Genomic DNA, 144179 nt, shown 5'->3' on the forward strand with positions numbered 1-144179 from the left:
CTCTGCTTGTTTCTGGTTTCGACTCTGGTTATCCCTGACACACCTGACGCCATTCCTGATTTCTGCCTGTTTGACCATTCTTTAATAAAGCGCTGCATTTGGATCCGAACGTCTCTGGCTCAGCATTACAGAAGACTTCGCCAAACCAGGATCCAGCAGCTTTATTGAACCCCAGACCAGGTATGGAGCCAGCTAGAAGTTCATTCAACCCTGAAGGTGTGCTTTGCTCCATTTTTCAAGATGGCCGACCAATTGAGCTCTTTGTGGAGGAATTTATTCAGTATAGTCACCTTTTTCCTGGGGATGAGGATCTGGTAAAGGACTGTTTCTGGAGTGGTCTTGACGCTAAGATAAGCTTAAGTTTACCAGAAGAAGACCCTAGCTGGACCCTGGGACAGTTTATTGACTTTGTATTGCAGTTTTGTGGCTCTCCCTTTACCCTTGAGGCGGTCACTTCTCCAAGGTATCCAGCTCCTATCCGTTCGGTGGTCCCTGTACCTGAGCCGCTGCACAAGATGGCCGCCAGCCCAGCGCCGCTGCACAAGATGGCCGCCAGCCCAGCGCCGCTGCACAAGATGGCCGCCAGCCCAGCGCTGCTGCACCAGATGGCAGCCTCAGTTGAATTTCCAGAGTCAAGTCAGGTCCCAGTCGACTTTCCAGAGTCAAGTCAGGTCCCCGTCGACTTTCCAGAGTCAGGTCAAGTCTCCACTGACCGTCCAGAACAAGGTCAGGTCACCATTAACACCCAAGAGTCAAGTGAAACAACAGTTAAACTTTATGAGTCAAGTCAGGTCCCTGTTGATTTCCCAGAGTCTAGTCAGGTCACCATTAATCAGGTCACTGTTGACCATCCAGAGTCAGGTAAAGTCTTCGCTGACCTTCCAGAGTCAGGGTTAGTTCCTGTTGGCCTTCCAGAGTCGAGTCAGTTGACCGTTGAATTTTCAGAGTCGAGTCAGGTTCTAGTGAATTCTCCAGAGTCGAGTCAGTTTCCAGTGAACTCTCCAGAGTCGAGTCAGGTTCCAGTGAACTCTCCAGAGTCGAGTCAGGTTCCAGTGAACTCTCCAGAGTCGAGTCAGGTTCCAGTGAACTCTCCAGAGTCAGGGCTGGTCACCATGGACTTTCCAGAGTCAGGGCTGGTCACCATGGACTTTCCAGAGCCAATGCTGGTCACCATGGACTTTCCAGAGCCAAGGCTAGTCACTGGTGATCTTCAAAGAAAGAGTCAAGTCACTGGTGATCTTCATAGACAGAGTCAAGTCACTGGTGATCTTCAAGGACCGAGTCAAGTCACTGGTGATCTTCAAGGACCGAGTCAAATCACAGTCGTTCTTCAGGAACCGAGTAAAGTCACAGTCGATCCTCAGGAACCAAGTCAAGTCACCAACGAGTTTCATGAGCAAAGTCAAGTCATCAATGAGTTTCATGAGCAAAGTCAAGTCACCAACGAGTTTCATGAGCAAAGTCAAGTCACCAACGAGTTTCATGAGCAAAGTCAAGTCACCAATGATCTTCATGAGCAAAGTTAAGTCACCAACGATCTTCATGAGCAAAGTCAAGTCACCATTAACCTCCGTGAACTAAGTCAAGTCACAGTTGATCCTCAGGAACCAAGTCAAGTCATCAACGATCTTCATGAGCAAAGTCAAGTCACCATTAACCTCCATGAACTAAGTCAAGTCACAGTTGATCCTCAGGAACCAAGTCAAGTCACCAACGATCTTCATGAGCAAAGTCAAGTCACCATTAACCTCCATGAACTAAGTCAAGTCACAGTTGATCCTCAGGAACCAAGTCAAGTCACCAACGATCTTCATGAGCAAAGTCAAGTCACAGTTGATCCTCAGGAATCAAGTCAAGTCACCAACGATCTTCATGAGCAAAGTCAAGTCATCAATGATCTTCAGGAACCAAGTCAAGTCACCAACGATTTTCATGAGCAAAGTCAAGTCACCAACGATCTTCATGAGCAAAGTCAAGTCACCATTAACCTCCGTGAACTAAGTCAAGTCACAGTTGATCCTCAGGAACCAAGTCAAGTCATCAACGATCTTCATGAGCAAAGTCAAGTCACCATTAACCTCCATGAACTAAGTCAAGTCACAGTTGATCCTCAGGAACCAAGTCAAGTCACCAACGATCTTCATGAGCAAAGTCAAGTCACAGTTGATCCTCAGGAATCAAGTCAAGTCACCAACGATCTTCATGAGCAAAGTCAAGTCATCAATGATCTTCATGAGCAAAGTCAAGTAATCAATGATCTTCATGAGAGTCAAGTCACCATTAACCTCCGTGAACTAAGTCAAGTTACAGTTGATCCTCAGGAACCAAGTCAAGTCACCAACGATCTTCATGGGCACAGTCAAGTCACAGCTGATCTTCATGAACCCAATCAAATCACCACAGATCTACCAGAGCCTCGTCACATCTCAGCCGAACTCCCAGAGCCTCGTCAGATCTCAGAGCTCTCGTCCTATCCTGTCACGGCCAGGGAGGCCGTCAATGAGCTCTCATTCATTCCGGTCTGGGCTACGGAGACCATCCACCAACTCTCTGTCTGTCCTGTCATGGCCACGGAGGTCATCCATGAACTAACCGCCTGCCCTGTAATGGCCACGGAGGCCAGCTACCATCTCATCACGGCCACGGAGGCCGCTATTAACCTGTCAATGTTCTCTGTTTCAGTCCCACCTGAGCAGACTTGCGGTCCGGTGCCATCGACTCCACTGTGGTGGTCCTCTGCTTCGCCCTGGTGGGCTTCTGTCCCGTCTGCTTGGCTGTGGTGGTCCTCTGCTCCGCCCTGGTGGGCTTCTGTCCCATCTTCTCAGCTGTGGTGGTCCTCTACTCCTCCCTGGTGGGCTCCAGCTCCACCTGCTCCACTCTGGTGGGCTGCCACGCTACCTGCTCTGCCTTGGTGGACCCTTGTTCCCGAGTTAGGCCCATGGCGGGCTCCCGTTCCCGAGTTAAGCTCATGGCGGCCCCTGTTTCCTATGCCAGGCCCAGGAGGGGCTCCTGTTTTCCTGAGTTAGGCCCAGGAAGGGCTCCATTTCCGCCTGCTCTGCCCCAGTCCACTGCACTTCCTCATGGACCTGGCCCTCCATCCCTCCCCCTGTTCCGCCTCCGCTCCACCGCCCTCCTAGATTGTTTTGAGCGTCTGGAAGCCGCTCCTTTGGGGGTGGGCTATGTCACGATTATTAGATGGAGTGCCCATGAACTTCAGTAGAGGGCACTCCACTCAGGACCATTCCACCCATCAACCACCAGATGTCACTTGGACACTAGCACCTCTCATACTGTTGCACCACACCCGAACTACATTACCCATGAGTCACTGCATCACAATCACCCTGCCACACCTGCACCTCATTCATCAGTCAATTTCCTTGCCACACCTGCACCTCATTTACACACACACATAAAAGCAGCACACTCACTCTCACTCACTGCGAAGTCTTGTTTAGCCTGTCTAACATTTCCGAGCGTTTCTCCCTGTGTTTTGTCATTCCCGTGTTTGATCTTTGGACTGATTACTCCGACTCTGATTCTCTGCTGCCTGCCCCGATCTCTGCTTGTTTCTGGTTTCGACTCTGGTTATCCCTGACACACCTGACGCCATTCCTGATTTCTGCCTGTTTGACCATTCTTTAATAAAGCGCTGCATTTGGATCCGAACGTCTCTGGCTCAGCATTACAGGCTAAATTATAGAAAAGGTTGTTTTTAATCAGCTGAACAAATACTTAAACTCAAATGGATACCTGGAAAATTTTCAATCTGGTTTTCGACTGCATCACAGCACAGAGACAGCACTCATTAAGATAATAAATTATATTTGCTAAAATTTTGACTCTGGTAAAATATCAGTGCTGGTATTGCTAGTTCTCAGTGCTGCGTTTGACACTGTTGATCATAACATACTACTAGAAAGACTGGAAAACTGGGTCAGGCTTTCTGGGATTGTACTCAAATGGTTCAGGTCATACTTAGAAGTTAGAGGCTATTATGTGAGTCTAGGAGAGCATAAGTCTAAGTGGACGTCCATGACATGCGAAGTCCCACAAGGGTCAATGCAGGAAAATGCGTTGTTCTTCACCAAACTGTTGTTGGATTGTTGGAAGAAGTTGCTGTTGGAGGGTGTTTTGGTACCATTCTTTATTCATGGCTGTGTTTTTGGGCAGAATTGTGAGTGAGCCTACTCCCTTGGATGAGAAGAAACCCCACACATGAATGGTGTCAGGATGCTTTACTGTTGGCATGACACAGGACTGATGGTAACACTCACCTTTTCTTCTCCGGACAAGCCTTTTCCAGATGCCCCAAACAATCGGAAAGGGGCTTCATCGGAGAATATGACTTTACCCCAGTCCTCAGCAGTCCATTCACTATACTTTCTGCAGAAGATCAATCTGTCCCTGATGTTTTTTTTTTTGAGAGAAGTGGCTTCTTTGCTGCCCTTCTTGACACCAGGCCATCTTCCAAAAGTCTTGGCCTCACTGTGCGTGCAGATGCGCTCACACCTGCCAGCTGCCATTCCTGAGCAAGCTCTGCACTGGTGGCACTCCGATCCCGCAGCTGAATCCTCTTTAGGAGATGATCCTGGTGCTTGCTGGACTTTCTTGGACGCCCTGAAGCCTTCTTTACAAGAATTGAACCTCTTTCCTTGAAGTTCTTGATGATCCTATAAAGTGTTGATTTAGGTGCAATCTTAGTAGCCACAATATCCTTGCCTGTGAAGCCATTTTTATGCAATGCAATGATGGCTGCACGCGTTTCTTTGCAGGTCACCATGGTTAGCAATGGAAGAACAATGATTTCAAGCAATCACCCTACTTTTAACATGTAAAGTCTGCCATTCTAACCAAATCAGCCTGACATAATGATCATGTGCTCGTCAACATTCTCAAGTTAACAAGACGATTACTGAAATGATCTCAGCAGGTCCTTTAATGACAGCAATGGAATGCAGTGGAAAGGTTTTTTTGGGATTAAGTTAATTTTCATGACAAAGAAGGACTATGCAATTCATCTGATCACTCTTCATAACATTCTGGAGTATATGCAAATTGCTATTATAAAAACTTAAGCAGCAACTTTTCCAATTTCCAATATTTATGTAATTCTCAAAACTTTTGGCCACGACTGTAGATTTAAAACTCATCTGTTTAGCTGTGCATTTATTGAATGAGCATTGTGGAATGTCCGAACTGATTGCACTATATTTTCATTGTTATTTTATGTAAAATCATTTTCTAATTGTTTTAAATTCATATTAAATAAGTAACTTTTTAAATATTTTTTTTTTAATTGCTTGTTTTATTCTTGTTATTATTTATCTTCATTTTTATTTTACTTTCTTTTGTGTAAAGCACTATGAATTACCATTGTGTACGAAATGTCCTATATAAATAAACTTGCCTTGCTTTGCCTAGAGTAAATTTGACTTTCCTCTGGACAGAGTTAAAAAGTACCATAGTCAATTTCTTTTCCCTCTGAACTGAGTAAAATAGTACAAGACTTAATAAAAAAAGGAAAGGATAAAACACTAAATAGAGTCAAATATTAACATTAAAGTGAGCAAATTTAACTCTGGAAAAACAACTCTATAAAAAGAGTAACATTTATCTAATGTTCATACTACTGGGACTGACATTAAAGTTTTATGCTCTCTAACTAAGTACTCTGAAACACAAAAGCATTCTCTACATGATGTTTGCAGTGTAAATTTGTGTTATCCACAAATGACTCATCAGAAAATGCAAGCTGAAACTGCTCGATTTGCACATCTAAATGTTCATTCACTGAATAATAAGACGGCTGTACTTCATGATATCATATTGAACAATGCTCTGGACTTCGTTTGTATTTGTGAAACTTGTTTTCGATTTTATCGACCTCCAAAATCAAATCCTCTGTTTTTTTTACTGAACTCACTGAGCTATTACATCTCTTAGTGCCTTTTGTTCAGCAATGCTTATGACTGGAGACATTAATATTCATGTGGATAACTCTAATAGTAATCTAACAGTTGATTTCATGGATGCATTAGACTGTTTTAACATGACTCAGCACATGAAAATTCCCACTCATAATAAAGGTCACACACTAGATCTGGTATGTTCTGTTGGGGTGGACATTGATCAACTAGATAGTAGTGCCTTGTGTATCAGTGATCATAAGATTCTCACTTTTAATTTAAATGTTCCACTTTTAAGTGGTACTCAAACAAGGGTAATTACTTTTAGAAATTTCAAGAATTTTAACTTTGACAGTCTCTCTTGCCTGATCTCAGACCAATCAGCTGTTTTAAATTTTAGTCACTATAATTCTATTTTGTCATCTGCTTTGGATGAATTAGCCTCGAGGAGAGAACTTGTTGTTTCATTTAGTAAATCTTCTCCTTGGTACACCACTGAGTTAAGGGCCATGAAGATGAAAAGCAGACAGCTTGAACGCCAATATAAAAAAATCAGGTTTAACTGTTCATAAGCTTTAGAATAATGGTCCGTTGTTAACAAGTAACTATGCAGGAAGTAATAGATAGTACTAAATTAACGCTTAATATTAACTAATAGAGAAGCAAGACTAACAAAGCAGTAAGTAGTAGTGAAGTACAAAGGTAGTTCTTAGATATTTGATAATTACTAAAAATAAATATCCTCACTGAGAAATGTTTGCTAACTATAACCAGTTAATAAAGAATAACCAATTACTAATTACAACGGTAAACTCTTTAAAGTGAACAATTGTGTTATTGGTGGAAACTAATTTATGAATATGATATCCACCAAATAAGTCGGCTACAAGTTGAAATTGTGACTACTAGTCTTACCAAAGGATGGATGTTCTCTGTTTATTTCAAACAAAACGGTAGGATAATATATAATGATGTTCTCTTGAAAAAAACAATTTGCATTCTTAATGAAGGCATCGACTGCATTTATACTGTGTTAAGCACAAAACCGCATATTCCAGATTACGGTGTCTGGTAAAATATCACTAATGCCTCACACAAATCTATGTGTAAAATATAAAATATGTAAAATAACTTATTAAATTACTTAGTAATTACTGAGTGGTTAAGGTGTTTTTCACTTTAAAATAATGGTCCAGATCACTAGTAGTTCCTTCAGACTGACAAGGTAACACTTGAGTAATTAGTGAGGGGCTAATCTATTTTTCACTTTAAAGCTAAAGTGCTACTAAGGAACTACTAGTGATCTGGACCATTATTTTAAAGTGAAAAAAACCTTAACCACTTAGTAATTACTAAGTAATTTAATAAGTTATTTAACATATTTTATATCTGACACATACTGTACAGTCCTACATTTGTGTGAAGCACTAGTGATATTTTATAGGTCTTTTGGAGTGGGATACATATTGAACTGACATGAAGCAGGGATCATACTTGTGAACTAATTCAATCATGAGCTTGTCAGCATCACTTCTTAATTATACATATTTTTAAGTGAATTTTAATTTATTATTTTATGTTTAAGTTTGAAATAAACAGAGAACATCCATCCTTTGGTAAGAGTAGTAGTCACAATTTTAAAATGAAGCCGAATTATTTGGGGGGATATCAAATTCATAAATTAGTTTCCAGTAAGAACCCAGATGTTCACTTTTAAGACATTACTGTTGTGATTAGTAATTAATTGGTTATTCTTTATTAACTGGTAATAGTTCACTAATAGTTCTCAATGAGGATATTTTTTTTAGTAATTATCAAATATCTAATAAGTAACTACCTTTGTCCTAAATTTGCTACTACTTACTGCTTAGTTAATCTTGCTTCTCTATTAGTTAATTGTATTAAATTAAGTGTTAATGTAGTACTATCTATTTATTCCTGCATAGTTACTTGTTAACAACGGACCATTATTCTAAAGTGTTACCAGCTTATGTATGATGGTCAATTGAGTCAATACGCTGAAGCACTAAAAACAGCAAGAACAAAGTACTATTCATATATCATTAATGATGGTGCTGCAAACCCTAATAAAATTTATAAGATATTCAACAGCCTTCTTGCACCAATCAAGTCAATAAAAATTGTTCCTCTGTGCAGGAGTCTAACAAGTTTCTTAGTTTTTTCATGGAAAAAAATGAAAATATCTATAAGTCGTACCTTGTTTCGTACCTTGCTCTAAAGTTCCTGTGATCTTCCTGAAAGTGCTTTTTTAATTTATTTTTTTACATAGTCTCTAATGATTGAATTCTGAAATTAGTGAGGGCAATGAATACAAGTACATGTACTCTTGACCCCAATCCCAACATCTGTTTTAAAGTGGTGTCTCTCTTCAATTAGTCCCCTCATCTTGAACATAGTAACCATTTCCCTCACTACTTGTACAGTTCAAAAAGCCCTTAAAGTTGCAACTATTACACCAGTCCTTAAAAAGTCTGGATACGATTACAGACCTATCTCAAACTTACCCTTTCTTGCTAAAGTTTTGGAAGATGTTGTTGTGGCACAACTCCACTCACACTCAATGGCTGGATGTTTAAGTGGTGCCCACAGAATAACATTGGTCTAATAGACAATTGGACGAGCTTTTGGGGCAGACCTGACCTGTTGAAAAGAGATGGTCTTCATCCCTCCTGGGGTGGCGCCACTCTTCTCTCTAGAAATATGGCAAATAGTCTTAGTGTTTATACTTGACTAACTGGGGCCCAGGTCAGGAAGCAGACAGACTGGCTAAACCGACCGTGTGCTAGCTGCCTCACGTCACAGAGGTCAGCTAATTCTCAGCACATAGAGACTCTTTCACCTAGATATCACACTATAGAGACTGTGTCTGTTCGAACTAGAAAACACAAAAAACGTCCAAACCAAATTAAGATTAACCATTTAACTGAGGTTCAACAAATAAAAACCAGATGCAATGTGGATAAACAAATGATAAAGCTTGGCTTATTGAATATCAGATCCCTTTCTACGAAAACACTTTTTGTAAATAATATGATCACTGATCATAATATAGATGTGCTCTGTTTGACAGAAACCTGGCTAAAACCTGATGATTACATTATTTTAAATGAGTCCACCCCCCAAGATTACTGTTATAAACATGAGCCGCGTCTAAAAGGCAAAGGGGGAGGTGTTACTTCAATTTATAACAACGTTTTCAGGATTTCTCAGAGGGCAGGCTTCAAGTATAACTCGTTTGAAGTAATGGTGCTTCATATAACATTATCCAGAGAAACAAATGTTAATGATAAATCCCCTGTTATGTTTGTACTGGCTACTGTATACAGGCCACCAGGGCACCATACAGACCTTATTAGTTTTAATAGATAGTGATTTTAATATCAATGTTGATAATGAAAAAGATGCACTGGGATCAGCAGTTGTAGACATTCTGAATTCTAATGAGGTTAGACAACACGTTTCAGGACCTATTCATTGTCGAAATCATACTCCAGATTTAATACTGTCACATGGAATTGATGTTGATAGTGTTGAAATTATGCAGCTAGGTGATGATATCTCAGATCATTATTTAGTTTTGTGCAAACTTCATATAGCCAAAATTGTAAATTCTACTTTTTGTTACAAGTATGGAAGAACCATCACTTTTATCACTAAAGAAAGCTTTTTAAGTTATCTTCCTGATTTATCCAAATTCCTTAGCATATCCAATACCTCAGAACCACTTGATGATGTAACTGAAACTATGGACTCTCTCTTTTCTAGCACTTTAAATACAGTTGCTCCTTTACGCTTAAGGAAGGTTAAGGAACAAAGTTTGACACCATGGCATAATGAGCATACTCGCACCCTAAAGAGAGCAGCCCGAAAAATGGAGCGCAGCTGGAGGAAAACAAAACTAGAGGTAATTCGTATTGCTTGGCGAGAAAGTAACCTACCCTACAGAAAAGCATTAAAACCTGCTAGATCCGATTACTTTTCTTCGCTTTTAGAAGAAAACAAACATAACCCCAGGTATTTATTCAATACAGTGGCTAAATTAACGAAAAATAACTCCTCAACAAGTGTTGTCATTTCCCAACACCACAGCAGTAATGACTTTATGAACTACTTTACTTCTAAAATCAATACTATTAGATAAAATTGCAACCATTCAGCCGTCAGCTACAGCATCGCATCAGACAGTGCACTATAGACCCCCTGAGGAACAGTTCCACTCATTCTCTACTATAGGAGAGGAAGAATTTTATAAACTTGTTAATTCATCTAAACCAACAACATGTATGTTAGACCCTATAGTCAAGTCAAGTCACCTTTATTTATATAGCGCTTTAAACAAAATACATTGCGTCAAAGCAACTGAACACCATTTATTAGGAAAACAGTGTGTCAATAATGCAAAATGATAGTTAAAGGCAGTTCATCATTGAATTCAGTGATGTCACCCCTGTTCAGTTAAATAGTGTGCATTTATTTGCAATCAAGTCAACGATATCACTGTAGATGAAGTGACCCCAACTTAGCAAGCCAGAGGCGACAGCGGCAAGGAACCAAAACTCCATCGGTGACAGAATGGAGAAAAAAAAAAAACCTTGTGTAGCATATATAACTTGCTACAATTATAGATAAAATAGTACATCAGTATCAGAACAGTCTAGTTTGGCTCAAGGAGGAAAAGGTGCAGTTCAATGACACACAGAGTCAAGGTTGCATTGCAATTGTGAGTTGTATTACATATAGGACAACACGTATTTACAATATTTACATGTGCACATAGGTAGTACTCAGTTCAAAGTTATTTATGAGCATACAACGATCTCAGAATTCTCTCAACCATAAAAGGATGCTTGAAGCAGCAGTGATTCACAAAACACAACCCTCGAGACAGGCATAGTCCAAGGAGTCCATGATAGCACAAGTTCATAAGATCAGTACCAATGTGTGGATGTGAAACATGTCCAAGGTTTGTGCAAATGTCTCAGAGTGTGTGTAAATGTCTCAGAGTGTGTGTAAATGTCAATTAGCAGCTGAGTGTGTGTGTACGCAGCTAGAGTGCCTCCTACCACACCGGTAGATGCATGCACTCCGAAGCATCAGGTTGGGCCTAGTGGCTCGCCATCAATACACAGAACCTGGCCTGTACAAAACATGACCAATTAATACATCACTCTGGTTCCAAGCATCACAACTATATCACCATAATCATAGTATAATAAAGTCATCATATTATCATAATAAATCTCAATTCATTTGTTTCATCATGTACATGATTCAATAAATACTGCATATAGCAATATAAATAATTTAACAATCAGCAAGAGTACTCTTATAAATAGACAAATATCAATAAATAGCTTCAAAATACATTTCAGAATCAAAGAGTAGTTGACTTCATAATTCAATAACAATATTAAGATTAATTAATGTATTCCTCATTTAAATAGGCACAAAATGTATATATATAGTCAAACTCAGTATGATTAAAGTACAGCCAGCGCCAGCACCGGCTAACAGAACCACATACAACACACTTTTAGCACCGTATAACAAACAGTGACAAACTCACCAGTTCCTGTATCATTAAGTCACTCAGCAGCAGTCATTTGAAAAGGTAGAGGCAATCTAAAAGGTTGGCATACATAATAGTTAAACCAGCAGTTTAATTAATAGAATGTTTGAACGGCTAAACGCCTACCTGCAGCAGTTCAACACACCGGCTCGCACACACACATACCAAACAACAGCGCCCGGCCGTATTTAAAGGAAGTGACGCAACACTCTGTCAAGTCCCGCGATGCTTCACGAAGTCTCGCGACAACGCGAACATAAGGTGGAACCGCAAATAAAGAGAATAAGGAAAAACGTCTGGGTTACACCCTCCCCCTTTAAATCATGCACGTCCCCGTTGCATAGAACTGCAGAAGCAAGCTATTACAGTTTAGGGACAGAGTCTGCTGCAGCGGCGTGACTAAGGGCCTCGGTATAAACATTAGACAAGCTATGAAAAAGTGTTTGAACGACTGAAATTAATGGGTTGCCTAATACTGCATATTGAAGTCGTTTGAAGGGGTTGACGCTGCCGACCTGAACGTCTGGGTACTACATCAGTTCCCACTATATTACTGGGGCCAGTAGCAGAACTATGAGCAGCTAGACCCACAGATGACTCAGATTGGACCGGCTCACGAACTTCAGCCTTGGGCTCCAGAAGCACTTCAGCTTCAGACACATTGACAGTTATCTCTTCCACAGGAATTTCCAATTCTCCTCCCACAGGTAGCGCCATCTCTCTTGTAACATGTTCATCTATAGGCTCAAGTAGAGAATTTCCAAGCTCTTCCAACTGAGCCTCTTCCACAGGAGTTTCTACCTCACAACTGAACATAGACGGATCTTCAGCAATGATTGGCCAAGACTCTTCAATGTCAGGTAAGTGGGTTGCAATTGAAGGTCTTCTTTTAGAGCTTTGTGGAAAAGGTGGAACAGATTCAGTGTCACTTAGGGCTGTCGGTAAGGCGGAACCCACAATGTCACAGGTCGTTGGGTCATGTTCACCTCCACTCACTCCTTCCACACTGAACTTCATTGGGGACTGAGGAAAACTCCCAAGGATGGTAAGTTCAACATCCTCTGTATCCTCATCCTCAAAGATGTCAACTTGTCTCAGTATGGTTGCGACTCTGGCTACGAGTATGGGGTTTTTGAGCAGTAAGATCTTCTGGAAAGTCCTCTATAACAGAAACCGATAGGAAGCCACAGGGCAAGAGCAGATCACGATGGAGCGTGCGATTAGGTCCCTCCCTAGTCTCTTGTCTCACAATGTAAACTGGAAGATCCCCAGCACGTTTCACAACCACATACACCTCCTGTTCCCACTTGTCTTCTAGCTTGTGTTTTCCTCGAATTCTGACGTTGCGAACAAGGACTCTGTCCCCAACATCCAAGCTTGCAGGTTTTACACATTGATCGACGCGACTCTTGTTCCTTTTAGCTGACTTCTGAGCATTCTGGGATGTAAGCTTATAGCTCTCCTCAAGACGTGATCTTAAGTCCTTCACATACTGAGAGTGCGAGGAAGATATAGAGTCACGGACTGGCAACCCGAAAGCTAAGTCAACCGGGAGCCGTTGTGATCGTCCAAACAGGAGTTCATAAGGTGTGAACCCTGTGACCTCATTCCGCGTGCAGTTATACGCATGGACAAGAGGTTTAACGTATTCCCTCCACTTAGCCTTCTGCTTGCTCTCAAGAGTTCCCAGCATGTTTAACAGTGTCCGGTTAAAGCGCTCAACAGGGTTGCCCCTGGGATGGTATGGAGTACTCCAAGTTTTCTTGATGCCAGCAACATCGCAGAGCTCTTTAATCAGTTTAGACTCAAAGTCTGGGCCTTGGTCAGAATGTAAGCGTTCTGGAATGCCGTAGCAAACCATAAAGTCGTTCCACAGACACTTTGCCACAGTTTTAGCCTTCTGGTTTGCAGTTGGAATAGCGACTGCAAATTTGGTGAAGTGATCAGTAAGCACTAAGATGTTCCTGGTATTGCTGCTGTCCGGTTCAAGCGTTAGAAAATCCATACATACAAGTTCCAAAGGATGACTAGTTTGAATATTCACTAAAGGAGCTTCCTTTTCAGGAGGAGTCTTGCGTCTTATACTCCGACCACAGGTTTTAATGAAGTTCTCAACATTAGCTGCCATTTTCGGCCAGAAGAATCGCTGCCGCACCAAATCCAGAGTTCGCTCTATGCCCATGTGCCCCATATCACTATGGAGACTCTTCAGCACCGTAGAACGCAACCTTGGAGGCAAAACAAGCTGAAAGACAAGTTCATCTTCGTCCTGTCTTCTTCTGTATAAAATTCCACCTTCCAGCTCTAACCGATTCCACTCCCGTAGTAACAATGGAAGCTCAGGAAGTTCCTTTCTGACAGTGGAAGAGACCTTTTCTCCCGTCTCAAGCTGGTAAATGACCTCCCGAATTGCTGGATCAGCACACTGCTCTTCTTTCAAGTCAGCGTGGTTCAAAGGGGAAATGACAGGAAGGCCATGTAACTCTTCCTCAGCAAAACAGTCCGGAATAATATTTGCATGGACAGAAAGAGGCTCAACTAATGTCACATCAAGTCGAGTGTAGTCAGCAGGACAGCATGATCTGACAAGACTGCTCTGACATATAGCATCCACAATGTCGGGGGAGATTTCTACAGCTTCACCAGGGTCACACAGTTGCCCTGCTAGGAGGTTCACAACTTCCTATTCTTCACAGATTGTAGCCTTATCTGGCACTTCATGGTAACGTCTGGACAGAGCATCAGCATCAAAGTTATGTTTGCCAGCACGGTACTGCATTTTGAAGGAATATGTTGACAACGCAGCTAGCCACCGGTGGCTTGTGGCATCCAATTTTGCTGAGGTCAAAACGTATGTAAGAGGATTGTTGTCTGTAACAACTGTGAAGTTAGCACCATAAAGATAATCATGGAATTTCTCTGTGACACTCCATTTTAAGGCCAGAAACTCAAGTTTGTGTGCCGGATATCGAGACTCACTCTGAGATAGGCCTCGGCTGGCATAAGCAATTACCCGGAGTTGATCATCCTGTTCTTGGTATAGAACGGCTCCCAATCCGATTATGCTAGCATCTGTGTGAAGAATGTAGGGCAACTTCGGATTGGCGAACCCAAGGACAGGAGCAGATGTTAACTTAGAAATCACTGTGTCAAAAGCAGCTTGACAATCAGACGTCCATCTCTCCCCAAAGGACTGCTTCGGGTCCAGGAACTTTCCAGCAGGACTTTTATCTTTGCTATACTGACAGAGGGGTGCATAGCCTCTAGTAAGGACATTGAGAGGTTTTACTATGGTGGCATAATCTTTGATGAACCTTCGATAGTATCCGGCAAATCCTAGGAAGGACCGTAGCTCTTTAAGATTTCGGGGAACTGGCCAGGATTTGAGAGCCGATATTTTCTCAGGGTCCGTTTCAACACCCCTTTCAGACACGACATGTCCAAGATAACGTAAACTGGACTGGAAAAATTTAAATTTTTCAGGGGACAGCTTCAAGCCGAATTCCTTCAGGCGGTTAAGTACTCGGAGTAAGCGCTTCTCATGTTCCTCTAAAGTGTCAGAGAAGATAATGATGTCATCTAGAAATACAAGGACTTCCTTGAGATTTAAATCCCCCATACACCTCTCCATAAGTCTCTGGAATGTACTTGGAGCATTCGTAACGCCTTGTGGCATCCGATTCCATTCCCAGAAACCCAGCGGTGTGACAAATGCTGTTTTAGCCTTGTCGTCTTCACTCATTTGAATCTGATAATATCCAGACTTTAGATCCAGAACTGTGAACCATCTAGAGCCTGTTAATGCTGAGAACGACTCTTCAAGGTTCGGCAGGGCATAGGCATCTTTTACAGTTTGTAAATTTAATTTACGATAGTCGATGCACAACCTAACATCGCCATTCCGTTTCCAGACCACAACAATTGGGGAGGCAAATGGTGACTCTGACTCCCGAATGATGTCAGCTTCAAGCAGATCCCGCAAATGACTTCGAACAGCTTCAATGTCGCGGGGATGGATAGGCCTGGCTCGAAGCTTGAAAGAAGTCTCATCATGAAGCTTGATATTGTGTTTTACCTGGTCCGTACAGCCGAAATAAAGGTCGTGGTAAGAAAACACTTCAGGCATCTGATTGAGCTTGGATGTTACTCGCTCTTTCCATTCAGGTGGAATAGACGATTCTCCAAAGTTTAACTCCAAAGTGCTTCTTTGGGGACCTCCTTTGACTGGAGAAGTGTTTACAGTATGCTGGGCCAGGATGGTAGGTGATGTACCAATATCAGCAACTACAGTCATTGGTGGAATGAGAACATCTTGTTCAGACTCGTTCATAACGAGAACAGGAACCTTGTAGGGAGCATGTGATGACACAACTCTGGACGCATAGACCACCAGGAAGAGGTGATAGGGGGTGTTCAATCAGAACCCATGGAACTGTAGTTGGACTGTCTATTCTGGCAGAACCTTCTAGGACAATTGTCTGACCAGAAGGAATCAGGACTGGTGTCTGACTCAACAACTTCACAGATCCTGCTCGACCCAGCTGGCTTTGTTGGTGCTTCAGTTGTAAGAGCTTTAGAACTGCACAGTACCCTTGGGCAGTAGGTTGAAAATTAGAGATGTCACTGCGGGCGTATCGCTCATATAAAGGCTTCAGAGTATTCATGCCAACAAGCACAATTGAAAAACCCTCAGGATGACCATCGGGTACAACCAAAGCAAGAGTCGGCACATCAACTTCTTCTCCCACAAACTCTTTGTGAAAACCTATGGTCATCTCTACATACCCCAAGTATGGCACTGACTGACCGGCGGCACCCTCTACCTGGAGTAAGTCGTACAGTGGCTTCACAGGGTGATCGCTGAGACTCTGGTTGTAAAAAGAGACTGGAATTGTAGTGACCTGCGAGCCGGTATCCAAAAGGCAGTGGTAGTTCTGTCCAGCAATCTGGACGACTGCAGAACATTTAGGGCCCCTGTCTGTCCCACAACAGGAACCAGACTCAGTTTAAATGAACGGAGTTGGAAGCATTGTGATGGTTGCTAGTGAACTGCTTCTTTTTACGAGCAACCAGAGTAGAATTGGGTTCATTCTCACACTGAGGACGGATGTGGCCATCCTCACCACACCGAAAGCAATAACCAGGTTTTGCAGGAGTAGGTGTGGAGCGACGAGGCTGCTGATTCGTGGCCCTGGCATGTGGCTTACTGTAGGTGGACATCTTGGGGATAGAGCTGGTCTTTGACTGGCTGGCCGTTAGCATGGCTAACTGTCTCTGGACGTCAGCTAGTTGTTGAGCTAGTTTGCTGGGTGATGTTAATCAAAGCAGAAACTGCACCCCCATCTTCAGGGTTAACGCGAGCAAACTGGGCATGAGATGTAGCTTTCTGCCGTGTAGACCCCAGATGTTGCTTCATTCGATGTGCTTTTGCTGCCTCCCGGTCCTCTTCAGTACGCAAGAGGAGCAGCAGCTCAGCAAAAGTGGGTGGGCAAGTCTTCTTTTGCTTTAGCTGGAGCTCAGCAATCAAAGAATTGTCCCAGCATCCACGACAAAACTGGTTCAACAAATGCCGGTTTGATTCAGACTCCGTCACTCCTCCCCTTTTCATGGCGGAATTCAGGATAACCTGGAGCCGTTGGAAATAGGCAGATGGTTTCTCACCAGTGTCCTGAAATGTGTCCATGAATCTAGCAAACAATTCATCCCCATCTTGAACAGTAGCATATGCAGAGTCAAGAGTGTCTAGATACACTGTAGGCAATGTGCTGGAACTCAATTGCTTGACCATGTCTGCTGCTAGAGGAAGGAGGCTCTCCACTATCCTCCTAGAACGATGGAGATCAGACACAGATGGATCCTTCAACAGCAGTTCCACTCCTGAACGCCAGGTGTCATAGTCAGCCTCATGAGTGGGTCTGGGATGCCGACCTGAGAAAACCCTGATCCTTGGGTGATGTGCTGCACTCTCCTCATTCTTCACAATGTGCTCTACTATATAGCGCTGAACCTCAGGTGGATGGACATCAATGCTTGAAGTGGAATGTCTCATCCCCGACTGCATAGGATGAGATGAATCAATGCGGGGCACAGCGACAGACCTGGGAGAAGCAGTGTTCACGAGGGGGACAGGAATAGCTGATGGAGACCGAGTCGATGGCTTCACTGACGGCTCTGGCAGCATGGCCGACTCAGCGACTGGTGGATCTTCCACATGAGGCACAGGGCAGAGCTCGGAGACCGAAAGTCCAATCTGAGACATCGTTGTTTTGAGCACTTCGGTGTAATCAACCCCAGTTAATTTGGCTAAATTCTGCAAATCAGACAAATATAACATAGTTTTCGCTTTAGCAAAATGACCTGTGCAAACAGAAGATAGCTCAGAAATACAGCATGTATGGGTCTTTTTAGCCGAGATCCAAGTGTGCGGCAACATGGGACGCAGTGCTTCCAAAGCTGCACCGCTAGTAAATACAACAACAAGCATACCATCATACTCAGATTCGGTCTCAGAAATTTCCTCAATCTTACTGACTGAACCATATTGGCTTAGAAACTCAATAACTTCATTACTTTCTGGTCCTGTTATGCCCTCCAACAGCACAGCATTTGGAATTTTGATACCACGTTTCAAAAACACATCCATTGTTCTTACTGAACTACAATAAACCCAAATGAATAACTCAAATGCACATTAAACTCACCAAATCCTCCTGGCTGGCTCGCCAAAGTTATGTAGCATATATAACTTGCTACAATTATAGATAAAATAGTACATCAGTATCAGAAGAGTCTAGTTTGGCTCAAGGAGGAAAAGGTGCAGTTCAATGACACACAGAGTCAAGGTTGCATTGCAATTGTGAGTTGTATTACATATAGGACAACAAGTATTTACAATATTTACATGTGCACATAGGTAGTACTCAGTTCAAAGTTATTTATGAGCATACAACGATCTCAGAATTCTCTCAACCATAAAAGGATGCTTGAAGCAGCAGTGATTCACAAAACACAACCCTCGAGACAGGCAGAGTCCAAGGAGTCCATGATAGCAGAAGTTCATAAGATCAGTACCAATGTGTGGATGTGAAACATGTCCAAGGTTTGTGCAAATGTCTCAGAGTGTGTGTAAATGTCTCAGAGTGTGTGTAAATGTCAATTAGCAGCTGAGTGTGTGTGTACGCAGCTGCAGTGCCTCCTACCACACCGGTAGATGCATGCACTCCGAAGCATCAGGTTGGGCCTAGTGGCTCGCCATCAATACACAGAACCTGGCCTGTACAAAACATGACCAATTAATACATCACTCTGGTTCCAAGCATCACAACTATATCACCATAATCATAATATAATAAAGTCATCATATTATCATAATAAATCTCAATTCATTTGTTTCATCATGTACATGATTCAATAAATACTGCATATAGCAATATAAATAATTTAACAATCAGCAAGAGTACTCTTATAAATAGACAAATATCAATAAATAGCTTCAAAATACATTTCAGAATCAAAGAGTAGTTGACTTCATAATTCAATAACAATATTAAGATTAATTAATGTATTCCTCATTTAAATAGGCACAAAATGTATATATATAGTCAAACTCAGTATGATTAAAGTACAGCCAGCGCCAGCACCGGCTAACAGAACCACATACAACACACTTTTAGCACCGTATAACAAACAGTGACAAACTCACCAGTTCCTGTATCATTAAGTCACTCAACAGCAGTCATTTGAAAAGGTAGAGGCAATCTAAAAGGTTGGCATACATAATAGTTAAACCAGCAGTTTAATTAATAGAATGTTTGAACGGCTAAACGCCTACCTGCAGCAGTTCAACACACCGGCTCGCGCACACACATACCAAACAACAGCGCGCGGCCGTATTTAAAGGAAGTGACGCAACACTCTGTCAAGTCCCGCGATGCTTCACGAAGTCTCGCGACAACGCGAACATAAGGTGGAACCGCAAATAAAGAGAATAAGGAAAAACGTCTAGGTTACACTTGGGAGAAAACAAGGCTCAGTTGGGGGGCCAGTTCTCCTCTAACCAGAAGAAACCAGTAATTCAATTCCAGGCTGCAGCAAAGTCAGATTGTGCAGAAGAATCATCTGTGTCCTGTGGCATATACCATCTAAGCTCCTAAAAGAGGTCCTTCCAGAAGTCATAGATCCTCTTCTGACTGTTATTAATTTCTCATTGTCATTAGGATATGTCCCCAAAAACTTCAAACTGGCTGTTATTAAGCCTCTCATCAAAAAAAAAAAAAAACACAACTTGACCCCAAAGAACTAGTTAATTATAAACCAATCTCGAATCTACCTTTTCTGCCCAAGATACTAGAAAAGGTGGTATCCTCACAATTATATTCCTTCTTAGAGAAAAATGGTATATGTGAGGATTTCCAGTCAGGATTTAGACCATATCATAGTACTGAGACTGCTCTCCTTAGAGTTACAAATGATCTGCTCTTATCATCTGATCGTGGGTGTATCTCTCTATTAGTTTTATTGGATCTTAGTGCTGCGTTTGACACAATTGACCACAACATTTTTTTGCGTAGACTTGAACACTTTGTTGGCATTAATGGAAGTGCATTAGCATGGTTTAAATCATACTTATATGACCGCCATCAGTTCGTAGCAGTGAATGAAGATGTATCATATCGATCAAAAGTGCAGTATAGAGTAGCTTTCACCGTTATGCTGATGATACTCAGCTCTATATTTCTTCGCGGCCCGGTGAAACACACCAATTTGAAAAACTAGTGTAATGCATGGTCAATATAAAAACTAGATGACGAGTAATTTCTTACTGCTGAATTCTGAAAAAACAGAGGTGTTAATTATAAGACCTGAAAACTCTGCTTGTAATAACCTAGTAATAACCTAACCTGCTATTTGATCGCAATCTTACCTTAGAAAGCCACGTTTCTAGCATTTGTAAAACTGCATATTTCCATCTCAAAAATATATCTAAATTACGGCCTATGCTCTCAATGTCAAATGCAGAAATGTTAATCCATGCATTCATGACCTCAAGGTTAGAGTATTGTAATGATTTATTGGGCGGTTGTTCTGCATGCTTAGTAAACAAACTACAGCTAGTCCAAAATGTAGCAGCAAGAGTTCTTACTAGAACCAGGAAATATGACCATATTAGCTGGGTTCTGTCAACACTGCACTGGCTCCCTATCAAACATCATATAGATTTTAAAATATTGCTGATTACTTACAAAGCCCTGAATGGTTTAGCACCTCAGTATTTGAATGAGCTCCTTTTACATTATAATCCTCTACGTCCGCTACGTTCTCAAAACGCAGGCAATTTGATAATACCTAGAATATCAAAATCAATTGCGGGCGGCAGATCCTTTTCCTCTTTGGCGCCTAAACTCTGGAATAACCTACCTAACATTGTTCGGGAGGGAGACACACTCTTGCAGTTTAAATCTAGATTAAAGACCCATCTCTTTAACCTGGCTTACACATAACATACTAATATGCTTTTAATATCTAAATTCGTTAAAGGATTTTAGGGCTGCATTAATTAGGTAAACCGGAACCGGGAAAACTTCCCAAAACACCCTATGTACTTGCTACATCATTAGAAGAATGGCATCTACGCTAATATTAGTCTGTTTCTCTCTTATTCCGAGGTCACCGTAGCCACCAGATCCAGTCTGTATCCAGATCAGAGGGTCACTGCAGTCACCCGGATCCAGTACGTTTCCAGACCAGATGGTGGATCAGCACCTAGAAAGGACCTCTACATCCCTGAAAGACAGTGGAGACCAGGACAACTAGAGCCCCAGATACAGATCCCCTTTAAAGACCTTGCCTCAGAGGACCACCAGGACAAGACCACAGGAAACAGATGATTTTTCTGCACAATCTGACTTTGCTGCAGCCTGGAATTGAACTACTGGTTTCGTCTGGTCAGAGGAGAACTTGCTTCCCAACTGAGCCTGCTTTCTCCCAAGGTTTTTTTCTCCATTTTGTCACCGATGGAGTTTTGGTTCCTTGCCGCTGTCGCCTCTAGCTTGCTTAGTTGGGGTCACTTCATCTACAGCGATATCGTTGACTTGATTGCAAATAAATGCACAGACACTATTTAACTGAACTGAGATGACATCACTGAATTCAATGATGAACTGCCTTTAACTATCATTTTGCATTATTGACACACTGTTTTCCTAATGAATGTTGTTCAGTTGCTTTGACGCAATGTATTTTGTTAAGGTGACTTGACTTGACACTTGTCTTCCAAAAAGCTTTTTGAACCAGAGCATAGTCTGGGTGTTGTTTTTTTTTTCTTCTTCTCGCTTGCCTTATGTTATGCTGTATTTCTTCCTCAATTCCCTGTCTTCCTGTCCTGTCTACCTCTTTGTCATATTGTATGTATGTATGTATGTATGGACAGGTTGATGGCTAATTTCGCTGGTACTTGAGACTAGTGAAAATAAAGGACTACTACTACTACTGCTTTTCAGTCTGGGTTTAGAAAGGGACACAGTACAGTGACAGCCCTGGTTCGAGTTATGAATGATCTGGTTGTCTCAGCTGACTCTGGAGCCTTCCCCACCCTGGTCTTGTTAGATATTAGTGCTGCATTTGATACAGTGTGCCATTCTATCCTGATAAACAGGCTGGAGAGATCTCTCGGTATCACTGGTACGGTGCTTAACTGGTTTAAATCCTATCTCACTGATCGTGTCAGGTTTTTTTTTATCTTGGGAAACAACAAATCTGAACTTGGACAGGTCTGTCATGGGGTTCCTCAGGGATCTGTAATGGGTCCTATTTTGTTTAGTCTGCATATACTTACTTTGGGACAAATTATTAGGAAATATGATTTGGGGTATCACTTTAATGCTGATGACACCCAGATTTACATCAGCTCCAAGTCTGATCCCATACTCACCTCAACAATTCTTTCAGAGTGTGTGCTGGAAATAAAAACGTGGATGCACCATAACTTTTTAAAACGGAATTGTTTTAAAAAAGAGGTTCTACTTATTGGCACACCAGTGGCTATTCACAAGGGTAGCAATCTTAATTTTATTATGGATAACAGTGTAGTACTTCCATCTGCTCAGGCTCATAGTTTTGGAGTGATAGTTGATACTAGACTCTTTATTTCTTTAAGATTATTACAAAATCTGCTTTCCATCACCTCAGAAACATTGCAAGAATAAGGCCTTTCCTCACTCCACCTGATGCTGAAAGCTTGTTCATGCATTTGTTACTTCCAGGATTGACTACTGTAATGCACTATTCATTGGCTTACCTGCTAAATCAATCAAACATCTGCAGTACATCCAGAATTCAGCAGCTTGTGTTATCGCATATACTCCATAACGTCAGCATATCACAGGTGTGTTTTATATCTTGCATTGGCTTCCTGTACAGTCACGTACTGTTTTTAAAACTTGTTTTTAAATTGACATACAAAGCTATACATGGAACTGCCACTTCTTATATTTGTGACTTAGTCACCCATTACGCGCCCTCTCGTTCCCTTCGGTCTGCTGATTCTCTTCCTCTTCTACAACCTCCCTAGTACAGCTTTCTCTGTTGCTGCACCTAGGTTATGGAATGCGCTTCCCGTTGATGTTAGAAATGCTCACACATTAGCCAGTTTTAAGAAGCTGTTAAAAACGCATCTTTTTAAAATGTATTTTATGGACTGTCAGTAATATTCTATTGTGTTATGCTGTAATGAGTATTTTATGATTTATAGTTTCCACTTTGTATTGCATTTATTGTAGTTCTGTATTTTTTTTTTTTTTTTAAGTAGCGCTTTGGGTTCTAGAAAAGGGAATTATAAAGAAAATTTATTATTTTACTCTTTTCAGAGAAGGGACCATATGTCATCTGGCATATATTAAAATTTTCTTCAATTTGAGTAGATTTTACTCGGACAAATTTTTTGTGTATGGAGCTCCTGATTTACATCCTGCCTGAGATCATTTGAATACACACAAAACAACTGGAAATGATCAGCAATCAGACTGATGGAGTGGAAATCATAAACTTAAGGTCTTTGTGCTATCATAAAGTCATCATACAGAAGATTTTATGACATACAGTATAATTCATCATTGAACACAGCACAAAAGCAACTTTCTACAGCTGTCTACATTTTGTTCTTGGAGATTTCCAAAGTTGTTACAATAATTTCCATCTGATACATCTGGTGATATATTTTTCAGTGTTTATCTTTGTCTTTCTTTGCTTGCTTTTAGGTGACTCATCCCTAATTGGGCGTAAAAAGACGCACCTGCTGATTCATCACCCGAAATCCAGCATCTTTCGAAATATCAGGATGTAATGAGGCGGAGGAGAAGAGAGCAGAGTTGTCATTGTTGTTGTGAATTAGAGTCTCATATTATTTTCCTGTTGAGAATTCTGATGTGTATCTGATTATCTAGACCAGCGATAGGCAACTTCGGTCCTGGAGGGCCACTGTCCTGCAGAGTTTAGCTCCAACCCTAATTAAACACACCTGAACAAGGCAATCAGTGTTTTTGGGATTACGAGATAGATACAGGCAGGTGAGTTTTTATGATGGCTGAAGCTAAACTCTGCAGGATAGTGGCCCTCCAGGACCGGAGTTGCCTTTCCCTGATCTAGACCTTCATTTTTCTTTGTGTTTTTTGTTGCCTAAGCCATTCTGCTACCTTTTTAAATCCCAATTTCTTTCTTTTTGTTGAGTTTTGTGAGCTGGTGAGTGTGCCACTATTCTTTCATTCCTTGTAAATATTGTAAATGGTACTGTGGGGATTCAGTGCCAGTTTTCTTTATTGTAAATGTCATTTTTTTTCTCTTGTGTATGCTTCAGATCGGGATTCGGGGGAAGACTGCTGACATTTGTTTCCTTTTTCTTTAGTATAGCCTACTTAGAGTCCCTTGGTTCAGTTAGTGATAAGTTTTATTTATTATTTTGGCATTCCCCAATCCTGAAGTGATTGCCTCTTTACTGTGTCACTACAAGACTTAAAAATACATTTACCGGGACAGTAGTAAAGGGTTCAGATTTTTTTATTAGTTATCAATTGTTGTAACACATCAATGGCCAAAACACATTCTCCTGGATACAACCTGGCAAAGCAATAAAAATGAGGTTAATAATAGACAGAACGAGAAAGGTGTAAAGAAACTCTGATATCGGTGTGGACTGGAAATACTTTCTACATTTATCATTTGTCCATATGTTGTTGTTGTCTACTGTGGCCCAGTAGAATTGCACAATACGTTTGACCCCATTACACAGACACATACAATTAATGCATGACTACAAAACCTTGGGAAAATCACCCAAAATTTTTACCCATTAGACTTTGCACATGTTCCCTACATAGCAACAAGCAAAACATGGAGACAGGTATTACTTAAAGTACAGAATGATTTATTAGGACACAAAAAACAATACAAAAGTTGCAATAGCGAAAGCATGACACATAAACTCTAAGAAAGGCTTGCATCAACATAAATCAGTTACAAACCATCATGGAGCTATGGCCTAGATTACAGGGAAGACTATTCAATTACAAATGATCTCCTAACACTTCACACTCATTCACTTACCTATCATGCCATATAAACAAACTTTTACTGAAGGTTTGAAGATAAATTTCTTAGCCTTACCTAGCTTCAAAAGAAAAAGAGTAACTTGTCCCTTACTCCCTCTCTATTAAAACACAGGAGACAACATTCATCTTCCAATTAATTGGCATCCTCCTCTCTACAAATGATCTCCTAATAACAAAATGTATCTAATAACTTAAAAAGAAACTTGGCCACGCCGACCAACCATGGGGGGACTTAACCAATAAGTGAGGTAGGCAGCTGGTTAGGGCCCCCGGGGAATCTGATATTGGTATAAGTATAAGACCTACCCCTTCAAACAGTAACACATGCCAAGTTTGACTATCCCAGACACAAAGTCTGACTTCAAGTGTACCTGACGGAGAGGAACACAATCACACCCCATCTTGATACAACATATTAGTATGTCAGAACTGGTGTGTAAATTCTGTGAGAAGGGAAGCAACACCTTCAGGATTAAAGACTGATCTTAACCAGTATCTCTTAAGATCACATCAGGTTGATGATTCGTGTCAGACAAGGAAACAGTAACAGTACGGATGAAAGGCTGCATAGACTTAATTATTAATATTAATGTTTGTTTGTTTTTCTCCCCATGAGGGAAACAGCTCAGATTTCCCATAAAACATGAAAATACAACTGTGTGTGTTTACAGTTTTTTTACAATCACTATGACAGTTTTTTCAATACATTTAACAAGTTTCCTAAACTCTTAACGCACCAACGCCTAAAACACACAATTGGCAAAACGATTAATTTCGTGCTCAAAATCACACATTGTAAACTAAACCCCAAAACTAATTTTCAAAATACAATAATGAACTAACACAATACACTATGACTAACAAAACACTAACGCATGTTCTCTTCCGACAGGAACATTTAGTCAATCATAACACAATGACAAAAAGGGGTCAGAACATTAGTGAGAGTATAACTGGGAATTCAATCCAGTCTCTTTCAATCAATATCCCACATACTGTAATGTGTAAATATGTACAGTACTATTGAAATTGATATATGGCATACATAAGCATATGGCATACTGCTCAATACAGAAACTGTCATAGTTTACATCAGAACATCCCTCCAGAGTACACTGTTATATTGACAACATGACTAAGCGATTTGACTTTGTCTTTTCCGTAAACTATGACACAAGGACTTGTCATTCTGATGGCACTGACATTTTCATTGACACAGATATTTATTTTTGAGAGATGAACTAAGGATTTTGATCAAGAGACTGGCTTTTGCAGGTAATCCATGGTGTTTTGCTCTTTGTATGAGTTGTTTTGAGAAATGCACTTACTGTTTTGCAAATGTCAAGAATGATTTGAGAAATGTACCAAAACGACGATTTATTTATAATTTGTCATTATGTGAAAATACTAAATTTACAGAACAGAAAAGCCACAGTAGAATAAAAGGTAAATACATAAATGTGATCTAATCTGCCCAAACCCCTACGTTTGTAAGTTAATTGTAAGTTAGTCTTAGAACATTATGTTATCTGTTCTGACATACAGTGTGAAAGCATTTGTAAATTTGACTGTAAAATTACATTGTTTTGGTCTTGGCTGAGCTTGTGTGTAAAAGAAGCTCAAGCATTTTCAACTGGTGTTAACTGTATGCATTTTGTATCAAAGCAACAAGAAATGTGTTAATTGTATTGCCTACAAATACGGATGTTGTGCTAACCGTGTTAAGGTTTAGGAAACGTGTTAAATGTATTGAAAAAAACTGTCATAGCGATTGTAAAAAACTGTAATATAATAAAAATTACATGGGAATAAAAACACAAATACTGTTCATGTCAAGCTGGCAATGATACATTAAATTAAACACTTTCCTTATTTTTAAAACATGCATCCTTATTTTGAATATCTTCTTAATCACACAAGTTTTTCTAGACTATTTATCCCATTGCTTTCATTCAGATGTTCTATATATTGATTTTATTATACTTTACCACAATAATTTTTCTTCTTGGTGTAAACAGGGCTTTAATCAGGGTGTCTACAGATATGAACAAGTTATATTTAAGACTTTTTTAAGACCTTTTTAATACCACCTATATGAAATTTAAGACCAAACCTCTGATGAAAATCACATTATTTTACATACGTATGATGGAATATTTAATTGGTTAAACAATATATATATATATATATATATATATTGATATATATATATATACCACGACTCAATACCACGACTTAGGTGCCCTTGAGCAAGGCACCGAACCCCCAACTGCTCCCCGGGCGCTGCAGCATAAATGGCTGCCCACTGCTCCGGGTGTGTGTTCACAGTGTGTGTGTGTGTTCACTGCTCTGTGTGTGTGCACTTCGGATGGGTTAAATGCAGAGCACAAATTCTGAGTATGGGTCACCATACTTGGCTGAATGTCACTTCACTTATTCACTTATTGCTGTCAAATATAATTGGAGTTTATTGGTATTGAAAAATGTTCGGAGCAGGGGCACGCCCCAAACAATCACCTGACTTCTAAAAACCTCCATATACTGTATACCGGGCCACATCACACTGCACTGCTAGACTTGTTCTCTCGAACTCACTCTTTCCTCCCTTTCTCATCCATTCAGCCAATCTTCTCCCACATTATATTTCTATCAGAAAGTGGTGATGCTATCTTGTTTCTGTGGTGTATTGTGGGATTTTTCGGGGAGCAAACGTTACAGTGCACTGGAAAGATTTCGCAATTAAAACAAAGGTTTCTGGTGGTGTAAACAATTTATTCTGAAGCAATATTATATCTGCTTTTACATTTATTTGCATATATTTGAGGTTAACCTGAGGATGTTATTTCCTTTTATGAAGGCAATTTTTTTAAACCAAATTAAATGTGTGCATCATATTTCATGTCACATTTTCCAATTGATTAATATAATCAATTTACACTAAGGCTGTTATCGAACAAATTGATTTCAACTATTTATTAAAACATTCAGTCAAAAATACAGCTACCTGTAGCTTGGAGATACATCTGCTGTGATCTTTGTTTGGACCTATTGTATTTGGTAAAACCGAACAAAACAGTCAACATTGTGACTAAAATCTAAGTAACCCAGTTACGTGACTACTGAACTACTTGTTTAATAAACTAAAATCAATGTAACATTTACAATATTCAGCAATTAGCTCGATTGTCATGGTATGTTGCTGAACTACTACACTACTTGGGGGGATCTGTCTGTCCAATGACTTTAAACGGTCACTGGATCCGTCAGACTGGAGAAATTATTACGGAAATGGAATCGAAAAGACCCACTGAATCTGAATTTAAGAAATTGAAGACTTTTTAAGGCCTTTTATTATGAAAACTTTATTTAAGAACCTGTGGCCACCCTGTTAATGTGGGGACACATTTCAAGTAAAAGCAAGGTTACATGATACATTATTACAGTTTTCAGTCATTCTTAGTAATCTTATTTGGTGAGGGAAATATCTTGAAACTTTTACAAATTTTCCAGGCATCACGTTTCAGTGGTTTCAGCATATTTTTGCAATGATTAACAGTCTGTGTGTGTGTGTTTATGTGTATGTATGTGCGAAACATTGAGGTACCATTGTAACTGATTCGTGCACATGTGATCATGGTAACACTTAATGTATAAATGTGTGTAACCAACGTAAATTAAGCAAGATAAAATCCATTGGCCATGAAGGTAATAATATATATATATATATATATATATTTTTTTTTTCTTTTTTTTTTTTTTCTAGAAAACATCTTGAACATAATAAATTCAAGCACTTTCAATTACTTGTATCTATGTATGCTTATTTTCAAAAACTTTCCAGGGCCTTGATTTATTATCTTGATTTATTATGATTTATTATATTATTATTTTTTTTAATATACAAACTTTCAAGGATTTCAGGTACCCATGGGAACCCTGTGAATGATAAAAGACAATTTTAAATTTAGGAAAACCAAACACTATAAATGTCATGATTCAACTTTTAAGATGATTCCTTTTATTTAGCACTTTAATTAGCATTTTGCCAGATTTGTTTAGTAAATCAGACTTGACCTGAGAGGTGTTCTGAGAAAAGCAATTCTGGAGGTCCTGTGATGTGTGAAATATATTCAGCAAACATCCAGCCAGATTTTCCTAAGGGTGGAGACTCGAGCTGCTAAGAGAAAAACAGATAAAAAGAGGGATATATAGTAGAAGAGACAGCAGAAGGGGAAACTCACACCCTTGTCATATCTGACCATCACAGGTATCTGGTTATTGGTTTTTAAAAAACAAGATGGAGGAACTCTCTTATCTGTTCTTACTTTTGGGTGAGTAAAAATGACACGCATTAATCGAATGATGTACAATTATAGATGCAGTTTAACTATTCTTTGTGAACACATTTAAAGAAGCAAATGCAACATAAACTTGATCCACATCCCAGAAAGCAATGGAAATATTTTGCTTTTGAAACAGGCATCTTTTCCATTCAGGGGAGTTCAGAAAACTTTGAAGGTAAAAAGTTGTAACTTGAGTCCCATTAATTAACATGCATTAACTAACATTAACCTATACACAACTTATAGTATTTATTAATCTTTGTTAATGTTGATAAAAAAAACAACTGATCATAGTTAATTGTTAATAAGTGTTTTGAGTTGGAATTTATTATTTAACTCAAATGGAATGTACTGAAACTTCACACATTTGAGTCTTGACCCTCTGTCTCTTTAAATGTTTTTAGAGAATTTGGCATTAAAAGGAACGGCTGTACAGTCATCCACATTTTACAGCTGTGGTGCTGCAAAGGCCATCGACGGCATCAGATACTCTCCTTCAGGTAAACCCTATCCAGATGAAACCTATACATACTGCTCCATCACATCACGCCAGCTCAACCCGTGGTGGAGGCTGGACCTGCTGGATTCTTACAACATTTTCAACGTGACCGTCACCAACAGAGGCGACTGCTGTCTGGAGCAAACGACTGGAGCAGAGATCCGCATCGGAAACTCTCTGGAAAACAATGGCAACAACAATCCCAGGTGAAGTTATGAAAACAGTTATGAACGTGTCAGGAGAACTGGATTTGAGCAGGTCAGCTGATTGTCTCATGGTTTCTCTCTTTCTCTCTGCAGATGTGGTGTCACTTCATCTGTCCCAGCAGGCAGTTCTGTCAGTTTCTCTTGCGGTGGAATGGAAGGTCGTTATGTGAACATGTACATTCCTAACATCCAGGCATACCTCACGCTGTGTGAGGTGGAGGTTTATGGAACAGGTAAAACCGGTAAAAAAAACAATAGGTCCATTGTCAGTAGAGATGTACAAAGCACAGCTCACAAAGTTGTCACTTTCAAGCCCAGCATCTTTCCTGTTGGTTGAATTTGCATTATCAACTCGAACATGTAGTGAATCTGCATGGGTAATTTTTCACCCTTGTGGGAAACTCCGGTATTATTGTTCTACGAGACTGAATCCAGCTTCTTATTGGCAGCTTCTTATTGATGCTATCCCTTCCAGCTTAAAATTTTGACACTTCCGTGCTTCTTATTCATGCTCAATTGAGGGACCTTAACTATTTGTGTCTCTTTTTCAAAAATGAACAATCATCTATTTTAAAGGGGCCATATGATGCATTTTCTAGTTTTCTTTTCTCTTTGGAGTGTTACAAGCTGTTTGTGAATAGATAAGATCCCTAAAGTTTCAAAGACTAAAATCTCAAACCCAAAGAGATAGTCTTAATAAAAGTTAAGACTTGCCCACTCCCTCCTAAAACACCTTGTTTAAACATGCCCCCACCTGTCTACTCACTGCAGGAAGATTTGCATAAAGCCAGCCAAATGTTCACGCAAAGAAAGGAGGAGTAACTTTGATTCTTGATTGTTGCCGCCGCCATGTTGTGAAGATGCTGTTTGTTTCGTTGTGAAAGCTAAACTACTTTGCTTGGGCTTCCAAAAGAGGACACAACGAGAAAACAGTGGTTAAGTTCCACTGTAACACTGTTCCAGAACTATTTATCCTAAATATTGAGATGTGTGCAGCACATTTTATGGAGGACTGTTTCCTGATCCTGAGATAGTAGTCTACAATGCTGGCTGTTCTGACTCTGCCTGTACATTTGTTTTCATATTTAAAGAATTTGCCACTGATGATTCAAACATGAGTTTTGAGCAGTGTAGAGTAGTACTTGTTGTTTGTCGTTTCTCTGATCACAAATGCAGACATGATTTTATGTTTACATGACGGGATGCAATGCACAAAAATACAGTATAAGTCATTATAATTAGTAATTATGTCCCCACTGGATCCAACAAATGCCTCATTTGTGATGTGTTTTAATGTTTTTGTCTGGTCGTGCTGGGAGACGGCATCACAGAATGGTGAGGGGCGTAACATTACTGTCACAAACTTGAGGCACTGAGCCAATCACAACTCAGAGCATACCTTTCTTTTCAGAAATCTGAGATTTGTAAATCCTTTGAATACAGTAATATATATATATATATTTTTTTTTTAATGTAGACTCTTGTGAAGACTTCATATGATCCAGCACCTGTGAGTAGATGACGCCTACCCTGCAAGGACTCCAAATAAAAAAATGACATTTTTATTGCTATGAAATGCACATAAAGTTTGCTTGTAAATACTATAATTTTAATTAGATTTCAACTCCTTTTTCTGATACAAGCTCCTATAAAGACTATTCTGGTTTTGTAACAGAAAAACATGCAGTCTGTAAAGCTGCTTTGAAACAATATATGAGCTACTGCATTCATGTTGTCCACTGAGGTCATATTAAAAGTGCACTTGAATGTAAACAAAAAATTTCAGACATTTTTGCTGTAGCATTTTTAAGTTATGGACCCATACATTTGGCAGATATGATAATACAATAACAGCATACCATTATTGCCCTAAATGTTGGAGCTATATCTTAGATTCCTTTGAGGGTGTGTTACAATTTCATTCATTCTTCAGCTCAATCTCAAAATAAAAGATTAGTTTAAATGTCCACTGAGGAAAGCTATATCGTTGTTGTTGTACTGTCCTTTAATCTGTTAAGGGTCATTTCCGATGACAGCGCTGCTTAGTGCACTTGATGGCTGTATCTTACAATGTTTTGTTGAAAGTAAAAACAATTTCCTTGTTTACAACCCTGTTTCAGTCTCTTTCAATATAAAGGTCTTTACTGCTGACTCAGAAAAAACAATCTCTTGTAGCCATCTAATGGAGGAATAATGTCACTAAAATCCAATAGAGTCTGACTGCAGACATCATGCACTCTCAGCAATGCATGCACACTCAAGACACGCACTGTCCACTGCACGCATGCGCTTTTTAGGACATGCTTGCTCAGGCTCATGCAAGCGCTCTTTGCAGTGGGTCGAAGGCAGAAATACTTCAAAATGCAAACCAAAGGCACGGCATAAAAGAAATTCTGTTAACACTGCCTGAAAATATATATGAAAATTAAAAAGTATTTCATGAGGTGAAATCCTATTTTCAAAATGTGGAGATTACTTAATCAGAATTTTCTCTTAAGAGATCAGATCAGCATATTAGAATGATGTCTGAAGGATCGTGTGACATTGATTTCTTTAGTATTTTAAATTCAAATAATATTTTACAATATTTCTGTTTTTATTGTATGTTTAATCAAATAAATGCAGTGAGTAGAAGACTTAACATAAAAACATGTAAAAAAAAATATAAATAAAAACACCCCTTTTTAACAGAATGTTTGATTTTTTACTTACTAGTCATATGGTTCATATGACTAGTGCCTTAGAGATGTTGTCCAACAGGAGGTCTGCTCCAACTCTGCCGAAAGGGCCATCATCATAGAATAATCTAGAAATATAGCATGCCATTTATCACAGAGCCAACAATATTTAGGGAGGTTTATGTTAAAGAAAGCAAGCTAGAGCAGATGTGAAATGCAGAAAATAAAATTATATATATATATATATATACACACACACACACACACACACACAGACACACACAAAATATAAAATAAAAGAATGTTAATGTTAAAACCTTCCTAAAAAACTGTAATGTAACAGATGCATGGTGATAATATAGACTGTATAAAAACATGGATGTAGTGTCCGTGACTTCACCCATGGGTTTCCAAAGAGAGTTTATGAAACCAAAAGTGGGCAGCGCATTAACGCGCGTCAATCGAAAATGGGCAAAAGGGCGGGAGCTGGTTGCTTAAGCCACGCCCACCAAGCGCGACGGCTGTGACAGCAGTGGCAATTCACCTGTCACTCAAGTGGCCACGCCCTTAATTATGTAGAAATCTAAGGCTTAATATAATTAAAAAGGATGAGTTATAAAAAAAATTAACCCCCCTCACAGTTGTCATGAAGGGTAAAATTGGCTATATAGACCAAAATCATTTTTTGCACCAGGCTGTAAACGTTTATTCCTGCTGTAAAGTTGGGCATTTTAACATGGGGAGTCTATGAGATTGACTCCCTTCTGCAGCCAGCCTCAAGCGGCCAGTCAATGAATTACAGTTTTATTCACTTCCTTGTTGGCTTCACGAGAGAAAGTGCAGCGCGGGTGATATAAGAAAATATGTTGTGAGAAAGTGCATATTAACTTATTCAAAGAGCTTTTTCAGCTCACCTGTGTTTTCTGCATTTGGAGCATTTGGACATTTTGGAGCATCTCTTCTGTTGTATACAGATAATATTCTCACTCCTGAAACCACAGAACAATTTTTATGAATATTTGTTTACCATGAAAGATAAAATCACGTTTTAACTAACATTATATTCAGTTAATTTGCGCTCCTTGTAAGTGACCTCAATGATTAACACTACAGTGCAGTACAGTACAGTGTTAGACAAGTTTCAATAAACTACTGACAAACTGACAGCAAACCCTTTACGAATCTATCAAAACATCTAATCTATGCGTAAATATGTGCTTAAAAGTCCAAACTCTTATTAAAAAGATCACAAGCTATAGAGTTAGCTTACCTCACCTGAAAACAGCTAAGATGCTAACGTACACTTTAAAAGTTTTCTGTTAAGTAAATATTCGAAAGAAAAAAGTGTCTGGAACAGTTGCATGTGATATTTGTGTGGTTTTATGGACTAAACTCAACTGAAAGCAGTGAAAACAGCAGCTAGCGACGGAGATTTAGTTTGTCAGTTGTTGTCACCCCGCTGCCATGGCAACTCCCTCCGCTCCAGCATTTGAATGAGACTCCAGTCAAAGTCATGCTGTATTTGCTTAAATAAACCTCTAGAATTGGAACACTACATAAAGAACTTAAACATTACATTAAATCTTTATTCAAACGCAAATTCGAAACTCATTTTGAAGTTCTACGACCAAATCATAGGTGCAAAATGGATAGTGGGACAAAATGGCATTTTAATATTTTAAATCTTAAGACCCAAGGAAAATGTTTTAGGAAAAAATATTATACGCCTTTACATTGTTTAGAGCATTTTTAACATACACACACACGCACGCACACACACACACACAAATATATATATATATATATATATATATATATATATATATATATATATATATATATATTATTCATAAGTTATGCTATGTCCTTTGGAACTCAATTTCTTAAAAAAGAAAAAAAATGAATGAAAATGCATAGGCGAAAACAATTATTTTTTTTTTTTTCAAGGAGAGGGAGAGGTCATGGTGAAACCTCCAAACATTTAGTATCTCTAAAAAAGCCCTGAATGTGCTCTGTACAGAACATCCAGACTTAAAACTGCACTGTTAAAAATTAGCAGCATTTCACAATAATTAACAGTATTATTTTACAGTAACTTGTTGTAATTAAGTTTCCCTGTAATATCCCAATGAATACCTGTAAGAACTACAGTATCCTTGGATTTTACAGCATTTAACTCTTATTTTACAGTAAAATCTTGCAATTTAAAACCTACTGTTATATCACAACAAGGTCTGTAATATCACAGCAACACAGGGAAAAAAATAAGGATTTCACAGCAGTAAATAGTATTATTACAGTGAAATATTGTATTGAAATATGCCTTTGGAAGTCACATGACATAACCGATCTGTTTTGAATTGAAAGCGCCATCGTGTTCCTCTTCTATTCCGGGCTGAATGGAGAAGGTGAGCAGTATGCATGTTTGCAGCACTTACACCCATGTTATTTTAATATAATTATAATATATACTTTCAAATAAACGTTTATCGCATGACACAGTTCACATTTTGTTAGCAAGTGCCCGGAATTGTTGAAAGTTCTCTCACAGCATTTGCTAATAGTAGTAACTTAATGTTAGTTATGACGAGAGTTTCGCTATAATTTTGAATGTCAATATCACCGTTAAGACAAATCTGGTATTTGTAAAGTTTATAAAACCAGTAATGGGACAAACTTTACTATTTATGTGTGCACATTTCTGTAATTAGTCAAGGTTATCATAGATTAGCAGGGCTAACCGTTAGCTGTTTAACTTTAATAACTTAGTGATTCAAACGGTCCATGAATTATTATTTTTTTCCAGCAGATATCCTAGTTACAACATGACTGAGCTAACTTGAGTAAGTTAGTCTCACGTTGTGTTCGACAACGGGAGGGTTTTAACACTAGGGTTCCCACTTGTCCTGATATGAATGAATAATAATTGTAAAAGTTGTAAATGCAATTTACATTGAGTTAGCAATCTCAAAGTGCTACAGAAAAAAAAACACTATATATATATACCACTATCATTTTTGACATACAGCTAAAATTAAATTACAATGATAAATGATCATAATCTGCATTCAAACTGAAATTCTTATTGTTGGTTGCCTTTGTGTAATTCTCCTTTTTCTTTCCTTTTCTTAGTTCTTTCCTTTAATTAATCCTTACATTAGCTGTACGCTTCTGTCATAGGTGCCACAATGGTGACATGTTTTCTAATTATCCCACCCACATTTTCAGGAGCCATCCAAAATCATTTGGCGACATTGGCAAGCACGGTGATACTGCTGGAGACGGATGTCACTCTCTTCTGCAACAAGTAAAAACGAGAGTGGAGTACAAAAATAGGAATAAAACTCTTGCTCAACGCCGCAGAGAAAGAAGACCGCTCACTGGAATGGCAGGAGAGGCCAGACTGGCAAGAGGTCCTGTTGACCAATACGGGTATGTGGCAATATGTATGTGGCAATATACATGTAAAGTCTGTCAATATTTGTTCGAAAGCATTGTATATGACAATGAATAACCCTGAAACAGGACAAAACATACTTTTCTCTTGACTAGTTTATTGACACTTTGACATGTACTCTTTTCACAGCAATCATGTTGCGATGTTAATAGTGTAGTAAACACAGGTGTAATGACCTGTGATTATGGCCTTGTTCCATTTAGGATTTATCTGAGCCAGGGTGCTGATATTGTGCATAGTGGCTCTCTGGCATGCATAGTTGTGGTACACTAAATACATTGACCTTAAAGGGATATTCCACCATTTGGGGAAATAAGAAAATTTTCCACCTCCCCTTGAGTAAAACAATTGATTTTTACCTTTCTCCCGTTCATCCAGTCATTCCCTGAGTTTGGCGATACCATGTATAGCTCCAGCCTAGCATAGATCATTGGATCGGATTAGACCATTAGCATCTCGCCCTCAAAGTGACTAAGATTTCAAGAATTTTTCCTATTTAAAAGTTGTCTTTTCTCAAGTTAGAACGTGCAATAAAAGTAACGGAAAATGAAATGTGGCGATTTTCTAGGCTGATTTGACATGGAACTATACTCTCATTCTGGTGTAATAATCAAGAAACGTTGCTAACTTACCATGGGCGCAGTGATATCACCCAGCAAGAGACAACTTTTAAATAGGACAAATTCCTGAAATCTTAGTCACTCTGCGGGGGAGATGCTAATGGTCTAATCTGATCCAATGATCTATGCTAGGCTGGAGCTATACATGGTATCGCCAGACTCAGGGAACTGCTGGATGAACGGGAGAAAGGTAAAAATTAATTGTTTTACTCAAGGGGAGGTGGAAAATGAGCTTAATTCCCCAAATGGTAAAATATCCCTTTAATTAGTTTGATAAAATACACCTGTGTTTACAACACTATTACACTGTAACATTTTATTATTTTATTATGTTACACTTCTGTGGGATGGATCTATTTAGACAGTCACAACAGGGAATCAAACTGCTGACCCTTCAGTCATGAGACGACTTGCTCCACCTTCTGAGTTATAACCGTCCCCAATAGTATTGTTACTCTGTGATGCCCACTCCTAGGTGTGTCAGGTGGGGCCCAGCAGATTTGCCAGAGGGGGAGACCGAGGCAACGTTGGAGAATATAAAGAGGGATCTGCTGAACATCTACTAAGGCATGCCATCTACTGTCTTTTGGGGTAATTTTGTTTAGAATTTAGTAATTGGTCAAAATCTGAACACTGTGTGTGTTGGGCGGCTACAAGACCAAATTGTTACTTGGGTACTAACAATACATTTGTATGTCTGTATACACAGAGGAAGGAATGAGTGGGGCAGAGAGAGCAGAGCCAATGATGGAAAAGACATACGTCATCCTGCGGAAATACCTTAACAAAGTGCCTGCTGCAGCGATGTCTGAGATCAAACAGGAATGGCCATTTCTCTTCTCTCAGAAATGCCTATTCTCGCACTTTGGCCTCCTGACGGACGTCGATGTCCTTCAGAAGCTACAGGAGGCAATTAGTCGACGAGGACAGACCATCCCGGATTACTGTGCAACACTGGACAACCCCAAGATCCGTGATGTTCTGGCCTGCTATGATCCAGACTCTGACAAGGCTGCCTGCATTCTGCTGCTCCTAATGTCGTACTTCAAAGAGCCGAAAGAGAGTTTGATTCTTGAAGTTGATGTAAGATTTTTTATTCAAATATTTAAAATGCAAAATGAGTGATTACATTATCAACATTTACCTTGCATGATTTACTACCTCTGACCAATGAACAATATTTATCCTTTATCCTAAATCCATGCTATTGTGTGTTAACTATGTTACAGCCATGTGCCACTGCTGTGGACGTCAATACTGCAGAACTCCCCGGAACCCCCTGCTTGATCATTCAAGGTAATGTTACTTTGATCTAGTATCAACATTTCTAACTCATTATTTTGTTTTCATTCTAGAAATCTAAATGACCACAATAAATAATAATTACCTTTGTATATAATGTTGTATCTGTTAATTTCAGGTGACATGATGAAGCCCTCTGGATGGCTTATATCCATCGTGGGACATGTCGTGATGGGCCCACACTCTTTATTTTTACATGGAATAGCTGCTTTCTTCAGCAGCTATTGCGTATTCAACCTTGAGTATCCTACCGCTGGATCTTCGACGCTGGGGTTCATTCAAAGGTATTTTATAAAGATCACATTTATAATCTTGTAATTCACATTATAGTACAGGCTTCCAACTCAATGATTGTCTTGAGGTCGAAAATGCTGACAAACGAGGTACATGAGGCTAGCCTGGTGAGACCATCCTGATCTCGCAAACTCATTCAATTTCGCTCTGCCGATCAGTCTGGGTTTCTACACGTTATTCTGACAAATACCTGCTGGTCCAATCACAGCTATTTATTTTGTTTTGCTACCTCTCATAGTAAAAAAAAAAAAATTATGGCGAGAGTAAGATCTAACAAGTTTTTAATTATAAATCTATTAGGGTTTTATGTGGAGAAAAAGCACAGCAAAAAGCACACCTTGATAAATGCTGTCTGCAATACATACCGTAAAGGCCCGTTCACACCAAGCATGATAACTATAAAGATAACGATAAAGATATAGTTCTAAATATCGTTCTCAATATTTAAGAATAGCAGAGTCCACACTACAACTATAACGATAAAGGCATAGAGAAACGGTATCGTTGGAATCATTTTCAGAACGATTTTTTTCCAGCTGATGAACGATACAAACATTGACATCCAATCAGCACCCTGCTATAACTAGCTCGAGGATTTAAAGCGGCAGACACATTTGCGCTCAGAATAAACAGACGATATCGTTTGCTGGTGTGGACGCTAATATCAATATCTTTATAGTTATCTTTATAGTTATCGTTCTTGGTGTGAACGGGGCTTAGGTCTATTTAAAACTGAAACTATCTTTGCTTATTAACAGATGCTTCCTGGGCATCAATCCTGAAAGAGGCTCAAAGACCAAGAAGCGGACAACAATGAACCCTCATGTGAGCACCCTTTTGAGGAAACTTATTGACTCTGAGTGGGCATCATAGTTTTTTTTTTTTTGCAGCAGTAGTTGTCAGGCTCAGTTTTGAGTAGCCTTGTTCTTTTTGTAATTTTTCAAGACAACTTTGCACTACAAGATTTTTACACAATGCTGTTGCGTGTGGACTCATTATAATGTTTGAGACTGAAAGGAGCAAACTGCTGTACAATTTAAAAATATTTTTTTGTTAATAAATATGCCATTGGGCTAACGTTGACTTTACCTCAGAGTTGTTTGTTGGGGGGGGGGTACAATGATTGTAAATTCACTGTAAATGGAAGCTTCATCTGCATTACTTTTACTGTAAGTTATTGGACAATTTTAGCATGACTTCCACAGTATACATTGTAAATTCACAGTAAATTACTGTCAACTTGTACATTACTTTTACAGTACACACTGTAAAAGTACAGGGCCTTGTTGTAATGATGTACAGCAAAAGATTGTAATTCCCCAGTGATGTACTGTAATATCACAGTAATTGCTGTGTCATTGAAGCTGTGAAGTTACAGTATACAGTTGTGCTTTTACAACAATGCATTGTAATATCACATATATAAAATTACAGTAAATTGCTGTGACTATGTTTCACAGTATATTGCTGTAATCCTTACTGTGAAAGTCATGCAAAATTTATCTAATTATTTATTGTAAATTTACAACGAAAAATTTTCCAGTGTGGGACATGTTTAGTCTCAGAGAAATTCACTAAAATAGAATGTCCTCATAAGAGGCCACAGGGTCTTAAGAGGTCAAGATTTAGCATCGCTCTGCCTTTTTATTTCATTTTAAAACATGATCGTAGGATTTTTTTTAAATACTAAACTTAAAAAGCCTAATAATTTCTTTGAGTCATGCAAAACGGCAATAAAATAGATAATAGGTATAAGGATCTACTGGTCTTTTTTTAACTAATAAACACCAAACAATATTTATATGTCTCAAAATTAGTACTTTGTATTACACAATAATTGAATGCAACAAATAGAAAATGAGTTTGGGATGAGTTCTGGACCAGACAGGACAATTTAGCTAAAATGATGAAAATAAAAATGATGAGTGTGAAGAACCATTAAATAGTCTAAATAACTTTTCTGTGCTACAAAGAACCTTTTGTGCAATGGAAAGTTTCTTTGGATATTAAAGGTTCTTTATGGAACCATACACCCTGCAAAAGAACCATTGTTTTTAAGAGTGTACATTATTTTAGGTAACTGGCACTTTTCCTGAGGAGCTGCTACAAAGTAACAAATACATGTTACCTTTACGTGGAAAGGCTCTTCCTGTTAGTGGAAAAAAACACCATACTGTAACCTAAAATAAATGTGCTCTAGTACTATTCATATTCAAGCGTTTGTGTGGAAAATTATTGATGCACATGTCTGACGGAGGTGCCCTCGCAATCTTTTTTATTTTTATTTTATTTTTCTAATAATTAAATAACTTAAAATTGGGGTGCCTCACATACATGAGAAATATATCTACAGAAAGCTTTAAAAATGTCTACTTTTTATTTATTTTTATTTAATTTTTTTATTTATTTATTATTTTTTTGCCAATAAAACCCTTTAAAACTTATATGCTTATCATTGTTTTTCAGTATACCATAGAGATGTGGAAAAATAATCTACAAATAATGAAGCAGCAAACTTTGCAAACCACAAACTTTTTTTACTGCCAAAACTTTTGGCCATGACTGGTCTTTAAGCACCTGCCCCTCCAAAGTTTTCGACACGACACTGCCACATCTCTAAACATGATGTGGCACAAAACATGACGTGATTGGGTGTTTTAAATGTCAGTCACATGACTATTCAAAGCAGCCAAGGTTCCCAGACCCACTGCTGTAAGTCTGAAGTTCAGGCCACACGAGACTAGTCTACAACAAATCCAGAGAAAGTAAGACTCAGACCTTTAATGATATGTACTGTAATTGAAATAAAGAGATGCAAATAAAGTGCAATAATAAATTAAGGTGAATAATAATATATGACCAAAATCCCTATATAAAAACCTTCCGAATATATGTTTTGAGAGAAACGTATTATATATGTATATATAATTAAATTCTACAGATGCAAATAGGTAAAGTGCAATAAAATAAATATTTTCTGTGACATGAAAACATGAGATAATGCCTAGCCCTGATTATGTTACCTTCTCTTTTGTGGGATCAGTCCAATTTTGTTTCATTAGTCTTTGCTGCTCTGTTTAAGTGTGTGACGGTAACAGTGGTAACATATTTAACATTCAAAGACTTTCAGAAGAGTTTGCCATATTCACTTATGAACCAGACCTATCTGCCTGGACGTCTTTTGCAATGGATGCATTAATGTAATGCAAATCCACACTTTTCTATCAGGCTTGTTCACATATTTAACATTGCAAAGTGTTGTTACCAATGTCCTGTTACACATTTGAACTTACACAGACTTTCAGTGAGTTGTTACATGTGTGTAGTTACACAAACATTAGAGCTGTAGATACTACAGTATGTACCAATGTGTACTTGCACTGAGGTTACATACTGTGTACACATCTATTTATGATGCAAGTACACAGGTATTAGGGACACTTAATATAAAGTGGGACCTTAATTAGCATTGTTACCAACATAAACCTTGTGTCATAAAGCGGATGCAAGAATTCAGGCACTGAATTTTCTTTTGTGTGTGTGCGTGAGATGGACCAGTGGAAGGAGAGAAAGAGAGACAGGTGATTGATGGAAACATATGGGAGGAGAGATGAGGTTGGTCATGTGATTTACATTTAAACAGGTCATCCTCCAAAAAAACATATATAACACATTCTCCATCCTAAGAGAAAGAGAGACACCTTTACTCAGCCATGAGGAAGCTCTACAAGAGCCCATGGATCTTCCTGGGTAATGTACAATATTCATGTATCTGCTGTTTTACTTGATTCACACTAATATTTATACCTTTATGTTTGCCTTTGGTCAGAAATGTTCAAATGGTGTTTCTATTCTAATTTGCACTTAAAGATCCACAGATGTTACTTTTTCCATGGTTTGCATTAAATACTTTTCTCAGTGTGTAGATTGTGAATTTGCTTCGTCACTGGATTACTGGAATAGTTTTTGTTATTTTAAGTTTCTAGCTCTGCTTTACAAAACAAATTGTTCTTGGAAGTCTGTGCTCATTTGTGTATGTAAATGATTTGCAAAAAAAAGTCATGATACATGGGAAGGTCTTCTCAATCCGCTTTAAATTACAGTATTCTGCTTGTTTTATGACATTATCATATAGTCACTAATAAATAACTAAAACATCATATATAACAAAACAAATTACCTGGTAAAGGAGAACAAATTTAATAGTAATTCATAAGCCAGAAAAACTTGCCTTTCTGAAGCTCATTTTTTAATACAGGGTTTTTACTGATTCAAGAAACTGTGAATGGACAAGAAGGTAATAATCTCTTATTTTGATCAAATCTTTGTTCTGTTCTGCATCTTTGTACCACCAGTTGTAATAGTAATATACTAGGCATATTAATATTAGGGTTTTCTTCTTTGGAATTAATTTTGAGGAGCATTTCAAGTTTTTTTTTTTCCATAAGACTTTTTCTTCTTTAACCATGTGATCATATTTTAACTAAATGTTCAATTACTGGCCTTCTTCCAGAGAATGCAGCACTTTGGCACACAGCCACACAGTCGTCTATGTATGGGACCTGGTATAGTGAATATGCAGTGGACGGTGTACGTGACAGCTGTTCCCACACCAGCACACAGACCGACCCGTGGTGGAGAGTGGATCTGATGAAGGTATACAGAGTAAACAGAGTGGCCATCACTAACAGAATCAGCTCCTATTCTGATGTCGTATCCAGAATAAACGGGGCAGTGATTCGTGTCGGGAACTTCCTTGACATTTACAGCAACCCTGTGTGAGGATACTTTTCACATTTATCATTGGTTACAGCTGAGAATGAACAAAAGCAATAATGGATGATATTTCTGTCTGCAGATGTGCTGTAGTTTCTACTATTCCTTCTGGAGACACAGCCATCTTCTCATGCGGTGGGACTGAGGGACGTTACGTGATTGTTCATATTCCTGGAGTTGGGAAAATTCTTACTCTCTGTGAGGTTGAAGTCTACGGGTATTTAAGAGGTAATTCATTGTTGTAGAGCACTGTTACATCACTAAATATTAATTTAGATATATTTATAATGTATCTGCATAATATAATGATATCAACATTTTATACATAACATTTTGAATCTAGACATAAAATGTTGGAAAAAAATTAACAATGCCATGAACACAAGTGAGCACTGTCTTTATGAATGTGTCACTGAATCTGTAGTTTAAAAGAGTTATCAGATGCTAAATGCACTTTTACAAGTTGCTTGAACTGAAATGTGTGTTGGCAGTGTGTGTGTACACAAAAACCCTATAATGATAAAAATCTACCCATTGTTTTTTTGTTTTTTTATCTCGTTAAATCATTTCCAATTTACTTAAATCAAGCCGATCTCAGATGGCTGTCTTCGTTTGATTGAAAGAGTTTCAGCACAGACTGGACTGGCATCTTAACATAGACCCGCCCTGAGTGACGGAGCAAGAGTATATTTATAAGAAAAAAAAAACTTTTAATTCACAAAGTAATATGAAACAGGAAGTGTGAATCTTCAGATAGGGTTATGGCCAAAATAAAAAAAAATAAAAATGGTGGCTAACTAAGACATAATTAAACATTAACTTACCTAACAAAATAAAGATGGGGTGGTGTTAGCGCAGTGGATAAGACGCATGCCTGTGGTGTGGGAGACCCGGGTTTGAATCCACTGTGAACCACCAGTGTGTCCCTGAGCAAGACACTTAACCCCTAGTTGCTCCAGAGGCGTGCGACCTCTGACATATATAGCAATTGTAAGTCGCTTTGGATAAAAGCGTCAGCTAAATGAATAAATGTAAATGTAAATGTAAAGAACCCAAACAAAACACATTAACCCCCCTTCTCCCTAGCGGTCCAAAAACAGGAGAAAACAAGGGATCATAAAGTAAATGGCAACCTCCTCCACATATCTAACGACCAATTAACAAACTGCAGTGCCATCCTCCTCTGCTTTTAAGCACGCTCCATCTTCCACATGCAGCTGCATCCAATTAACACTGGCAGAGGGAAAGGGGAAGAGAGAGAGCGAGAAGAAAAACTGCACAATACACAAAAACATCACAGCAGCAGAGATAAATAATAAATAAATAAAACAATTAAGTCCAGAGGGCGAACAAAAATATATACCAGTGAAAACAGATTTATTGAGAATTTGGCTGTATTTAAATACAGTTTGTGAGCAGTGTCAAATGCATTTGTTTGAAAGCGGAATGCATTGTAAATGGCTATTCACTGATTATAAGGATATGTCAGCTTTATTGGCAGTAGCATGTGCACAGTACATTGTCTAATAATTGGTCTTCTCTTAGTGTGAAAAGCCTGTGGATAATTTATGGGGGTGCATAATAGAAGAAAAAAAATGCATACAGTTGCGGACCCAACCATAACCCTAACCTTAACAAAAAATAAAATAAATAAATAAATTAAACTTGCAAGAACAACCATAGACATATAAACGTGCACTCACGGCCAGGGCTGTAGCTTGGGTTTGCAGGGCACGGGTGAAGGTTGCACCAGTGGGCCCCTGTTTGAAATTGTTTAATACGTATGTTCATTTATTTTTATTTATTTATGCTATTTACACAATGTTTAAGTATTTTACAAGTTTGAAGGGTCCAGGTACATAAACCGAATAATTAAATGTAAAATAGCACTGGATAGTCTTCAATGTAAAAATTAAATATACAATCAAACCAAAATTAATTCAGACACCTTCAACATTTCTCACATTATTACATTTTATTTACTATCGCTTGTAAAATGGTTATAAAATATGACAAGAACTTAGAGTTAAACTGTGTCAGAACAAATTCGTCTTATGTCATAACTTTGATAGAAATGTATGTAATTGATTACAATCAACCAAAACTACAGACAGCTGTTTTTATGACAATATTTACACAACTATCAATACTTTGATGACCAATTACAAAGCAATGCTTCATTTTGTTCAGACTGTGGTGTGAAAAGGTTGCATTAGCAATTCAGAAAAATAAATAAATAAATAAAACAACTAAGCAATACATGGTGCTTTGTAAGGTGCTGAATAATTTTTGGTCCCAATTTTATATATATATATATATATATATATATATATATATATATATATATATATATATATAGATAGATAGATAGATAGATAGATATACAATTTTATCAATTTCACAGCGCGCGAGTAACCAGCTACTCTGTTAAGCTTTTCCGCGTCTTGTGTTTGGATGCTTTAATGTTTAAATCGACAAGTGGCAAGGCTTTAAAAACACGTGAAAAAGATAAGCTTTCGTGACGATGCACAGCAGTGGTCCGTCAACTGTCCTGAGCATCTTTTTAGGCTGGCCTCAGCCAGTCGGTTGAGGTTACCGGGGGGCCCCCGCTCAGCCATGGGCCCCTATAACCGTCACCACCTTTCACCCCACTAGTGATGGCCATGCTCACAGATATTAATAAATCACTAACTCAAATCATCTCTCTCTCTCTCTCTCTCCCTCACACACACACACACACACAAAGATTAATAATGTTCATTATACAGCCGCAAGGAACCGAAACTCCATCGGTGACAGAATGGAGAAAAAAACCTTGGGAGAAACCAGGCTCAGTTGGGGGGCCAGTTCTCCTCTGACCAGACGAAACCAGTAGTTCAATTCCAGGCTGCAGCAAAGTCAGATTGTGCAGAAGAATCATCTGTTTCCTGTGGTCTTGTCCTGGTGCTCCTCTGAGACAAGGTCTTTACAGGGGATCTTTATCTGGGGCTCTAGTTGTCCTGGTCTCCGCTGTCTTCCAGGGCTGTAGAGGTCCTTTCTAGGACTAAATTGTAACTTAATGAGAGTATGACAACCAGAAAATGAACGTGTTTGTCTTCATTGGGGTAGATGGTGAATACTTTGGGACATTTTGCTCCATTTTGTTTGGGTATAGGAAATATAATAAAATAAATTACAATGCTTATCCTCTCGGGACACCTGGAATCACTGTTATAAGTTCCCCAGGCACATAATTTCTAAATTTTTGAAGCATAAACCCCATAAAGAAACATAAGCTTAGGATCTTCCAATGTTTCTCTATGGTGCTGAAACCTAGAGATGTCAGAGTTCAGCTCCCAGTGCAACTGATACTCGACTGCCATTAGCTCATCTGCATTCAAGGGGAGGGGCTTACCGATAGGTCAATTGTACTGATAAATCAGGAAAATAGCTCTCTTCCTTGTGTGATATTGCTTAACGGTATTATCCTATAAACTCTAAAAACAAGAATTCATACAGAGTCATTTCATATCTAGAATTTTAAATGATATTTTCTAGGAAATCGGGCAGTAGATGGAGCTGCTTCACAGTCATCAACATTTGGGAACTGGTTTCCTGAAAAGGCCACTGATGGCAATCGAGGTCTCCAGCAGTTGTATATGGGATGTTCCTCAACCCTTAATCAGAGTAACCCATGGTGGAGTGTGGATCTGCGTGATATTTACCGAGTAAGTAGAGTGGTTGTCACTATCAGAAAAGACTGCTGTGCGGAACGAATAAACGGAGCAGAGATTCACATCGGAAACTCTTTGGAGAACAACAGCAACAACAATCCCATGTGAGAAACTGGAGGCTGAAAGAACATGAGAAATTGATGGAGATATTGCAGTATTTTTATATCCCTTGTGTGTTTCTCTGTCTGTAGATGTGCAGTTATTCCTGCTATTCCAGCAGGTGAGTCCTACAGCTACTCATGTAATGGGATGGAGGGACGTTTCGTGAATCTGATCATTCCTGGAGACATGAAAATACTTACTCTGTGTGAGGTGGAGATCTATGGAGAAGGTCAACAGACAAAGACACTGACATGTTTCAATTAACAAAAATCTGAATTAATTTGCGTATTTAAACATATTTTATGTTTAGATATTTTATATTTTGTTTATATCTTTGCTAGGTCCTGTTTTAAAAAGATCGTTTGTAAAAATGCGGTTTAACTCCAGAGCTGATTTGACTGACCCTTCAGTAGGAGAAAATATTTTGAAACAGGTGAGAGAAAGAAACATCATGGTAGATTTTTTCTACGCTGATTTAATTTTGTCCATTCATATATGGAAACCAAATACTTTTACTAATAACTTGATATTGCTCCAGACTTGCTCCAACAGTAAAGGTAATGTCATTGTTTTAATCAGGGTTTAGTCATTCTTTGAGTTATGAAGATCTGAGTGTATTTTCACAATCTCTGTTGAGTAGCTTATTAATGTTATTTTCAGGTGGAATCTGCTCTAGCTGATAGAGGATTCATAAACGTGATACTACATTGGTCTCAAACCCCTAAACAGGAAGTCAAGCAGAAGGTGGACACTGCTATGAGTGAGTTTTGTTTTTATGATAACTAAGCTCCATGAATGAAATGGACTAAAGCATGTGATGCAATAAATGCCTAATATTTTATTCACAGGTCGTTGTGGTAAAGGAAAATAATACTCTGGAAATCAACACTGTCTTTGACTCACTTAATTCATTCATAATGTGGCAAGACAATGATTCTGAATCTAAATACACTGACTGTAATTTCTTCATAATATTTTGTTTATAATGTGAAGCAAGCTTCTGCAACTTCCTGTAACTGTTTAGTCAAATACATTTTAGTAACTTTAAAACATCTTATTCTTTTGTATATTGTCAACAAATAGAGAGAGAGAGTAATAAGTATAATGAAAATACCAAATAATTAAATATCATTCACATTCACAACCCACACATGTAATTAAACTTAATGTTACAGTTTACTGCTTATTCGCTGTCAGTATTTCATTTTTGTATTGTATGTAGTGAATGAGGTGGATCGGACACATTGGGGTTTAACATTCTTTACTTGAAGCTTTTAAATACAGCATGTGTGTATTCATTGTGAAGTAATTTGAATTTAACCTAATCCCTGGTTTCTGATTGTTCACTTTCTTTATTCCCTGTTTCCCTATCTTCAATTCTTCTCAGCAAACAGCCCTTACGAAAAATAGTTTTATTCAAATGTACAATTAGTACACTTCTTTTAAACGAAAAATAGGAATGTATGCTTTAGTTTACTTTTTGTGTACTTCTCAGAAATGTGCTTTATGTAATCCTCATAAATATAGTTAAAATGACATTTAAGTATACTTGACTTGTACTTTAAAAAATTCTAAATATTTTTTTAGCTATACTCATAGAATCCATGTTTTCATTATTAAACAGTAGAGGACTACAACATAGATGAAATATCAAATGTTTAAACTGAAAAAATGTATAATTTTTAGGGAAAAATAAGTTGATTTAAAATTTCATGGCATCAACACATCTCAAAAAAGTTGGGACAAGGCCATGTTTACCACTGTGTGGGATCCCCTCTTCTTTTTATAACAGTCTGCAAACTTCTGGGGACTGAGGAGACAAGTTTAGGAATAGGAATGTTGTCCCATTCTTGTCTAACACTGGCTTCTAGCTGCTCCACTGTCTTGTCGCATCTTCCTCTTTATGATGTAACAAATGTTTTCTATGGGTGAAAGGTCTGGACTGCAGGCTGGGCATTTCAGTACCCGGATCCTTCTTCTATGCAGCCATGATGTTGTAATTAATGCAGTATGTGGTCTGGCATTGTCATGTTGGAAAATGCAAGGTCTTCCCTGAAAGAGACGACGTCTGGATGGGAGCATATATTGTTCTAGAACTTGGATATACCTTTCAGCTTTGATGGAGTCTTTCCAGATGTGTAAGCTGCCCATGCCACACGCACTCATGCAACCCCATACCATCAGAGATGCAGGCTTCTGAACTGAGCGCTGATAACAACTTGGGTTGTCCTTATCCTCTTTATTCCGTATGACATGGCGTCCCAGTTTTCCAAAAAGAACGTACAATTTTGATTCATCTGACCACAGAACAGTTTTCCACTTTGCCACAGTCCATTTTAAATGAGCCTTGGCCCAGAGAAAACACCTGCACTTCTGGATCATGTTTAGATATGGCTTCTTTTTTGACCTATAGAGTTTTAGCTGGCAACGGCGAAATGTCACGGTGGATTGTGTTCACCGACAATGTTTTCTGGGAGTATTCCTGAGCCAATGTTGTGATTTCCATTACAGTATCATTCCTGTATGTGATGCAGTGCCGTCTAAGGGCCCGAAGATCACGGGCAACCAGTATGGTTTTCCGGCCTTGACCCTTACGCACAGAGATTGCTCCAGATTCTCCAAATCTTTGGATGATATTATGCACTGTAGATGATGATAACTCCAAACTCTTTGCAATTTTTATTGCTCCACTATTTTTTTGCCACACTATTGGGGGAATTGTTGATTCTTTGCCCATCTTGACTTCTGAGAGACACTGCCATTCCGAGAGGCTCTTTTTATACCCAATCATGTTGCCAATTGACTTAATAAATTGCAAATCGGTCCTCCAGCTGTTCCCTATATGTACATTTAACTTTTCCGGCCTCTTATTGCTACCTGTCCCAACTTTTTTGGAATGTGTAGCTCTCATGAAATGTAAAATGAGCCAATATTTGGCATGACATTTCAAAATGTCTAAATTTCAACATTTGATATGTTATCTATATTCTATTGTGAATAAAATATAAGTTTATGAGATTTGTTAATTATTCCATTCCTTTTTAGCTCAAAATTTGTACAGTGTCCAAACTTTTCTGGAATCAGGTTTGTACAAGCAGATCTCCTTGTTCTTTCTTTGGATGTTTGGTATGTTCAGATATTCATGTAAAAAAATATATACAAATTCAAACCTAAATAGGGACATAGTAGTATACTTACAGTATGATCTAAAGTTCAATTAAAGAAAATGTATGAGTATACTTGTAGTATAAATCTACTTAACTAGTAGTTTACTGAGACTATACTTCAAAGTTTACAAAGTATTTAATTATTAAACTCAATTCACTTTTGTACCTATAAGTTAACTTTTACTATAATTCCAGTACAAACTACAAACATAGAGGTAAACTAGTAGGGTACTCAAAGTTTGCTACGGTTATACTTAATAATATATTACTTTATAAAAGTATACTTTTATATACTATAAAGTGGGCCAATTTAGTCTCAAGCAGTATTAAAACAGTACACTTACAAGTATACTACTAGAACACTGATATTTGTATACTTGCTACATAAAGTATACTTAAAAATATACTTGAACTTTACTTAAGTATACTACTTTTCCGTAAGGCATCCCTTGTGAAAAAGAAGTGCACTTAAGAATACTTTTATAAAGTGTACTTATTGCGGAAATAATATACTTTTAAAGAACACACAAATGCAAATTAAATGTTATTTTCGCTGCTTAAGTGTGACAACTGGGTGAAGGAGAAGCTGGAAGCAAGTGCGAGTATAAACAAAGTTTTAATGAGAGTAGGTAAACAAACAAACTAGAACACAAACAACGCTGGGAAGGAGATACTGCCGAGATGGTGGAGGGAAGTGATGAGTCCAGAGGTGGTGAGTTGGCAGCAGTAGAGAGTGACACAGGAACTGCGGGGAAGCGAGCCAAAGGTAAGTCGTGATGCTTGTGGTGGTTGCGAAGAGTGGACGATGTTCCGGGGGAAGACACGGACATCCAAAAATGCAGAACACAACAGAAAGCAAAGCACGGTTAACAACATGAAACAACGCTCTCACAAACACAAGACGAGAGACAAGCCATTATATAGAGAGGGTAATAAGTGACAGCTGCTGCTGATGACAATTAACGGAGACGTCCACAAACTAATCAGTGCAGATGCGTAACACACAGACTTCCACAAAGTGCAAAACCCAGAGATCACTGTTTACCAACCGTGACATTAAGTACATTGCATTTGTAATTAATTTCAAATGTATCACATTTTAAAGTTATATTAAATGCAATAAGTTGAACTTTTGAGTGATTTTTTTTTTAAACAACTTAAGTGGGACTTTAGTATATTTTATATGTGATTTGAAATATGGTTAATATGTACTTCTGAATAAGCATTAAATGTGAACTAAAATATACTTCAATGTGATATATCTCTGGCAATGAAGTTGAAATTTAGTATATTAAATAATAATAATAATAACCTAGTTACAATCAAAGCAAAAACACAAAATGATAAATTCCTCTAAATTTATTGACAAATCAATATCTAAAACAAATGCTAAAATGCTTTTTGCTGATGCACAAGAAAAACCCAACACTATACAGTTACAACACTTCAACTCACTTATTAGAAAGAGTCTGGAGAACAATGCTAATTTCACCATCATGGAAAACATCATTCTGTAAGATGAGTAAACCTGTTTCCTAATTGGGGACCTAAAAATGTCCACAAGATAAAAATTTACTGGTATTACTATACTTGTGGAGTCATTTGGTCCCCATTACATATAGGATTACTAACACACAAATGACACACATTTAATACAAAAAAAAAGACAGAAAATTATCTATACATGTACAAAATATGAGACTAAAATCTTACTCCAGCATTAGTGAATGCAAGTTTGTCGAAATAAATAAATTACTTAAAAAAAGAGCTTCAAATGAACTTGCTGGGAAGGGCTGTCTGTCAATGTCCCAGAAGCTCTCCATCGGAAGTAAACTTCACATGTAATGAAGCTGCACACCATCTCTCCACAGTCTGTGTGAACGGATAATGATCCAAAGAGGCAGGAAAAGTCCCCAAAAATTCCTTGAGGAAAGAAGAACAATTGTTTTAAAACATATCCAGGCATTATAAATGGTTCAGTTGAGTGAAAGCAATAGACACAGTTGCAGTCTAAAGTTTATATACACCTTGCAGTATCCGCAAAATGTTAATAATTTAAGCAGTAAGAGGGTAGAGAGGTAAAATAATAATAATAAAAAATACAATTACTACTCTGATGAAGCCGTATATTCTGCAAGGTGTGTGTAAACTTTTGACTACATCTGCATCGCGTTAGTTCAGTCACGCCACGTTAGTCACGCTTGCATCAGCTGACAGTCAGCTCTTTCTGACGTGTACCAATCCAGTCTTGACACCTATCACCTGCGGTCTATTTAAATTCGCATTCTTCAGCGTCTCTTCCATCGCATTGCTGCTTGCAATTAACTGATCGCATCGCTGCTTGCAAATCAAACTGTTGCAGTTTTTTTTCAGAACGTCTGAAATCCGCATCTAAGATAAGTGAATGCTCTTTTAATCCATATCGCTGTGTATGTTGCCTGGTGGTTAACATCGTTTTGCATCGGTTGCAGGAACGAATCTTAAGCATATTTGCAGCAGCATTTATACATCTGTGTTCATACACCTGGAACAATACGCAGCTAGAGCATGCAATCGCTCTAAGGACACGCCGATAAGGCCATGAGAACAAGGTCAAATGAGATCAGCATTCTCGTGTAAGCGTTTCAATGGGGGTTCGCTGTATTAGCGGCAAAATCTTAATGTCACTGGTGTTTATTTCTACGGTTGATGTCACATTAGCTGTGTGAGTGTTTCAGATGCACGCAGCTTCAAAAGCACGCATTTATCGCTCTGTGGCTTCTGTACGTAGGCTTATAGTATGTGATTTCAATAGCCACGTTTACATGTATTTTATTTTTTCATTCAGATTTAAAGATTCGGTGGACTGTTTACATGAGAAGTTATCTAATCCGATAAGGTGTTTACACAGGCTCGTGCTTTCGATTTGGGACAAACCAAGTGGCCTACGATTACATGCAAATTACCAGAGAAGAAGAAAAGAATAAACGACAGTGGTTGCATTAATATTTGTAACTGCTGGCACTTGCTTGGAATTAACAGACTAATATTTGAACCTCTAGTGTTCATTCGTGCACTCAGTCATGTGGCCCGAACACGATCACATACACACTAAGGCCGTCTTCTATCGTACCACACCAGTTGTGTAGTCGGGGCCATAGGCAAGCATACCCACTTGTTTGTTGCTCGCAAGTCTGAAATTTACTATCATGAATCGTTTCCCTTTAATGGTGTACCATACAGTCGTGAAACTATCAGTTCTGTCATTTCACATTTCACCACCCATCATCTACTGAGAAAGTGTGAAGTGGCGCTACACACTGCATCCGCCAGCTGCATGCAAGAGCAGAGTCTCCTGCACAGCGCTGCGTTTGCGCAACAATGTAAAGTGATATTCCGCTTCATCCATTCAGATGTGACACATAATTATTGATACTGTTGTGTGACGCATGAGAACATTAAGTTTTGTAGTGATGCTGGCTGAAAAACATCCACAATGTTAATTGCATGGAGAAGTAATTAGAAGAGTCAAAAGTAGCATTCACGCTCACACTGTTATCAGGCAAGGCTGCCTTATGGGGGATGGCGGTGTGGGAGAATCAACAACCGTGTTGTGCCTCGTTCCACGCTCTATCAGAAGAGATGAAGAGAGTCTTCGACCGGGCCGCGACCGGCAGGGAGGCCGCCCATCGCCTCTCGGAACTCCGGCAAGGATCTTCTTCCATCACCGACTACTCCATCGAGTTCCGCACCATGGTGGCCGAACGAGGCGGCGCAGTGGGATAGATTCCTGCATGGGTTATCCGACCGTGTTCAGCAGGAGATCTACCTCCTCGAGCTGCTCCCTACTTTCAATGGATTAATTGAACTGGCGTTGCGAGTTGACGCAAGGTTTAATTGCCTGGGCCGCCAAACCAGCCCTTCCAGATCTACCATCTCTCCGGTTAGGGGGTGATTGAGTCGAGAGAATACGGTCGGTTCTGTCAACGATCACGAGCCCATGCAGGTGGGTAGAGCTTGGCTGTCCCGGAGGGAGAGGGAACAGCGGAGGTCCCAAGGACTGTGCTTGTTCTGTGGAGGCTCGGCTCATAACACTTACTCATGCCCGGTAAAAGAGCCAGCCCGATAGTAAATATGAGGCTACTATCGGGTGGGATCTCCGCTGAGAAGTCCTCACCAACATCATCGACCCTCCGTCCGGTGAGACTGCGGTAGAGGAATCAACATCATGAGTGTCAAGCCCTTCTGGACTCCGGAGCCGAAGGTAATTTCATTGATTCCTCACTTGCACATCACCTGAACATTCCTGTCCTTCCTGTGTCTCTCCCCATCCATGTCACTGCACTCAACGGCCAAGAACTGCCTTACGTCACGCACCATACAGAGCCCATCACACTGATCACCTCTGGAAACCATCAAGAAACCTTTTTTCTCATGGACTCCCCTGTTGCTCCCATTGTTTTAGGTCACCCCTGGTTGTCAAAACATAATCCATGAGTGGAATGGGCTTCTAAAACTGTCACATTGTAGAGTGAAAGTTGTCATGAGTCTTGTCTGGTTTCTGCTTGTCCTGTTGTCCCTGTTTCTGTCTTTCAGAAGGAGACCATGGTTTTGCCAAACATGCTCGTTGAATATCTGGACCTGAAGGAAGTGTTCAGTAAGTCCCGTGCTGCTTCTCTTCCTCCGCATCATCCCTACGACTGTGCCATAGACTTAGTGTCAGGTAAGTCTCCGCCTAAGGGCAAGTTATACTCTCTTTCTATTCCTGAGAGGGAGGCCATGGAGAAATATATTTCTGATTCCTTAGCCTCTAGGTTCATCCGTCCTTCCTCTTCTCCAGCAGGGGCAGGGGTTTTTTTTGTGGGTAAGAAGGATGGTTCGCTGCGACCTTGTATTGATTACAAAGAGTTGAACAACATTACTATTACGATTACTTAACCTTTAGCACTCATGTCTTCAGCTTTTGAGAGGTTGCAGGGAGCATCTATATTCACAAAATTGGATTTACATTATGCTTATCATTTGGTCTGCATCAGGAAGGGGGATGAAACCCCCCCCCGTAAGGCCCTACAGCGGTTTTTGGGGTTCGCCAATTTCTATCGACGTTTCATTCGTAATTTCAGTCAACTAGCCTCACCTCTGACAGCCTTTTCCTCCCCCAGTACTCTGTTCAGGTGGTCGGACACAGCTGAGGCTGCGTTCACTAACCTCAAGAACCGCTTCGTTTCGGCTCCCATCCTTGTGGCCCCTGATCCTACAAGGCAGTTCGTGGTGGAGGTCGACGCGTCAGAGGTGGGGGTAGGAGCAGTGTTGTCCCAACGTGCTGCTTCGGACGATAAGGTACACCCTTGCCCGTTTTTTTCACATCGACTATCTCCTGCCGAACGTAATTATGACATTGGCAATAGAGAGTTGTTGGTGGTCAAATTAGCGTTAGAGGAATGGCGCCACTGGTTGGAGGGTTCAGGGGTTCTCTTTATTGTTTGGACTGATCACAAGAATTTAGAATACATCAGAACTGCCAAAAGACTCAATTCCAGGCAGGCTCGGTGGGCACTTTTTTTTGGTCGTTTTGAATTTACCCTATCGTACCGCCCGGGTTCCATGAACATCAAACCCGATTCTTTGTCACGTCTTTTTGATCCCTCCGCCCGTCCCGTTACTCCCGAGTGTATTTTGAGAGATTAGTGGTCTCAGCACTCGTATGGGAGGTTGAGTCGAAGGTCAAGACGGCCTTAGAAGGGGTAACGCCTCCGTCCGGTTACCCACCGAACCGTTTATTTGTGCCGGAGGAGTTAAGGTCCGAAGTTGTCCAGTGGGGTCATTGTTCTAAAGTGGCTTGTCACCCAGGGATAAGTAGAACTAATGGGTTGGTTAGACAACGATTCTGGTGGCCACGTATGGCTCGCGATGTCCGTGATTTTGTTTTGGCTTGCTCAGTTTGTGCCAGTGGTAAGTCATCTAACCGACCTCCTGATGGGCTTCTTCAACTGCTGTCTGTCCCTTCGAGACCCTGGTCCCATATCCCTCTATTTTGTTACCGCCCTCCCGCCCTCTAATGGCATGACGGTCGTTTTGACTGTAGTGGACCGGTTCTCGAAGGCGGCACATTTCATTCCCTTGCCCAAATTACCGACAGCCAAGGAGACAGCGGTCACTGTTTTAGATCACGTCTTTCGGCTTCATGGCCTCCCGGTAGACGTGGTTTCAGACAGGGGATCTCAGTTTATATCCAAATTTTGGAAAGAGTTTTGCAAATTGTTAGGGGCGTCAGTTAGTTTGTCATCTGGTTATTATCCCCAAAGCAACGGGCAATCTGAGCGAGCCAACCAAGATTTAGAGAGGACGTTGCGATGTTTGGTCTCCAAGAATCCTTCTACCTGGAGTCAACCATTTACAATGCTTTAAGCTTTTTAAGAACATGCTTGTTGCACATCCTCTGTTGCTTATCTTTGGGTGACGCTCATGATTTGTCAGCATGTTAGATACTTAAAATTGGATAATACGCAAACTGCCGTTGTATTATTATACTGCTGCTGCTGCTAGGGGTGTATGCTTCCCCCTTAATGTGATTTTTCAGCATGTAAGACACTTAAATTGAATGATATACAAACTGCCATCGTATTAGGCTGCTGCTGCTGCTAGGGGTGTATGCTTCCCCCATACAGTTCATTCAAATATTTTGCATAAGCAGCTAAAGCAACAGGCCATGTTAGTCACGATTGCATCAGCTGACAGTCAGCTGTTCCTGACATGTACCAATCCAGTCTTGACACCTATCACCTGCAGTCTATTTAAATTCCCATTCTTCAGCGTCTCTTCCATCGCATTGCTGCTTGCAAATAACTCCCTCATCCAACCCTAACTCCACCAACTGAACCTGTAATCCGATCTAACTTTGTTCTTTCTTTACAGTCTCTTTGGAAGCAGTCTCTATCACATTTTGTTTACAAATCATGTAATTGTGAATTGAAATTATTTATGCTTATAATGGTTCTGTTCTGTACCCCAGGGGGGTTTGTCTTGCTGCTCTCCCCGCTCTGTCTAAACATGGCTGCATTGACAGGCGTGTGGAGTGTTGCCCAGAACAAAACCATACCTCCAACACTAACTGTATGCAATTATAATTGTCATAAATATACTTGACGGAAGTGGTCCTGATTGAATTAACATTACCTCAATCATCAGGGCAACATGGTTGAAGAATGCTGGGAGATGTTCTTTCAGATTTCCCATAAACAGCAGAATTCCACTGATCACACCATCTTCACTGACACCGGGCTTAAAAAATAGCTAACATTTTTACAAACATTTATTATTCCTACTTTAAAGGGAATACAACATAACAATTACCAAAAAATAGATACATATGCCATTTTTTACATTAAAAAAAGAAAATACTCCTCTTGTGAAAAAGAAGTGGAAAACCATTACAAATTTTTCAGTTGAGTGAAAGTAGAGTGGTGAAGTAGTGCGCCACCATGAAGTAATATTTTGGCGCATGCGCATTAAACAAAAGAGATACTGCGTGGTTACCTATTATTTCAAGCATTCCATTTCTACTCAAGTTCAAGTTGTTCTAATTTGTTGGTTAGACTCATTCACCTAACTAAAAGTAATTTTTACAGTGCAGTTTAGCCTATATTAGAAACCAAATTTAGGCTATTTGAATCCAAATTAATTTGGTTTAAGTTTGTTAAACTTTTGCTTGCAATTAATGCACTTAAATGTGTGTTTAAGTGACTTAGAACAACATAATGATATTGAGAGTATTCTTTACAAAGATGTAAATTATGGTACTATTGCATACAAATACAGTACTTTCAGAAAATATTATGTAGAAAATGTAATGTATAGAATAGAATTCATAGAGCAGGAGCTGGTGATGAAAATGTCAACAATTCAAAGTTTTATTGGATCACTGTTTGTTACTGATTGTTCCTAATATCAGATTGATTACCCTGTTACACAAGTCATCTAGACCAATACTAGGGCATAACTATAGTCCTGAGCACCAAGTTATACGCATAATTTGAATAGGAATGCTCTCCTCTTCTTTTTCCCTCCTCTACTTCACTTCCTTAGGTATCGAGTGATAATTTGACAATAAGAACAGTCTTAAGTCATCAAGTAGAACTCTGCTTATGCCCCTGCCAGCAAACATATGCTGACCCAAACCTATCTTATCATTCTGCCATCCACAGCTAAGATAATAACAGAATATTTCACCAGCTAACCACACCTGCCAAAACCTAGCTGTAAAACCTAGCTCCACATTCTGTTTGATCTTGCATGAGTCACTGGCCCTTACTGTCAACATGAGTTTGCCAAAATGTTGCAGATGCTCAGTCTAACTGCCCAGACTGCCAGATCCCATCAGAAAATATCAATGCTATAGAACAAATTGTCAGCAAAATCGTCTAATAACCAAAACCTGTTAACAGCAAGTCTTGTCTGGAACCGCAAACTGTATGACCAGCACAAATCCAACAAGTAGTGTTATACCAAACTGATTCACAACAACATCCCAAAAACCTTGAATTTCCATAAACATTCCCACTTATCTCATAATCGTGAAGACAAACAGTCATTGAAACACACAGTCACAAAACGAAACAATGAAATAAAAAAAATTTAAAAATATAAAAAAAAACAATAAGATACTATAAATTGATTAATCAAACTATAAATCAAATGAGTATATAAATGGATAAAAAGATTATTAAATCAATAATAAAATGATTGAATGATAAATGTTTATAAATGAATGAATATGAATATGTATGATTGCTCTCTTGAAGCAAAACACAGTTTGCATTTGAAAATCCTTAGATCCTTCATGTGGAAATTAACAATGAAGAACTGAAAGCCTCAAATATTGCCACATTATTGATACAATCCATGTCATCTAAATCTCACTCCAGCTAGATACAGTAAGCAAAGTTGGCAACCCGGTCTACTGTTAGATAATAAACCCAAATTTAATGGAAACCACATTCAGTGTAAAAGGCCTAGAAAGAGTACAGAAACAGAACATTTTCTGGAACTTCAAAATACAGTGGCTGATAATTAACCATTTAGATAAAGAGCACAAACAGTATTGTGTACCATATGGAAATGATGTTCCTACAAAGCTTCTCTCTCTGTAATTCTGCTGTAATTTCACATGTGCACTCGGTTGTGCATTTGACCATTGCAGGAGGATTCTCTTTGAAGCACATGCAGACTATGAATCAACATCTGCAAAAGTAAAAAATAAGTTGAATAAATATTGCTGTTATGCACTCTCTATTTGTTATTTTTGGTGCATTCACATTTTCCAGTAGGTGGCGGCATTTACTTGATGAAGGAACAAAATTGTGAGGTGAATCAGGAGTATGACACAGGTGATCTTATAAAGACACATGGACTCAAAAAGTCAGTGCTTTATCATCATTTTATTTCCACATTACAGAAATATTCACTGTTACCATCTCATCAATTGCCACACCAAGACAAACCTTTCCCCATCGAAGACCGGGTTGAGATTAATTTTGATCACAGAGAAACCATGGTAAGCTTCAACATACCTGACTTATGTCTGCAGAAATGCTTTGCATTACTAAATAATGTAACTCTCCTGTCTGTTTCTTGGTTGGCATGGAGGTTGGAGATTGTGGTGAAGGATGCGTCAATGTGAAGGATATTCACTACATCAGGAGTCTTTATAAGAGTCTCACCAACCTGATGGAGCACTCCTGTGGACCTTAAGCACCCATGTACATCATTCAAATACACACAAAACAACATGGAAATGATCAGTGATCAGGACATGATGAAGAACTGCAGAATCAGCCCATGGTATTTTCTGATAGGCACTGTACAGTTCTGCTTAAGAAAACAGATTTACATGGACACGTTATATAATTATACAGATACTTTTTTCGTCTTCATCATAATCATCCATTAGACAAGTTGGTTCTTTTGGTGGTTCTCTCTACTCTGACATTTGCATGCAAAATACTCACCTATTTTATCAGAAAACATTTAAAATCATAATATCTTATGTTCTCTGTTTATTATTTGATGATCATGTTATAGCACTCTGTTTCCAGACTAGCTTATTTAGCATGTCAGGTTTTGTTTGTAAATCAGACCACATCCATGCTCTCTGGTGCTTTTTCAATGAAACACCTCATAATTCAAGACATGCTGGGGTGAAAATCAATCCATGACATCCAAGCTGGGAGGTTTTGCAAGTAAAAAGGTAATCCAAAGCGGAAAATCCATCCTGAAGGATAAAGGCCATGTAAACTGAACCACTAAGAGCAAAAACAGCATAAGAGGTCTGAAGTATTGCCATGGCTAACATACCAGTAAGAGCTTGTTTGTATTACAGAGTTTTACTTATGTTTATATCAATACTTTTCTTTAACTATATATACTAAAAAAAGGTTCTATTATTAATTCAGTAATTAATTACTGTTTGTTATTGTGTAATATACAAACATTATTAAATGGATTGTGAGCAGGAAAATTATTTATTTATTTGACCTTATTTCTCCCAATAGTCAAGTCATATCTGTTTATATAGGACGATATATATTGTTTTAAAGCAGCTTCACATTAAGGAACCAAACTTCATCTGCGTTCCTCATTTCGACCAGACACAGCTGGAGATGGTGCTCCTAGACCACAAGTGTGGACAACACATGACCCAGAGAACACACAGTGACCTTCGTCCCTCAGAGCTCTATCAGAACTTCCAGATCGTGACTATCCTCGTGCAGGTCCCTCAGTGCTTTAGCCGGAAGAACCTGCAGTAATGCCACTTCTCCATGGGATCTATACGCTTTGCTTGCCAGACAGGTACCTACAGACTTTGGAGGCGAGGCACGGTTCACCCTGCTGGGAGAGTGGTGAGGGAGGAGAAACCAGCAAATCGGTTTCCAGCAGTAAAAAGTGCCGTTCATGACCTGGTTAGCTCATCACGCACCCCTGGGAGGAAAGGCACCAAGGCAGGGAGCTGAGAACCAGTGCAAGCCACCCAGAGAAACCAATCGTTCAGAGTGTAGGGCTCAGAGTGGAGATTTCCACTCGGGCCCTACCCTCTCTGTGGCCCGGGAAACCATAGCAGACATCTCCGCAGTGTGTTCCTTTGGCAGCTCACCTGGTTGTGAAGTACTAGAGGAGCAATGGTCCCCTGAGAGTTGGTTCACTTAGGCAAGGCAAGGCAAGTTTATTTATATAGCACATTTCGTACACAATGGTAACTCAAAGTGCTTTACATAAAACAAAGTAAAATAATTATGAAGAAAAATAATAACAAAATAATACAATAATTTTTTTAACTTTTAAAATGATTTAAAAATGTACCTATTTAAAATGAATTTACAAACAGTTAGAACCAGAAAATTATTTTACATAAAAAACATTGAAAATACAGTGCAATCAGTTCAGACATTGCACAGTGCTCATTCAATAAATGCACAGCTAAACAGATGAGTTTTAAGTCTAGATTTAAATGTGACTAGTGTTTTAGCACATCTGATCTTTTCTGGAAGCTAATTCCAATTGCGGGCGGCATATTAACCAAAGGCGGACTCCCCTTGTTTTGTGTGAACCCTTGGTATTTCTAACTCGATCCTAGTGATCTGTGTGCTCTGTTAGGTTTATATGCAGTGAGCATATCTGCAATATATTTCGGTCCTAGGTCATTTAGTGACTTATATACGACTAAAATTCCTTAAAATCATTCGTAAATCTATCTGGAAGCCAGTGTAAGGACCTGAGGACTGGTGTGATATGCTCAGATTGTCTGGTTCTAGTCAGAATCCTGGCAGCAGCGTTCTGGATGAGCTGCAGCTGTCTAATGGTCTTTTTGGGAAGGCCGGTGAGGAGCCCATTACAATAGTCCACCCTGCTGGTGATGAAGGCATGAACAGGTTTCTCCAAGTCTTGGCTGGAAACAAAACATCTAATACTTGCAATGCTTTTTAAATGATAATATGCTGATTTAGTTACTGCTTTGACATGACTACTGAAACTAAGGTCTGTCTCCAGAATCACGCCAAGATTCCTGACTTGATTTTTAGTTGTTTGACCCCTAGATTCAAGGTATGCATTCACCTTGAAAACTTCATCTTTGTTTCCAAATGCAATGACTTCAGTTTTTTCCTTGTTTAACTGCAGAATGTTCTGGCACATCCAACTATTCATTTCATCAATGCATTGGCAGAGGGAGTCAATGGGGCTGTAGTCATTTGGAGATAAGGCTAGGTAAATCTGGGTATCATCAGCATAGCTGTGATAGGCAATTTGGTTCTTTCTCATTATTTGACTTAGTCGAAGCATATACAGGCTAAATAAGAGCGGTGCAAGAATTGAACCTTGTGGGACTCCGCATGTCATGGACGTCCACTTAGACTTATGTTCGCCTAGACTCACATAATAGCCTCTCCCTTCCAAGTATGACCTTAACCATTTGAGTACCATCCCAGAAAGCCTGACCCAGTTTTCCAGTCTCTCTAGTAGTATGTTATGATCGACAGTGTCAAACACAGCACTGAGATCTAGCAATACCAGCACCGATATTTTGCCAGAATCACAATTTAAGCGAATATAATTTATATAATTTAAATTATATAACTTAAATTACTAACTAAAAAAATAACTTTTTACTTTATATAATTTATTATTATTAAAACCAGATTTAAAATTGTCCAGGTATCCATTTGAGTTTAAGTATTTTTTCAGCTGATTAAAAACTAAATTTTCTATAATTTTGCCTATGAAAGGAAGATTAGATATTGGTCTAAAATTGCTCAAAATGGTGTTATCAAGATTGCTCTTTTTCAGGAGGGGCTTAACAACTGCAGTTTTCAGGGAGTTTGGAAATGTCCCAGAAATAAGTGAGGCGTTCACCACTTCTAAAAGATCTGCTTCTAAATGGTTAAGCACACTTTTGAAAAAAGATGTGGCAAGTGTGGCAAGATAGCAGGTTGACGATTTTAGGTGCTGTGCTATGTCTTCCAGAATTTTGCTATCAATTGCTTCAAAAGTAGACATAGTGTATACATGTGGCCAAATCTATCTGACCTCTGCATTGCTTGAGAATGTGCCAATCGCCTTCCTGATATTGATGATCTTCTCAGAAAAGAAGGAAGCAAACTCATTGCATTTGCTGTCTGAGAGCGTTTCACTGGGAATTCACATTAAAAGCATGAAGGCTGTCTTTATAGATTCTATAGTGAATTTCAAGTTTTGTCTTCTGGCACATCCGCTCAGCTTTTCTGCATTGTCTTTTCATAGTCTGCTGTTGATCTTCTCCAAACTGATTCTGTCTGTTTGTTTTCTTACTGGAGCAATGTCATCAATAACATTCTTAGCTTTTGAGTTGAAGGAATCAAGGAGAATATCAACAGAGTCTGCAGAAATGCCTGGTGTTAAAGATATAGCCTCCATAAATAGTACACTTGTGTTCTCGTTAATGCATCTCCTTCTGACAGAGACAGATCTAGATTCAGTGGTAGCAGAGATCAATATATCAAAGAAAATATAGAAGTGATCAGATAGTGCTATGTCATTAATAACAATGGATGACATGTTTAGACCCCTAGTGATGATTAGATCTAGATTTTGTCCACCTTTGTGTGTGGGTATTGTTTTCTGCATTATCTATGTGAATATAAAAATCCCCTGCAATAGCCAAACAGTCAAGCTCTGAGGAAATCATTGATAACATTTCTGTGACCTCTTCAACAAAGGCTGGAGAGTATTTTGGAGGTCTGTAAATAATAATAAACAGAATGCGTGGAGCACCTTTCAGCACAATCCCTAGATATTAAAAAAACAAGTACTGACCAAATGACACTTGCTTGCATTGATAGACATCTTTAAATAGAGCAGCTACACCTCCACTTCTCCTAACAGTCCTGCAGACACTCATGAAATTAAAGTTAGGAAGGGCTGCTTCATTGAGGATTGTTGCACTGCAGCTGTCTTCTAGCCACGTGTAGTTTAGAAACATAAAATCCAAATTGTTTGTGGTTATAAAGTCATTGATTAGAAATGATTTTTCTTTAGTGAGAGAATGTTTAAAGATTCTAACTTGATGGCAGTGCTTTGTGTATTTACATCAATCTTAGTTTGATGCATAATAGGCCGCAGATTAGATGAGTTTGCCCTTCGGCTTGAGAAGGCCTTAGACTTTCTATCACGTGATAAAACTGAAATAGAGAAAGCTACAGGCACACTGGGTTCCCGCTTGTTCTGTAAACATTTGTGAATGTTGCTGCTATTATAGGGGGGACCCAACACATATCACTGAGAGCTGCTATCAGTTGTTTTTGGTTCACCATCAGCAGATAGAGGGTTTGGGCCCTGGCGTTGTGGCAGCAGTCGGAGAGCTCTCACAGTAACAGGGCCCACAGTCTTTGGTTGTTGGGGGGCCCGCCGTTTTTTAGTTGATATCTGAGGGCTAGCAGCAAATGAGAGAGTTTAGTCCCAGCATACAACAATTCCTCCATTTTCTGTGAGAACCACAGAAGTGGAGATGCTGTAGAGAGGGATAATGTGTCCGGTGAGCGGCCTATCCAGGCTATCCAGGCCATCCAGTTTAAAAAGTTGTCTATGGCCCCAGAAAAGATTGAAGTTGTCGATGAAATTCACTCCTTTTATACTGCAAGATCTTTGTAGCCATGTGTTCAGCCCAAGCAACCGTGAAAACACATTTGTTCCCCTTGCTGGGAGTGGTCCACTGATGAACGACTGAACTTTGAGTCTCCAAAGAGTTCACTGAAGTCCTTCTTAAGGAGTTCGGACTGCTCTTTCCGAATATTATTCTTTCCCACATGGATAAAAATTCGATTTGCAGTCTTGTGCTTCATCAGAATGTTCTGAAGTTCTTTGTTCACATCAGAGACCGTTGCTTGAGGAAGGCAGCATGTTGTTGTAGTCCTGCTACGGATGTTTCTGATAATAGAGTCACCCACTACCAGAGTCCTGGGCTCAGCTGCACTCTGAGCTGAAAGCCGCTGTCTGCTCGTCCTTGAGCGCCTGTTAGTAGCGATGTTAGCTGCAGGCTGATCAGATCCATGTTTAATCACATTTGGGGATTCCTCACTCGCATTCATTAATGCTTGAAATCTTCATGGGACTCACCAGCTGTATTCTGAGGGGGTCCATGACGACGGTCTACTAAGTTTTCTGCCTGTTTTGGAAGTCCAGCAAGTAACTTTGTTTCAAGAATCACAATCCTTTGTAGAGGTTTGCAGCAGTTCATGCAACAAGTAGATCCAACAGGAGGCATTTTCTCTCTCTTCTGTTTGAATGTAGGCAGTTGTTTTCCCGTCTCCGGAATGTAAGCTGCTAACAGTGGGAGGCAAAGTCTTCTTTTTGTAGTATTATTCCAGTCCCAAACTTTTTAGTTTTAGTGTTTGGGCCAAAAAAATCTGTTGTTTGAGCAATGTGCTGATCTGCTCAAGTAAAAGTCTTAGAAAAATCAGAAAAAAGTACAGAAATAAGAAGCAAAGCGCAGAACAGTAAGCTAGAATGTCCGAACGGTAGCAAAGCCAGAAGCGAATTTAGGGGTTGGCTACCACTGTAACCCTCAAACCACCCGTCCTACTGCTGGAAGTAGCCCTCGCCTGGCAGCCACAAGGACGAGCACTAGATCGTGGCAGAGGCAAAGGAGCTCCGCCACCTCAGTGTGTTTAATGCCCAGACACATGAGGCAGTGATTGTGACTATCACTCTGTGTCAGGTAACAACTGCATCCAGAAATGCATTGTTGAAACGGCATCTTTAAATAGACGATACATCTTGTAAGCTCTTTTAGAGAAACTGTCTTTTTCAAGGAAATGCTCTTTTGGTGTTGAGATGCACAGATATACTCATCTGAATGCCTCTGATTGGTTATTGAATTAAAAAATATGTCTGTGTGTGATTGATTCCAGTCAACAAACCCAGATTTGATTGGACTACTTTCACTGAGCCTTTTTAAAATAACACAGCTCAGTTATTTCCAGTTATGTATATTGTCAGTTTGCCGTAATTATCAAGTTGAGTTAAATTGCTATTCAAAAGAAAGTCCGCACATGATTTCAAAATCCAGATATTTTCAGAGGCAGGAGAAAAGATATTCTAATGATTACTGTGTGCAGAATTTTCCAAACTCACCGGAACGTTAAAAAAATCTGTCAGAGTCTATCAGAGTTTTATAGTTATTTAAGCAGGTAGCAAAAAAAAATTGTTTTGTTACATTAGTTTCTATTTAATTGATTTTAAATAGCTATAATTTTTCTGTTTATTTTCCGTAACCGATAATAACACAGTGAATAGAAGGATTGTGTTTCGTAGGTTCTTCAAGACGATCATTTCTGAAGATGATGTTTAACTCCACCGCTAATCTGCCTGACCCGACAGTAACAGAAAACGTGATTAAAGAGGTCAGCACATGATGTTTGTCTCTTATCACAGCCAGATGTATCGCTGATGTATAATACTAATGAATAGTTCATTGCAGTTTAGGTCAGTGCTGAGCTCTGAAGCTGATCTGGTCTCAAAACCCTGAAGAAGCAGTGATCCATAATCTGCATGAAACAGCGAGTATGTTTTTACAACCAGTGATCTAACATGAAAAAGAAACATTATAAAATACAGAAAGAATGTAAAAGCTCTGTAATTTGTATTTCTAGATGCCCATTGAAACAGATCTCAGACTCTGGGGCTTCTCTGATGAGTAACAATCATCATGAGTTTATTTTCATTATTTTATTCATTATATCCATCTCACAGTCACTGCAAACATGCTGTTTTTATTATATCTCTGATACATGAAGAAACATGAAGAAAAAGAAAAAAAATGCTCCAGTTTTAAGATTTATTTTTACTAAATAAATAAATTAATACAATACAATAAAATAAGTAAATGATACTTGAAATGTGAATGAAAGGGAAAAGACGATTGTCTGCTTTTCAGGTCAGAAATACTCATAATGTAATGTAAATTATTTACAGTACTACAGTATGTACTGTAGTTTAAATCCACCTAAAGTTTTTTTTTTTTTTTTCTCCATATTATTTTTATAATAGATTTTTATCTACTGCATGTAACATATGCTATCAGGTTGTCATGCAAAACATTTGCCTTCAAGAATTACTAATTCCAGCACATTTTAATAGTTTATCTATAGCGTGTCTAGTATAATATCCTTAAATGTGACATGAGGACAAGGGAAAAGATTGATGTTTAATTCTGCTTTTCCAGAGCCGGACAGTAACGGAATACATTTACTTAAGTACAGTACTTAAGTACAATTTTGAGGGATCTGTACTTTACTCGAGTATCATTTTTGGGGAGTATTCATGACTTTACTAAAGTACATTTTAGATGCAAATATTTTACTCTTTACTCCGCTACATTTCTATCCATAACTATTAGTACCCGTTACTTCTTCAGCCCCATCCACACGGAGACAGAGTTTACCCAAATCCGATCTTTTTTCCCCTCGTCTCAAGAAATATCCGCGTCCACATGAAACCACAAAACGATGTAGTATACATGCCAGACCAGCATGTGGCACTGTAATTCTTCCACAGAGATACACTTAAAATGGAGAAGAAGACATGGACTTTGCTCATAAACCTTGCGTGGTGTACACAAAGGTACATGGAACAATACATTGATCATTACATCTGTGTTAATGCTAGTTAATAAAAAGACAATCGTTCAGTGTTTGTTCAGGTTTTTGTTGCTGTTACGTGACGTAACGGTGTCTGGCTAAGGGAGAGATGTGGGCTGATGACGTCATCGTTTCAGAAAATATTATGGGCAGTCCCGATCCGATCCACGAAATCGGTATCATTCAGATACTGGCCCAGAATGCTGGATTGGAGATCGGAGGGGAGAAAAAAAATATGATCCGATACCTATACAACACAAACCATGGGAAAATCTAGCTTAAACCATCGCCAAAATGCTTGAATATTAGCATTTCCCTTGCTGCGACATCCAGTTCAGCGCACAGCCTGTCACGTGATAAAAGTAGTAGCCAGTGTCGGTCTGCCCTCGGTCTGCGATTTCTTCCAAGGGAAAGGATGTGCAATATCAATATTTTTGATCGTGGGCGAAAAATGCGTTTCAATGTGAAAAAAGTAGACACTAGCGTGCTCGCTTTCCCCTCATGTTTGCGCTGTCTGCAAATGATCATATTCATAACTGATGGACATCTATACCCAGGAAAAGACAACAGTAGTCCGGCGCCGAGATAAGGAAAAAAAAAAAAGCCCAAGATCAGGCCTGTGCATCACTTTAAGGTACTTTTATTACTTTTTTAGATTTTGATAACATTAAGTTAATAACGTGTTTTAATGTCGCATCTGCCTTAATCTGCTCTTAGAGTTTCAATGTTCTGTTTAATTAATTAAGTTCAAATATTCACCTAATCTTTCATTTTTGCCACCTTTTTGCGATAGAAATGCTAGCCTCTATAATTTCTTCAACAAAAACATGTGGACATCACAACCCTTACAAAAACTAATCATTGGTTTTATTGAAGTAAAATTTTCTTGTGTGTCATTTCTGAATGGTTGATACTATAAAATTAATCAGACAACTGTATTAGTAAAATCATAGGCATAGGCAACAGTTAAGGTACAATTGTAATTTGTAAATAATAATTGTTTTATTTGTACTTGTTAATTAAATTTTTTGAATGCTACTGCTAAATACTGTTGTACCTGCAAAACACTGTTTATTTTTATCAGTGTATTATGTGTATTTGTAATGTGTATCTTTTATCTATTTTTTTAATAACAAAGATAAAATAATGACAAAGATTTTTGTTTATAGGTGGCTAATTGAGCAAAGTGCTTCCATGTATTTTATTATTATTAGTGTGTCGTAGTGTGTAGTATTATTAGTATTATTATTAATCTGATAAAAATATCAGATTGATATCGAAATCGGCAAATAGCCGGAAGTTAAAAAGTGGTATCGGGACATCCCTAGAAAATATACGGATTCACCGTCCAGATGAAAACACAATGGCTGCGTTCTCAAATTTATCTACTCTGGGACCCGGTTTCAAAAAAAACCACCAGTTTCACTCTTCCAGTGTGGATGAAACGCTTATCCGATAAAAATTTTTTGCGTATTCACAGAAACGCGTCTCCGTGTGGACGGAGAACAAGGAAAAAAGAAAAATCTCGGAAACCCCTCAATTTGTTGTTTCCCTCTCAAAAGTGATTGGATTGTACAGGCGCCACTGATTGGGACAGCCTATCAGCAATCACATTCAGCTTTCCGCCAAAGACTTCATGATATTTGATTGAATTGAAGTAGATTACACACACACGCAGAGTTGTCACACATAGATTGTGTGTATGAGAATGGTGTTATTCAGCTGAAAGTGTTTTCTCCTGCCTTTGCCTGTATGTCAATGTGAGGGGAAGGGGCTTAATACTGTCACTCAAATGAGCTGAATATTTTTTTTCTTCTTTGTACGCTGACCTAAACACAGCTGATTAGCTGATTTTCTTTAATCATTATTATTTTCTCTTCTATGCTGCGTGTATAACACAGTCAGGTTCAGAGATGTGTCAGAACATTGCTATATTGCCTTCCTTGCTGGTTTAAGTTTATTGATTTGATTGATGAAAAAACAGAGAAACTCACATGTACACACAATTGTTAGCTGAATTTTCTTTTCTGATATTACACATTAATGTAAGCTGAGCATTTGCTTTTATGTTCTTGAGTATGCGGTGTGTTTAACACAGTCAGGTTCAAATGTGGGTGCAAAAAATCCATTAAAACTCTAGCAGAGGTTTGTCAGAGCATAGCCATTGTGCTATTGCCTTGTGGGCAAGTGAGAAATGTTAAATAAAGCAACACGGCAAAAAGATGAAAATGACTTGATTTTACTTTCAATTCCTTTTACATTCTCCAAGGTATTAACATTATCCATAACTCCATGTAGGACGTTTCTGTACATAAATGCAAGCACTGTGGCAGTAATGCTATATTTAGAAAATGTACACTTGTACTCTTGATACTCAGTACTTTTAAAAACAAGTACTTCAGTACTTTTACTTAAGTACACAACTGACTGTAGTACTTGTACTTGTACTTGAGTAAAATTTAGCAAGGGGTATCTGTACTTTTCCTTCAAGTTTTACTACTTAAATTTCCCAGCACCAATTTCTCAGTAACTCTTACAAACTAATAATGAGGAGCTATTATATAATCCGTGCTTGTCACTGTAAAACACGTCTTAAGATTTCACAGATTCAACCCATAAACACGAAAGCACTGAACGATCAGAGAAAGTTCAAGTCCATCAATGGGTCATCAAACCCTGTCATTACTGAAGCTGTTCTTAATAACGTGTGTCATCACGTGTGTAACTGCTGGTCATACACTGCTTTCCTAGTTTCTAATTCAACTGTTCACTACTTTATCTTTAACACTCGATTTTAAGGACAAACAGGTAACGTGACACAAATGTTAAGACGTAAGACAGTGAGAAAATCATTGGGATTTATAGTCAGATTGCAAACTGATTGAACTGATAGAAGCTGCTGATCCAGACTGAGGGACTTCACACAACAGGACAGGTCAGTTCAGTTCATTTATTAAGAAATAATTATGACAATATCTAATTTGGGGTGACAGTTAATGCTTACAAAACATACTGTAGTGTCAAAAAATAAAATAATAATAAAACATGCCTTTATTAATAAAAGTCTAGCAATGATAAATATTTATTTTGATAAATTACATTAAATTTACTGGACATATCAATGAATAAACTGTTCTAAAATGTTAATCTACAGTGCAATGTTTTGAATGGCAGACCGTTTTCCATGTTTTAATGAGTTTGAGGTGAAAATGAAAATCTATGACCTTTTGACTTAACTGACATGTAAAACTTCTACAAATGGACCTCAGTCATTACTGATGCTGGCAAAGGGTTCCACTCACCTTCAGGCTCCCTGACATTAAAAGAAGACTTCATTTGTCATATTTCACACGTTTTTCTTTTTGTTTTCTTCCCAACATTACAGAGGAATATTTAATAAAAGCTTCTCTGTGAGATGAAGGGTATCGTCCAGTGCTGGCTCTTATTATTTGGTACACAAATCTTTCTTTAAATTATTGAAGTCAAAACAAAGCAATTTAAATGATCGGATTTTGCTGAAAAAATTAAATTTTATAAACTATGTAGTTAAAATAAACTCATTCATTCATTTTTATAAACCCATTTATGAACAGGGAAATCACAGTTTGCATTCAACAATCACTTGAATCTGGCACTGACTGCTTTACAAAACAAATTCAACATTATTTGGATGCTTATTTGCTTTTAGCATATGTTTGTTTCTTATATTGATCTCATTAGATATCTTTTGGACATCTAATGTCCAAAATATATTAATTATATAATTATTTAATTTCACATGCACGCACACACTTTATTCAAGTTTATTTGTATAGCGCTTTTTACAATACAATCGTTACAAAGCAACTTTACAGAAAATTATGTTTCTACAATATTTTGTAGTAGCTAGTAATTTGTGCACGTTTGACAGGATTTTAGAAAAAATAAAATAAAATAATAATAATACAAGACGTAGTCAGCTAGACGATGAACTATCAATGTTATTAATTAATAGTTATTATATGATGCAGTCACACATGTAGCAATATTTGTTAGTTCTTATACATTTACTTAGCAACAGTAAGTAAATGTTAACCTTTCTGTGTTTTAAAAAAAAATCTATTTAATTAATTTAACTTATCATTATTATAAATGAAGCCCTGTTTTTGCTCTCACCTCGATCAGTGGATTTTAATCCGATGGTGGATCTGCCAGAGGAGCTGAAACGGCAATCAGACCAACGCCGGAGATCTCGAAAAAGGGGCAGACGAAGGGGAGTTCTACAGCGTCTCAGACGGAGGTCGAATAGGCCGCCTCTCCCTTCCATCATTCTTGGAAATGTTAGATCACTGAGAACTAAGATGGAAGAACTTCGTATTCATGCCAGATCATGCTTCGAAATACCGGGACTCGAGTGTAATGGCGTTTACAGAAACTTGGCTTCACAAGGACATTCCCAGTTCGCTTATGGAGATGGAAGGTTTCTCCTTGGTTCGAGCGGATAGAGGGGAGTCCTCGGAGAAAGTCAGAGGTGGAGGAGTCTGTGTGTACGTGAGTAACGGATGGTGCACACAATATACAGTGAAAGAATCCGGCTGTACTACTGACGCCGAATACCTCTGTCTAAATCTAAGACCTTTTTATCTCCCGAGGGAGTTTGGCAACGTGATATTGTGTGTAGTGTATATTCCTCCCAGTGGTAACGCCTCCAGAGCTGCCTTAAGTATATCGGACTGTATTCAAAAACAGCTACAGCGAACACCGGGAGCTCCAGTCCTTGTCTTGGTTGATTTTAATCATTGTAAACTTGAGCCGTTTTTACCAGGCTTTTTCCAATATGTTAAATCTGCGACCAGGAATGATAACGTTTTGGATAAATGCTATGGCAACATTAAGGATGCCTACAAGGCAAAACCTAGACCCCCTTTAACCACGTCTGACCATAATATAGTTCATTTAATACCGACATACAGAACTGCTTTAAAAAGGAGTAAACCTCTGGTCAAGACAGTGACTATATGGGAGGAAGGAAATGTAAATGCATTAAAAGGGTGTTTTATAAGTACGAACTGGTCAGTATTTCACGACACAGATCTGAACGTAGTTACGGAAACAACTACGGACTATATTCGCTTCTGTGTGGATTCAATACTACCCAAGAAGGAGATAATGGTGTTCCCTAATAACAAGCCTCACATAACAAAAGAAGTGAAAGCCTGCTCAATAGGAAAAAAGTAGCTTTTCTGAAAAAAGATCGGGTTGAGTTAAAAGTCGTCCAAAAATAACTGAATAAACTATTATGGGAAGCTAGGAAGCGAAAAAAGGACTACATTGAACAACAGAAAACTGTGGAACTCACTGAGAACGATCTCTAACATGGACTCTAAAAAACAACGTTTCATTCCAATTTTCATTTCAGAAGAATTAACTCCAGCTTGGTGTCCAATTTTCCAGCAATCCTTGGACAGTCATATGGTTCATTTTTTATGGAAAAAGACTATTATTACACCTGTTCCTAAAAAAACGGGTGCTGTTGACAATAATGATTTTAGACCAATTGCTATAACTTCTGTAATTATGGAATGTTTGGAGAGGTATGTGATGTCAAGACTGAAAAGTTGCGTAAATTCATTAGTAGATCCATTTCAATTTGCCTATATGGTGGGAAGAGGGACTGTTGATGCTGTTAATACTATCACTCATTTGACTCTTCGACATCTAGAAATTTCGAATGCTTATGCACGACTGCTCTTTGTAGATTTCAGCTCCGCTTTTAATACGCTTCAGCCGCAGTTACTCCTGGGTAAGCTTGTAAAAAGTAATGTCAACCCTTTTATCATTAAGTGGTTCTTTTCTTTTTTAACCAATCGTACTCAATATGTAAAAGTAAATAATACACTCTCTGATGTTAAATCTATTAGTATTGGTGCGCCTCAAGGTTGCGTATGCTCTCCTTTTTTGTTTACTCTTTATACAAATGACTGTCTTAGTATAAATAAGAATAATTATATTATCAAATACTCTGACGATACAGTGATATTGAGTCTCTTAGACAAAGATCATGATATATTAGCGTATCAGTCTGAAATTGAGAATTTTGTGCGGTGGTGTAATGTAAATCATCTTATCGTAAATGTATCAAAAACGAAGGAAATGATAATAGACCCAAAAAGATTAGGTGATTATAGCCCAGTAATCATCTATGATAACATCATTGAGCAGGTGGATACCTATAAGTATCTAGGTGTGGTCATTGATCGTTCATTTACTTGGAAAGCCCACATTGATTACATTTGTTCAAAATTTCAACAACGCTTATATTTTTTGAGACGACTTAGGTTGTTTGGTGTAAATCAGAGAATTATGCAATTATTCTATTACGCTGTCTTAGGTAGTCTTTTGAATTATGGGATGCAAACTTGGTATGGCAATCTTTCGGTCAAATTAAAATCACAGCTTGCTCGTCTTGTAAAAATTGCAATGAAAGTTACGGGTGTAAGAGAGTACTCATCACTTCAATCAATTTACGAATCATTGATTTTTAAAAATGCACAGACAATAGTGAGTGATTCAAGCCATGTTTTATTCCCAATGTATCAGCTTCTGCCATCAGGGAGACGGTATAGAGTCCCATTGTATAAGAGCAACCGTTACAAAAAGTCATTTATTCCTGTATCAATTAATATGTTAAATAGCAAGATGTAGTAATATAGTCATGTTGAAATGTCGTGTAAATTCATTATTAAATCCTTTTTTAATTTGCCTATTATGGAAAGAGGGACCGTAGTGTAAATTCATTATTGGATCCATTTTCAATTTGCCTATATTATGGAAAGAGGGACCGTAGTGTAAATTCATTATTGGATCCACTTATTTATAATTTTTTAATTTGCCTATATTATGGAAAGAGGAACCGTAGTGTAAATACATTATTGGATCCACTTATTTATAATTTTTTAATTTGCCTATATTATGGAAAGATTGGATCCATTTTCAATTTGCCTATATGGTGGGAAGAGGGACCGTAGTGTAAATTCATTATCGGATCCATTTTTTATTTTTATTGCCTATATGGTGGAAAGAGGTGACTGTTGATGCTGTTAATATTTTAGCTTTTTATTGGTTGTGTGTGTATATGTGTATGTATGTATATGTTGTGAATCAATGCAGCTTGAGTCCAAGACAAATTTCCTTAAAAAGGACAATAAAGTATACAAACAAACAAACAAGACGAGCCTATGTCCCCAAATTGTCAGATTTATTTCCAAAAAAAAAAAAAAAAAAAATCTGAATTTTTAATAACTAGGATCACATGTTTACAATATTGTATGAGTTTAGATGTATAACAGTCGTACGTGATAGAAATAAAAGAACACACAGAAAGCTTGATTATTGTGTCTTACCAAATTTTGACAAATACTTTTGACACTATGATACGTATACTTCTTTCCTAAAATGACGACCATAGTACAAATATATTCTTTTACCGCAGATTTCACGCAAACATTTTATTTTATGTTATTTTACAAAAAGCACAAGCACAGAACACACTTTCTTCTCTCATTCAGTCATGTTTCTTGCATGCATGCCAGTAAAAAAAACAAATCTCAACGTATTCTGTTTCTTGTGCTGCAACCCATGTGGAGGCCAGGCCGTGGTGGAAGCTGGATCTTCAGGCTGCGTATCCAGTGAGTATTGTGGTCATCACTGCGGTAGAAGACTGCAGTCCAAACAATAGGAAAGACTTTCAGATTCCCGTCAGCAGCTCTCTGCAGGATGAAGGAAACCACAATCCCAGCTGAGGCACCACAAAAGAATAATGCATTATTAGGAGAAAAAAATGCACATCTGATAAGATTTTGTATGTTTTTTAATGTGTTTAAGTTTACTTTAGTTATTAGGCTACTTTTTTCATTTTACTCTGACTTCTTTTTTTTTTTACTCTTACTTTACATTACATTAATTCATTTAGCTGAAGCTTTTAACCAAAGCAACTTACAATTGCTATATATGTCAGAGGTCACACGTCTCTGGAGCAAGTAGGGGTTAAGTGTCTTGCTCAGGGACACATTGGTGTCTCACAGTGGATTCTAACCTGGGTCTCTTACAGCAAAGGCATGTGTCTTATCCACTGCACCAACACTACCCCACTTTACTTTTAATGACATTAATGAAATGATTGTGTTTCCCAGATTATTTTAGAGAATCGTTCTTAAAGATATTGTTTAACTCCCTCACTAATCTGACCGAACCAACAGTAACGGATAACGTCCCTAAAGGGGAAAATGTGGTGTTTGTCTCTTATCGCAGGCTAATGCATCATTATACTTATGAATTGTTAAGTGCAGTTGAAGTCAGCTCTGGCTCTGAGAGGAATCACTAATGTGACGCTGAGCTGGTCTCAAAACCCTCTTCAATGTAAAAAGAGTGAGTCTGTTCCTAAACTCAACGATCTAGACTGAATCTACTGTGTAAAATCCTCAGTCATGAGGTTAATGATGAGGAACATATGAAGCTCTGTGATTCTAATTTCCAGATGCCTGCTGAAGCAAATTCTCTGGAGTTTCTCTGAGGAATAAGAGCCATGAGTTTCATTTTCATTAGTTTATATTCATAATACTAACTTCATTATAAAGTGCATGCATTGTTTAAACCCTCTGATCCATGAATTAATATGAAGGAAATGGAAAGTTAAAAAAAAAAAAAAAATAAATACAATAACCAAATAATTACATAAAAACCTTAAGCTTTTTTTCTTCCCAAAATTATCCATGTTGTTATAGCGGGAAAAATACAGTAGATACATAAAATAAAAATATATTTTATATAAATAATATATTTTGAAAGACACAAAATAGTAGCAATTATTTCAGTGGTACTTGATGCATCAACACTTTCATCAGCCAATTAGATTTTTGATGCTGTCATAAAGAAACTAATACTAACACAGGAGCATGGAGATATAGAATTTTTGGAAAGACCTGTCCATTGTAGAGGACATCATGCATCAGAGGGTTAAATAGCATTTAAACAATGTAAATGTAACATTATTTGGTGTGTTTTCATTATATATATTTCTGGCAGTAGTAAGATCTGTAGGACCTCAGTGAACAATCACACAAATAAACTGAACAATCGGCTACTTCTGCCAAAGGAATTAAAAGAGCCTATTTCCTCCCATCTGCGATCTGAACACCATTAATGATTAGCTAAAGGGGAACAATGCTCAGATTGTGTGGACCCGTCTCCTGACAACGAGAATTGCTAAAAACCTATACGTCAGCATTAAGAGAAGTGATAATGATTTTACACAACAGAGGACGTCTGTCCCGCTCATCAGAAAACTAATCATGAGCTAATCATGTGACGTCGATATTCTGAGTTGGTTTTATGTCAGCCGTGTTGTTTTCCACTTAAAAGAGTTGATGAAATTAACTCTTTTCACAAGATACAAGGACCCTGTGTATCAAGAAGCATCTCATGATCAGAATGTATGGAAACCCCTGCAATGCCACAGGAATTATTAATAATAAATGGACCTCAACCCAAAGGATCCACACAGCATGTCCCATAACTCTGCTTCCTGCTTGTTTGTGACTCTTTCTACAAACTGAACTTTTCAATAAACAATCTCAAAAGACAGTCATTGAAAAGTCTAAAGGGTTAATTACAGTATATTCAGAAATAACATGCTATGCCTTATGTTTGTTTTCATATGCTGATTGGAACTTATGGATTGGAACTGATTGGAACTTATCTTGATGCATTTCGCATTTTATCTCTGTGCCTTAGTGCAATCATTATATTAGTTGGTAAGGTCAGTAATGTGTGTGTGGGAAAGATGTGTTGTGTTCGGTGTTGAATAAAAGCACACATTATTTGTTTAAACTTGAGGTGAACGAAATGTCCAAATTCTGTATTGTGTGCATATTGTGACATTTTATAAGGTATTAACCAAAGTTCCACAATGGAGTTCATCTCACATGACATGGTTAAATGACAGATGGTTAAATGATCACAGACATTTTAATGAAGTGTAGTATTGTTAAAATGAAATCTTTGAAATGGCAAGTGAAAACAGATTGAAACATTATCATTTCAAAATTAAGCAAATCAGTCAAGTGCATTAAACTGCACTTAATTATAATTATACATTTTATATTATTATTCTTGGTCCAAATAATCTTAGAATCTTAGAATCCTTACATGGAGAGGAGAGAGAGAGAGAGAGAGAGAGAGAGAGAGAGAGAGAGAGAGAGAGAGAGAGAGAGAGATCATTTAACCATTATCATGTAATATTTATTTGGTTTACTGTGGGTCACATAATTTTTATTAGTATGCTCTCATGCACAAGCATTTAATAAAATGATCATGAAAGTATTTTATTTTTATTTAAATCATCTCTATCCATGTGATTCTTGCTGTGAGGAACAGATCCAAATTCAAACCGCATTCATTGGCAATATGTATCTCCTTCCTCTGTAGCTATAGTAACATTTTAAAAATTTGCCGTTAAATATTTTTACAACAAGTTTTACGGCAGCGATATCAAACGCTCATTGGCTCTCGTCGGTTTCGTCATAGATTGCGACATGCCGTGTTTCCGGTGATGCGTGTTTTGAATGAGAAACGCGTGCCTTGAGGGAGTGGATCGGGATAGTATTTTCAGCGTTTAACAACTTAAATTATGCCCTGCTCCTCACACTACTATTATATTCTGCCAGAGAGGACTGCAACTGAAATGCATCGTCATTTGGACTACTGTGGTACTGCTATTTGAAACAGCTGCAATAAATTATGTGTCTATCTGTTATGTTTCTCTTATAGGCGGTATACTTTATACACTCTTTACTCTTTATTTGTTGATTTGTTCTTTATAAAAATAAATAGAAAAACCAATGCAATATGTTTTTTTTTTATTGCACAGTTACATGATGTGTGGGATTTAAGTCTGATTTTCTATTCAGTTTAATGTACTTTATTGGCATAGTTTGTGTGTACAGTCCCAGACAGCAGTGTGGTCCCAGATCTGGCCCACATGTGGCCCACATGGATTTCACGCAGGCCAGATGTGGGCCGGATTTGGGCCAACACTATGTTGCTGTCTGGTTTACCAAAGCATGTCACTGAATAATTGCGATCGTAGTTATATACAAGGCGATAATATGAAATGTTAAAATTCTGTATTCCAAGACAGAAATATAGTGTTTACCCAGATCTGGCCCACATCCGGCCTGAGTGAAATCGATGCGGGCCGGATCTGGGCCGAAATTGCTTTGTGCCTGGGTTGGGTCTGGGCTATATAAAGCTGAGGTTTGGCTCAGATTTGGGGATTCTGGTTTACTTAAGGCTGAGAATTGGTACCAATAATAAAACCTCTTTTGGCCAAGTTCAGGGCCAGTTAAGGGTGATTCACTGGCTGAGATTCGGGTCGGATATAGCCCTTAGTCTTTAATCCAGTTCTGGGCCACTTCAGGGCCATCATTCTTTGCGGTACTTGGGCCGAGGGAAAAGTGATTGTGTGGCCCGGATCTGGACCAGAAGACATTTGTTATGTGGGCAACTTACTCCTGGGACTTCAATTAAATTAACTGTGTGTGTGTGTGTGTGTGTGTGTGTGTGTTCATTAGGTTTTAGATCCATGTAATAAAGTAGCTCAGTAAATTATTGTTTCATTTATAAAGAAGTATTGTCTTGAGTGGTGTATTTATATATATTATTATTATTATTATTAAAGATATTTTTATGTTCATTGTACAAACCGTTGATGAAGTATAAACTAATTAAATTTGGATCAGTTCAATTAAAGCAATTCAAAGCTTTAGATTTGATTCTTCTTTAAAGCAAAGAGCTAAAATTTCCTTACAATCTTCACTCTTGTTTTTGCTTCATATACCACTTGGATCAGCATTTGTCATTTACTTCATAAATGGCACATGATTTCGTCTCAACTATAACTTTCTGTTATCTGTTCAATGTTTAAAGTGTAGTATAGAGTGAAAGAGTCTTGTATTAAAGTATTTTTAATGATCAACACAGTAACATTCATATATTATGTGTCAGGGTTAAAACAAGGCGACTCAGACAATCATGTAGCTTAAAGCTTTAATGAAAATTGTATAACAAAAAAAAAAAAAAACTGATACACAATCCCAGTAAAATAAATATATTGTCAGTAGTTATCAGTAAATGAGAGTAATTTCAATTGTCCTTCAGATAAACTGCTATGAAATGAGCATTTGTTCCTTTATGACATGAAAATATAATACACATACTGTATGTACACTGATACATTCAGCTACTGTAAGAACTTAAGCATATACAGAATGTTTCAAACACATTTTATGAAGCATGTAAAACAAAATATGAATATGTCATCAGCCGGAACAATTACAGAAATCAATGAATTATAAAAAGAAACAATAAATAAAGATCTGCTTGAAAGATTCAGTCTGTGGTTCCAGATTAACGTTTATCAGCACAAGTCCTGTAAATCAAACATGCATATTGTGATAATCATACTCTCCAGCAGGTTCTAAAGTGGAAGTGAGATTAATCATGGTTTATTAGTAGTAACTGCACCATAATGCAGTTATTATAGATTAATGTACCTACCTTATTGTTTTTTTCTCCTGATGTGTTGTGTCCCGGTAGGGGAGTCTCGTCCAGGACAGTTTAACGTCACTCAACCCCAGAGCGGACTGCAGCTAAAACACACCGACAGCTATTAAAGCAGGTTTCATCTAGTGTGACCAAACTGACCTCATCATGTGACACACAGCGGCCACAACAGCACTTTCTATATATATATATATATATATATATATATATATATATATATATATATATATACCTTTTTTTCTTTTTTTTTATATTCCTGAACGTGTTAACTATATCATGATCAAATATGTGTAAGTAAATGCATTTTGCACCTATATAGATTATGTTAGATGAGCTAAACGGTTGGGCAATGGGCAAAGTAGGCTAATACAATAGTGTAATCTAATAACTATGCATAAAAAACATCTTTTTACATGAATATCAGATAATACCAAATGCAGATTTGAATTTAGCGGCTGGTGATGCCCCCCAACCCTCTATTAATGCCAACCACAGGACAAACTGTGCATTGAACACAAAATACTTCGGTGTAATACAATTCCATATGATTGTTGTGATCATTTAGGAGGAGCAGAGTGGGGGCAAGCTTGTTGATATGTGGGCCCTGTCCTACAACACACAAAACCGGCTCTGCTGAAAAGTGGAACGGAGTATTTGTCTTTTGATATTTATCTTGATGATTTTGTCCATTTCAATTCTTCGATCTGTTGCACGTTTTCTTACCTGATTTAGAAGTGTGTTGTTTACTGCAGCTGTATCATCACTGGAGGTTCATTTCATCCTCAGAAAAACTTTTTTCCTATGAGCTGGAAAAATGCAAAACATCAAACACAGAAATAAACCAAGGTTTATCCAAAATTTTTTTTTTTTTTTTTTTTTACTATTATTATTAATTCCATGCTTTCATGCATTTCATGAATCAGTGCAGATTCTCTTGGGCGGCAGTGGCTCAGTGGTTCATGTAGGTTGTCTACAAACCGGAAGGTTGGTGGTTCAATCCCCGGCACCACCTGACCGAGTGTCGAGGTGTCCTTGAGCAAGACACCTAACCCCAGCTGCTCCCGACGAGCTGGACGGCACCTTGTATGGCTGACACCGCAGTCGGTGTGTGAATGAATGGGTGAATGTGAGGCATATTGTAAAGCGCTTTGGATGGCCATGTGGTCTGTTGAAAGTGCTATATAAATGCAGTCAATTTACCATTTACTTGTGGTACAGCGATCATGTGAATGAAATTTTTTTGGGCAAAAAATATCCATCGTCAGTCTCAGCTCATTCACATATAAGTCAATTTAAAACCAATCAGCTTTCTGCTGGTCAACACGGCAAATTTTTTGCTAACTTTTATTATAATGATTGGAATCTGCCGGAAAGTGTTGCTAACTTAACAAATTTATTGCTAAATTTTGCAACTTTTCTACCTTTTCAAACTTTTTTCTCCTGTAATAGTTCAAAAATATGTTCATTTATGATATGCTTGTTATTCGTTTGTACCCATAATTGTTGCTCAGTTAGGAAAGATAGTAAAAAGTAGGCTAATTTTCTCCCAGGACATTTGCTACCGTTCGGACGTTCTAGCTTACTGCTCTGCGCTTTGCTTCTTATTTCTGTACTTTTCTCTGATTTTTCTAAGATTTCTACATCAGCAGATCAGCACAGTGCTCACAAACACTAAAACTAAAAACTCTTTGGGACTGGAATAATACTACAAAAAGAAAACTTTGCCTCCCACTGCCAGCAGCTTACATTCCAGAGAGGGGAAAACAACTGCCTACATTCAAACAGAAGAGAGAAAAAATGCCTCCTGTTGGATCTACTTGTTGCATGAACTGCTGCAAACTTCTTCAAAGGATTGTGATTCTTGAAACAAAGTTACTTGCTGGAATTCCAAAGCAGACGGAACGCTTAGTAGACCGTCGTCATGGACCCCCTCAGAATACAGCTGGTGAGTCCCATGAATCTTCTGAATCTCAACAGTTTATACCAAGTGTAGAGGAACAAGCCGAAACTGATCGCCACACTAATCAATGGCACAAACAGGGAGCGAGACCCAAAGGAACACGAAATATCAGATTGTCACGAGTTTCTCGTATTGCTGCCGTAGCTTCCTCTACCCCAGATTCGACTATGACAAGGATTGTGAATACTGGCATTCAACCACCCCCTATACATCTTGAGAACAGATTTGAAGCATCAATGAATGTGGGTGAGGAATCCCCAAATGTGATTAAACATGGATCTGATCAGCCAGCAGCTAACATCGCTACTAACAGGCGCTCAAGGACGAGCAGACAGCGGCTTTCAGCTCAGAGCGCAGCCGAGCCAAGGACTCTGATAGTGGGTGACTCTGTTATCAGAAACATCCGTAGCAGGACTACAACAACATGCTGCCTTCCTCAAGCAACGGTCTCTGATGTGAACAAGGAACTTCAGAACATTCTGATGAAGCACAAGACTGCAAATCGAATCATCATCCATGTGGGGAAGAATGATATTCGGAAAGAGCAGTCAGAACTCCTTAAGAAGGACTTCAGTGAACTCTTTGAAGACTCAAAGTTCAGTCGTTCATCAGTGGACCACTCCCAGCAAGGGGAACAAATGTGTTTTCACGGTTGCTTGGGCTGAACACATGGCTACAAAGATCTTGTAATATAAAAGGAGTGCATTTCATTGACAACTTCAATCTTTTCTGGGGCCATAGACAATTGTTTAAACTGGATGGCCTCCACCCAAACAAACTTGGTGCTAGAGTGTTTAAGGACAATATCTACTTTTACCTCCGTCATCCTTCAGCAGAGTGTGTCAATCCATTCAGCACACACACACACCGGGTCCGAGTCATCATGTGGTTGACATATCCCACAAGGACACGGATAACACCACACAGCCAAAACAAGCACTGCTCATGGACACTATCCTGACTGAACCCTGCCCACAGACCTCCTCACAGACTGACTGTGATGTATCAAAACAGCTACAAGATTCAGCACCCAGGGATTACTTTCTGGAAAACAGCCAGGGAAGCCAGGACAACATATCACAGCCACCGGAAACACCAGAGACACAGCCCATCTCACCAGACACATTATCACTTTCTCCAGCATCTCCACTTCTGTGCTTCTCACAGAAAATGGAGGAATTGTTGTATGCTGGGACTAAACTCTCTCACTCATTTGCTGCAAGCCCGCAGATATCACAAAAAAAAAAAAAAAAACGGCAGGCCCCAAAACCACCAAAGCCTGTGGTCCCTGCTCCTGCGAGAGCTCTTCGACCACTGCCATATCGCCAGGGCCCAAACCCTCTATCTGCTGAAGGTGAACCAAAAACAACTGATAGCAGCTCTCAGTGATATGTGTCGGCTCCCCGCTATAATAACAGCAACATTCACAAATGCCTACTGAACAAGCGGGAACCCAGTGTGCCTGTAGCTTTCTCTATTTCAGTTTTATCACCTGATAGAAAGTCTGAGGCCATCTCAAGCCGAAGGGCAAACTCATCTAATCTGCGGCCTATTATACATCAAACTAAAATTGATGTAAAGACACAAAGCACAGCCATCAAGTTAGCATCTTTAAACATTCGCTCACTAAAAAATAAATAATTTCTAATCAATGACTTTATAACCACAAACAATCTGGATTTTATGTATCTTAATGAAACATGGCTTGAAGACAGCTGCAATGCAACAATCCTCAATGAAGCAGCCCTTCCTAACTTTACTTTCATGAGTGTCTGCAGGACTGTTAGGAGAGGTGGGGGTGTAGCTGTCTATTTAAAGATGTCTATCAATGCAAGCAAGTGTCATTTGGTCAGTACTTATCTTTTGAATATCTAGGGATTGTGCTGAAAGGTGCTCCACGCATTCTGTTTATTATTATTTACAGGCCTCCAAAATACTCTCCAGCCTTTGTTGAAGAGGTCACAGAAATGTTATCAATGATTTCCTCAGAGTTTGACTGTTTGCTATTTCAGGGGATTTTAATATTCACATAGATAATTCAGAAAACAAAACTACAAAAGAAATGAAAACGGTTCTAAACACTTTTGACTTGACTCAGCATGTGCATGGACCCGCACACAAAGGTGGACACACTCTAGACTTAATCATCAGTAGGGGTCTAAACATTTCATCCATTGTTATTAAGGACATAGCACTATCTGATCACTTCTGTATTTTCTTTGATATTTTGATGTCTGCTACAACTGAATCTAGATCGGTCTCTGTCAGAAGGAGATGCATTAACGAGAACACAAGTGTACTATTTATGGAGGCTATATCTTTAACACCAAGCATTTCTGCAGACTCTGTTGATATTCTCCTTGATTCCTTCAACTCAAAAGCTAAGAATGTTATTGATGATATTGCTCCAATAATAATCAGTAAGAAAACAAACAGACAGAAATCAGTTTGGAGAAGATCAACAGCAGTTCAGACTATGAAAAGACAATGTAGAAAAGCAGAGCGGATGTGGCGGAAGACAAAACTTGAAATTCACTATAGCATCTACAAAGACAGCCTTCATGATTTTAATGTGAAACTAGCCACAGCTAGACATAATTTCTTCTCAAGCCTTATAAACAGTAACTTAAATAACACTCGTACTCTTTTTGCCACTGTTGAGAGACTGACAACCCCCCCAAGTCAGATTCCCAGTGAAATGCTATCAGACAGCGAAAGCAATGAGTTTGCATCCTTCTTTTCTGAGAAGATCATCAATATCAGGAAGGCGATTAGCACATCCTCAAGTAATGCAGAGGTCAGACAGATTAGGCCACAATATCAAAAAGATACTATGTCTATTTTTGAAGCAATTGATAGCAAAATTCTGGAAGACATAGTGCAGCACCTAAAATCGTCAACCTGCTATCTTGACACACTTCCCACATCTTTTTTCAAAAGTGTGCTTAACTGCTTAGAAGCAGATCTTTTAGATGTGGTGAACGCCTCACTTCCAAACTCCTTAAAAAATGCAGTTGTTAAGCCCCTCCTGAAAAAGAGCAATCTTGATAACACCATTTTGAGCAATTTTAGACCAATATCTAATCTTCCTTTTACAGGTAAAATTATAGAAAAGGTCGTTTTTAATCAGCTGAACAAATACTTAAACTCAAATGGATACCTGGACAATTTTCAATCTGGTTTTCGACCGCATCACAGCACAGAGACAGCACTCATTAAGATAATAAATGATATTCGCTTAAATTGTGACTCTGGCAAAATATCGGTGCTGGTATTGCTAGATCTCAGTGCTGCGTTTGACACTGTCGATCATAACATACTACTAGAGAGACTGGAAAACTGGGTCGGGCTTTCTGGGATGGTACTCAAATGGTTCAGGTCATACATAGAAGGGAGAGGCTATTATGTGAGTCTAGGAGAGCATAAGTCTAAGTGGACGTCCATGACATGCGGAGTTCCACAAGGGTCAATTCTTGCACCGCTCTTGTTTAGCCTGTATAAGCTTCGACTAAGTCAAATAATGAGAAAGAACCAAATTGCCTATCACAGCTATGCTGATGATACCCAGATTTACCTAGCCTTATCTCCAAATGACTACAGCCCAATTGACTCCCTCTGCCAATGCATTGATGAAATTAATAGTTGGATGTGCCAGAACTTTCTTCAGATAAACAAGGAAAAAACTGAAGTCTTTGCATTTGGAAACAAAGATGAAGTGTTCAAGGTGAATGCATACCTTAACTCTAGGGGTCAAACAACTAAAAATCAAGTCAGGAATCTTGGTGTGATTCTGGAGACAGACCTTAGTTTCAGTAGTCGTGTCACAGCAGTAACTAAATCAGCATACTATCATTTAAAAAACATTGCAAGAATTAGATCTTTTGTTTCCAGCCAAGACTTGGAGAAACTGAGCATATCACACCAGTCCTTAGGTCCTTACACTGGCTTCCAGTTACATTTAGGATTGATTTTAAAGTACTTTTACTCGTATATAAGTCACTAAATGACCTAGGACCGAAATATATTTCAGATATGCTCACTGAATATAAGCCTAACAGACCACTCAGATCATTAGGATCGAGTCAGTTAGAAATACCAAGGGTTCACACAAAAAAAGGGGAGTCCTCCTTTAGTTACTATGCCACCCGCAGTTGGAATCAGCTTCCAGAAGAGATCAGATGTGCTAAAACACTAGTCACATTTAAATCTAGACTTAAAACTCATCTGTTTAGCTGTGCATTTATTGAATGAGCACTGTGCAATGTCTGAACTGATTGCAATATATATTTTCACTGTTTTTTTTTATTTCTTTTTATGTAAAATCATTTTCTAACCGTTTTAAATTAATTTTAAATAAGTAACTTTGTTTTATGTAAAGCACTTTGAATTACCAATGTGTACGAAATATAAATAATACTTGCCTTATAATAATAAAATTAATTAAATATTAAATAAAATTAAATTAAATAATACTATATAAATAAACTTGCCTTGCCTAATTTTCTCCCAGGACATTATTTCCTGAAGTTTAGTCATTTCCTGTCCCTACACAAAATCCAAAGCATGATTTAAAATAAAGGTAAAATGATTGTGAAAATAAATAAAGAAAATTATTTAATATTAACACAGTACATTTTGCCCTATTTTATGGACTTTTATTGTGTGGCATACTAACAAACTAATGCTTACAACTATAACTTTTCAGAATGTGTAATTCAATGTTGAATTTAAATACAACATCTAATTATATTTATATTTTAATATATATCACATTTGTAAATATAAAATTTTTTAAATATTTATATTATTTTACTATTTATCTAAAATTAACATGTTTCAAATCATATTTTTGATGAGATTTGAGAAATCTCATTGTGTATTCTACACATTGTACACAATTTTGCATCATGTAATTACATCATCACCGAATAAAATCACAACGTCATTTAGTAACTTTAGCAACAAATCAAACTGCTTTTAGCAACTCTCTGTGAAAATTAGTTGGCAACACTGCTGCCCGCGAAAACAGTACTTCCAATAAGAATCTACGTGATTCGGAGTTTCCCATAAGGGCGAACAAATTCCCCACACAAATTTCACTACATGTTCAAGTTGATAATGCAAATTCGACCAACAGAAAGATGCTGGGCTTGAAAATGACATTTTTCTTAACTGTGCTTTGTTCATCTCTATGCTACTGACAATGGACCTATTTTATTTTATTTTTTCATGCAAAATTTCATTAATGTGACAGCACTTTAACAATCTAGAATGAGGTGTCGGAAATTACCCGTTCCATAAACCTCCACCTCACACAGCGCGATAATTGCCTGGATGTTAGGAATGTACATGTTCACATAACGACCTTCCATTCCACCGCAAGAGAAACTGACAGAACTGCCTGCTGGGACAGATGAAGTGACACCACATCTACAGAAAGAGAGAAACCATGACACAATCAGCTGACCTGCTCAAATCCAGTTCTCCTGACACGTTCATAACTGTTTTCATTACTTCACCTTGGATTGTTGTTGCCGTTGTTCTCCAGAGAGTTTCCGATGCGGATCTCTACTCCAGTCGTTTGCTCCAGACAGCAGTCGGCTCTGTTGGTGACGGTCACGTTGAAAATGGAGTAAGAATCCAGCAGGTCCAGCCTCCACCACGGGTTGAGCTGGTAATCTGTGATGGAGCAGTATGTATGGGTTTCTTCTGGATAGGGTTTACCTGAAGGAGAGTATCTGATGCCGTCGATGGCCTTTGCAGCTCCACAGGTGGAATATGTGGACGACTGTACAGCTGTTCCTTTTAATGCCAAATTCTCTAAAAATATTTAAAGAGACAGAGGGTCAAAACTCAAATGTATATGAATAAGAATACCAGAGTTTACCACAGTGTCAAAAATTCCCCACACTGATTTCACTGCATGTTAAAGTTGATCATGCAAATTCAACCAACAGAAAGATGCTGGGCTTGGAAGTGACATCATTGTGAGCTATGCTTCATACATCACTATTGTGTTACATATGTTATTGACAATGGACCTATGTTTTTCCATGTGAAATTTCACTAATGCGACAGCAATCTAGAATGAGGTGTTAGAAATTACCTGCTCCATAAACCACCTCACACAGCGTGAGATACTTCTGGATGTTAGGAACGTACATGTTCACATAACGACCTTCCATTCCACCGCAAGAGAAACTGACAGAACTGGCTGCTGGGACAGATGAAGTGACACCACATCTACAGAGAGAAAGAGAGAAACCACGACACAATCAGCTGACCTGATCAAATCCAGTTCTCCTGACATGTTCATAACTGTTTTCATTACTTCACCTGGGATTGTTGTTGCCGTTGTTTACCAGAGAGTTTCCGATGCGGATCTCTACTCCAGTCGTTTGCTCCGGCCAGCCGTCTCCTCTGTTGGTGATGGTCACTTTGTAAATGTAGTAAGAATCCAGCAGGTCCAGCCTCCACCACGGGTTGAGCTGGTGTGATGTGACTGAGCAGCTTGAGGCTTCACCTGGAGCGTATCTGATGCCGTCGATAGCATTTGCAGCTCCAAAGCTGTGATATGTGGACACCTGTACAGCCGTTCCTTTTAATGCCAAATTCTCTAAAAACATTTAAAGAGACAGAGGTTCAAGACTCAAATGTGTGAAGTTTCAGTACATTCTATTTAAGTTAATTAATAAATTACAATCCAAAACACTCAATTCCATTTACAACTACATTAAAACCTAAAGTTAATATTTGTAATGGATCTGTACGTACATGATTTAACTATGAGCGGTTGTATGTTATTAACCAACATTTACAAAGAATAATAAATACAATAAGTTGTGTACTGGTTAATGTTAGTTAATGTATGTTAATTAATGGGACATTAGTTACTACTTTTTACCTTCCAAGTTTTCTAAACTCTCCTGAATGGAAGAGACACCTGTTACAAAAACAAAATATTTCAATTTCTTTCTGATATGTGGATCAATTTTACGTTTCATTTAATTATTTAAATATTTAATAAAGAATAGCTAAACAGCATCTATAATTGTACATAATTTGATTAATGCATGTCATTTATACTCACCCAAAAGTAAGAACAGATAAGAGAGTCCCATCATCTTGTTTTTTAAAGACCAATAACCAGATAAGTGTGATGGTCAGATATGACAAGTGTGTGAGTTTCCCCTTCAGGTGTATTTTCTACTATAGGTCCCTCCTTTTATTTGTGTTTCTCTTAGCAGCTCGAGTCTCCACCCTTAGGAAAATCTGACTGGCAGCTTGCTGAATATATTTCACACATCACAGGACCTCCAGAATTGCTTTTCTCAGAACACCTCTCAGGTCAAGTCTGATTTACTAAACAAATCTTGCAAAATCCAGATTATTTATTTATTTTTGGTTGTGGTTTTTCTTAGCACCAGGACATTTTTTTTACCAGTATTGTCAGGTTGATTTTCATTTTTTCATTTTATTTGACTTTTATTCATCTCCTAAAAGGAATCATCTAAAAAAAGTTTGAATCAACTTGATGTTTGTAGTTGCCAGAGTCTTAATATCAACCACTGAGCCACAGAAGGTAGTTGAACCCAATAGTCAAGACTCATTCTTAACTCAGAAGAGTTTATGTAACAAAAACAACAAAAAGAGAACAAAATACCTTTGCTTAGAGTGAAGTTACAAAACAGAAAAATCTTCAGTCCAAAAGTTCTTGAAACGGAGCAAACTTACAGCAGTAAATTGCCCAGGAACAACAACCACCAAGCAAAGATTCAAAGAAAATGTTCAGTTTAAATACACAGCCCAGAATGAGTCATATGTGAAAACTATAGCACTGATTACAAAAGGCACAAGATTGACGTGAGGGTACCATGGGGACTTCTAGTGGCCAAAATAAACGATTATAAAACAAAAGCTCTCACAGTAGTGTTGTGTTTTCCTGTATGAGGTCGTTTTCTTTTATCATTCAAGTAGTTTATGCTAAATGAGAAAAATTATTGTGGTAAAGTATAAAAAAAAAAATAATATGTGGAGCATCTAAATGAAAGCAATGGGATAACTAATTTAGAATACTTGTGTGATTAAGAAGATATTCGTAAAAAAGAATGCATGTTTAAAAAATAAGAAAAGTGTTTCATTTTATTTATCATTGCTAGCTTTGCATGCAAAGTAACACTAACTGTTCATGTGGAGTGAAAGTATCTTTTTTATTATTCCCATGTAAATTCAGTGATGTCAAACACACAGTTCTATTTTCATGTTTTATGGAAAATTTGAGCTGTTTTCCTCATGGGGGCAAAAATAAATAAATAAATAAAAAATAAGATTAAGTCCATGCAGCCTTTCATCCGTACTGGTACTGTTTACTTGTCTGACACGGATCATCAACCTGCTGTGATCTTGTGAGATACAGGTTCAGAGCAGTCGTTAATCCTGAAGGGGTTGCTTCTCTTCTCACAGAATTTGCACACCAGTTCTGATGTACTAATAGGAGGTAGCAAGTTGTGGTGTGATTGTGTTCGTCTCCATCAGGTACACTTGAAGTCAGATGTTGTGACTGGGATAGTCATCCTTGGCGTGTGTTTCCAGTTACCGTTTGAAGGGGTTGGTCTTATACTGATACCAATATCAGATTCCCCGGGGCACTAACCAGCCATTACCTCGCTTATTGGTTAAGTCCGTCCCTGGCTAGTCGGTGTGGCCAGGTTTCTATTTAAGTTATGAGCTCTATTTTGTTATTGGGGGATCATTTGTAGGGAAGAGGATTCCAATTAATTTGAAGATTCATGCTGTCTCCTGTGTTTTAAAAGAGAGGGAGTAAGGGAAGAGTTAGTCTTTTTCATTTGAAGCTAGGTAAGGCTAAGACATTTCTTTTCAAACCAGCATGATAGGTAAGGATAGTGAATGGTTGGGGGTGGCATTTTCTTGACATTATCAGTTGGTGCTTGTTTGAGGACTTATAAAAGTCAAGTCACCTTTATTTATATAGTTCTTTAAACTGTTAGCCTGCACCAGAACGCCCGCATCCTCAACACCCATCTGCTCACACGTGTCAGTGTTTACGAATAAATTAAATGAAACGGGACAAATTTAATCTTGAAAAAAAACTATATATCATTATAAAGTTCTAAGCCTCAAGCATCGACGACAGATTGCTGTTCTTCAATGGAAAGCTTATAAAGACTGTGTTTGCTACAATTGTGTAAGCAGTACACATCAAAACATGAAGAATGAAAACGCAGTAAATACCAGATTTGTCATAATAACGATTCATAAACACACCCATAGCTGTAAATCCCAGTTAAGTTAGGAAGGTAAGGGTCCACTGAATAAAATCTCATGGAGCACATTTAGTCCAATGAAGCAATTACGTTGTAATATGGATCATATTTCCTTTGTTTATGTTTCAGTTTTTCAGGGACAGAACTGTTTTGCCGCGTTTCCACCGCAGCAACTTTACCCAGGAACTAGGGACTTTGGCCTGTTACTTGGTGTGTTTCCACCGCAGGAACCAGGAACTAAATAAAGTTCAGGGTAAAAAAATGCCCCTCAGAAAGTCCTTGCTGGCGAGGTGATACTTTTTCAAAGTTCCGGAACTTTTAGGGGCGGGACTTGGGCGCTAAACATCCTGATTGGTTGAGTTCACGCAGAATTGGTTGAGTTCAACCACCATTTATTCAGATAATTTTCAAAATATTACTGTTATTGTGTCATGAAATGTAATTTTAAAAGTATTTCAGGCGAGAAAGTCGTTTAAAATTCAAATCTGTGGTTTATTTATAAAGACAGCGCCTATTTAAAAATGTGTTTCGCCGATCTTGAAGACAGTGAGCTCCACGCGATCAGCGGAAGCTCAGTGATCATCTATCCGCCGAGAGCACCCTTACCCCCGCTAGACCTTCTGATGTGTGCCGCTGGCTCTGATGTCTCTTTAGTGGTTAAACATAAAATATTATTCGTTTTGGGTAAATCTAACAGGTTATCCTTGGTCTGTATTCAATTTATCTATGTTTTAAAATGAAAATAAAAAAGGCAAATTTATATAATATTTTGTTTCATTGTAATGGCTGTATATATACACATATCCCTGAACTAAGTAATTTTCTGCAGCTGTTATTATGTTTAAATTTAAACCAAAGGAGGCAGTGGTATTTGATATCCTATTTCGTTTTTTTGTAAATATACAGAGAGGAAAATTGCAGTAGCCATGGTCAGCTGACTAAAGTTATCAAGTACGCTGCTGTTTGCAGAATTACAGGATTTGCATCATGGCGGACATCACACTCTCGAGTCGAATGCACAAAGTCCGAACTACCGAGGATGCACGTCCAAAATCAGTGTACTTTGTATTGAGAAACGCACGCAGACCTACGTCACCAGTGTATTTGCCTAATATTTCTGGTACTTTACACCGCGGTGGAAAGCAACAGTTCTGGGGGGAAAAAAGTTCCTGGGGAAAAATGTTCCTGGTACAAATCTTCAGAGTAATTTTGGTGGAAACATGGCATTTGTGTCCGTTATAGAATGACTCACGCTAAGAAACTGTATTGTTAGTAAAAAAGCGGCATGGTTTTGCAGTGTACTGTGTCACAAACCGAATGAGACGATCTATATTTAAATCTATATACGAACGTATATTTGGATTCTGGCGCGCCCTCTTGACGTCTCTTGACGTGTGCTCTGACGCACCTGTCATCTGCTCAGAGGTGTCAAGTAACGAATTACAAATACTTCGTTACCTTACTTAAGTAGAAATTTGGGGTATCTATACTTTACTTGAGTAATTATTTTACAGCCGACTTTTTACTTCTACTCCTTAAATTTTCACGCAAGTATCTGTACTTTCTACTCCTTACATTTTAAAAATAGCTTCGTTACTGCTATTTCATTTCGGCTTGTTTTCATTCCGACTTGTCAAAAAAAATAAAAATAAAAAACCAATCCAGATAAATCGCGCCATCCGTATGGAGTGAATTTGATTGTGGTTGGATGAGAAATATAAACATATACCATTCCGACACCCTATTGGTTTGTACGCGATCCATCGCACCTGCACATGACACAAATCACATCACACTCCTGCAAGGACATAGCCAGTTTTGGGTTTGTTTATATATTTCTTAAAAATAGGGTTGGGTATAGAACCGGTATGCACAGAACCGAATAAGGATGCAGATTTTGGTGCCTTTTAAATGCCTGAGCGATTGATTGAAATGTTTGTCCTGGTTCTCCGAAATGTACATATGAAGCACGGGCATCGCTAGGCTTTTTTAGTGGGGCTGTAGCATTTAGCTCCATAAACTGTACACAAATTCGCGATCGCCTCAGAGTCAGTCCCCTTACATTTCATATGAAATCGGCGTCAGACCGGTCTCCTTCCCGCCTTTCAGCGCTCTTCAATCCTCAGACCACGGTGGAGCAGGGCGAGCCGACTCAAACACAAACAGAGGACACAAGGTGTGTGTTTATCAATAGATTGTTAGAATATCCTTATCTGTGCAGTTCTTTGTCATAAATACAGTTTACAAAAGGTCACGAGGGAGCAGTCGGTTTCTCATCTACTGTAAAGTTTTCGCTTGTCACCGCTCATCACACCACAGCTGTTTCCTCCAGTGAAAATCTAGCCCTGAACACATATGAACGAACATACTTTAATTACACTTATTTAAATATACTTAATTTAATTATACGTACTTTATACCTACACTACCTACTGTGCAAAAGTCTTAAGCATGTTAGTATTTTCACTTAAAAGAATGGTGTTCAGGCAGTTATTTATATATATATTGCTGTAGTGTGTGTCAGTATAAAATATCAGTTTACATTTCCAAACATTCATTTTGCCGTTGTCAGACTGCTTGTGCATTCAAAATCGCACTAGATTATTATTAAAAATTAATGGCAAACTGATATTTCCTACTGACACACTACAGCAAAAGATATAAATAACTGACTTAAAACCTTTTTTCGGGGTGAAAATACTAATGTGCCTAAGACTTTTGCACAGTGCTGTACTTTACAAACGACATTGTTGCTACTTTATAAAGAATGAGCATACAGTAATTCACAGAACTGATTAAGGATAGTGACAGACAGCACTCATCTTAAAAATCAGATACATATAAATATCAATAAATATCAAATATCATCACTAAATATCAGAGTGAGTGACAGAGATACAGTAGAAATATTATGTGTGGTTTTGTATTAAATAATGACCCAGATTGTGAAATACATTTATTAGCCTTAGATTAAGGGAAGCACAACTTGGGAAATGAGAGCATCCAATGTGAAAGCTATGGATTTATTTTAAATATTTGTAATGTTCTTTAATGTTATCCATAGTTTTTTTTGTGGCTCTTTTTTTTTAAGTATCAGTTCAGGGATCGTTTAGGCACCGGTACCGTTTTAAAAGTATCGCAATTGCACTGGACCCTACTTAAGTTTTCATTTCTCCCTACTGGCTCATTTAGCAAATGGGTGCTTTCTCTTCATCCTCCACAAATTAAGCTACTGTAGGTAGTTCGGTAGCGAGATGTTTTAATAAATTATCATTTGCGATTGACGACGCGATTGACAATGTTGTGATAAGTAGGCTACACCAACTTTGTAACTCGTTACTCCCCCCCACACACACACACACTGGACATAGCAGACATATGTAGTGAATACAGGAAGCTATCAATCAAGAAGGTATAAGGATTATGAGTTTTTTTTAATTTTTTGATTAATCACTTGGATTAATCATTCATTTTGACAGCACTATAATGTTTATTGTATATGGACAACCATACAAGGGTAATTGTTACTAAGCCTGCACCAATGTTCTTGTCCATTGCCTTTGCAGATTCATGCAGCTAAGCTTGGATGTACATTTACATTCCATTAAATGTTATTGATGACATGCCTCTGAAGTTTGACTTTTTGCAGCATAACAATACTCATAGGCAACTAGTCATCATATCTCTAGTTCTTTAATGTATTTGCATTGTATTAAAGTGCATTCATTTTCAATGGGCATATATGCGGCTGAAACAGGAAGCCTAGTACATCCCAAATTTTTCAACATGAACATTTTAATATAACATTATAGTCATTATGGCCTATGGCCTTTAGAATTTTTTTTTTTTTTTTGAGGAGGTGGAGTAGTGCACAATCAATAAGAACAATAAGAACAAGCTTTTGTTCTTAATCGCATTTTTTTTCTTACATTACTTTTACTTTTATACTTTAAGTAGTTTTTTAAACCAGTACTTTTACACTTTTACTTTAGTAAAAAGCTTGAGTCGATACTTCAACTTCTACAAAAGTCTTTTTAAACCCTAGTATCTATACTTCTCTTGAGTAATGAATGTCAATACTTTTGACACCACTGCATCTGATGGAGGCGGAACTTATGGCGATCACCTTTTTCTTTGTTTGTTTTATTTTTCAACAGTTTTATATATGTAAGAATGTGTTTTATGTTGATTGTGAATGTATCTGCATGATTCAGTCTGTTTGAATGCAAATCAGCTTGCTATCACTGTGTAATCACAGCTATCAAAGTTAAGGCATCTATATGAATAGAGAAGTGGATTATTTATTTTATGGCGCATTTGTGTTATTACCATCTGTTATAACTGGCCATCTCGAATTATTTAGTTCGATGGCAAGAAGGCAAGACTTGAACTCACAACCTTAGGGTTATGAGTCAAACTCTATCATTATGTTCTTGTAAGCAGCGGTTTCTTCCAAACAAACACATGCAGCCATCAAAATGGCCTCACATTTATGGAAACAGCTACAAAGAATAGTGCACTTGAAAGAACAATGTATTGGTTCATCAGGAACTTCAAGGAAAGAGGTTCGACTGCAGTGAAGAAGTCTTTAGGATGTCCCAGTGTCAAGCAAGCTCCAAAATATGATCACTGGTCATAATCTAGATGTGCTCTGTTTGACAGAAACCTGGCTAAAACCTGATGATTACATTATTTTAAATGAGTCCACCCCCCAAGATTACTGTTATAAACATGAGCCGCGTCTAAAAGGCAAAGGGGGAGGTGTTGCTTTAATTTATAGCAATGTTTTCAGGATTTCTCAGAGGGCAGGCTTCAAGTATAACTCGTTTGAAGTAATGGTGCTTCATATAACATTATCCAGAGAAACAAATGTTAATGATAAATCCCCTGTGATGTTTGTACTGGCTACTGTATACAGGCCACCAGGGCACCATACAGACTTTATTAAAGAGTTTGCTGATTTTACATTCGAGTTAGTTCTAGCTGCAGATAAAGTTTTAATAGTTGGTGATTTTAATATCCATGTTGATAATGGAAAATATGCATTGGGATCAGCATTTATAAACAGGGGCGCTGCACAAGATCCCGGGCCCTACTGCATAGGCAGTCCTAATGCCCCCCCCCCCATTGAAAATATATACTCCAGACTTTTCAAGGGCCCTCTCTTCATTGGGGCCCTGGTAATCAGTACTGGTTTTACCCACAGTCCGACGCCCCTGTTTATAGACATTATGAACTCTATTGGGGTTAGACAATACGTCTCAGGACCTACTCATTGTCAAAATCATACTCTAGATTTAATACTGTCACATGGAATTGATGTTGATGGTGTTAAAATTATGCAGCCAAGTGATGATATTTCAGGTCATTATTTAGTTTTGTGCAAACTTCATATAGCCAAAATTGTAAATTCTACTTCTTGTTACAAGTACGGTAGAACGATCACTTCTACCACAAAAGACTGCTTTTTAAATACAGTTTCTCCTTTACGCTTAAAGGAACACTCCGACTTTTTGGGACTTTAGCTTATTCGCAGTATCCCCCAGAGTTAGATAAGTCCATACATACCTTTTTCATTTCTGTCCGTTCTGTAAGTGTTATTTGACGCACCCACCGCTAGCCTAGCTTAGCACAAAGACTGGATGTAAATGGATACTGGTAGCATAGTAATCCCAATAAGTGACAAAATAATGCAAACATTTTCCTATTTACATGTTGTGATCTGTATAGTCACAGCGTGTACAAATAACAAGGCTATATGAGACAGAGACCATTTTTAATTGTATAAATACTGGGAACTATATTCTCACTAGGCGTAGGAGCACAGCTAACGTTACTTGGGCGGAGTGGCTACTTGGGCGGAGTGATTAGCACAGCACACGAAACGCGCTGTGGTGAGGAGAAGAGAGTTCGCTCAGAGTTGGAGTAATAGAGTCAGCAATTACTAGATAGTAGATTTATAGTGTACAATCATGGGTGTTCGCTGTATTGTAAAGAACTTAGACAATAAACAGGGGAGACCAGGTAATACCATGATGTTTCATAGAATTCCAACCAAAAACACTCATAAACGACATAGATCCAAACACACCTGTAAACACCATCATGAAGTATTTCGTTTGCTCTGAACATTTTACTGTAGACGACTATTTTGAAAAAATACAAGTTGCCACACGGACCATGAAACGTGTGCTAAAGGATAGCCATCCCATCGATAATAAAGACAGGACAAATTGGATCACCTGTTACTGCGGTAAGTGTTCCGTTATGTTTTGAGATGACTAACATTAGCCATACTGTAACAGTGCCATGCTAATGTAATATAATCTTAGTAGTGACACTATTACGTGAATAGGGGCTCCGTATATCCGTGTATCCCCTTTATTGTTATTATTGTGACACACTGTATGCAATGGCTATACTACAATTTCATTGAACTATGAATGATCATTATAACAAAATCACTTACTTGGTGGACAGCTGACCATTAGGTTCACTCGGCATGGGACGTTTCTTCCAGTTGATCTTGTCACAATGGGAAAAAAAGACAACTGCCGGGTGTATTAGGGCAGAGAAATCTTCGGTGGTAGTGACGCAAATATTTTGATTGTCATCAAGCCTTGACATTGATGGCAATACCCGGTCCCATTAATTACAACAAAGGCACTCGGTTTCTGTCAGCATAGGTTGTCATGTTCCACATTTACAACACCAGTCCGTGTTCGTTCTGATTCTCCCTTTGTCTTACAGCTTCCAAAGTTTGTAACCCCTCGTCTGTGTATTCTGGCTCAAAACTAGATGGTTCTGGATCTTGGTTTGATACACAGTAAAATTCCTCTGAGTCTGACAATTCCTCAAAGTCAGCCATGATCACGAGTCCCGTCTAGCTAGTTAGTCACGTTTTGTTTACGGAACTATCAACGGGGCGTCTCGTGTGCTGCGCTAATCACTCCGCCCAAGTAACGTTAGCTGTGCTCCTACGCCTAATGAGAATATAGTTCCCAGTATTTATACGATTAAATATGGTCTCTGTCTCATATAGCCTTGTTATTTGTACACGCTGTGACTATACAGATCACAACATGTAAATAGGAAAATGTTTGCATTATTTTGTCACTTATTGGGATTACTATGCTACCAGTATCAATTTACATCCAGTCTTTATGCTAAGCTAGGCTAGCGGTGGGTGCATCAAATAACACTTACAGAACGGACAGAAATGAAAAAGGTATGTATGGACTTATCTAACTCTGGGGGATACTGTGAATAAGCTAAAGTCCCAAAAAGTCGGAGTGTTCCATTAAGGAAGGTTAAGGAAAACAGTCTGACATCATGGTACAATGAGCATACTCACACCATAAAGAGAGCAGCCCGGAAAATGGAGAGCAGCTGGAGGAAAACAAAACTAGAGGTATTTTGTACCGCTTTGCGGGAAAGTAACCTATCCTTCAGAAACACATTAAAAACTGCTAGATCCGATTACGTTTCTTCTCTTTTAGATGAAAACATAAATAACCCCAGGTATTTATTCAATACAGTGGCTAAATTAACGAAAAATAAAGCATCAACAAGTGTTGACATTTCCCAACATCACAGCAGTAATGACTTTATGAACTACTTTACTTCTAAAATCGATACTATTAGAGAAAAAAAAAATTAACCATTCAGCATTCAGCTACAGTTTCGCATCAGACAGTGCATTATAGACCCCGTGAGGAACAGTACCACTCATTCTCTACTCTAGGAGAGGAAGAATTGTATAAACTTGTTAAATCATCTAAACCAACAACATGTATGTTAGACCCTATACCATCTAAGCTTCCAGAAGTCATAGATCCTCTTCTGACTATTATTAATTCCTCATTGTCATTAGGATATGTCCCCAAAACCTTCAGACTGGCTGTGCATGTAATAACCCAGAACACTGTTTAAGACTTGATGGTTGCTTTGTCAATTCTTCGTCATCAGTTAGGAACCTAGGTGTGCTATTTGATAGCAATCTTTCCTTAGAAAGCCACGTTTCTAGTATTTGTAAAACTGCATTTTTCAATCTCAAAAATATATGTAAATTATGGCCTATGCTCTCAATGTCAAATGCAGAAATGTTAATCCATGCATTTATGACCTCAAGGTTAGATTATTGTAATGCTTTATTGGGTGGTTGTTCTGCACGCTTAGTAAACAAACTACAGCTAGTCCAAAATGCAGCAGCAAGAGTTCTTACTAGAACCTTACTAAAAGACACACTCTTGCAGTTTAAATCTAGATTAAAGACCCATCTCTTTAACCTGGCTTACACATAACACACTAATATGCTTCTAATATCCAAATCCGTTAAAGGATTTTTAGGCTGCATTAATTAGGTTAACTGGAACCGGGAACACTTCCAATAACACCCAATGTACTTGTTACATCATTATAAGAATGGCATCTACGCTAATATTACTTTATTACTCTCTTATTCCGAGATCAGCGTAGCCACCAGATCCAGTCTGTATACAGATCAGAGGGTCACTGCAGTCACCCAGATCCAGTACGTATCCAGACCAGATGCTGGATCAGCACCTAGAAAGGACCTCTACATCCCTGAAAGACAGCGGAGACCAGGACAACTAGAGCCCCAGATACAGATCCCGAGTAAAGACCTTGTCTCAGAGGAGCACCAGGACAAGACCACAGGAAACAAATGATTCTTCTGCACAATCTGACTTGGCTGCAGCCTGGAATTGAACTACTGGTTTCGTCTGGTCAGAGGAGAACTGGCCCCCCAACTGAGCCTGGTTTCTCCCAAGGTTTTTTTCTCCATTCTGTCACCGATGGAGTTTTGGTTCCTTGCCGCTGTTGCCTCAGTCTTGCTTAGTTGGGGTCACTTCATTTAAAGCGATATCGTTGACTTGATTCACAATGATTGCACAGACACTATTTAAACTGAACAGAGATGACATCACTGAATCCAATGATGAACTGCCTTTAACTGTCATTTTACAATATTGACACACTGTTTTCCTAATGAATGTTGTTCAGTTGCTTTGACGCAATGTATTTTGTTTAAAGCACTATATAAATAAAGGTGACTTGACTTGACTTCTCTCTAGGAAAAATCTCAAGGACAAATTGAAATTCTGCAGTAAAATGACCTGCACTTGAGCTCTGAACAGGTCAGTAATTGTTCTACATTTCTGTCTGCTTCCTCTTCTTTCTCAAGGCCTGCGCATCAACTCTGTTCGATACTGTTTGACAAGCTTGGAACAGACGTGAGCAAATACGTGTAGAGCTGCCAGTCAAGACTAACAGATTTATTATCGATTTACTATCAAATGGCTAATTCTGAAATTATCACTTTGAGACATTGAGAATGCAAAAATATTAAATATTATTATTAATAATAATAACTTAAAAAGCAAAAAACTGTCAAAAGTCATGTGGTTGGACCAGTACCACAAGAGTCATACACTTGTGTGAATGACTGGCTTCTAACGGATTGCGTTTTGTGTTTCATTCATATTATATTATATTAAATTAGTCTCTGTTAAAATAGTTGACTCATGATTTCTTTGGTTTTCTTAGTTCTGTTCATCTTCAGTTGTTTTGCAATTTGTGTATTTCTTTTGTTCTTGTTATAAAGCAATTGAGTTACAGTGTTATTTGTGATCTGAGATATATTGGTTTCCCCTTTTTGTATTATATTAAATTACTTTTAAAAAACACTAAGTAAAATAAAGGTCTAGATAATCAGAGATATACACAACAGAATTCTCAACACGATAATAATATGAGACTCTAATTCACAACAACAACAACAACTCTGCTCTCTCCTCCTCCTCCTCCTCCTCCTCCTCCTTGTTACATCCTGATGGACTTCAGGTGATGAATCAGCAGGTGCCTCTTTTTACACCCAATTCGGGCGGGGTCAACTGCAAGTGAGAGAGAGACAACGATAAACACAGAAAAATACAATTACCAGATGTATCAGATGGAAATTCTTGTTACAACCATGCAAATCACCAAGAACATAGTGTAGACAGCTGTAGAAAGTTGATATTGGTCTGTGCACAATGATGAATTATATTGTGTGTCATAATATCTTCTGTATGGTGACTTGATGTACAGTATGTTAACTATAGTAGCTCTAGATCAGGGGTGTCAAACTCAATTCCTGGAGGGCCAGAGAGAGTTTACATTCAACCCTTATTAAACACACATGATCACATCAATCAAGTGATTCAGGCTTATTTGAAAACTGCATGGTTTCTGTGTTGTAACAAATCTGAGCAGTGCTCCGGTCCTCAAGGAATTGAGTTTGACACCCCTGGGGCCCTATTTTAATGATCTAAACACAAAGTGTAATGTGCATTACACTTTGCGAGGAGGAGGAGGAGAGAGCAGAGTTGTTGTTGTTGTTGTGAATTAGAGTCTCATTTCATTCATCAATGGCCCCGGACTGAATGGCGACGCACCTTCCATCGCAATGCGCCGGGTGTATGATATACACCCTGCTCTATATAAGCCACAAACCTTTAGTTCATGATTTCCACTCCATCAGTCTGATCACTGATCATTTCCATGTTGTTTTGTGTGTATTTAAATGATCTCAGGCAGGATGTAAATCTGGAGCTCCACGGGAGTCCATCATCTGCTCAAAGCTCACACAAAGAGCCGTCACTTTACACAGATCTGACACTGTACTGTGTTTTGCCTCAAACACAGACATTAGTATTCACATTAGTGTTCAGAAAAAAATGAACTGGAATGTTTTCGTTCAACATTATTTTCATTCACATGACTGATATCTTCTTTTGTGGGGTCAATCCCACAACTTTTAAAATATATTCAGGTCTAAACTGAAGATTTAAGTGTTTGAATTACAGTTTTAACATTAACTTATGAATGTATGTGTCAAACAAAACAGTTAAGTTTTTTTTCAGTAAACTCTGTGAGTTTCATTGCGTTTAAATAAATGAACACAGCTGCTAATTAGTGTGATTAAACTCTGTCACGTGACGTGCCATAGACGTGCCTTCATCCGTTTTATATTAATTTCAGGTTCAACGATGTAAGTTGTATTTGTAGTAAAATCATGGTAATCACGACACTTACAACAGTAGTAAATGAAATGTGAAGTTAAAACAAAGTAAACGGGACATTAGTAACTGTAGCTGTAGTGTTACTATGGTATATTAGTAATCAATACAACAATACAATAATCACCTGTAATGTTAGTGTTTTTATGTGCTTTTATATGACAGATATCACGGTAATCATATGTTCTGTACCATGATTTTAATACCTTTTAATTTAAATCCCAAAAAAATAAAACAAATTAAAAATAAATAAATAATTAAAAATGTATTTTTTTCATCTTGCAGTTCATTCATATCAGTTTATATCTAAATATTATGCTCACAGATCATTATTAACATTCTGTATATAATTCAATTTTATTTTCTCTCCCCTTTTTTATTATTTTTATTTTTAGCTGAAAAAGACGTAAAGGAAGCAGTCAGCCCAGTGGTGTTTGTGGAGAGGTATTCCTTCAGAAATGGAGAAGACAGAAAGCTGCGGAGGCAGACATTTGCAGCAGTAAGTCTGTGATAGTTTGTCTCTTTTATCAAACATTCCTGCTGTTATCATTTGTACAGCATTTGTTGTTTCTTAAACTGTTGCACTGTCCAAATACCCACACTTGCCATATTTGCACTTGACCACTTGAGTGAGCATGATGACCATAAGTGTGTGTCGAACTTTTCATGACCTGATGACTGTGTTTCCCAATCCTGATCCTGGAGAACCCCAGCACTGCACGGTTTTGGTGTCTCTTATCTGACAAACACACTTTTGAGGTCTTTGAGTCTGATGAGCTGAATCAGGTGTGTTTGAACAGGGAGATATCTCAAATGTGCAGTGTTGGGGTTCTCCAGGACCAGGATAGGGAGCCACTGCCTTATGGGACACACTTATGTGTTTACAGAGATTTTTAATATCTAATTATCAATATTTCACATACTGTACATTGGACAGCTTTCCGTGACCTCTTGTAAGATCTCGGCAAAAAGTCTGATGATTTATTCCAAAACATGATGTATGATGGGATACACTAAGCGTTGTATAGCGCTCCGGAGCAGTTAGGAGAGGTTTAGTGTGTGTTAAGGACGCTGTGCTTTGACATTATTAAGACCGGGGACAGTCTTGTGCACACACAGTCACGTACACACACTCTCAAGTGGCCAAGACTGCAAGTGTGGGTATCTGGACAGGGTCAAAGTCTTTAAAATGATCCCTAAACACAGTCGCACATCACAGTCTTAATAATTCAGTTTAACACTTGTATGATATTGTCTCATCTGACACTATCAAAATAATTCATATCACTATAGCTTGCTATTAATTACTTGCTTTTAATAATGCATGCATTTAACATTTAGTTATAGAGCATCTTTACAGAGGCTGCTTTTATGGTCTAAACAAAACCCAGTGTAATGTATAAGTTGAATGTAATGTAATATTTCCTTCCTTTCTGTTTTACAGGATTGTTTGCAGATAACACTGTAGTTCTCCATCATGCACAAGGACTCACCTCGTTAACTCTTTATCCCCCGCACACACAGAAATGGTCCCTGGATCAGTGATTCGACTTTGCAGTGGTTTAATTTTGGCAGAAGATGTAATTTTGTTTTAATTATAAGCTCATAATGAATACATTACAGAACCAGTAATGAAAACAATAGTTAAAAATAGTATTTTTCGTATTGATAAAGCATTTTATTCTCTTTTTCAAGCTTCATACAGTAAACTTTTTAGACTTTAATTAAGAGTTTTAGTAAAGGAGATATTGATACACAGTCATCCCCTAGTTCCAGTCATGAAGTGAATTCATGATGTTATTGTCAAAGGTAGCAGGTGTTTGTTTTCCTGAACACTTTCTCTGTCTTCCATTGTTCGGTCAATCAGTGTTTATTTGATGCTGTGCTGATGGAGTTTTATAGATGATATTGCACACTTGACATGCATGTCTTCATGATGTTATTTTGTGAGTTTGAAACATTTACATTGTGTTGTATCACTTTTTGGTCAATTTAATTTTTAAGAAAATGTATCTTTTCCAGTGTTCTCTGAAAGACATACTGTATTCAATGTTTTGTTTTTTAATACAAGCATTTTCATTTTCATACTAAAAATAGTTAACGTTTACAACATAACTGCCTTTTTATTCTTTATGGTGGCAAAAACGAGCTTGGTGACAGAGTAATTTGGGTACGTCTTTAAATGAGTTTGACATATCAATAAATAATGTAAGATCCTTACAAAACTATGCATGTTCATTATGCTTTATGTATTTATTTGTTAACCCCTTACTAGTCACCCCCCTTTTTTGGCATGGAGACAGAAATGACATACCAAAAATAAAAAGGTTTCTGCTCATGATTCTTTCTGACTAGATACATAATCAACCTTTGTTCACAAAGCTGACACTTCAAAGTTTACTGTTACAATAATAGAGATATATAAGCTCAAACATAAAAACAAAAATAAAAATATTAAAAACATATTTTTAAAATGTATTAAAAAAATTGTTGATGTAGGATATGAGTTTGAAAACACAGTTTAGCTAAAGCCACAAGTCTTCCAAAACTTCATAAAAAAATTCATTATCGAATCTGTAAAACTGTGAATTTTATGAAATATTTTCTAAGGCCATGTCATGTGTGTTTTTAGAGAAGGCTAATCAGATTGATTTATGGCACTTGTCATCTCTGTAAGATCTCACATGTAAACTCTCATATGTGCTCTGAGTGTTTTTTTTTCTGTGACAACTCCCCCATTCATTATTCTATTGTTCTCACCAAACGAGTCTTTCACACCTCCGCCAGGTATGACACATTATCCGCATTATTCTATTGTTTTTATTCCACCTTTATCAGCCTTTATTGTGGTTTTTCAGGCTTTACAAAGACACAAAGCAGTGATCTCACTTCAGTCTCTGTTTGCATTTAGCCCTTATTTATCAAAAGTCTTACAAAAAAATACAACAAAACATTTTCTTACGACCTTACGTGAATTATTGTGCCAAAAATGCATTAAGAAGAAGAAACGCACCTGCTATCAGTAGCATTACAGCTAACGTTAGCATCAAGCTACATCAGACAATTTATGAAATTATTAGTACGCTTTTACTCAAAACTCATTTTAAAACCCGATTGAGTGTTTATAATAACTTCCTTTAGCGATCAGGGGTGGAATTTGGTCGTTTACTGTTGTAAAAATATGCTATTTATAGCCTTTTACATCGTTGCACAAGTTAGCATTTCAGATGTACATTTTCGATTTTTTTTATAAAAACGCCCCAGATCTCAAGAAAATCTCATACCAAGCTTTACTATCGTAATCGCGGGTTTATTATTCGGATATTTCGTGTGTACAGAGCATAGACTGTAAAAGGTGTTTCAGTGTTTTTGTGATCAGATATGAACCAGGAAGTTTACAGGAAGCATGTGACACGATATGGCGGTGTCCGGTTATGACACTCTAAGATTGAAAACCAGAAGGACCAATCGGAGTCTGACTGACACACACGACCTCCCAGCTCTGCACACACACACAGAGATCGCTGGGAGAGGCTGTTTATCATCAGATCGCGTAAATCAGTGGAAAATGAATAGAAATGATGATTCTGTCTGAAGAAATATGAAGTAAACATCAGTAAATATATCCATATATCTCCGCGGATATGCATCGTTGGTCTATAAATCCTTATTGACGCTGTTCAGTGAGTCTATGTGAACACAAATATACCGCTGCTGACGTGACTGAATATGAATGAGTGGTGAATTTCTATTCAAAATGTGGCATAATACGGATTTATTATTTTGCACTCCTGACATAAATCACTAAATAACTGTCACTGCAACAATGTTCTATCAAAATATTGGTCAAATATCGAAACTAGAGTCTTTAAACTTTCAATTGATGCACAGTTTGTCCAGATCAAGTAAGAGAGTGATGTTTAACATGCCTTGAAAGTGAAACAATAATAAATTGGGCCGTCTGCGATGCTTGCACATAAAGGGGTTAATTCATTCATTCATGCATTTATTATTTCTGTGTTTATTCCTAGAGTTCAAATGGTAGAGAAGGTAAGTCACAGAAACACAAATGTGAACAATTGTAACTTTAAAACACAATGTAATATACAATGTAAATTTTAGAAGCACATCATTTGATTAGTAAATATATATGTCTTTGGTCAAAAAAAAATAAAATCTTAAAAATGTGTCATATTTAATGAGAGGAATCTATCTGTTGGATACAACTGCGACTGCTGGGCATGTGCACATCAATATTGCCCAATTTTTGTTAAGCTGAACAACGGAGGAAGGTGTAGACGTTAATAAAACAGAATCTTATAAGTAGCAAGCTTAATCTATTGTTAACCGAATCTATCCCTTCAGCCGAAAAACGAAAGACATCTGTCATAAATGGATAAGGAAGTGTGACGCCGCTGCTCAGCTTCGATGTCATTGGCTGTGAATTTTCAGGACAGTCTGTGGTTGGACTATCTTTTAACCCATATTAAACAGCGCATCATGTTAAAAAGTATGTTTAGCTGCTATCATCACATTAGTAATATATAAAGTCAACAATGAAGTGTCACTATCTTGAGAAAAATGATATCTTTAGCGAGATCCTATCCCTAACCCTGTGCATAACTTCAATGAACTACAAAAAACAGCCCCTAGTTTTGCCTTTCCATAGATAGAACGACGGAGGCTTGTGGGTAATGTAGTTTAAAACTTTTTATTAATGAAACAAAATAAATAGTTTATTTTAAGGAAAACTGGATATCTAAATATGTTCTTTGTGCAAACCTCTATGATATATTTGAGAGGCAGGGTGAAATGTAGTATTTTATAGTGAGCAATATTTAAAATGCCTTTCTGCCAGCTTTCCATTTATTTCTGAAAACTGAGTTCAACATTATTTTATCAATTTAGCATAAGTAATAATCCTGCCCATTTTCTCTTTGATACGTTAATTGGACTCTGATTTACAGCCATTTGAAATGTACAGTTTTGGGCTCTTCCAGGGGGTGCTACTGGGCCCCTGGGGATAGAAGGGCAGTAAAACCTACATATATGTATTCTCCTCATCATGGACAACAAACTGAGCTGAGTCACATTTATATCTGACAGTTTTCACAGTCCTCTGTTTTCTATTCTTACATCATTACTAGTATACCTTTTGACAGGACATTGTGAGGCCATCTGATGAAACATGGAAAAATTATAAAGAAATTATTTAATAATGAAAATAATATATTATTTCTTTGATTTCTGAAGTAAATTGCAATAAATATTATGGATGAACCTGCAACAACTTGCCTTTATCTATTCCCCACTGTAAAGCAGTAATCAAGGACAATGTATACACATTGTGATACTTCACTATTACACAAGGAAGAATTCATGGAGTACTAAGAATATATATATATATATATATATATATATATATAAACTAATTAGCAGCAATTAGTGTAAAAATGTCCTCCTCACCCCCGTATCTTCCTCCTCATGTGCTGGACATCAGTAATGGGCCTGCTCTTGGTTTGAATACAGTACAAGATCCACGTTGATCATTCCTGCTACATTCTCAGTTATCCCTCAAATGTTTGTAACAATAAAGCCCATGGCACCATCTTGTAATGCAAAATAATTAATCTCGTAACTCCCTTTATTTTACAAAAAAATTGCATATGTGTTACTAAAATATAAAAAATAACTTTCTGGTGTACTGATGTCCCAGATGTTATTAATACGATAAAAAATGTTTATGACTTAAGTAAAAAATAATCCCAATAATTAATATGTAGTTTTTCCAAGTCTAAAATAAACACATATGAGCCTACCTAGTAAAATGATGTGTTTACCAAGAATCTTCAGAACACAATATTCACAATTTTCATTTTATTGAAGCATATACTATAAAGTTGATAAAGTAGCATAGAGACAAATGAGATTCAAGGAAAATAATTATAATCAAAAATACATTAACCTCATATATTAATCAGTTCACACAGAGGAGTGATGAAATGTCCTTAAAAGTCACACAGTCCCATCCAGTCAACTGTGATACAGATCATGTTATACATATAAGACATGTGATACTGTTCCAGAAAATAATGATTCCTTATCATCACATCTAAACTGGTTTCATCTCCCCATCATGATCTTCTTCTCTCGTGTCTGGAAACAGTTTGTGGTTGATATCCAGCACTGATGTGGTGTAGCTTGTTCTCAGCCAGAGGATCTCTCAGTCCTAACATCCCAGACCTGGTCAAAGTGAAACCAACAATCCAGATGAAGTTGTTTAATGGACAGAGAGCTCAGCTTATGTTCTGTGTGATTTTAGCAGGGTAAGCAAGTATGACCCTTGTAGTATTGTACACTTACCATTCTTCAAGCTGCTTTAAGACCTTTAGAGAAGCTTTTTCTTTGAAGACAATTTACCACATCCTCTTCTTTCACTCCGTTCAAGAGCATCACTTGGTCAAAACCCCTCATTTGGCTGATGAGATCATCTGTACAAATTAAATTACTGCAATAAAAATTTCATTCTGCAAGAATTAAGAAAGTTACAGAGGCAAAAGTCTTGTTCATGAGACTGACTTAGCATGTCTAGTTCTCAGAGACTCTAAAATTAATCTAATGTTGCAGTAAATGTGTTTTCTTCCTCTAGAATCTTTCTCCAAAGTTCCTGACTTCTCTCACAAATGTGTTTTAGTCTGTGCAGTGTAAGGCCTGGCTTCAAACCAATCAACTATCAATTCACAATTTATAACACAACATTTGAAAACAATGAAATCATTTCAATTGGTGTTTATATCAACTAAACCAATTTCATGACACTTGTCTGCTTTTAAACAGGTGGTGTGTTTTTAAAAACATAAGATTAAAAATGTCCAGTCACACTTTGCTAGCATGCTGTAATTGTAATATTATAAAAAAAAAAACCAAGGCTGACATGAACAGTCCTGTGAGAGATCATCATAAAGTGCTGTAACACATAACACAGCATTGCTTTAACACACATACCAGAGGACTTGTGTTTGACCAGAGCATTTGAGGAGTAAATGTTGATTCAAAAAAATTCTGAACAAATGTACCTGGGAAGAGCTGATCATGGCAAGATTTGCTGAGAATCAGTAATAGCTCTTTTAGTTTTTAGGAAGGTGTGTGAGGGTTGGCTCTTAAAAGAGCTGTTGAGCTCGATATTGTAGACCTGAAAAAGAAGAACAGCATTATCTGCAAACAATCCTGTAAGACAGAAAGGTAGGAAATATTATTAATCACGTGCAACTTGTACATTACACTGGGTTTTGTTTAGACCATAAAAGCAGCCTCTGTAAAGATGCTGTATAATTAAATGTTAAATGCATCCATTATTAAAAGCAAGTAATTAATAGCAAGCTATAGTCATATGAATTATTTTGATAGTGTCAGATGAGACCCACACTTGCAGTCTTGGCCACTTGAGAGTGTGTGTACGTGACTGTGTGTGCACAAGACTGTCCCCGGTCTTAATAATGCCAAAGCACAGCGTCCTTAACACACAATAAACCTCTCCAATACTGCTCCGGAGCACTATACAACGCTTAGTGTATCCCATCATACATCATGTTTTGGAATAAATCGTCAGACTTTTTGCCGAGATCTCACAAGAGGTCACGGAAAGCTGTCCAATGTACAGTATGTGAACTATTGATAATTAGATATTAAAAATCTCTGTAAACACATAAGTGTGTCCCATAAGGCAGTTGCTCCCAATCCTGGTCCTGCAGAACCCCAACACTGCACATTTGAGATGTCTCCCTGTTCAAACACACCTGATTCAACTCATCAGCTCATCAGTGAAGACTCCAAGACCTCAAAAGTGTGTTTGTCAGATAAGAGACACCAAAACCGTGCAGTGCTGGGGTTCTCCAGGACCAGGATTGGGAAACACAGTCATCAGGTCATGAAAAGTTTGACACACACTTATGGTCATCATGCTCACTCAAGTGGTCAAGTGCAAAGATGGCAAGTGTGGGTATTTGGACAGTGCAACAGTTTAAGAAACAACAAATGCTGTACATATTATAACAGTTTGTCCCTTTTATCAAACATTCCTGCTATCACAGACCTACTGCTGCAAATGTCTGCCTCCGCAGCTTTCTGCCTTCTCCATTTCTGAAGGAATACCTCTCCACAAACACCACTGGGCTGACTGCTTCCTTTACATCTTTTTCAGCTAAAAATAAAAATAATAAAAAAGGGGAGAGAAAATAAAATTGAATTATATACAGAATGTTAATAATGATCTGTGAGCATAATATTTAGATATAAACTTATATGAATGAACTGCAAGATGAACATTTTTTTTTTGTTAATTTTTTTTTGGGATTTAAACTAAAAGGTATTAAAATCATGGTACAGAACATATGATTACTGTGATATCTGTCATATAAAAGCACATAAAAACACCAACATTACAGTGATACAAACATAGCTGGTTTAGTGATTATTGTATTGTTGTATTGATTACTAATATACCATAGTAACACTACAGCTACAGTTACTAATGTCCCGTTTACTGTGTTTTAACTTCACATTTCATTTAGTACAATTGTAAGTGTCGTGATTAACATGATTTTACTACAAATACAACTTACATCGTTGAACCTGAAATTAATATAAAACGGATGAAGGCACATCTATGGCACGTCACGTGACAGAGTTTAATCACACTAATTAGCAGCTGTGTTCATTTATTTAAACACCATGAAGCTCAAAGACAGCCGCGGATGACCGATATAATACAGCGATTAAACATATGGCGCTAATCTGGTTAATAAAGAAGACAGAATACATTTTATAAAAGGCATTAAAAGAGCGTATATACGACTACTCACCCAAACTGTGGAACTGATGGCAAGTATCGCGATGTGTGCTGAATGAGACTTCTTGAACGTGATTTCATAGCGATAAACATCTCATGTCCTCGCGTCGAAATTCTGACGCCAAAAGTTTCCCACTGAAAGCAATGAAGGTCGTAGTGCGTCGATATTCGACGCCGAGAGGCACATTTGGCATCATAAAAATGACACAAGGGGCGCTTGACCATGCTTCGGTTTTCGACGCCTTTGGAGTGAGAATGGGTTGAAATAATCCACTCTCTCTATTCATATAGACGCGTTCAATTTGATAGCCGTGATCATACAGTAATAGCAAGCTGATTTGGGCTGATTTGCACTCAAACAGATGGTGATCATGCACATACATTCACATTCAACATAAAACACACTCTCACATATATAAAAACTGTTGAAAAATAAAACAAACAAAGAAAAAGGGCTTCCCAAAAGGTTCCGCCTCCATCAGCTGACAGGTGCGTCAGAGCGCGTCACGAGGGAGCACCAAAATTCAAATAAACAATCTTTCGTCTATATTTTATTCATTCTTTTTTCCGGTGGATTGTCTCATTCTGTATGTGACACTGTACGCTGCAAAACCATGCCGTTTTATTTACTACCAAGACACAGTTTCCGACTGTGAGTTATTCCATAACGGACACAAACAGTTCTGTCCCTGAAGAAATGAAACATAAACAAAGGAATTATGATCCAAATTACAACGTTATTGCTTCGGTGGACTTAACGTGCTCCATGAGATGTCGTTCAGTGGACCCTTACCTTTCCAACTAAACCGGGATTTACAGCTGTGGATGTGTTTATGACTCATTATTACGACGGATCTGGTATGTAAAGCATTTCTAATGTTCATGTTTTTATGTGTACTGCTTACACAAATGTAGCAAATACAGTCTTTATAAGCTTTCCATTGAAAAACAGCGATCTGTCGTCGATGCTTGAGGTTTAGATCTTTATAATGATACATATTTTGTCAAGATTAAATTTGTCCCGTTTCATTTAATCTATTCGTAAACACTTACACTTGCAAGTTTAGAAGCTTTCAGGACGAGGGCATCGGGGTGCTGGCTAAGAGGTTAAACACTAAACTCAGCATCCTCAACAGTCCCATAATCAGGACTGCCGAAGGACACTGAAGTGTACCCCCACTCAGGATTACCACCCAAAACAAAAACAAGCCCCACCCCCCCTAATCTAAACTGGGATGTACACGTACCAAAAAAAATAAATTACTAAAATATATAACTACCAAATAACTCCGATGTCACAGCATCTTCCAGAATCCCCTCATCTCACCCTAATACTCATCCACCTCTGCACCTAGGAGAAGAGACAAGTAGAGAAAAAAAAAAAAAAAAACCAAAACACAGAAGACACGACCTCATAGCCACACATTATACTCTTGATAGTGCATCAGCAATCACGTTTTCGGTACACTTGATATGTCTTATGTCAAGATGATACCCTTGTAGGAAGATACACCATCTCATGAGTTGCTGGTTTGGATTCTGCAAGGAATGAAGGAATGTTAGAGGGTTGTGATCTGTAAAGATCACCAATGGTCCTACACCTGAACCCACATAAACTTCCCAAATCAAAGCTAATGCTTCTGTCAATAACTGATTAGTTAAGTTGATAAGCTTTAAACTTTCTAGAGAAGTACCCCACCACACGATCGACACCATCCTCTGAGGTCTGCAGTAACACAGCTCCCACATTACTAGCGTCAACTTGCAATTTAAAGGGTTTATCCAGTCTAGGTGCTACCAAAATTGGAGACACAGTGAGAAGAGACTTAACATCCTTAAATGCTCTCTGACACACAGAAGTCCACTCAAATCTAATTTTATCTCGAAGCAGGTTGGTAAGAGGAGCTGCCACAGTAGAAAAGTTCTGACAGAACCCCTATAAAACCCAACCATCCCAAGAAACCTCATCAACTCTTTTTTTTAGTTGTAGGAGTAGGAAATTGATCAATTGCAGCCACTTTAGCTCGAACAGGACATACATGACCCTGACCTACAACCTTGCCAAGATAGATTACAGTGGCCTTAGCAAATTCACACTTGCTCAAATTAACAGTAAGGTTAACCGCAACCAGGCGATCGAACAAAGCTCTAAGCCAATTAAGATGTTCCAACCAAGTATCACTATAGACGACTACATCGTCTAGATAAACTGCACAACCTTCCAGGCCAGAAATAACTCTATTCATTAATCGTTGAAACGTAGCTGGAGCGTTTCTCAGGCCAAAACTCATAACCTTATAGGAAAATAGGCCTGACGGAGTAACAAATGCAGAGATCTCTTGGGCTCTAGCTGTTAAAGGTACCTGCCAATAACCCTTTAGCAGATCAAATTTGCTCACATAAGTAGCAGACCCAACCTGGTCAATGCAATCTTCAATTCATGGCGAAGGAAAGGAATCAGGTTTAGTTAGCACATTTACCTTCCTGTAGTCTGTACAAAATGTAAAAGAGCCGTTAGCTTTTCTAACCAGAATACACGGAGACGCCCAACTGGAATAAGAAGGCTCCGCTAACCCATTTTTTAACAAATACTCAACCTCAGCCTCTAGATGTCACTTTTTCTCCAATGGAACACGGTAATATTGTTGAAAAATGGGTTTTGCGTCGCCCACATCAATATCATGTTCGATTAAATTTGTCTGTGTGGGAGTATCTGGGAAAAGAGAGACATACTCATTTATTAAAACGGTCACATCAGAGGATTGAACCTCAGGGAGATGCTTCAAAATCATGCGCAAATTTGTAAGTGCTTCTGTGTTTTCCAAACAGCCTTGTGTAACTGATTCACTCCGAACTAGACCCTCATCATCGGAAACAGGCACCGCCTGAATGGCTCTTAAAGATGTTTCCACCCTTGCGCCAACCACAAGCACAGGTTTCACTTGGAATCCTTATGGAGTCTCCGAACTCAAAGTAGAATTAGCATCCTCTTGGGTAGCATCTTTAGCAGCATCATGCACATAATAGGGTTTCAATAAATTCATATGGCAAACACGAGCCTTCTTCCTCCCATCAAAAGTTTCAATCAAATAGTTCAAGTCCGAAACCTGACGCAACACAGTATAAGGGCCTACAAATTTTGCTTGAAAAGGAGAACCCACAACTGGCACTAAAGCGAGTACCTGGTCACCAGACTTAAATATTCGAACCTCTGCCCAGTGGTCAAATAACCACTTCATTCTATCTTGTGAATGCCCCAAATTCACTTTTGCCTGTGCACAGGATTCATACAAATCTCCTACGAATATCACTTACATAATTTAACAAATTCTTTGGTGGATTAACATCCTTCAAATCCTCAGACAAAAGTGACATGGGACTACGTACCGAATGTCCAAACACAAGCTCATTTGGACTAAACCCTGTGCAAACAGTCTTCCCAATCACCCTTCATGTGCGTGCAATAAGATCTTAGCAACGACTTCAGTGTCTGGTGGAAGCGCTCTAGCGCCCTCTGACTTCCCAATCAATTGACAAGTAGGGCGGGTTTTAATGTGTGCAGACATGTCTCGTTTAAGCTTGGGCCAAATTTTTTTTTTTTCAAAATTAACTGATACGTTTTTTTAACCCCCAAATGTCCAGAAGTATCATGAGCAGTCATCAAAACAAGATCACAGAGAATTTTTGGAACAACAATCTGAACAATTGGGTCTCCTACATAATCTTTACCATGGGGCACCCACTTTCTGACTAATATTTCTCCATCCAGATAATACCCTGACGCTGTATCTTGCAAGACATCTGGAGACAGAAGCCTGTCAAACAAATCAACAAGCGAGGCATCTGCTTTTTGTTCTCTCACCAAATCACTACGTGAGATAGTCAAAACTGATGGTATTTTAGTCAGTGTCTTACCATCTCCCTTAACATCTGACTGAGTCTCAGTTAAGATTTACTCCCAGCACGAGTCACAACAGAAGATACAAATACTTCTGGAAAATTCTGGGCATTTTCATCTTCTGACCCCTCTGAAATCAATAAAGAGGTAGACACTATCAAAGCTGGGGAACCAGTGGACCAGACTCTATCTCCAGCTAAATTGTTTCCAAGAATAATGTCTACAACTACCACTGGTAAACACGGACGAACCCCAAGTGTTACCTCATTATATGACTTCGCATGAGGGTGTAATTTACTTCCGGGTAAAGATAGGATCAGTCAAATGAAATACAATAAACGTACAAATAAATATTACAAATTAAAAAACGATCGGAAATGTCGTCCAATTTTCTAATACTATTATTTGATGACAACAAATCAAAATATTTTTAAGGATGGCCTGAGCATGAGCCTATATCGGGAAGATATAAAGGGGATAGCAAAATATATTGGCAAGGGAAGGCAAAAGAAACCTATATAGTGAGGAATGCACTAAGAAGGGCCTTCTCTCCATTGTGCCTTTTGTCTTATAACCGTGTTTACATTTAGGCTTTTTCAATAGATTTTTTCAGTCAGTTAATCCAAATAATTGGATAACAAATAGCATGCATATAGACTTTAAATTTTTTATTTATTTATTTTATAGACTATTAATTGTAGAGGCTAACAAATACAGTGTGGGTAAACTCTTAATTTGAAAAATAATGAATGCATTTCCTGCCCATCAGATTTAGCACCACCCACAGGGGAGAATCGGAATATCAAGTGGTATTTCTGATTTCCGTGCAAGAATGGGTAAACCAAAAATCAAGTCATAATTTAGTTTTTTCGTTTTTCTAAAAAAATGAAAAAATGGAAAAAGGAGCTGTTTTTTCGTTTTTATATGTGAAAGCAAAAACAAATGAACGAACGATACCTGGACCAGACGTATTGCAGATGGACAAACACTCAAAAAAAAATAAATACGCCCACAAATAAATTCCTATGCACTCCAATACTCCGATACTCCCCCGGCAAAATCCACCAGCTACATCCCAAGATCAGCGACTTCAGCAAACTCGGGTCCAGCCCAAACAGAAGCAGAAAACAGGCAGCTATGCATCGCTTTCAACAGCGGGAGATGCACCAGACAGCACTGCCGCTACCTACACACCTGCACATTTTGTGACGGTGCTCACGCACGCATAGTTTGCCCCGTGTTTAAAGCCTTAAATAATAAAATCAAAAAATCGACTCCTGTGGATATCTATCGCATGACAATCGAACTAGCTCACCATCCTGACAAAGAATTTACAAGTTATCTCATGTCTGGCGTTCCCAAAACACGGTCTGCCATAATCTCCAATCCGCCCAAACAGAGCCCGACATAGTAGTTAACCTTATCAAGCCCAGTCGGAGTGGCAACTAGAAAATTTTCAGGTAAGAAATGCTTAATAGTGGATCTGTCATCCCCACATAAATCCACAGTCCCGAGTGTAAATAGTTTAATACCTCTCGACGAATTTTCTAACTAAAATACCAAGACATAGATTAGGCAGTCGAACTGATTTAAATCGCGGGCCAAGGAGCCTGGCTTGCAAAAATAGACATCACTTCTGCCTTCAAAGGGATGCGTATCCACACAGACTTTTGGCGTATTCCCGTAACTCACCCTCAAAACTACTTCTCGAAGCATCGCTCGACTCGACTATTCTCCAGGCAGTTTCTCCCAGAATATGTATATATATATCAGTAAAAAAAGCTATATAATGAAGAAAATAAATCCTTCAATTTAGCAGGAAAATGTCGACTTATAAGTAAAGATGGCAATATATGCACGATCGAAAAAAAAAAAACACACACACACAGCATAGCAAAAACATACAATCACTAATGTGTCTCTGAGCTGGTCTCAAAACCCTGAAGAAGCAGTGATCCTCATCGTAAAAAGAGTAAGTCTGTTCCTAAACCCAGCATTCTAGAGTGAATCCAGTAGTTGATCCTTTGTAATTTTGTAATTTTCTTGGTGCGATCTAACAAATATAACTTACTATAAAATATAAAAAAATATAACTTACTACAAATATAACTTTCCCGTTCTTCGTGATCCCATGTTTTAAACTTTAGTTAGTGTGTAATGTTGTTGTTATAGTATATATAATATCTGTAAAATTCTAAAGCTCAAAGTTCAATGCCAAGCGAGATATTTTATTTAACAGAATTTGCCTTCAAAAAACGACCCATTTTGGACTATTTTTTTTTTTCTTTTTTTTTTTTATTGAATTGCTAAGAACATACAAAATCAATGCCAGGGGTAAATACAATTGCGAGTACAGCTACAAATTATATATTCAGGAGAATATTATGCAAGTGACACAATGAGACAGTTTTAAGGGCTTTGGAATTGCTGGATGTACTGAGAGTGTCCAGGTAGGATTTAAGTTCCTTATAGAAAATAAAAAAGTAGGGCTTAGCATCCTGAAATTTACATTTGTGTAAAAAGAATTTTGCTAGAAAAATAAATAGGTTTATCAAAAAATATTGGTCCTTTACATCTTTATCAAAGTTGTGCTGACCAAATAAAACATCTTTGTATAACAAAGAGAAGCTCTGTGATGAAAATGTGCGAACAAAGATACAAAAATCCTTCCAGAACAGACTTGTATATGTGCATTCCCAGAAAAGATGAGAAATGGATTCGTGTTCAGCACCACAAAAAGAACATAAAGTGTCAATATCAGGAACCATCTTTTTTAAGTAAAGCTTCACAGGATAAAAAAAGATGAAGTAATTTGTAAGACACATCCTTAACCTTATTGGTTATTAAGTATTTAGATGACAAAGTCCACACTTTCTTCCATGGAATATTGACAAATTGGCCATTCCAGTACGACACAATGTATGGTAGAGAAACAATCTCATTTTGAAATAGCTGTCTAATTTTTTTGTTCTGGCTACAAGAGTTAGATAAAAAACAAATATTTCCAATCGTTGAATCAAAAGGATGAGCAACTGATAAAGAAATCTGGGATCTAGCTGAATCTCTGAGAAGAGTTATTGCTCCATTAGGGATGGCATCCATTACAATAGCAAACTCTCGTGGAGTGACAGGTACATTGTACTTGTTCAGCCCATTTTGGACTACATCCCCCTAGTTCCTGCAGAAAAGACGTCACTAAAAAAATTTTTTGACTAACCTCCGCCCACATCAATACACAAAAAAGGGGGCGTGGCCTTGTTGCACTCCGACGGAGAAGAGGAAGAGCTGCGTTTGTGTTTGCCATGTCACCGAAACGCTGTTATTTTCATCTCGGAGTCCAGTCACCTTTGTTTGGGCTTCCCAGGGACGCTGTACTTGGAGATTAATGGTTACAATTTATGTTTAACTCGGTTCCCGAAAATTATAATCCACATTAGTGTTGTCACGGTACCAAAATTTCAGTATTCGGTACCGATACCAGTGAAAATCCACGGTTCTCGATACCAATTTCGGTACCAAAGCAAAACCCAAAAATATGCTAATAAAAAAAAAAAAACTTTTTAGCACTAATTTACAAGCACTTATTTATTTATACTTATTTACAATTGTGTTTAAATGTCATTTTATTAATAAGATTCGGGAGGAGCGCGTCAGATACTTAGCCTAATCAACACAGGTGGACCATAATCAAGTAATCAATCCCATAGTATAAATATCGCTGACTTACCTCTATCCATTGACGGTTTATCAGCATGCTGGTTCGCTTCGTCTGTCACCTTACCACAGACCCAATTTTCGTACCAACGAAGAAAGCTACACAGGAGATTTATAAGACCTGCTGCTTTTGCCGGACCCGAGATCATTTGTACCCAGCCAAACACGGCCGTTGAGCAGCATTAAGCGTCATCGTGACAGCTGCTCTCATCGCCAAGCCACACGTCGTGGCCAATAGACCGTGCAAGCTCCAAGCTCGCCTTGCTCGACACAACGATCGTGCCGCCTGAGACCGAGCTCTCCCCGAGCGCTGGATTGCAGCAGAAAGAACCCAACCAGCCCTGGTCGAACCCCAGTTCTCACCGCGGCTCAGCCTTTCACCCCGGCGTTCCGGCCGAGTGGCAGTTTGAGGCCGCTTCCTCTAGCGGCGCAGACCGCGCAACGTTAACCAATACATTTTCAGGCGAAGACGCTAAAAAGAGGTTCTTCTTTTTCTTCATTGGATTTTTACGGCAGTTAGCATCCAAGTGTTGCATCTAAAAGCAGGTTCGCGGCTAAAGTTTGTTAAAAGACGTCATGACGCAGTTCCGTCTTCTTCTGCGGTTTTGGCAAACCAGCGTAAAAGTGCATTACCGCCACCTGCTGATCTGGAGTGTGGATTGCGCATAGATTTGGACTACAGATACAAACGTTCCGTCGGATGATGATGCCACTTTTAACCACGAAGCAAAGGCATTACATTCGCCTTACCTCGCACGTTTTGAGGGGTGGTGCTAGCGCAGTGGATAAGACACGTCTTTGGTGTGAGAGACCCGGGTTCGAATCCACTGTGAGACACCAATGTGTCCCTGAGCAAGACACTTAACCCCTAGTTGCTCCAGAGGCGTGCGACCTCTGACATATGTGGCAATTGTAAGTCGCTTTGGATAAAAAGCGTCAGCTAAGTGAATAAATGTTAATGTTAAACCTCACGGAAATGATACAGACTTAAGTTCCATGAAGGAAAGAGAAAAAAATAAAAATAAAAAAAAATAAATAAAAGGCTCGTAAGTCTCTGGATAAAAGAGTCTCTGCTAAATGCTTAATTTTAAATTTTAACTTCTATGCAAGTTTTCTGGTAGGACCAAATAATTTAGGGACCTATTTCACCATTCACCAGTGTGATCACTCAAAATTCATCTGCCATAGTGTTTCAACAAAGGATAGCAAGTGTGAGTAAAATAACTGCCGCCTTTTAAAGTCCACATGAAATCAAAATTGACTATTTACTTTGTTTGCCTAAATTTGATCGTTTTGTGCTGAACAATTCATCCATGCGAGCCAATCCACTTAAAAAAAAAAAAAAAAAAAAAAAAAATTTGCCTTCATAATCTTTAATCAAAATCTGAAAATGCCCCTCCCCTCTGCATTGGAGGACCTTCACCTATGACGTAGGCTTGAGGAATTTGGTGTCTGCTTAATCTGTAACCACGCCCCTCAAACTGACACTGACAGTAGACAGGCTGCCTGTGTGCGGCGAGCATTGACAGCACGTGAAAGGAGAGATGGCAAGGAGGTGCATTTTTGTAAATGATCCTCCGTGTGTTCCTGTTCTCATATTCCTCCTTTTCCTGCTGAAAACTAAATTGCGGTGATTGAGGTGGCGAGTAATCCTCAACAACCGATTGTAAACTTGCATTTAGATCTGCCTCCATTTTTTGAATTAAACACCTACTTATCTAAATCCAATCAGGTGCTAGTTGGAAAATAAGCCACGCCCACTACTTTCCTCATTTATTATTCCGTTTCTCTCGGAAATACGTCACAACACTGGAGAAAAGTCGTTTGCAACTTCCATTTCACGGGGACTTTAAGGACCGTAATACGAAAAAACTGGCAAGTAAACATCTTTAGAAACCACTTGGAAGCGAATAGCACATAACTGCCATTAACCCATTTGCTTGCAAGCACCGCCAACGGCCCAAGTTTATTATCGTTCATTTTCACAGCACGTTAAACATCACTCTCTTACTTGATCTGGATAAACCCTGCATCAATTGAAAGCCAATTGACCAATATTTCGATAAAACATCATTTCAGTGACCGTTATTCAGTAATTATGCCAGGAAAACGATTCCTATTCCTGAACGGTAAACGTCGAAGTGTTCGCTCGTGGACAAACGTTGATCATGGATCTAGTCAGAAAGAATCATGAGCAGAAACTTCTTTTATTTTGGGTATGTAATTTCTGTCTCCATGCCAAAAAATGGGGGGTGACTGGTAAGGGGTTAACGTTACTGCTGTAATCATGTCTTTCGGTACAACGTCCTACAAGACTAAACATGCTTCATCATTTCCAAAAGCCTCTGTTTCCACAGTCCATACTAAAACGTGAAAACAGCGTTCCAAACGTATCCGCTCGGGAGACCGTCTAAAGAGCCCGGAGGCCAAACGAGAGGAAAGATGCTTTTCCAACAGGAACCTAATAACGTGGACAAGGCTTGAGGAATTGTCAAATCAGGCAACCAATTGCTGAGCTGGTGACACAGTAGGCTACACATTCATTTTTAGCTTGCCCCATCAAATGTTACTAACCCTTTTTTACTCTTCCCACAGCCAACATCTACAGCAGCCGAAGCAAGTAGCCTTGCACGTACCTCCTCACTGCCGCAGCAGTGTCTGCTCCCGCAGGAGCCGTTCCTATACCTCATCACTGCCGCAGCAGTGTCTGCTCCCGCAGGAGCCTTTCCTATAACTCATCACTGCCGCAGCAGTGTCTGCTCCCGCAGGAGCCTTTCCCGTATCTCCCCACTGCCGCAGCAGTGTCTGCTCCCGCAGGAGCCTTTCCTATACCTCCTCACTGCCGCAGCAGTGTCTGCTCCCGCAGGAGCCTTTCCTATACCTCCCCACTGCCGCAGTAGTGTCTGCTCCCACAGGAGCCTTTCCTGTACCTCCTCACTGCCGCAGCAGTGTCTGCTCCCGCAGGAGCCTTTCCCGTATCTCCCCACTGCCGCAGCAGTGTCTGCTCCCGCAGGAGCCTTTCCTATACCTCCTCACTGCCGCAGCAGTGTCTGCTCCCGCAGGAGCCTTTCCTATACCTCCCCACTGCCGCAGTAGTGTCTGCTCCCACAGGAGCCTTTCCTGTACCTCCTCACTGCCGCAGCAGTGTCTGCTCCCACAGGAGCCTTTCCCGTATCTCCCCACTGCCGCAGCAGTGTCTGCTCCCGCAGGAGCCTTTCCTATACCTCCTCACTGCCGCAGCAGTGTCTGCTCCTGCAGGAGCCTTTCCCGTATCTCCCCACTGCCACAGCAGCGTCTGTTCACACGCAAAAAAAAAAAATAATAATAATTTCCGCTTATAGGTATGCCATGCATCCTAGGTTGCGGTGACAGCATCATGTATCGACAATAGCCAAGGCGATATTAGGCCCATTCTCCAATCAACGTTTTTTATTATAATTATTAGGCGGCCTACCATAATTCGGCTATCAAACCGCTCCGTTATCCCATCTCAGCACTGCACTTCACGCTCGCCCATGCTCTCAAAGGATAACGTGAGCCTACAGGTGGCAAAGAAGTCTCCATCCACAAATAGACATGCATCGTTTGCAGATATAAGGTATTACATTGTACTTTAACAGGTAAATCCGATACGTGCCATATTTTAAGGGAGCTCTCACTAACGGAGTTTAATGCCACAGTTACATTAGAATGCATCTCATTCTGGTCTCGGGGGCGGCGCGTTGGTCCCATCATGAGGCATGTGGTCTGGAGCGCGTATGACCAAGGCATCATTTCAACCGAACCCACTTCAAATATATGAACTTACCGGTTTTTGAATACCTTATATTTAAGGCATTTGTTTACGTCCATATTATGGTTAAATCGTTGGACTTTAAATGGAATCTACTATAGTTATAAAAAAAAAAAAAAAAAAAAAAACACAGGACAAGCGAGATGACAGTAGTGCCGACTACATGAACTAGCAGTTTTAAATATAGTATTTTATATTTAATGCCAGTTTATCAGTACGTCCGAAAAATATATATATATTTTTTTTTTCGATTATTGGTGATTCCATAGGCTTTTTCGTACACCTGCCTGGTTAAAATGGCAAATAGTAAGCTCAGACAAGTATAAAGTATCTTTCTCTTACTCCACCTATGCACGATTACATCGTCGATATGTACCATCGATCTCATGTGCTGACAATACGACAATTCGACAACGACCACATCGCCGATACATGGCACCTATTTGGGGTACACTGGCACAGGAAATCCAATTTATTTTTGCACGCTTAATTTCGAATACAATGACTGTACCAAGATTTTTCGGACTCATTATCGGAAGCAGCTTATTGGATTTGCTAAACAATTATTCAAGTAAGCCTCACAGCGTCTACCCTCGTAGACAACCAAATCCTCCTTCGTATCGAACTCCCTGTCAGGCGCTGCAAGAGTGCTCCCGTTTGAGCCAACCTTTGCCTTCTCCGTTCAACTATCAGCAAAGCTTAGTCGTATGACATCGTCCCATGGTTTCACAGACAAGGCTTAAGCTAGTCCCAGACTAAAATACATGTTTGAGCTGTCTCAACTGAAAATATCTTGCTCCGACACATCTTAAAATATGTCAGTGTCATTATTCTGTGTCAAGATGCACACCTGTAAAATTTTCCTCTAAGGCATTTCTGTAAAAGTTGCTTAAATATCTTAATTTAACTAAGGCCTAGTCCTGGCTTAAGCATAACCCCATTTGTGAAACCAGGCCCGTGAGTATTAAACTCCTGTCAGATGCTTTCCCGCTTAAGCAATCTTGGACTTTCCATCCGACCACCAGCGAAGCTTACCCGATTAAAAAGCCAGATTAACACAGGATGCCGGCCATAGCCTCCCGGCCAGATAACCTTACCTTTTTTCTATCCTATGGCCGGCAAGGCTTCTCTCTTCGATGCCAGGAGTTTGAGCTCCCATCGGATGCCGACGAAAGCCTCCCGGCCAGACAACCTCACCTTTTCCATTCTGCGGCCAGCAAGGCTTACCCGTTCGTTGCCAGGAGCTCACACTCCCATCGGACGTAGGTGAAAGCCCCCGGCTACCCTTTTGCCATTCTGTCTTACGTACGGAGAGGTTTACCCATCCAATGCATGGAGTCAAGGCTCCCATTGGACATAGGTGAGAGCTTCCCGGCTAGACAACCTTACCTTTTCCGTCCTTTGGCCAGCGAGGCTTAACCGTTCGATTCCGGGAGCTAAGCTCCTGTCGGCCGAAGGTAAGAGCCTCCCGGCTGGACAACCTTTTCCGTCCTTTGGCCAGCGAGGCTTAACCGTTCGATTCCGGGAGCTAAGCTCCTGTCGGCCGAAGGTAAGAGCCTCCCGGCTGGACAACCTTTCCATCCTTGGCCAGCGAGGCTCACCCGTTCGATGAGAGTGCTCCCATTGGACGCTGGCGAGAGCCTCCTGGCCAGCCAACCACGACCATTCCACGTGGTTTAGGTTACAAAACCTACAAGCAAGCCGTTCGATGCCGCAGGTACCAAACACACAAATAAACCCTCCCTCCTTCCTATGGTCGTCAAGGCTTACCCGTCTCTTGCCGTGAGTAGCAAACTCCCATAAGACGCCGTCGACAGCCTAACGACCACACAAACTTACCTTTTCCATCCTACGGCCTGCGAGGCTCACCCAGTTGTTTTTGGGGAACAGGAAGTCCCCGTTGGATGCTGGCAAGAGCCTCCTGGCCACCTATCGTTACCTTTTCTGTCACACATCCGGAGAGGCTTACCCGTTCGATGTTCTGAGTCTAATGCCCCATCGGATGCTGCGAGAGACCTCCCAGTCGGGTTTTCCTTTCCACTCTCCCCGTCCGGCGAGGCTTACCCGTCTGATGCGTGCGCTCCCTTCAGACATCTGGCGAGAGTTCTCCCGGGCGGGCCTATGCTTGCCGGCCGCAAGTGAGAATCATCCATCTAATGCCGTGAGTCGGGATCTCCCATCAGATGTCGCCAGAGTCCTCCTTGTCGGCCAGCCCAAAGCTTTTTATCTGCCAAACCGAGAGGACCCAGACGTCCGTCATTCTGAGTCTCAATCTCCTGTCGGAGGCTTCATGGGCCCTCTCGGTCAGAACTAGGCCCTTCACCCACTGAAGAGCAGGGGCTATCAGCCAGTAGGGCCCGTACGCCGACACCGTGACCTATTCCGGTCGAGGCAACTCGGGTCCTCCCGGTCGGGCACCACAACCACGCTGCTCCTCCTCATCGGCCGGTAGGGCTCACCGTTCCAACGCCAAAAAGCTCCAGTTGAGCATCGGCTCGAGCCCTACCGACCGGGCGCCAACAACCACGTAGTTCACTAGCTGCAGCCGGTAGGGCCTACTCTCCCAACGCCCAAGTCGCTCCCTCCGGAGTACGTAGGCCCTTCCAACCTGCCTACGAGACGACTTCTCAGAAACCAAATCAGCCCCCGCCAGTACTCTATGCTTTTGGGGGGGCATTCTCTAAACTGGCGGCTGTCCTCCTGTATATTTGCTTTTTGGGGGGTACTCTAGGTTCGGGCCATTCCCGAGCTCGGAGCCCTTCCCCGGACAGCACGCCAAATACGCATTCCATACCTCAGCTAATTATATGTAAGCGTGAACTATTGAAATGTAATTTTATTAATAAGATTCGGGAGGAGCGCGTCAGATACTTAATCAGATACTTAATACTTAATGTAGCCTAATCAACACAGGTGGACCATAATCAAGTAATCAATCCCATAGTATAAATATCGCTGACTTACCTCTATCCATTGACGGTTTATCAGCATCCCTCCTCCACCCCATCTCCTCACTTCAAGTTCACTTTATAAATAGACGGGGTAGGGGGGGTACTCTAGGTTCGGGCCATTCCCGAGCTCGGAGCCCTTCCCCGGACAGCACGCCAAATACGCATTCCATACCTCAGCTAATTATATGTAAGCGTGAACTATTGAAAGTTTTTCTACAAGTTATATAATTATGAAAAACAGTAAACAAGTTTCACTCAAATTTAATTTGTCTTTAAATTTATGAAATTTAAACACATTTTATTTTTGGTAAATAAAGGGGATTTGCTATTAAAATTAAAACATGGAAGAAATATTGTGATTTATTTCTTTAAAAAATAAAGTTTTATACATTTTTTCAACAGTAGTAGCAGTATCACATACATTTTACTAAATAATAGTAATATTTCTATGCCTTTATGTAAAATGCCTTTATGTAAAAATGTACTTTTAGGCCTAATGAATGCATTTTTGTCATTTTAACTGAACTTAAGACTGGTGGTGATGCTTAAGATATTTTTGGTCATTGAGGGTTTCTGTAAAAAAAAAGTAATAGATCATATTAATTATTATTAAAAGATAATACTACTACTAATTCTACTATCATACTAATGTATAAACAATGCACTATGAATTGATGAGCTGCTGGGTTCATGAATATTAATCACGTTGTCTGCGTTCGGCCAAATTGATTTGCTGAAATCAAAACAGGGACGGTACTAGATCAGCTCCAGCCAATTAAATTGCCATTTGCGCATTAGCTCCGCCCACTATCGGAGAAACCGGTATATCTTCTGCTTGTTCGAAAATGAATATGAATAATTCTAAATGAACTCAATTATTTTTACAGGAGAAGACAACAAAGAATAGTTTACATATAGCGTGTCGATTCAGCGTGGTAAGACTCTCGCTCTCTCTCTCTTTGCATGTGTGAGAAACAGCGCTATCAGTAAAGTGACGGACAGTCGAGCGCCTTCACAAAGAGTTTACAGAGCATCAGGTGCACTGTGCGTCCATTGAGATGAACTGAAAAGTTCAGATCGCTTGATGGAGAGAGAACTCTGAAGCTCAGATGCTGAAATTATTGCAAGCGTCATGCGCTTCGGTCTATGTAGTAAACAAACCCGCATGTCTCTGCCATTCATTAATTCACACAGAGACGCGCAGAACCATAGACTGTGCGCAGAACACGGATTCATATTTCAAACAACTTTTGCGGCTTAACATTTACAGATACTGGTCCATATGGAGATTTGATTTGATTAATTTATGCTAACTTTGACAAATTCCACGACTGTCCATATTAAAATGTAAGTTTCATTTTCATGGCTGGATTTTGAGATTCCGTCCTCGTTTTCTGCTTCGCGGAAATAATAGCGCTGAACCGGGTTTGAACGGGAACTCGGTACTACCGGTACTTAAAGAAACCTGGTACCGTCACATTTACATTTTTTTAGTACCGACTTGGTACCGAAGTACCGGGTCTTTTGACAACACTAATCTACATGTAAAACTATGTGCAGCACATTTTGCTGAGGACAGCTTCCTCAATCTCAATCAGTTTAATGCTGGATTCGCACAAAGATTGTTCTTGAAAGATGGAGCAGTTCCCTCTTTGTCTGGAGAAGGCGTTGTTTATGGATCACAACCGGTAAGTGTATTTTATTATTTAAGTTGGTGCGTTTAACAGTTTCTGTACCTTATTACACAAAGGGCAACGCTGTTTAGCTTTATTAATTAGATGTTAGGGCTGTGCAAAAAAAATCAAATGCGATTTTCATACGCATCTCGTCAGTGATTATAAGTACATCTCCAGCAGTTTTCAAAACAAATCCTGCCCACTTGCTTCTCAAAACTAGCCCAATCGTGTTTCCAGGAGGGTAACTTGTGCTCAGCTGCTGTCGAATCACAACACAGGAACCGCTGGCACAATCAGAACTCGTTACGTACTTCTGAAGGAGGGGCTTTATAGAACAAGGAAGTCATCAGCCCGTTTTTATGACCGTGTAAAACAGCGGTATACAGATAGGTGAATTGTGTGAAAAATACTGTCTTTTTTTTACACGCGAAACATCAACACATGTTATATTGCACACTGTAAACACAATCAAAGCTTCAAAAAAGCACGAAAAATGGGAACTTTAAATTCCGTTTCACCCTCTTCAGTAACTGTGTGTGTGTGTGTTCATTAGGTTTTAGATCCATGTAATAGAGTAGCTCAGTCAATTATTGTTTCATTTATAAAGAAGGATTGTCTTGATTGGTGTATTTTAGGATTAAACTTAGCCCAGATCCTGCGCTACCTAGCTCGTAGCTTATACATTATCATTCTGTTTGTATTCTCATTGTCCATGAAGTAATAAAAATAATTGTAAAGATATTTTTATTTTCGCTGGACAAACCGTTGAAGTATAAACTAATTAAATTTGGATCAATTTAATTGAAGCAATTCAAAGCTTTAGATTTGATTCTTCTTTAAAGCAAAGAGCTAAAATTTCCTTACAATCTTCACTCTTGTTTTTGCTTCATATACCACTTGGATCAGCATTTGTCATTTACTTCATAAATAGCACATGATTTCGTCTCAACTATAACTTTCTGTTATCAGTTCAATGTTTAAATGTAGTGAAAGAGAGTCTTGTATTAAAGTTTTTTTTAATGATCAACACTGTAACATATATTTTGTGTTCAGGGTTAAAACAAGGCGACTCAGACAACCATGTAGCGTAAAGCTTAAATGAAAATTTTATAGCAAGAAATTAAATGATACTCAATCCCAGTAAAATAAATATATTGTCAGTAGCTATCAGTAAATGAGAGTAATTTCAATTGTCCTTCAGATAAACTGCTATGAAATGAGCATTTGTTCCTTTATGACATGAAAATATAATACACATACTGTATGTACACTGATACATTCAGCTACTGTAAGAACTTAAGCATATACAGAATGTTTCAAACCCATTTTATGAAGTATGTAAAACAAAATTAATATGAATATGTCATCAGTCGGAACAATTACAGAAATCAATGAATAAAGAAACAATAAATAAAGATCTGCTTGAAAGATTCAGTCTGTGGTTCCAGATTAACGTTTATCAGCACAAGTCCTGTAAATCAAACATGCATATTGTGATAATCATATTCTCCAGCAGGATCTGAGCTTCAGTGGAAGTGAGATTTATCATGGTTTATTTGATTAACTGTACCATAATGCAGTTATTATAGGATTAATGTACCTACCTTATTGTTTTTTTCTCCTGATGTGTTGTGTCCCGGTAGGGGAGTCTCGTCCAGGACAGTTTAACGTCACTCAACCCCAGAGCGGACTGCAGCTAAAACACACCGACAGCTATTAAAGCAGGTTTCATCTAGTGTGACCTGACCTTGTGATGTGACATACAGCAGCCACAACAGCACTTTATAAATGATACAGGCTTATGTTTTATTTATTTTTTACTTTTTGTTTGAAATATTCCCAAACTTTGTTAACTATATCATTAAATATTTCGATTCTCAAATATGTGTAAGTAAATGCATTTTGCACCTTTATAGATTGTGTTAGTTGATCTATAAAGTTGGGCAATGGGCAAAGTAGCCTAATACAATAGTGTAATCTAATGACTATGCTTATATAATTCATATATAATATTATTATTATTATTTTTTTTTATTTTTTTTTTTTACATAAATATCAGTTAATACCAAATGCAGATTTAGCAGCTGGTGACCCCCCCCCCACACCAATAAATGCCAACCACGGGACAAATTGTGCACTGAACACAAAATAGTTGGTGTAATACGATTCCATACTGTTGTTGTGATCATTCAGGAGGAGCAGAGAGGGGGGCAAGCTTGTTGATATGAGGGCCCTGCCCCACAACACACAAAACCTGCTCTGCTGAGAGTGTTTCTCTTTTGATGATTTCTCTTTTAAGATATTGTCCATTTCAAATCTTTGATCTGTTTCACATTTTCTTACCTGATTTAGAAGTGTTTTGTTAACAGCAGCCGTATCAACACTGGAGGTTAATTTCATCCTCAGAAACACTTTTTTCCTATTATCTGGAAAAATGCAAAACATCAAACATTTTTTTTTTCTTCCTATTATTAATTCCATGCTTTCAGATGAAGTATGTAGGCCCTGTTTACCACAATGATTAAATTCCTAATAAAAAACATAAAAAAATATCAGTGCAGATTCTATGTTGGCCACTTGTAGTACAGCGATCATGTGAATGACATTTTTTTTCAGGCAGTCTTGCTAACTTAGACATATTGTTGATATATTTAGCAACTTTTCTACCTTTTCAACTTTTTTTCTCCTGCAATAGTTCAATAATATGTTCATTTATGTTACGCTTGTTATTAGTTTGTACCCATAATTGTTGCTCAGTTAGGAAAGATCTGTAGAAAATTTTAAAAAGTAGGCAAATAGTTTGCCAGGACATTATTTGCTGAAGTTTACAGATAATTCCTGTCTCTCTACACAAAATTCAAAGCATGATTTAAAATAAAGGTAAAATGCCTGTGAAAAATCAATAAAGAAAATTATTTCATATTAACACAGTACATTTTGCTGTTTTATGGACTTTTATTACGTGGCATACTAACAAACTAACACTTAAAACTATAGCTTTCAGAATGTGTAATTCAATGTTGAATTTAAATACAGCATCTAATTATATATATATATATATATATATATATATATATTTTTTTTTTTTTTTAAATGTATATCACATTTGTAAATATACAATAGTTTAAATGTTTATATTTTCTATTTATCTAAAATGAACATATTTCAAATCATATTTTTTGTTGAGATTTGAGTAATCTCATTGTGTATTCTACACATTGTACACAATTTTGCATCATGTAATGACATCACCGAATACAATCACAACGTCATTTTGTTACTTAAGCAACAAATCAAACTGCTTTTAGCAACTCTCCGCAAAAACTGTACTTCCAATAAGAATCTACATGATCCAGAGTTTCCCATGAGAGCGAATACATTTCCCACAAAGATTTCACTCAGAGGGCAAGGAAGTCGACCGGAAGTTGAAGTCGGCCGCGTGCCGCCATCTTGTAGCAGAACTTCACTTGCGTTAGCGTCACTTTGACAGCGAATAACTTTACATCTGAGGCGTTTAAAGACTCCATTTGTCCATTATTTATTTCTAAAGATACACGGCAATGTATAAAGGGCTCCATTACCTTCTATGTTACATTATGGCCCCATAGAAAAGGTTTTGGAAAAATAGGCTAACGATTGCGTCATAACCACTCGACTCTCTGTCGCACAGTAGAGAAATTACCGTACAGACAGGAGGAGAAGCTCGCAGGCAATTAACTTAATATGGCATACTGGCGTTACATTTTAAAATACTATACAAAATAATTAATCAGAATACTTACTCCTGCTCACTCATGCCAAAGAACTCCCTGCTCAAGCTCGCAGTCTCTGCAAGATTAACGATGGCAGTTTGCACGCACAGCTACTAGAAGATTTACATCTGTCAGACAGGTTGCTGACGTCGTCAAGCTTAGTTTGAGTCTGCGCGTCAGAAACGAAAGTGCTAAAAATAGCTAAAAATGGGCTTCACTTGTCTCAATTGAGTTCCAATGGGGTGGCTGTGTCCATTTCTTTTACTGTCTATGATTTCACTGCATGTTCAAGTTGATCATGCAAATTCAACCAACAGAAAGATGCTGGGCTTGAAAATGGCATCTTCCTTAGCTGTGCTTTGTTCATCTTTATGCTACTGAAAATGGACCTATTGTTTTTTTTCCCATGCAAACTTTCACTAATGTGACGGCACTTTAGCAATCTATTAGGGCTGTGCAAAAAATCTAATGCGATTTTCATGCACATCTCATCAGTAAAGATGCTCCTGTAATTAGAAGTATATCTCAAGCACGTGCGTTCGGATCAGGGTTGCCAGGTTTTCACAACAAATCTTGCCCAGTTGCTACTCAAAACTAGTCCAAAACTAGTCCAATCGCGCTTCCAGGAGGTTCTCCGATAAAAATTGCTTCCCGGGGTTACAATATAAGTTTTTTAGCAGGGTTGCCTTGTTAAAATTTGCATTTTTAGTGCTAAATATCACGTTATTTGTATTGGGGTCGCTTCGACCCGGGGAGATAAAAAAACAGCCACAGACTTGGCAACACTGGTTGGCATTTACTACACCGAGCCGTAATTCACTGACAATCTACACAAAATCGATGTTAAAATCACAGGCTTAGTTGTCGGTAGACTACGGCTCTGTGTAGTAACTGCCACTCCACCTGAACCAGTGTTGCTAAGTCTGCGATTGTTTTTCATGTCCGCGGTTTGAAGCAACCCCAATACAAACAACGTGATATTTAGCCCCTAAAATGCGAATTTTACCGAGGCAACCCTTCCAAAAAATTTATATTTTAACCCCGGAAAGCAATTTTTATTGGGAACCTCGTGAAAACGCGATTGGGCTAGTTTTGGACTAGTTTTAAGAAACAACTGGGCAGGATTTGTTGTGAAAACCTGGCAACCCTGATCTGAACGCACGTGCTGGAGATATACTTCTAATCACAGGAGCATCTTTACTTATGAGATGTGCATGAAAATCACATTCCAATTTTTGCACAGCCCTACAATCTATAATGAGGTGTTAGAAATTACCTGTTCCATAAACTTCAACCTCACACAACGTGAGAGTCGCCTGGATATTAGGAATGTACATGTTCACATAGCGACCTTTCATTGCGCCACAAGAGAAACTGACAGAACTGGCTGCTGGGACAAGTGAAGTGACACCACATCTACAGAGAGAAAGAGAGAAACCATGAGACACTCAGCTGACCTGCTCTAATCCAGTTCTCCTGACACGTTCATAACTGTTTTCATAACTTCACCTGGGATTGTTGTTGCCGTTGTTTTCCAGAGAGTTTCCGATGCGGATCTCTACTCCAGTCGTTTCATGCAGCCAGCCGTCGCCTCTGTTGGTGACGGTCACGTTGTAAATGTAGTAAGAATCCAGCAGGTCCAGCCTCCACCACGGGTTTAGCTCATATCCTGTGATGGAGCAGCTTGAGGCTGTACCTGGAGCGTATCTGATGCCGTCGATGGCGTTTGAAGCTCCCCAAGTGTAATATGTGCTCGACTGTACAGCCGTTCCTTTTAATGCCAAATTCTCTAAAAACATTTAAAAAGACAGAGGTTTAAGTCTCAAAGTGTGAAGTTTCAGTACATTCCATTTGAGTTAAAATATAAAATTCCAACCCAAAACACTACTACATTAAAAGTCCATTTACTACTACATAAAAATCTGAAATTAATTTTTTAATGGTTCTACACTTGAGTGAACTAACTATGTGCAGTTGTATTTTAAAAACCAACATTAAAAAGATTCATAAAAACTATAAGTTGTTTTTTGGTTAATGTTAAGTAAGTTAACTAATGGGACATTAGTTACTACTTTTTACCTTCCAAGTTTTCTGAACTCCCCTGAATGGAAAAGACACCTGTTACAAAAACAAAATATTTCCATTGCTTTCTGAGATGTGGATAAATTTTATTTTGTATTTAATTCTATAAATATTTCATAAAGATTAGATAAACAGCATCGATAGTTGTACATCATTTGATTAATGCGTGTCATTTTTACTCCCCCAAAAGTAAGAACAGATAAGAAATGTCCTCCATCTTGCTTTATAAAGACCAATAACCAGATAAGTGTGATAAAATATGCCAAGGGTGTGATTTTCCCCTTCTGCTCTCTCTTCTACCACAGAGAATCCTTTTTATTTGGGTTTCTCTTAGCAGCTCGAGTCTCCACCCTTTCTGAATATATTTCACACATCACAGGACCTCCAGAATTGCTTTTCTCAGAACACCTCTCAGGTCAAGTCTGATTTACTAAACAAATCTGGCAAGATCCAGGGCCCGTATTCATTAAGATTCTAAGAATCCTCTCAGAAAACTCTTAATTTAGCTTAAAAACATTTACATAGGAGTCTTAGCTTAAGAGCGATTCGGGATCAATCTGAGAGCAACTCCGACTAAGGAAAAGACAAAAACTTTCATCTTAGTGAGGAGGCGGGGTTGACCCCGCTGCTATGTATGACACAATCTTTTGAAGACTGTGATTGGTTGGTTGTCCAAGCACTTTGAATTTACATGTGTAATTTTTCCTATTTGACTACTCTCTCACACACCTTTTTTTTATTTACCATGCTTGTAATTTCCTATAAAGGTATTTGATTGGCTTAGAATGATAAAAAATTGTTCCACTCTTTCCAATTACAGTGATTGCTGTCCTATTTAAGTGGCGGTTTGAATGTTGGTTTTAATGTATCAAACATGGAATCAAAACCAAGAAGGGCGAGAAAGCCAAACTGGACAGAGGAACAGTGTTTACTGTTAGCCCAGTTAGTGGATGAACCCAAGGCCATTCTTAAAGGAAAATTCGGGCCCGGTGTCACAGCAAGGGACAAGAAGCAGACATGGGAGCGTATAGCACAAACTATTAACGGTTCATTCCCCCTGCTTGTGCGCACCTATAAGCCTGCTATATTCATAAATGCAGTTTTTTGAACCTGCAAGGTGGGAATGTCCAGTGGAAACGAAATTAACTGCGACACAATAAGATGTTCTGAAAGTGCTGTAATTGTTTGTGTGATCACTCTGCTTACAGAAGGTTGTGACAGACCCAAATCATCACTATTGCATTGTTGCATTTTCCCAGTTGCCAAATATCGTAATGTAGTGATTACTTTAATTTCTGGTGCTATGGCATTTCTGCGCTATGTCAGAGATGTTAGCACGTCTCTAATAAGATCAGTCACAAACATAATCCCTGCATGATCTAATCTATAGCGTTTTGTTAAGTCACTGTCATCTATTGTCTGCAACACATTTCTTCTGCTTCTTCGTCTTTCTGCCATTTTCTCCTCTGCTAAAGAAACGCTTAAGTCTCTTAAAAGTCCTCGTCTGTGCTCCTAACAAGTTTGAGCTTAAGACCTCTTTTAAGGGTTAATTACTGAATAACTTTTTTCTTTACTATGATTTTTTCTTTAATTTTAAGAGTAAACGCCCACATTTCTAATAATTTTCTTAGAATTTTGTCACTAGGAGCTACTTTGTGCATTAAGATTTTTTTATTTGAGGTTGTTTTTCTTAGCACCAAAAAAAAAAAAAAAGTCAGGTTGCTTTTCATTGTTTTTAATTATCATTTCACATCTCCTAAAAGGAATAATCTAAAAAAATGTTGAATCAACTTAATGAGGTTTGTAGTTGTCAGAACAGTGGATCAAACTTGGGTCTCTGGTGCCAGAGTCTTAAAATCTATCACTGAGCCACAGAAGGTAGTTGAACCTAATAGTCAGACCCATTCTTAACTTAACTCAGAGTCTATTTAACAAAAAAGCAAAAAGAGAAATAAAGACCTTTGCTTGAAGTAAACTTAAAAAACAGAAAATCTTAAAAAAAAAGAAAGAAAGTATCAAATAGAGCAAAATAGTCTCCAAAACAAAAACTCTGTAAACACAGCAAAACTAATCACAGGAAAAACACCAAAAAAAGGCTTTCAAAGAATAGGTCTTGAAACAGAACAGACTTATATCAGCAACTTGCTCAGAAACAACAATAACCAAAGAAAAAATACGAAGGAAGTGATCAGCTTTAATACACATCCCTGAATGAGGCACATGTGAAAACAATTGCACTGATTACAAAAAAGGCACAAGATTGACATGATGGTACCATAAAACGTTACAAATCAAAAGCTCTGACAGTAGCGTTGTGTTTTCCTGTATGAGGCCATTTTCTTTCATCATTCAAGTAGTTTATACTGAATAAGAATTTTTTTTTATATATGTAGCATCTAATCGAAAGCAATGGGATAACTAGTCTAGAAAAGAGAATGCATATTTTCGCCGTCTCTGCAAGATTAACGATGGCAGTTTGCACGCACAGCTACTAAAAGATTTACATCTGTCAGACAGGTTGCTGACGTCGTCAAGCTTAGTTTGAGTCTGCGCGTCAGAAACGAAAGTGCTAAAAATAGCTAAAAATGGGCTTCACTTGTCTCAATTGAGTTCCAACTGGATGTCCAAGATGGGGTGTAATTGTGTTCCTCTCCATCAGGTACACTTGAAGTCAGACATGTGACTGACTTCAAGGTCTTAAACTGATTACAATATCAGATTCTCTGGGGCACTAACCAGCCACTTACCTCGCTTATTGGTTAAGTTCGGTTAAGGTTTAAAGATTTCTATTTAAGTTATGAGCTCAATTTTGTTATTGGGGGATCATTTGTTGGGAAGAGGATGCCAGTTAATTTGAAGATCCATGTTGTCTCCTGTGTTTTAATAGAGAGGGAGTAAGGGAAAAGTTAATATTTTTCTTTTGAAGCTAGGTAAGGCTAAGACATTTCTTTTCAAACCAGCATGATAGGTAAGAATAGTGAATGGTTGGGGATGGCATTTTCTTGACATCATCAGTTGGTGCCTGTTTGAGGACTTATAAAAGTCAAGTCACCTTTATTTATATAGCGCTTTAAACTGTTAGCCTGCACCAAAACGCCCGCGTCCTCAACACCCCTCAGCTCGCACGTGTCAGTGTATACAAATAGATTAAATGAAACAGGACAAATTTAATCTTGACAAACTATATATCATTATAAAGTTCTAAGCCTCAAGCATCTATGACAGATTGCTGTTTTTCAATGGAAAGCTTATTAAGAATGTATTTGCTACATTTGTGTAAGCAGTACACATAAAAACATGAACAATGGAAGCACAGTACATACCAGATTTGTCGTGATAAGGAGTCATAAACACATCCACAGCTGTAAATCCCGGTTTAGTAAGGAAGGTAAGGGTCCACTGAACGACATCTCATGGAGCACGTTTAGTCCAATGAAGCAATAACGTTGTAATATGGATCATAATTCCTTTGTTTACGTTTCGACAGAACTGTTTGTGTCCATTATGGAATAAGTCACGGTCAGAAACTGCATCTTGGTAGTAAAAAAGCGGAAAATAGTATATCTGAATTCTGGCGCTCTCTCGTGACGCGCTCTGATGCACCTTTCAGCTGATGGAGGCAGAACTTATAGCGATCGCCTTTTTCTTTGTTTGTTTTATTTTTCAACAGTTTTTATATATGTGAGAGTGTGTTTTATGTTAAATTTGAATGTATCTGCACGATTACCATCTGTTTGAGTGCAAATGAGCACAAATCAGCTCGCTATCACTGTATGATCACAGCTATCAAAGTGAACGTGTCTATATGAATAGAGAAGTGGATTATTTACTTTATGGCGCATTTGTGTTGTTAGCATCTGTATAACTGGCCATCTCGAAGATGGCAAGAAGGTAAGACTCGAACTCACAACCTTGGGGTTAGGAGTCAAACTCTATCATTATGTTCTTGTTAGCAGAGGTTTCTTCCAAACAAACACATGCAGCCATCAAAATGGCCTCAAATTTATGGAAACTGCTACAAATAATATTGCACCTGAAAGAACAATATATTGGATCATCCAGAACTTCAAGGAGAGAGGTTCGACTGCAGTGAAGTCTTTAGGATGTCCCAGTGTCAAGCAAGCTCCAGGACCGTCTCCTCCTGAGGAGTCAGCTAAAGAATCATGTCTCCAGCAGTACAGAGCTTGCTCAGGAATGACAGCAGGTTGGTGTGAGAGCATCTACTGGACAACGGCCTGGTGTCAAGAAGGGCAGCAAAGTCACTTCTCTCCAGGAAAAATGTCAAGGACAGATTGAAATTCTGCAGTACAAGTATTAGGACTGGACAGCAGAAGACAAAGTTATTTCCTCTGATGAAGCTCTCTTCTGACTGTTTGGGACACCTGGAGAATCGATTGTTCGGAGAAGAAAAGGTGAACGCTATGAGTCCTGTGTGTTGCCAACAGAGAAGCATCCTGAGATCATCCATGTGTGGGGTTGCTTTTCAAGGGAAGTGGATTATCTTAGAATTCTGTCCAAAAACTCTAAAAACATCTTACAAGAGTGACTTCTTCCAACAATCCACGAGCAATTTGGTGATGATCTGTGCATTTTCCAGCATGATGTTCTATAGCACAGTATTCTCACTGATGATAATAACGTTTCTGACAGCCAAACAGATGCTATCAGTTTAATACTCAACACTCAACTAGATTAATAAAGACTACAGTGGCGTATTTACAGATTAAACAGACCTGCACTTGCGCTCTGAACAGTTCAGTAATGTTTCTACATTTCTGTCTGCTTCCTCTTCTTCCTCAAGGCCAGCATATTACAGTGTTATTTGTGATCTGAGATTCAAGTTTTTTTTTTTTTATTCAAGTTTATTTGTATAGCGCTGTTTACGATACAAATCATTACAAAGCAACATTACAGAAAAAATACGTTTCTACAATATTTAGTAGTAGCTTATAAGTAGTGACTGTCAGTTTGTGCGCATATGACAGGATTTTTCAGAAAAAAAAAAATACAAGACATAGTCAGCCAGACGATGAACATTATAACAGCAATTATTATATGATGCAGTCACACTTGTAGCAATATTTGTTATAGAGCTGAAGATCTTTGCCCGAACCCGACGTGACCCGATGGCAAATGAGCGGTCATGTGATGTGTTTCGATTAGCACGAGAATGTTATGAAAATGGATGCTGAGCAGGTGAAACGGAGGCTTGCATCTTGCGATTATGTTTTGGTTGCACCAGCAACCAACGTCAAGTCTGAGGTGTGGAAAAGTTTTGACCATGTGCATAATGCAAATAATAAGCCAGTGGGTTATGTGAAATGCAAAAAATGCAACATTCTGTTAAAGGACGACAGTAAAACAAGACACATGAGGAATACATCGCTCATGTGACGGCCCTTGTGTGATTGTTAATTATCTTTGTTCTGTTGAGGTGATTGCTGATTGGGTGCACCTGGAACCTGTGAGTGGTGCACCTGAAACCTATGAACCAGTGGAGATAAAGCTCCACTTGGTCAAACTACTCGGGCATTCTCTTCTCTGCAATCGATATGTTGTTTTGGGTTTATTTGTGTTATAGAGACTTACCATCTGCATTTAAATAGTTATGTTTGGTGACTCTTTTGTTAAATAAATCACTGTTGATTATTTATGCTGCCTCGTTCCCTCTTTTGTCATGACCCTTGTGCCAGGTTGTGACACTCATAAGGCATGTTGATCGGAGCTGTTCAACACCTGCCAGTGCCCAGAATCAACCTACAATCAAATCGCTTGTTACAGCATCAAAAACCCATTCCTGCAAAGGTGAAACAAACGATGACGGAGAAGTGTGTCAGCTTTTGTTGTAAATACATTAGGCCTTTTAATATCACAAATGGCGAGGGGTTTGAAGAGCTGGCGCAAGAACTAATTAATGTCGGGGCAGTGTATGGGAAGGTTCCCGTAAACTCTGTTATTCTCTGCCGTGTGACAATTGCAAAGAGGTGCACTGACATGGCAGAAGAAAAGAGGGAAACCTTTAGTACAGAAACTTAAGACTTTGTTGAAAGATGGCACAGTTGCAGTGACCACAGACATGTGGACAGAGGATTATCGGAAAATTAGTTTTTTGACAATCCCATGCAATTTCATAAGTGAGGATATGGAACTGGTGAATAAAACCCTGACAATTACAGTGTTCCCTTTGGAAGAGGCAAAGACAGGAGAAAATATCAGATGGGAGATTGAAACTACTGGTGACAAAGTTTGGCCTTGACGCTTCCTCTCTCAGCAAAATTGTATGGGCGACTGATCAGGAGGCAAACATTAAACTAGCTCTATGGCCATGCCAGAGATTGGACTGCACTGACCATGTCATTAATACGGTACTACGCCATGGACTTGACATTGCATAGTTATCCAAAGCCGATGGTGCTCCGGACATAGTAGATACCATTTCTGCTGCTAAATCATTAGGGAGTTACGTTAAATAGTCGGGGTGCACTGCTCAACTGTCAAAAACATTTCTGCAAATGGGAGACACTCGGTTCAGTACGGTGTACCTCTCACTGACTTCTATACAGGGAATTTATCATGAGATCCATGAAAAGCTGGAGGCACGAGGGGAGCGCGCGCATTGAAAAAATAGCACTAAATCTTATGTTTCTCTGGTGTGAGAAACTGAAATGCCACTGTCAGCCCGATGTCCTAGACTCCCCTCAGAAAGCTGTCTCATGCGTAAAGTGATAATACAGGACCTCCACAAGATCGCAACATTCATCTGGCCAAAATTTAACCAGCTGAGAATGTTGTCACACTCAGACAGGACTGCCGTACATGGTCATGCCCGCACTCTTCTCCATGGCTGCAGGTGCACTAGATGTAGAGATACGAGACCCAGAGCTCTCAGCAGTCGAACCCAATCCTCCTCCGGCAAAAAGAGCAAATTTTGCGGAGTGGGAAAATGTACAGCAAGCTGACCAGGAAGATAACGAGCTCACTCGCTATATTGAAACGGCTGTCATGGTAAATGAAATGGATGTTCTTGGCTGGTGGAAGATCAACAAAAGATCCTACCCAAAACTTGCAAAATTAGACAGATCAGTACTTTGCATCCCGGCCAGTAGCAGCAGCAGTGAAAGGGATGAAAGTAAAAGAGATAAATTATTCGAATGCTTGGCGAAAGAGATGCATTTTAAATCTAGATTTAAACAGAGAATCTACATTCGCTTTTGTATTTCTAATGTTATCTATTTTCTCAGTGAATAAATTCATAAAGTCATTACTATTAAACATTGATGGAATATTTACATTACATTACATTTACATTTATTCATTTAGCAGACGCTTTTATCCAAAGCGACTTACAGATGAAGACAGTGGAAGCAATCAAAAACAACAAGAAGAGCTATGATATATAAGTGCTATAACAAGTCTGAGTTAGGTTAACACAGTACACATAGCATGGGATTTTAAATAATATAATAAATAAAAAGAAAACGGATAGAATAAAAAATAAAAATAAAAAAGAATAGAGCAAGCTAGTTAGAGGTCTTTGCACACACACACACACACACACACACACACACACACACACACACATACATACATATACAATTGCATAATGAATGAAAAGAAAATAGAATGATCTTCTTGATGTTTAATAAAGCAAATCTGCAGGATCGGACAGTTTTAGCAATGTGGTCTGAGAAAGTCAGCTGATCATCAATCATAACTCCAAGGCTTCTAGCTGTTTTTGAAGGAGTTATGGTTGATGTGCCTAACTTGATGGTGAAATTGTGATGTTTAAATGTTTTTTATGTTTTATGAAATTTAAATCAGGTGGCATCTGGTTATTTGTTAATTTAGCCACTGTGCTAAATAAATTGGATTGTTTTGGTTATTTTCTATGAGTTTGTGGATATGCTCTGCCCTAGCAGTTTTTAGAGCCTGTCTATAGCTGGACATACTGTTTTTCCATGCAGTTCTAAAAACTTCCAAGTTAGTTTTTCTCCATTTGCGTTCAAGACTACGAGTTACTTTCTTGAGAGAGTGAGTATTACTGTTATACCATGGCACAGTACGTTTTTCTCTAACCTTTTTCAATTTGATGGGGGCAACAGCTTCTAACAGCTTTATGGGAAGTCGTGGCCTAATGGTTAGAGAGTCGGACTCCCAATCGAAAGGTTGTGAGTTCGAGTCCCGGGCCGGCAGGAATTGTGGGTGGGGGAGTGCATGTACAGTTCTCTCTCCACCTTCAATACCATGACTTAGGTGCCCTTGAGCAAGGCATCGAACCCCCAAATGCTCCCCGGGCGCCGCAGCATAAATGGCTGCCCACTGCTCCGGGTGTGTGTTCACAGTGTGTGTGTGTGTTCACTGCTCTGTGTGTGTGCACTTCGGATGGGTTAAATGCAGAGCACAAATTCTGAGTATGGGTCACCATACTTGGCACTCACTCACTCACTTAATGTATTAGAGAAAATAGTGCCCATGTTGTCAGTAATTTCGTCTAGTTCATGTGTATTTTTGGGTACAAATAGCAGTTGAGATAAATCAGGCAGGTTATTTGCGAATCTTTCTTTGGTGGCTGGAACAATAGTTCTGCCCAGACGGTAACGCTGAGACATATAGTTAATATCAGTGATACGCAGCATGCACGATACAAGGAAATGGTCTGTAACATCATCACTTTGAGGTACAATATCTATAACAGTAAGATCGATTCCATGCGATATAATTAAATCTAGTGTATGATTAAAATGATGAGTGGGCCCGGTGACATTTTGCATGATTCCAAAAGATTTATTAGGTCAGTAAACGCAAGTCCTAATGTATCATTTGAATTATCAACGTGAATATTAAAATCTCCCATGATTAGCGCCTTATCAACTGTAACCAGAAGGTCTGAGAGGAAATCTGCAAATTATTTTAGGAATTCTGTATACGGCCCTGGTGGTCTACACAGCAGACAGAGCAAGAGATACATTAGATTTCTTTTGCATGTCTGACAGTGTAACATTTAGCAGAAGTATTTCAAAAGAGTTGAAATACTTGTATCCCGTTTTCTGGGTAACATTGAGAATATCACTATATATTGTTGACCAGTCTGACGGGGCTCATGCTTGTAACAGTAGTTTGGTGGAGTAGACTCATTTAGACCAATATAATAATTTGGTTTTAGCCAGGTTTCAGTCAAGCAGAGTACATCAAAACTATCATCTGTGATAATTTAATTTACAATAACTGCTTTTGGTGTGAGTGATCTAATATTTATGAGCCCAAACTTTAAAAATTGTTTTTGTTCATTTACTTTTACATTTTTCTGATTTAATCATGATAAGATTTTTTCCAGATCCTACATTCAATTTATATTTTGACCTCACTGTTCGGGGAACAGACACAGTCTTAATAGATTGTATAGTGAAAGTACTTTTATCATTTAAGCAGGTGGAACAAAAGTCATCATAATAGTTATTTGAGAATTGTCTTACTAGTCAAATGGAGCGAAGTGTCCTGGAGATGTTGTCTGAGAGCAGCTCTGCTCTGACTCTGCTGGGGTGCAGGCCATCAGCGCGAAAAAGCCTAGGACGCTCCCAGAAAAGATTCCAATTATTAACAAAGAGTAGTTTCTGTTCTTTACGCCATGACAACAACCATTCATTTAAAGCAGCAAGTCTACTGAACCTTTCGTGTCCTCGTCAATACGTGGGGAGTGGTCCTGACACGATGATCATCGCTGCGGGCGTCGTGCTTCGAACCGTCTCCATCAGGCTCTTGAAGTCCTAGTAGCTACAGGCCTTGACTGACCAGGGAGGCTATTCCTCTTGTTAGGTGGTGATGCTCTTCATTGAGTGCTGTGGTCTGCTGTGTACGCTGGGCTCTTTCTTAGTATGTGAGTGTTTAGTGTTGGTTAGGAGATCATTTGTAATTGAAGAGTCTTCCCTGTAATCTAGGTTGCAGCTCCATGATGGTTTGTAAGTGATTTATGTTGATGCAAGTCTTTCTTGAGTTGATGTGTCATGGGTTTGCTATTGCAACTTTTGTATTGTTTTTTATATTGTCCCAATAAAGCATTTTGTACTTTGAGTAATACCTGTGTCTCCATGTTTTGCTTGCCGCTGGTTAGGGAATATGAGCAAAATCTTTGGGTAACAATACCAAGGTGATATAGTCAGGCATTAATTGTATGTGTCTGTGGATTGGGGTCAAAATTATTGGGCTATTCTACTGGGACACTTAGGGCCCGGCTACAGTTATTTTGGCCTTTTCCCTGTTGCTGTTCCTGTTGCTACTCTCCCGGTAAATGTATTTTTAAGCTTTGTAGTGACACACTAATATTTACAATATTCACAAGGAACAAAAGAATAGTGGCACAGCTCACAAAACTCAACAGAAATAAATAAATGGGGATTTAAAAAAGTAGCTGAATGGCTTGGGCAACAAAAACACAAAGAAAAACGAAGGTCTAGATAATCTCAGATATACACAACAGAATTCTCAACAGGATAATAATCCACAACAACACCAAAAACTCTGCTCTCTCCTCCTCCGCCTTGTTACATCCTGATGGACCTGATGGTGATGAATCTGAAAGTGCCACTTTTTACACTCAAATCGGGCAAAGTCAAGTGCAAGCGAGAGAAAGACAAATATAAACAC

The 144179-nt window shown here is 38.6% G+C and overlaps 3 protein-coding genes and 1 long non-coding RNA gene across 6 annotated transcripts; 3 read left to right on the forward strand and 1 right to left on the reverse strand.

Annotated features, from left to right (window-relative positions):
- The first annotated feature begins 29766 nt into the window (after positions 1–29766).
- Positions 29767–32234, forward strand: LOC132100085 (fucolectin-5-like). The gene is made up of 3 exons (XM_059505793.1): positions 29767–30148; positions 30242–30381; positions 31626–32234. The coding sequence occupies exons 1-3, from the start codon at positions 29838–29840 to the stop codon at positions 31646–31648; spliced, it is 474 nt and encodes a 157-aa protein (XP_059361776.1). The 5' UTR covers positions 29767–29837; the 3' UTR covers positions 31649–32234.
- Positions 32235–34857: 2623 nt separating this feature from the next.
- On the forward strand, positions 34858–39435 carry LOC132100134 (uncharacterized). 3 transcript variants are annotated; one of them, XR_009423089.1, is made up of 6 exons: positions 34858–35234; positions 35633–35669; positions 36055–36258; positions 37379–38199; positions 38324–38489; positions 39258–39435. It is a non-coding gene; the product is annotated as an uncharacterized LOC132100134 (long non-coding RNA). The 3 variants fall into 3 exon arrangements; XR_009423090.1 differs by having other exon boundaries at positions 35636–35669; XR_009423088.1 differs by lacking the exon at positions 34858–35234 and having other exon boundaries at positions 35245–35669.
- A 3615-nt stretch (positions 39436–43050) lies between these two features.
- Positions 43051–54022, forward strand: LOC132095859 (uncharacterized). Its single transcript, XM_059500955.1, has 7 exons — positions 43051–43277; positions 43358–43503; positions 46813–47092; positions 47180–47319; positions 47432–47523; positions 47751–47850; positions 53874–54022. Exons 1-7 carry the CDS (start codon positions 43051–43053, stop codon positions 54020–54022), a joined length of 1134 nt encoding a protein of 377 aa, XP_059356938.1.
- Positions 54023–87717: 33695 nt separating this feature from the next.
- On the reverse strand, positions 87718–91119 carry LOC132095866 (pentraxin fusion protein-like). Its single transcript, XM_059500964.1, has 5 exons — positions 91113–91119; positions 88796–89075; positions 88566–88702; positions 87979–88279; positions 87718–87889 (listed from the first exon to the last, which is right to left on the reverse strand). Exons 1-5 carry the CDS (start codon positions 91117–91119, stop codon positions 87718–87720), a joined length of 897 nt encoding a protein of 298 aa, XP_059356947.1.
- Between the last annotated feature and the right edge of the window lie 53060 nt (positions 91120–144179).

The sequence above is a fragment of the Carassius carassius genome, chromosome 2 (genome assembly GCF_963082965.1).
Source record: "Carassius carassius chromosome 2, fCarCar2.1, whole genome shotgun sequence".
Taxonomy (NCBI): Eukaryota; Metazoa; Chordata; class Actinopteri; order Cypriniformes; family Cyprinidae; genus Carassius; species Carassius carassius.

What these genes read in the sequence shown, in the direction of transcription:
- LOC132100085 (XM_059505793.1), top strand. Translation starts at nt 29,838, where the DNA reads ATGTTTTTAGAGAATTTGGCATTAAAAGGAACGGCTGTACAGTCATCC. An exon ending in AATGGCAACAACAATCCCAG is followed by an intron (nt 30,149 to 30,241) that starts GTGAAGTTATGA and finishes TTCTCTCTGCAG; the next exon opens with ATGTGGTGTCACTTCATCTG. An exon ending in GGTGGAGGTTTATGGAACAG is followed by an intron (nt 30,382 to 31,625) that starts GTAAAACCGGTA and finishes TTTTTAATGTAG; the next exon opens with ACTCTTGTGAAGACTTCATA.
- LOC132095859 (XM_059500955.1), top strand. Translation starts at nt 43,051, where the DNA reads ATGTATGGGACCTGGTATAGTGAATATGCAGTGGACGGTGTACGTGAC. An exon ending in AACAGCAACAACAATCCCAT is followed by an intron (nt 47,093 to 47,179) that starts GTGAGAAACTGG and finishes CTCTGTCTGTAG; the next exon opens with ATGTGCAGTTATTCCTGCTA. An exon ending in GGTGGAGATCTATGGAGAAG is followed by an intron (nt 47,320 to 47,431) that starts GTCAACAGACAA and finishes TATCTTTGCTAG; the next exon opens with GTCCTGTTTTAAAAAGATCG.
- LOC132095866 (XM_059500964.1), bottom strand. An exon ending in TGAGGTGGTTTATGGAGCAG is followed by an intron (nt 88,280 to 88,565) that starts GTAATTTCTAAC and finishes AAATATTTTTAG; the next exon opens with AGAATTTGGCATTAAAAGGA. An exon ending in AACGGCAACAACAATCCAAG is followed by an intron (nt 87,890 to 87,978) that starts GTGAAGTAATGA and finishes CTCTTTCTGTAG; the next exon opens with ATGTGGTGTCACTTCATCTG.